We start from the raw sequence: 115,760 nt of genomic DNA on the forward strand, positions 1-115,760 counted from the left end.
GATATTGATGAGCTCGGTGCTGGTGGTGAATAGCTTGATGCTGGCCCTGATGGAACGTATAATGAGGTGCGAGGGCGCGTTTGAAGATTTTAATGTCTGTAATAAACTGGTGAGGATGTACAATCCGATGGCGATGATCAACCCAGTGCCAGTGTTGAATAATGCAATGCTGGCGGTGATAAGATCTATGCTGGCCGTAATGAAACGGATGATGATAGGTTATGGTCTCACTGTGGTGAGCTGATGAGGATGTAGAATGCGATGGCGATGATAAACTCAGTGCCAGTGATGAATAATTCAATGCTGGTGGTGATAAAATCAGTTCTGCCGATGCTGGAATATATACTGGGAACAGGGACGTCGGTGGTAGCGATGAACTCAGTGCTAATGCTGACACGTTCGTTGCTGGTGATGGTGGACTCAGTGGTGAGGAGATAGACTCCAATGGCGATGAATTCAATGGTAGCGCTGAGGGCTTGATGCTGTCGGTGATAAACACTCTGCTCAGGGCGTCTTAATTGAATAAAAGATTTGTTGGAGATATCCTTCCTTTAATAATTGAACAGCTTTCTGGTTCTTGAAGGGAAAACTTTTATTCCTACAGAATATATTTACAGAATATTATATATATATATATTAATTTTATACATTTATGTATGTACAATGTACATGTGTATTTATAATAAGTATAATTAACTTACAATTAGTTTGCTTCTTAAGGAAAGATAACTTTATTTGATTTTGCTACTTTTTTTGATCGCTAAGCCACGAGGTTTTAACGATCGAAGGCAGGTCTTAACCAATCAATAGTAAGATGGAGAAAGAAAGAATTTGCAAGAATTCAGAAATTTTTTGTTAAAAGGGCGCGCTAACGATCTGTCATTTTTTGATGTCAATCGAAATTAGTGCTGCCAGGTTTGGCAACAGTTATTCTGGATCTTACAGGTGACTTATTTCCTTTCATCAGTGAAAATTACTGCTCGCATCGATAGGTGCTCCCAAACATACAAATGATTTCATAAGCCAAACTTTGAGTCTTCTCAAATCTGACTGACAAATACTTGTAAAATTCAGGTATCCCAACTTCATTAAACTTAGATCTCAGATCGGAGTCACATTGGATTTCGACTACCTCCGTTTGCATTTGGTTAGGTACTGAATGTATATTTATAGAAAAAATCGATGAAAATAAAGAAAACTTGTCTTTCAAAGACTCAAAATCTGCGAAACGTTTTTCAAATTCATTTCTAAGGCTTAAAATTTTCTCTGCGTATTTGTTATAGGACACTGTTTTACTTAAACTAAGTTTATACATATTGCATATAGGAAAATTGATCTGATCTGTTCCTTGTAGTTTTAACTTTAAGTCGGATAGATGTTTTGTTATATCTACCATGAAAGATACATCCTGCAACAAGACAGAATCATGAAACATCCTTGTGTCTTCATTTTTACTTATCAAAAATTGACATACATATTTCTGCTTTCAAGTCCCAGAAACGTTGAAGAACCTTTGAGCATGATAGCCAACGTACCTCAGTATAGTATGTTAAGCCAGAATATTCCCTTCCTAGTTCACTTAAGAAATCCGAAAACAGACGCTGATTTAAGCCACGCGATTTTATAAAATTTATATTTTTTTCAGAGGTTTCAACACATGTTCCATGTTCATTACTTTTGTGTACAATACCTCCTGGTTGATAATACAATTCGTGTGATGAATGTTTGATTCGTGATAAGATTCACGGATTTTGCTTTGTAATATTGGTACAAAACCGTTGTTTTTTCCATTCATTGAAGGAGCACCATCTGTTGCAACAGAAATCAATTTGGACGGTGGAAGCTGTATATTTGGAGAAGTTCATAAACACATTTAAATATATCTTTCCCTGTTGTAGTCCCATGCATCGATACTAGTTCCAATAACTCCTCAAAAACATTGAAATTCGTGTCGCAAGCACTAAGAAACACAGCTAATTGAGCTTTTTCTCCAATATCCGTACTTTCGTCACAGGCTATCGAATAAGCTTCAAAACTTTTTGACTTTTCTTTGATCTGATCAGTTATATTGCTAGCCAAATCGGTAGGTAACTCTTTCCACAACTGTATTTTGTGATAAAGAGATTCCTTGAAAAGCCCTTACACTTCAGGACAAACACTTCACTTTCTTAAAAAACTTTAGTAAACATATGCTTTTGTTTTTTCAGTTCTAACTTTAACTCTTTCAGTTTTTGCTGCCTTATAATTCCTTCATAGCCACATATTTAGATTTATGTTGTTTATAGTGACGCTTTATGTTGTATAACTTTGGAACACTAATGTGGTTATTGCATATTAAACAAATTATTTTGTTATTCACTTCACAAAAAGTATTCTAGTATCACAAATTTTTCGTTTGTTTTACTACCACTTGGCTTTGAAAAAGACATATCGAACCAATTACAAAATTCTGATATAAATTATTAAAAATTCTATTACGAATACTTCAAACAAGGAAGCCAAATATATATTTGTTAACTTGAATGACTGTTTCCCAATTTTTTTCTACAAATAAACAAACTCCCCACCTCACAGAAGTTTTCCCAAAAATCGTCATTTACAGCCATTTTTATGTTTTCATTGTGATATGGGCCGCATGCGGCCCGCGGGCCGCGAGTTTGCCATGCCTGGTTCACATTATCGCGGGACTACTTTATATCATGTATCTCAATTACAGTAGTAACTATGATTTTTGTTAATTTTTGGTTAATTTTTTTCAATGAACACATTTAACACAAGTTTGTTGGAGCAATGTCGATGTTGAGTAGAACCACCAAATAAGCATCTTATTTTGAGATATGTATTTGCAACTTTTTAATATGCATTTTATCGCATTTTTCCCTGGCAGATAGAAAAATTTATAAAATTGAAATTAAATCCAAATGAAAAAGTAACTTAAAAAAAATATTTGTAGGACAGTGTTTAATGCGAATCCATTTTCAGGATTACTTCAAAAAAAGTAATCGGCCTAGGTTTTCAAGATATACCTACCTACCAAATAAATTTTTAAGCACCCAAAAACAACATCTCCTAAGTTTGCAAAGTTTTGTATTGAAAAAAAAAGTATTTTATAAACCCACTTTTCTTATTTGTTCGTTATTTCGCAATCATAATAACTTTCAATCTTCATGTTTTATTTTTAACTTTATAAACTCAACTTTTTCACTTTTGTAAAGTACCTACCTACATAAATCCATACCTACAATTAATGTCAGGATAACTTTAGAAGCAGTTAACAGAATCCTGCTAACAAAACCAAAGCTACCCCTCATGTTCATGCTCTTCTTTATACGAGAGTTACAGTAAAACAAAAAACTATAAATGTAGAGAAAAACAAAAACCCATTTCTGTGTTATTCAAAAACATGCACTTAAAAAAATCACCTGCCTCACCCTTGAAATGTCTATGTGGCCAAAAAGAAAGTACTGCCTTCACCCCCGCCCAACTGAAGCACTTGTTATTTTAAACAAAAAGATAAAAAAAGACTTAATTTAAAAACACAAAGTTCTAAAGTCCGTTCCGCCCAAGTACCAGATGCACTTAAGTGAATGCGTTCCCTAAAACAGAACCTCAATTCATTAAGCTTGATGATGGGTTGGTGTATGCCACAAAATTACAAACCCTTAACGTTGCCGTCAACTTTATAGCTGGCTATCACATGCTGATCTGAATTTTAAGTATGATAAATCCCAAATCATCATCATTGTCGGTCGTGGACTTCTATGGGAGTGTATACTCGGTACTCGTTCTCGTAGTGGGGAAGAAGACTTCAAAAAGCTTCCAAAGTGAATTTATTATATGTTCGTTCGTCATAGTCAGCAGGCAAACCCGTTGTCGGTCGACGCACGGTTCCCACAGTGATACAAGTGTTTAGAAATGAGAAGAGACATGTGAACTGAGAACTGAGAACGAAAGGAAAGCTCACCTTGGCCCCCAGGCGACAATTCAATGCAAACACTATTTAGCTCTTTTTTATGTTTATGGTAACCTTTGTCATGGACCCCGGATGAAGGCGGAAGCATATTGAACCACTGTTAAGCAATCAGCGGAATTCAATTCATGCCCATAAACGAAAATTTCCACACGTCTCACACATTTCCACTTCCAGATTCCTTTTAGCAATGGATCTCAATCCCAAGAGCTTTGTAAGCCCTTTTACCAGCGGACCGGCATGGCGAGGGCGATTCGCTGGCTGGTTTGGCTTGACAGCGACAGCCATCGAAGAGGGGTTGAACCGGAACAAAATTTCCCCTCCAAACTAAACAAAAACAGCCCTTGCTGGATGAGGGGAAGGTATCGAAATGAATTTCTCTTTCTCTTTCCCAGAAAGTGGGTCACTAGAATTAAGCTTACCGAGAGAGTAGGCCAATTGGTGCAAAGCTTTTGAGGCTTGTCGCGCACGACCTAAGTTTAAACGGCCCTTCCATCAACTACCAGTTCGAGTTCACGGGTCTTCGATTCGAACAGAGGAACGTGGGAGAGCACGTACCGTAGAACCTTTTTTTTTAAATCAAATTTTGGCGCTCAGTTGTGACCAAATGCTTAACCCATTCGAAAAACTGAAAATGTGAGAAGGGATGAAAGGTCAGAACAATACAAAACTGCCTTCTCGTTCTTAGATTGGTTAAGCTGGGTCATCCGTGCGTCGTCGTCTTCGTCGAGGGTCAGTTTGATTGATGCGTTTCAGAAATGTTTGTACAATATTCATGAGCATTTGAATCACTTAAATTGAAGCCCCAACTCGTAACGCCCAAGTTTAACGATTGAAAGTTAAATTAGTATGAAATTCTGGGTGGAATTAGGGACAGAACTTGGAAGGGAAGAACATGCCTATTGCGTGTTTAATTTGAAGAGAATACACAGAAATAGTATTGTTTTGGCAGCGCGGCAGCGCGTTCAAGCGTAATTTGTATTTGCAATACTCTTCAAAATCACAAGACCAGGACTCGGAGTCGAACTCGGATTTGGACTGACTGACTCTTGTGTGGTTGTGATTGATGTGCGTTTGGGCTATTGAGAACCATGCTTATGGAAATTGTTAAGTGTATTTGGAAAGTGATGCACAAAGCAATTATTTCCATGATTCCATGTGACAGCTCACCAGTCACCACATCGTGTTCATACGACAGTGGTTTGAAATTGTGCGTATAGGAAACCTCAAAAGGTCTCGCTCCTGATCTTTTGAAATGCATTTAAGTTTAAACTATTGAAGTGCTTGTGCTTCTGCTGTGCTTGTCATTAGGTCAATGAGGCTTCCATTGTCTTAAATTCGAATGCACGCAGTTTGAGCTTTAGTCTTTTGCAACACAGAATAAGCAGTCATGCATAATTTTGAAGTACATACCACGAGGATGTTCTGTATAAGTGTACAGCATCTATATCCTTGGGTGGTGTGTCAGCAGGATTGTGCATATGGTGTCTATAATAATGTGCATGTTGCATTAAAGTGATGTGATGCTGAAAAGTTAATAAGGCGAAACACAACTCTGGTTGCTATTGCTTACACATAATGTACACTTAGAAAAATGATATGGGCGTTTGAATTGTTTTCAAATGTTCCCTTGTTGTATTTGCAAAATGTTAGTATTTTAAGTTAATCTTATCACAAAAAGCCTTGATATTTGTTTACGTAATACAATAATCTCTTAAAGGTATTTTAAAGGAGGCTGCACAAAATCTAGTAAGGCAAGATCGACAAGTGGCAGAACGGGGCTAATTTAAGCATTCATAGATATAAGTGACTATAAAAAGCATAAATAAGATATTGAATTATTACTTAATAATTGTGAATGTACTACCATAGAGGAAATATATTATCTAGAGTCCCGACCGTTTCTTCTGTTATTCCCCTTCTTCTTTCTCTAGTTGCCGTTGGGGATAGTTTGTATTTGATAGAGATCGTAGCTTGATTTTCAATAGACGTTTTATTGGTTTGTTTGATCGATACGCTTCCATTTCGCTAATATCACTCAAGCCTACGTGGCTCATGTAAATAACACGGTATTTGCTAGGCTTCACCCATCACTGGAAAGACTAGAGTTCCTTTAACGTCGTGATTTACTTTATTTGATTTACGTCTACAGGTGGAATGAATTCATTGCACGGCCTCTGTGCACCACTCTTTTCGCTGCTAGATAAAGCAGGTTTGCTGGGCGACTTCGTATTCTCTTTATCCCTTTAAGCTTTGTCAATTTTATATCTTGATAATGACGAAACGAAGAGAAAACTGAGTTCGAATTGGATGATGCTCTTGATGAACGTGAACTTACGGGTGACGACCATGATACCGCTCGAATCATATATGCGCAACCCGACTGGGACTTACCGATTCCAACGTTTTCGATCCGGATTTCTTTGGTGTGGTTGAATTGATAGATGCATTCGATTTAACCGATTTCAAGTTATTGAAATCTCTTGGTTAGAAGCAATATTTGAAGAAATTTAAAAGACGTTTCAAAATATTAAGTAAAACAGTTAATAAAGATATAAGGTTGGCTAGAGAAAGATGCTATTACTCCAAAGTACAAAGTCAAATATCCCATGGGAATGAGTATCTCAAACATTGTAGGCATTGTACAAGGCAGACATGAGTAATGTAAGTTTCTTCTTTGAACAGATTTCTGGCCTTGAAGTTTATAAAATTATAAATTCGTTGGATAATTCCTATTCCTGCGGTTGTGATTGTATCTCAAATCTTACACTTAAAAAAATAGCACTAAATATTGTAGCACACTTTTTTAACTTGAGTATTCTCACTGGTGATTTTCCTGACAAAGTAAAGTGTGCTTATGTAATACTTCTTTTCAAAAAGGGTAGTAAATCTGACAAGAATAATTATAGACCTATTTCGCTATTGTCTGCAATTTCTGGGTTTAGAGAGGGGCTCTTTTGGAATTCTGTTCTTTCATATATATAAGGCGTTAGATGACAAAAAACTCTGTGCTGGCTTTTTTGTGGACATGACTAGGGCGTTTGACATGGTAAACCATTGTGTCCTATTAGAAAAATTATATTGCGTAGGTTTTCGGGGTTATATTTATGATTGGTTTAAGTCTTACCTAGAGGATAGAAATCAAAAATTTAAAGTCGGAAATATACTTAGTAACTCAAAGATCATAAATCAAGGTGTGCCCCAAGGTTCAGCCCTGGGGCCTTTATTGTTCCTAATTTACATTAACTCTCTTTTAAAAGTTAAGGTTACAGCCTTTGCTGATGATCCTGAGATTCCTAACCGTTCAGATAGTGCTTTAAAACTTAGTGCTGAAATCAATCGCGATGTTTATCTTCTTCGAATTTCGTTTTCTGAACACAAATTATTTGTGAGCAGGAAAACAAAACTAATGTTCTCCAGCCATAGTAGTCCGGAAAGCTCTGGTGGCGGAATTTATTTTCATGCCAACAACTGTATCAGACAAAACTTGTTGAGTTGTTTATGTACTTCTGATACACCTGATAAAATGTTCAATGAACATGCAACTTGTGAGATTAACTGCTTCAAAATTGAAATAGTATCAGAGTTTAAATCCTTGGGCATAACTATTGATAGAAGCTAGAAGCTGCATGGACGAGGAGGAAGAGGAAACAGTCCAACACCTTCTTTGTACATGTCCAGCACTCTCCATTAGAAGGAATTACTTTCTCGGTAATCCCTTCTTCGATAACACCAGTGAACTGGCAACGATTGACACAAAACGTCTCTCTAACTTTATTAAAAGTACAAAATGGTTTGTTTAAATTCATTACTCTCCCATGAGTAACCTCATTAGTGGTATCACAATATACCCTTGAGGTCTACGTGTGTCAATGACATCTGGACTGGACAGCCACTCCAAACCTAACCTTACCTAACTATTGATAATAATATGAGATGGCTCGAACATGTTTCAAATCTAAAAAATATTTTTACGTTATTGTATTCGTATTTTTTTTGTTGAAATTTATGTGGCAGTAAAACACTTAGAATATTTTATTGTGGAATATTTCAATTAAGATTGCAGTATGGATTGAGTTATTGGGGGGGTGCTTACGATACAATTCTCCAACCAATCCTTGTTTTACAAAAATGCGCTATAAGAAAAATACTCAGAGCAAATCATTTGGCTAATTCTATGGTTCTGTTTAGGACTTTGGGAATTCTGCCAATAAAACACTTATATTATTTCAAAGTCCTAAAAACATTTTTCTTGAAAGGTGATTATATGCAGAATTGCAGAGTCCAATTTCTGACACTAGTTTTTTTCGTAGAAATTCGGTTAATTCTGTTCTCGCACCATCACATCGAACTACTCATTTCAGAAACTTTTTTTCCGTTGTATCATTTAAATTGTTCAATCGTCTACCTATGAACTTTCGGTATAATAGAATAAAAAGTTGGCTTCTAGATTTCAATCACCATGAAATCAAAACTCTGCTGCTGTATACCATTTAATTATGTTTTTCATTTATGTATATTCTTATGAACATTTTTAAGTATAGCTTTAATATTTTTTTTCCTTTTTTGTTCTAAGCTTTCTGCTCATTAATAAAATTATTTGTCTTTCATTTAATTTTGTATTTTAAATTGGCAATAAATTGTTGTACACCCCACATTTTGAAGGTAATTTTCAATGATGTGACAATTACACTATTTTATTTTCAAATACAAATGTCACTAGTTATCCTTTCTATATTTTTGAATTTGGTATATTATTATATAAGCACAAAGTTTGCAAGATAAGAATAATGAAATTAAAAAAAAATCTGTCATAACTGGGACCAACTCAAATTGAGCTACTTTCGCATTGCTGTTCTAGGGTTCTACATGCTTTTTTCTGTTTTTAGTGAAATTTTTCATAAAAAACATAGAGTTTGTATGCGACAAGCAGTCAAATATTATTTTTAGCGCAGTTTTCATTGAAAAGAAGTTGCAACATTCATTTTTCAATTTTTGAACTCAACGGATCACTTTCTTGAACGGCTGAGTTCACCTCAAAAGTTTTTGCCCCACTGTTGAGCAATTTGGTCACAAATTCCGTAACAACTACATTCATAGTGGCTTTAGTCCCAAAGAAATGCACGGGACAAATAACATATGCTTTGCTTACCCCTATGGACAAAATCCTCTTAATTTAGCTTCTAGGCCGAAAGAGAGCAAACCCATTATGTCGGTACTCTAAATAATATATTTCTTCTATGTGTCGAAAAGTGCTTAGTATTTGGGCAGATGTTACTTTTGAATCTGTTATCTTCCACACTTATTGACTAAAAAAGCGGTGTCAAATTTGCAGTCAGTTCGTGAAGAACTTTATCAACCAGAAATAGTGTAATTTGAGTAGAGTGCGAGAAGTGAAAAATCAAAACCAAATAAGCCATTCAATTGAAATAAGACAATTTTTTGAATATGAACGTGCTTTCAAGTGAAGTATAGATCTGCCGTGATAAAAGATAGAATTTCATGAAAGGCTTCACACAATTCTGGGAGTTTATTGTGGTATGGGTTTTTGGTCGTAAAAATAGTTTTTCCAACTCTGATTCGGAGTATCTTTATGCAATTTTCCCTTGTTAGTTGCTTATTATATGGAGTGCGATGGTGATGTGGATTATGTTTACGAAGTAAAGTACTGCAGTTATTCCAATTAACTTCAAGTTCCATCTTTAGCTCCTGAAAATAGATTTGGAGAGTCAATTGATAGAAATTTGGCGAATCAATAACAAGTGGAAATTAAGTATCATCTCTGGGTGCATCATCCGCCATTTCATTGCCTTTGATACCAGAATGCCCTGGTACTCATGTTAGTACCTACTATGTTTTCATCATTGTGTATCTTAGTTGTTCCAAAGGAGGGCATCGGTTTGTCTCATTTTTTTTTTTTTAATAAGTTTTCGCAATTGAAATAGCTTTGGATTGCTGCTAGTTTAGCATTATTGCTGACTGCTTGATTAGGTAGTAATCCTTGCCAGACCAAAGAGGTATGAGAATGCCGTCCCACTTGACTACGGCAAAAGATGAGTTATCATCTTAGTGTGAACCATTTGTATGAAAGATGTGATCAGGGTTGACCTTTTTGATCGTGTCTTTTAAATGCTGCTAATTTTGTATCTATTTGAAGCAGATTTCGTTTCCAAGGGGCACACAATATTTGATTGAACCGGTTTCAAACAAGCAGTTTGGTAAGATTTTTATGAAGCTAAATACTTTTACAAGTGCAGATATCGAGTTTTTCCATTTATTTGTTTCTGAATTAGTAATTGAATTGACAATATTATACAAGGTATGCTTTGGGTCTTGTTTGCTAAGTTAAAAGCTCTTCGTTTCCAAAAATTATGAAAAGATTGATACCCAGTTTCAAGTGTAAGAGTCTCGATCTTTGTCGACTTTAGTGCTCCTGAAGCTGAACGAAAGCAATTGTTGATCACGGTGTCGATGTCCTTCCAGGTTTTGATTGTTGTTCACATGTAGGTTGTATGTTTACCTTTATATTTTAGCTGATTGGGCTCTAAATTGCATCAAATGATCCGGAATTTCTTCGAAAAATCATCTAAAGTAATGACTACAATTCAATATCAAATGTATAGGTCGGAATCAAAAAGTAATTGTTGAAAAATTTAAGTAACTATTAAACTAAATTGCGTATGCTATCCAGCCATTACTAATGATTTGTTAATGGCAACATGGGCAATATAATGACATTTTTTAATTCTGCTCTTGTGTTCTCAAAAAGGTAATTATCATTGGCTACCGCGACATCGTGACTTAACACACTTTAAGTCCATGTTAAATGTTAAAAAAGATAAAATTCGTGAAGTAATCGATGGCATGCTTCTGAAATTGTGCAGATTAGTCATGAAAAACATGATAAAAAGGAGTTGATATTACAACCGAAGACGTGGCTGCCATTTGATTAATATCATTTTCAAATTTCTCTGTACAAATATTGTGTGGAAAAAATAAAGACTTCAAATTATTCTTAATCATGAAAATGCAAACCCACAAACAGTTGAAACAACTGAAATGTTGAAGACTAAAAATATTTGGTTATGGTGTGAAAATATATAGACTTCGTCTATAAAGATTTTGTAAAATAGAAAAAAATTAAATCATGTTTCAGAGTTGAAGTGTTGAAAATGTTTTCAAAAATGGAGGAAACGCATGGAAATTGTATTGATTATTTTGGAGAATGTGATGGAAAACTATACAACCATTTAAAATTAAATATAAAAGGGTTACCATTTTGCGGCTTTAAAAGTATGTGGCTGAAGTTCGACATCTGTCAAAATATTGTCAATAAATTGTTAAAACCTACTACAACAATAGTTATTCTTCCACATCCACATATCTTACTTTAAGAGGCGATTATGGTTTGCATAATAAGCAATTGGAAAATTTGTGAAGAAATTTGAGGATACTGCATTGGTTACAGTTATTGTAAGGCCTGTAAGTGTTGACGAAAACCCCAATGTGCCGAGTACTCGTCATTTTCAGGAATTAGGACTGTCTTACAGCAAATCGTGGTGTATTTTGAATTTGGATCTACACTAACATCCATATAAAGTCCGACCCACACAACAACTGAAGCCGGCCACACACCGTTCGTAGACACGTCTTCGATTGGGTGCTTGAACAACAGGTGGTGGAGAGTGAAATTTCGAACACAACTTTCTTCAGCTATGAAGCACATTTCTCATTCGATTGTTATGTTAATAAAAAAAATCATCGTATTTGGGTTTCTGAGAATCCGCAAGTAATTAAAAAGAGGCCATAACATGGAACATAATATTTTCCAGGTTGTTAATTTAACCTTCCTCAGGGCTAATCACAATAAACCTTTGATGCCAAATTTCATAAAGATTTTACCAACTGTTTAAACTCTTCTAAAATTACATCGATATCCAAACAAAATAAGTCTTAATTTCTTTTAGAAATGTATTTATTTTTCAGTGTATGAAATGCATTGACTGCCAACGAGAAATCATTTTAATGAAAAAAAGATTACACACCTTCACTTTAAAATGTAAGTGCATTTCCTATTAATTAAAGGAGCTCATTTATGAATTCCTTTTCACATAGGGACTTTTATGCACTGTGCACTATGCACTGTGTATAGGTATAGTACGTAGCATAAAGCTTTAATTATTAATAAAATACGATAGTACTTTTCTGCCATACCGTTTTTTAAGTTCAATTTGTATAAAAGAAGATTAGGTAAGTACACATTCGAAATTCTGGAAATACTTACTAAATTCCTCAGAGAATATTTAAAGAGACGACATATGAGACATTATGAACTTAGGGAAATACTTCAACATTAAGAAATAAAATAAATACAAGTTATAGAATCTTTTCTTTCATATTTATTGTCAGAAACAGTAACATTTGTATATGAATGCAGCTTTAAAAAGACTTTTAATTTAAATTTATGTTTCTAAAAAACTAAATGTAACTGAAAACGGCTAACATAAAGCTATACACACAGGTATGACCAACTAACGTAAGGAGCATTACTAAAATACTTTTGATTTTGATTGTTTATTTTTATGTATGTCAAGAAAAGGCTAATACTCTTGACCAACTATTCTATGACAAGTTTTATGAGCTCAGAATGATATGTTGCATGCAGTGCACTTATTTTATAGTTACTAACAATATTGTTTTTCAAAACAATAGAAACGCATGAACAAAATTTCTTACAATCAAGGGCGGATCCAGACTTTTGATGGGGGGGGGGGGGGGGGGAGTCACACACTTAACATATAGAAGAGTTTTTACTCACTACTTAACAATGTTCTTTAATGTTTTAGTAAGAAGGCTGACAAAATAATGTGCATCTTAACCTTACATTTACACATTTCAAAGCCTGAAGTGACAACTTTAGTTATAAAATTATATAAAAGTTAGGTTAGGTTAGGTTATAGTGGCTGTCCAAGATGGAAACGGACCCACTTAGGCCAGTTTAGTGGCCCATTGTGATACCGCATGAATCTTGAGGCTTCCTCCTAAGCTCAATGGAACCAGTTTGAGTCCCTTGATTAAGATCGTTAAGATCCTTAAAGAAGAATTCACCTACGTAATTCTTGCGTTTTTGAGCCAGAGCAGGGCATGTGCAGAGCAGATGAAGAACTGTTTCTTCCTCTTCGTCGTCCATACAGCTTCTGCAAAAGTCATTTGAGAATACGCCTAGTCTCGTGGCGTGCTTTTCTATTAGACAGTGTCCGGTTATGAGAGCAAGCACCTTGATCGTTTTAAATGCAGTGTGGGCTAGATGGTTTTAGTGACTTGACACGTAGTGATGTTGTTCCACCTGGTGCCTCTCCTCATCACAGCGTCTTGCATTAGCAACAGTTTACAAGTAGCGGTTGGTATGCCAGTACGTGCCAAATGTGGTATGATGGGCGAGTTCATCTGCCTTACAGTTACCTGGAATGTCTCTATGGCCCGGCACCCAGCAAAGGTGAATATTAAACTGTTGTGCCATCTCCATTTGAGATGATCAACAGTTATGGACTGTTATAGAGTTTGTAAAGACCAGAGATCTGATAGCGGCCTAGCTATCTGAGAAAGTACGGATATCAGATGTTGATATGAAGTTTTCTTTAAGCCAGGACAAGACTTTCTTTATCGCCAAAAGTTCCGCCTGGAACACGCTACAATGATTGGGAAGGTGGAATGAGAGACTTAATTTCAGTCGTTCAGAGTACACACCTCCACCAACCCGCTTCTTTTGTTTTTGACCCATCTGTGTAAAAATGGATTGACTCATCCTCCAAAAATGGCCTATCCTCCCAAAAAGATCTTTTAGGTATAGAAATCTGGAAATTTCTGCCGAATTGCAGTTGGGGATTTGGATTTGATTCTAAATACCTAAGAATTACGGAGTGGCCAATGTTGTTGTAAGTCCACTGCGACCAAGCTTTGAGGCTAATAGTAGAGCTTGCAGCTATCAATTTTTTTTAATTTGGACGACTTACCACATATGACAGCATTGGAAGATTCCAACAGTTTTCTAAATATGCCATTTTCAAGTGCTAAAACACAATAGTCTAGACAGTTTTTGGTGAATTTCACGCAGAAATGTAAGAAATTGTTTTTCAAAAAATAACAAAAATTTAAAAACCCAAAAAATGAGACGATCTGAAACGAAGAATTGTCTTGATTTTTTGACGTATTTATTTCGAATTTAATTTTCGGAAGTCTATTATTACTACCGCTATCAGTCTGCTTACTAGTACAGATGATAGAAGATATTTGGATCTTTAAGGAGTCGATAAAACTTAGAAATTGTAGAGAAAAAAATGTTTGGTTCTTGAATTTAAGGCTATAATAGCATGTAGTTACAACATTTCTCTGAAAAATAAATAAATACAAATTAAGGCAAACAAATAAGTTGGAAAGAAACTATTTTATGGTACTCACAAATTACACGTTTCAGAATATCTTTTCACTTCAAATTCCAAGAGATTCGAAGCATTTATAACAATAGTTATGAAAAAGTTAATTATGTTTTTCAATTAGCCATTAGTTTGACAAAATTGTCACTTTTCCTGTTTTTGGGACATTTATTTTATTGACATTCGTGTTTAAATATCAATTCTAGAGCATTGAAAGCAGATTTACTTCAAAAAGTAGGTGTATCTTATTTTGTAAGATCTTAAAAGTTTTTGTATTCAATAAAAGAATTGAAAGAAATACAATGCACGACTGGGTCGCTAGAACTTGCTTATGCCTTGCAAAAATCGGTTTAAAAAAATGTATCATATTTTAAGATTTAAAAATGTATCTGCAAAATAAGTTTTTCTCAAAAATTTGAATGACATTAATTCTCAAAAAAACTATAATAGAGCGGTTTTTACATTCACAATTTTTAAATTTTGTGTGCAGTTGTTAAGTGCTTTTTTTGTTTTGTTTTTATTTATTTATTATTATCATCTATCGAGTACAAATCTCTCTTAGACTAAACCATATTAACAAATTTGTATTTACAAGGGAGCATACAAAGAAAAAAAGAGAAAGAAGTTTTGAACAATTAATACGATTACAGAAAGTATCTCTAGCAAGCATTATTAAATAATACCTTCTTCTAGCTTCAAGAAAGATATTGTCAACCCAATTAAGTTTTCGCAACGAATACCTTGAGGATTTTTTCTGAACATATTCAATACGATTTATACCCACCCTATACAAAGGACACCATATACAACATGCATTCTCTAGGACTGATCTTATAAGTGAAATGTACAAAGATTTAATCGTGTACGGATCCGAAAACTGTTTCGAGTTACAAATTATGAATCCAAGTAATTTATTTGCTTTAGAAATTATGTAGTTCAAGTGCAAATCAAAGGATAATTTCGAATCGAAAATAACGCCTAAGTCTTTTTGGCTATGCACTGACTCAAGCGGTATATCAGCAATAACGTAAGAATGATTAATAACATTAGGCGACGTTGTAAATGTAATGCTTTTACATTAAGCTATATTCAAGAACAGACGATTTTAACTACACCAAGCTGATACTTCATCTAAATTCATCTTGAAGTCTATGTCAATCCAGTTCACACTTAATTTTCTTAAAAAGCTTAAGATCATCTGCAAATAGTAAACAGTCGGAATTCCGAATTCTAGGTGGTAGATCATTGATAAATAGTATGAAGAGGATAAGTCCTAAATGGCTGCCCTGAGGAACGCCTGAATGATTAAGAATCTCCTTGGATACCACTGTTCCAATTTTTACATTTTGCTTGCAATTAGTCAGGTAATTTTCAAACCACTTAAGAAGGCTAAAGTAAAAACCTAAGCATTTTAATTTCAATAGCAGATTATCATGTTGAACTCTATCGAATGCTTTAGAGAAGTCTGTATAAATAGCATCCACCTGGTTTCCACAAGGCAAGATTTGTTACCGTCGATCTACCACTAACGAAACAATGTTGATCTACAGATATACTCGAGCTAACGTCATCATAAATGCATTTTTTCACAATCGCTTCAAAAACTTTCGGTATTAATTTCAGTTTTGAAATGGGTCTGTAATTAATAATCACTTGTTTTGAGCCTGATTTGTATATTGGACTTATCAACGACTGTTTCCACTCATCCAAAAAGTCACCGGTAGAAAGTGATAAGTTGAAAAGTTTAGTAAGTGGAACTACAAGACTATGAGCACACATTTTAAGTAAAGCTGAACAAAATTTATCAGGGGTAAGCTTAAAATCGGATTTCAAGGATGAAAGCTGAAGTAAAACCTGATCCACTGACAAACTTAAGCTTCCTAAATTAGTGATCGTTTCAAAACATTGAATTTCAAGTGAAGGCGTAAGAGAATCAAGAACATAGTTAGATTGGTAATAAGACGCAAACATATCGCATACAACGTCCTCATCATTTGACGATTGATTAAGGTAATTCATACCTGCTGGAATACCATATAACTTACGTTTGGAATTGACCACCATGTAGCTATTATATACAGACTTTTTTATTTCTAAATCGTATATACCGAAGTCGTTAGCTAGGATCCTTTCTGTAATTTATATGCACTTTGGAAAGTTTGTTTTTAAGATTACATAATCTATTATTAAACCAAACAGGCTTATTCCTATGCTTTCTCTCCTTTAATGGAATAAACAGATTATATGCTTCCTCAACCTTATCAATAAAAGAATCGTACCACTCCTTTAAGTCATGAGAGAAAAGAACTTCGTCCCAATCTATCGCGTTAAAGAAATTGTTCATAACATTATAATTATCTTTACTGAAATCGCGAACTCAGTCAACTCACGCTTATCAAAATTGAATGTATCAAAATTCAGGATTTTTAAATCCAATTGCAAAGCATAATGATGCTGAAATGGTTTCTAGTTCAGTGTTAATAAAGACTAAGTCAAGGATTCGACCTAACAAGTTTACAACATAATTTAGTTGGTTAAAATTAAAGGATAGCATATTATCAATAAAACTCGACTCAAGTTCATTTGACACATTAAAAGGAAGTAAACATGGATCTGTTTCAGAGTAAATCCATTTTATATGAGGAAGACTAAAGTTCCCCAAAATAACAATATTAGAATTAGGCTTTAACAAACTAAAAACATTACGAATGTTGTCAATATGCATCTGATAAATACTTACATTCGAATCAGGTGAAATGTATGATATAATAAAATAAATACAATTTAAGCAGAAAGGCAAAGTTACTTCAACACATAGTTGTTCTACAGCTTTGAATTCAAGAGGAACTTCTCTACATATTACATTAGATCTTAAAGCTAATGACACACCACCACCTCTGCGCAATCCAGTATCTGCAACGATCTATCTCTTCTGAACACATTAAAATCTTCAGACCGACATAGTTCAGCAGAAATACATCATCAGACAACACCATGTCTCAGTCAATGCAATAGCAGGTTAAGAGCAGCAGAATACAGCGAGATAGAAGTCAGTTGTCTTAGACCGCAAACCACCAACATTTTGGTAATAAACAGAAAGCATATCAGTAGCAGTTTGCAGAGTAGGAGAACAATTTAAACTATCTATGAGATGGGGTGAGACGTAGTTTTTTGGAATGTAACGAAAATTACGAACGTAAACACCAGCTGGCCAACAGCTCGAATCAAATGCAGCATTATAAAGCTCAGCAGGAACACCAATTTTAGAATTAACAAAATTAACAAAGTTCTTCTATTCCTTTCAGTAGGCTAACCTTAACGCACAATCTCAAAATAAGTTGTAATTATAAAAAAGGCGTAACAGTTATACCACACTCCATAACAAAGTTCTGGTTTTAAGGTAGCAACATTAAGGTTATAAAGTATTGCATGACTTTTATTGAAAATCTTCCCATTTAGTCGTAGCACATGATTGAGTGAGTAATAACCAAAAATTTTCTAAAATTTGGTGCTCAACTCTTCAAACTAAATTTCAACACTTAGTATACCCTACAGTAAATATGTGTTAAGAAAATAAATCTGTGTGTAAAACAGAAATTAAATCTATTTCTGAGCCAGGCAAATATGAAATCAGCAGATTACGAACTTTAAAATCTTGATAAATAACTTTAATTACAAATTTTATTAGAATTAATTTAACAATAAAATTAATTTAAGATTAGTTTTATGATCGATCTGAGATATTGTAAACCCCTCTATAAGACTTCACAATTTTAAAGCAGCAAAAATGTATCTTTCTTTTAACTTCTCTTTTTCAAGCACCTTTATGACCTCAAAGTGTCCCAGTCTCTTTTTCCACCCTTATTCAAAAAAGCTCCGGACCGAAAAATCAAATATCTAATGTTTCTATTCTTAAGCCCTATCAAAAATTAATAATTCAAGTATTTCGTTTTGAAAATATTTAAACTAATAAAATAGCCACATCACGTTCCTCTACCTTAGAGCCAAAAACCCATCACTATTTTTCATAATCGGCTTAAATTCTTATCTATGAATTTTTTAAATTTGAACTGAGTCAAAACACCCTTATCGAATCTAGTTATTCCGCTTACCTGAAATCAGTTTGTTGACAGCATGATTCAACAATGCAGAGCACTAGAACTTTTTCTTGAAACACCTAACAAAAGTTTGCCATCACCACACGATTCTAAAGTCTACACAATCTCTGGTTTTTATAAACCCTGATGTGAAAGTCTAGGTAAATAAATACAAGAGTTTAATACAAGTGTCCCCTTACATTCTTCCTTGTCTGATAAAACAACCCACGTTTACTTAACATTCCTTTCCTAGGTACGTATAGCTACGAAATATAAAGGTATAAGCTATTACACTCATAAAAGGTAGATTTTAATGACGAGAACAATTTATGAGGGCTAAAATCTGCAACTTCAGACAAGGCAACAAATAATAATCGCTTTTGTTAGAATGTGAATAATTAAGTAGGAAATAATCAAGAGGATCACAACCCCAATTAGGATTATGCTCACCTCTGAGATGGTCCAAACAGCTCCGCTCTGTGCCGGCGTAAATTGTTGCATCAACCCACTCCTATAATAGTCAGTCATCTTAAACACGTATTAATTATCATTTTAATAAAACTTTGCGCGAATACTCTTACTCTTACTCTACCTTCTTTGCTAGTTGATGGTCCCTAATACTGAGCGTCTAACCCATCAAGTTAAGATTGGGGCTGGGAAGAGGAGGGGTTGGAGCAAGTCAACCGTATACCTATATATTCACAAAGGGACCTCGGAAGCATCATTTAAACGCCAACAACATTAAAGAAGATTGAAACAAAAAAAAATAAGAAAAATTATAAAAATAAAAACTAAGAAGGTACCGTAGAAAAGTTTACCGACTTTGAAAGCACAGGACCGTAAATATTAGCAGTGTTACATAACTTTTTTCTTCTATTATTTTCTTAATTAAAATTCTGTACATATCGTATCGCGGAAAAAAATAAGAAAAAGACTTCTTTTCGATTTCGTGTGTCCTTCTTGTTTCGTGCTTTGGTGCTTTGGTGAGCAGACAGAACAGTCAGGAACGTCTTCGTTATATCGTCCAACTTTTAATTAACTGGCCGACACCTATTTCTCGAAAGAATTATCGTCTTGTAGGTACTTTAGGGAATGGTCTCAAGCTCAAACCTTCAGAGGTGTGCCCTGTTGCTTTGCATCAGATTTTAATTTCTCTTAAAATAAAATAAACCGTTATGGTTCAAAGAGTCATTCAGCTCACTCGGATTAATCCTACACGGAGAAAGGAATAAGAAAGAAAAAATGACTTTGACACACCGTTGTTTGCAGAAATCTCCTAGGGCAACTTTTCATCCATCCAGTACAAGAATACCCCCCCCTACGTATTAATAAAAGAGAACTTAGTACACAAAACCAAATCACTTTCGATGAGATGACAACGGATGGCTGGACGGAAGAAGGTTAAATTAAATTCGAGTACAAAATTAATAAATGGCCATTTTACAGTGGAAGAGACTCCCTCTACGTTTAAAGGATGGGTTGAAAGTGGCCACTGGTATTGTTATCCTTGTCGAATAACGCCATTCAATTATCTGCTAATTGACATCGGTCTCATTACCAAAACTGAAACTGACATTTGCACTCTGGTCAATGTTGTATCTATAGAAGCTTTGCAGTGCGGCGAGTTTGGTTCATTTTCCCTCCAGTTCCAGGTGCGGATCTCATTTTTTATTTGCTGGGGGAAAATAAGTAGTTTAGGTAGGACAACTTGATAAGGTCCAGGATCTGACCTGTCGACACTTGAATCTTCATGATTTCGTATGTCAAACCTGTTAAATTATAGCAAATGACAGTTCACAAGCTACCGCAGTCTTTTTAAACTAATTTATTGAACTTAATTTTAATATGCAACTCTTAACTAAGTAGACTTCGTAAACTCGTATCTAGATCCATTTACCACAACATATAAAAGAGAAGTTGGTTCTTGATCTGAAATATAAAATTCACCAAGCTGCCTATCACAATATTACTCCCTCGGATAACACGTCGCGTCGGTCGGTCGGTCGTGCCCAACTCTAGTCACCGCCTCTGTCAGAGCATCATCAACAATGCGGGTATAAAATACCACAGAGCACGGAGGAGTTTTGAAATATTCTTATATTTTTATCCGTTGACGCTAATTTGTGGTGTATTCACATTATTCAATTTAAGAGGAATATAAATATAAATATAAAACGGAATGTGGCAAATAAATTGCAATAAATTATATTGAAACGGGACTCGAGAGCAGCCATTAGTGGCATCAAGGGATGTGAAATAACCTTCTTATCGCACAAAACACATCATTAACCCAATAGAGTTTCGGTTCATCATTACGTGGGCTTGTATAGTCGTATAGTTGTCAAAGACTAATCTTCTCCATCATCGACCAGAACCATTTGTGCGATATTTACTTGATTTCGTTCTCCATGATGATGGTGCAGTGAAACGAGAGCATATAGCTACAGGAAAGGCACAGAAACTTAAAGGATCTATTGAAAGACTCTCCAAAAAAATAAAATGATAGTTAGCTGCTTCTATTTTAAAAAAAAAAAGAAATTGAAAATTCTCTTCTTGTTGGTCGTAATTGACCTATGATGGTATTCGATATTGAAAAAGTCACCATTCCCAACTGAAGTGTTTGGTTTTCTCTAAAGATATCGATTCGTTTATCCTTTGAGATAAACTTTTTAAAGGAATACTTATATTTTGTATATTATTCCATTTTAGTTCAGAAGAATGCTGCTTTGAAAGTGACTTTTCAAAAATTGGTTAATTAGTTGAAGAGAAAATGTTGGAATATTTATTTACTAATAAGAAAGCGGAAGGAAGAAAGTCAAATGGTAGTTACCATCCGATTTTTTTTTAATATTCTTAAGTTTTCAGTTTTCGAAATTATTACATATGTATATTATAAAATATAAAGGCATGAACAAAAATAAGTAAACTGATTATGCTCTAAACAGATCATTAAACACTTGTGGAAAATTTCTTGTAAAAAGCTTTTTGTTATTTTTTAATAATTTCAACAAGGTAAAAGCAAAGAGCGCGGGTTTGTTGACGAAAATATATTCTTAGACAACTAACTTAGACTTGAAATTTTACTCAAAATATATTTCTGTTCCCCTGGAATTTTAAAAGCTATTGTGAATTTTGCCTTAACGAAGTTGTACAACGAAAAGCTTTTAAATAAAACTATTAACTATTAGCTATTTATCGAGTACGATAGTGATCACTGCGGACTGGCTGCTGTAATACAGATTCCGAAAGAATGCGTGGAGTAGGAGGAATTAGTTTCACCAACGTCTTAGCGAGAGAACTTCGTTCTAGTGACATAGCCCGACCAAACAACAGAAACCTGACAAATACAGAAATTGAGAAAGATTAACAACAGATAGACGAAATAATAGTAGTACCCGTAGCATGATGATTAGTGCGTTGTTGCGAAGTTGGAGACAATTATGTTCCGGACTCCGTTGACTATCGCCACGAGGGATACGTGCAAGAATTGGCGCAAGATGGTCATCGTTGATCTTCACGGACAGCCATTAGCAAGCAAAAGTGTAGTGAACCTCGGTATCTGGTTAGATCAGTATTGTTGCCCTGTGTGGTTCAACGTTACCCCTATGTCGTCAACCAAAAATTTAATTTTCAAGGCGTTCTATCCGAACGAAGTGTATTTTGAAAGTGCTTGAGTGGCTTCATTCCACCAGAGGCATTCCTATTTTTAGACAAATGCGGTCTGATACAGGATAGATTGGGAGTTCCGTTAATCTACCACGTCAGACAACGAACCGTGGATAGGCCACTCCTGTACAATCGGGACGTCATGGCAGAAGGCGAGGCAGAGCTCCTTCGGTTCAGTAGGACTGTGTCCAAACGGGATCGAACTGATAGGGTGAAGCAGGAGAACCAGTTTTGGTGGCTTCAATCGGCACATGATAGTGGGTAGTCGTGATGGGGTTTTAAGCCTTGGCCGGCTTACATACTTGTTTTATAGTTTTAGGGTTTAGTTTTAAGTAGAATAGGCATGGTGGCACACAAAAAAAAAATACAAAAAAAATTAAAATTTAAAAAAACAAAAAAAAAAAACAAAAAAAAAACATGGAATATAAAAAAAATATATTAAAAAACAAAATAAAAAAAAGACAATAAAATATAAAAACAAAAAACTTTAGATTTGCTGCTATGGTTGTTCTAGTTTTAAGTAGTTTATAGGTAGAATAGGTAGTTTAAGTAAGCTTTAAGTTTTATATTAAGGACCTTATTTTAAGTAGTTTTTAAGTAAAAATAAAAAAGGACATCAATTTTAGTTTTTTTTCTTTAAATTTTCTAATAAATACAAAAATTAATAAAATATAAATTGAAGTAAATGGATCTTAGGGCCGAAAGGCATTAGTATTAAATGTTGTAGTTTAATTTAGAGTGTCCTTATGGGACCATTAAGTTAGTTGTAAGTTATGGATAATTAGGCTAGTTTTATACATATTTGTCTAGCTTTAAGATTGAATTAATAAAAATGAATTTAAAAAAAAGTGCGTTGGACTGTAATGCCAGAGGTCTTGGGTTCGATCCCTGCCTTGCCTATGCCATCTAAAGTTTGTTTCAGGGGTACTGCCTCCTGCAAGGAATTGACAAATTCTGCAAGAGTAATTCTTGTCATTAAAAGTGCTTTCTCAAATTAGCCGTTCGGATTCGGCTTAAAACTGTAGCTCCCCTTCATCCCTGACAACAGTTATCGCACACAGGAATGGTTTAGAATTGTAAGTCCTAGCCCTAGTTCTCAATGGACTGTTACGCCACCTAATTTCTTTATTTTTTATAGACGAAACAATAAAATGAAGGATGGAACGGACAAAGTACAAAGCACGGGACAAAATGGACGACTACAGAAACGAGACAATAGACACAAGTGTAGCTTACTGACATGACTCAAAAACTTGTACGGACGATTCACAGAGCCAACGACTTGAAGGTAAGGACACTGAAGTCGTCAATAAAAAATATCAATCTGTTGATTAGAGAGAACTACAGTTTATCATTTAACAAGTACTTGGACCACAAGATCGGGTCATTTAATTCCAGTGACCCGTGTATGTTTCCTTAAATCAATAAGATATTCAGGAAAAACAATGATAATGACTTCCCGTGTCTGAAACTCCAAAGAACTGAAGAGAGCAGGGACGTTAAGATAGCGCTAATAGATCAGGAAGAAGCTATCTTTGAGGATGACTTTTAGATAATTGCAAATCCGAAGGCAAAGGTGGAGGCAGTGGGAGGCAGTGGAACAATGCACAGGTGCTGTTTTAGTTAATTTGGAAAAGGCCTTTGACACCGTAGGGCAGGCTTGGCATAAGCAGACCATCATTGTTTATTCTTTATGATAACGGTAGAAAGTTTGTTGTCAAAAGTGGTAATGTAACTTCTACCACAACATTACTAATTGAAAATGGTCCTCAACAGGAAGCAGTGATTTCGACGGTTCTCTTCAGCATTCACATCAGAGATCTGATAAGTAGTTTAACTAAGGCGGCGGTTGAATTGCCTACAAAATGGCCCGAAAGGTTGAGGTTATTAGAATTCTCTTGCAGCGTGATTTCAACAAGATTCAGCGATATTGCGATGTATTGAAACTGGAAATAAACGTCTAGAAGTTGGAGACAATTCTGTTCTGGGCTCTATTGGCTAGGCACACGATGGGTACGTGCAAGAATTAGCGCTCGTTGATCTTCACGGGTAGCGATTAACGGGAAAAAGTGCAGTGAGGTAAAAATAGGTATCTGGTCAGTATTTGCATATCGACAATCATATAAATGATGCTATGACCAAGGAGCCTTTGATCTGTACCGGCTTACATCGAACAGCCGAATCCTCTTATGTTTATCACTATTTCAACGAGGTCCTATACAATGGGGCTAGAATCAAATGAATTGACAATTTTATGATAAAACTTTTTCGAGGTAACATTGCAATTGCAAGAGCTATGTCTTTGAAACCAACAATTTAAATTTCGGGGCGTTCTATCCAAACGACTAGTACTTTGAAAGTGAACCCTTGAGCGGCGTCATTCCACCAGAAACTTTCCGCTTTTTAGATAGATGAAGTCTGATGTAGGATAGATTGGCGGATCGACTAATCTACCACGTCAAATGAAGAAAAGTGAATAGGCACAACTCCTTTACTAATTGGACGTCATGGCAGAGTTTCTTCTGTTCAATAAGAGAAATCAGTGCACCTCGATGATGAATGATACTGTTGCAATTCATAGTTATTGAAAAAGGCACAGCTTAGAACTGAACTGAGTAAATTCTCAAGTTGTGAGCGAACGCATAGAGATATGGTTGTCTTCCTTTCAAGATTAAATCTTGCGAAAGATGATTAAACAAGGACTGTCGTCCTTCCTCTGGGTTAGAGGCTGACTTACTGATATAAATTATAAAAAAAACATAGAAATCAGTAAATACCCAAATCGAATGGATATTGTCATCGGTATTTCATATTAGATTAAAATAAGTCTGAAGTGGAAGTAAAAATCATTTCTTGGAATGATGTAAATTGTAGATAAAGCTCGTTGGATTGCCGAGTGACCATTCCTAGGGTTATCTTCCCTAGATGTCACTTCATCAAAGACCTAAATTAACACATCACTGTAGATGTGGTACCACGGGATATGTTGTAGCCCCCTGGTTAATTCCAGGAACATATAGGGGATGGCCTCCTTGTGAGAGTATCGTGGTGGCTGTGGTTTATGTTATATGCATAGGGCAGTGATTTTTTATTATAACCCAAACAAAATTTATACATGGATGGACTTAGCCCATACCAAGGTTAACAAGTAAGTGAATTTGTTATGTCTTAGAAAGATGAACTCACTCCAAGCATTTCGTCAAATAATAGAGGATAAATCTTTGCGTAAATCCTTTTGGTAGTTTTCAAACACTTAGCGAAAAAAAAATGCCCGAGGGCAGCAAGTGTAAGAACTTGACACCAAATTACGAATTACTGTCAGGTGTTGGTGTTGTAAGTAATTATCTTAAGCTGTTCAGTAAGGCTGATATTAGTTATTGTTTTAATTTTTTAATAAAATAAAAAAATAAATGAAATTGAAATAAAGTTAAATAAAATAAATTAAGGGCCAAAAGACATTAGTATTAAGTTTAATAGTTTAACATAGATTGTCCGTATAAAGATAGTTTCAAAAATGAATTAATAAAATAGAGTAAGGGTTCAATCAAAACCTGTCCACAAAAAGTTTGTTTTACGAGTACTGTCTCTTGCCAGGAATTGACAAATCCTTCAAGAGTAATTCTTGTCAATACAAGTGCTTTCTCAAATTAGCTGTTCATACAAACTATAGGTCCCTTCCATTCCTGAAATGACTCGCACATAGGAGGTTCTAGATCTCTATGGACTATTGTACCACTTCATTTATTTTGTATGTTACCAACTTTGCCTTTCTTTCTTAGTGAACAATTGGATCTCTAACTTAAAAGGAAATAAAAACTTTGTTTTGTTGAAAATTATTCTCAATATTTAAATTGATTATACATTTTTATAAAAATACATATGCATAACATAACATACTAACCCAAAGTATAATATGTAAATTTGTGTTAATAATAATTCACTGTTTGTGGCTTTTTCGCCTCAGATAAAACGATTTTCGTATTAGAGAAGATTTCCTCGCGAAACCTTCTACGTATTTTCAAAAGCATTCATAAATAACTTTTTACACTACTTAACGTCCTGGAATATTCTCGACCTTGTTCATAACTGCATACCGTACATTAAAATGTCCTAGTTATCCTGTATTATATTGTATAAAATACAGCATCCTTTTGCTTTTGTAAAACGAGGATCTCTATTGTGCGCACGACTACATATAGTAGTTTAGATACCTTCTACACCTTCTATCACCGCACAACTTGCTCCCAATTACCCGAAATTCTATTCAAAAGTAAGCCCTTGTCCCGGAGCACTAGAGTTTGGCATTATAGGTTGGTTAAGCTCTGGGAATGTATGGATATCTATATTTATTTCTATTGGGGCCAGTTTGAATCTTTGCGGTTGAATGGAAGGAAGCCTTTCACAAATGTCCTTATATATAGTATTCGATAAGTAGAATTGATTGAAAATGCCGGGCCAATCTTTAAAGTAAGTGCACATAGCTTCATCGAGCATCGACATCAACATCAACATCAACATCCACTAAGGACATTATCGGATGAGGCCATTAGTCCCGAGCTGTCTTGGTTGGTCTGGGCCAACAAACTTCGTTCGACATTGTCGTGGTCCTTCGTTGATAGCATAGATATTGGAGTGCTTCGTCAGCCGAAATCTGATTACGACCGCACTCAGTTTGAATTAAGTATCTATATAAATCGGATTCATTTGTGTATTTCAAAGTATCTATCCTGCACACTTTATGGATTGGTGGAATGGCATGCATACGATGATAATGACGATGACGACGACGTCGACAACGAGAATGTCGGTCGATGCGTATTGAAATTTTCATTTCTTAAAACGACGCGGGGTTTAACGAAACTTTTCCAATGAAAATGACAACGATGAGAGTTATTTTAATTAAAGTAAAGGCAAAAGCAAAAACAAAAGCATATTGGAGAAATTCTAAGAAAGCAAAATCCATATTTGAATTCATTGATTAAAGTTGAGATTACAGATCTAGATTTGCATAATTTACATTTCGTTTATGTTATCAGTGCTGTAATCAAGAAATGAGTGAAACAAGGTTTGAGTTGCAAGGGCTGACACTTTGTTTTATTGATTTTAAAATTTAAAAAATAAGTTTCTTCTACTTAAAGAAAATTATAAACATTTAAAGATTAATATGTGTAGGCACAATGAGTGCCATGAGAACAACTACAACAGCAGAACTTCATCTCTTCGTAAAATAACTGCTGGCTAAAAGTTCCAAACGTTACGATTAATACAATGAATAACTGGAAAATACGACTTTTGGTAATGAAGCAAATAGTAAGAACCCTTTTGGCATAGAAAAAGACATTCAAACAGACATTCAAAGTTTTCAGAATATTGCAGTGGCATCTTCGTCATTCTCAAACCTGTTGAAACAGTTCCGAAGGGAGTTGCATTTATAAGGCGGACAAATTGGACAAAAACGGTTTACTACTTCTTTCGAGCCAAACAGTAACATTAGTACATGCGGCAGCAACGAAAAACTGTTAGCAAACCAAATTTTAGCACTTCGTTAGGTTTTGAGAAATCTTTGGCCGAATGTTTCCCAGAAGTAAACAAATGCATAAATTGCAAGTATAAATGAATAGACTTCAATTGTTTATAATCATTTTTTAATAGATAACAACTCTCTGGGTACGCACATGAACAGAATGGGTCCCGAATCCTCTGATTTACAAATGCAGAGATTTAGAATGTGAAGAGGTTGACAAGATTCAAGATTGTTAAGTCTAATTGCCGCCATTGAAGAAATCCATTCCAAAAAGTGCGATAGTTAAAACTCATTCCTACGAGTATATCTAGAAATCCGGGTCAAATTTTGAGGAACACACAGATGCGAGATATTGTGTTTTTCAGCCAATGCTGGTGCTCATCCCTTAGAATGTAAAATACCTTTAACTTCCCAATTCCAATAGGAATTTATTTTGATCAGTTTAAATTTAAAATTTTGGAATTTCTTGAGGTTTCAAGAATCTTAAACAAAGGTTTTTAGAGTACGTACGTTAGATTAGATTAACAAATGTTGTATTTTTCTTTAAGTCTTATGCAGATTATATATATATATAATAGAGCATTGCCTAAGCCGTCTGCCTGTTGACAATATAAACTTTAAAGTAGATTTTAAGTAATTTTTTTTTGTATTTAAAAAAGTTCATCTGTAATTTTTTTTCTGTATGAAAGAGCAAGCTTGACAAATTGAAACAGGACTTTCCAATCAGCTCCATTGAGAATGGTTATCATTTCATCTTCACTCAGTAAATTCTTCCCAAAAACACTCCTCCGAGATTCCATTAAGATCGGGCATCTGCAAAGGAAGTGGTAGATGTTTTCCCTTTCTCCTTGGTTGCACAAATTGCAGATTTCCGAGCGTTCTTCTCTATGCGGCATAAAGTTGAGTGGCAGCAACTCTCCTCTTGTTTTTAAAACCAGTGACATGAGGTCGGATGAGTACTCTTCCTTGAAATAACTTCTGGTTGCAAAATTGTAATCGAGCATTGTGTAAATACGTCTGCTTGTCGACTCTCTAGCTTTTGTAATGAATTCCTCTCTTTCCTCTCAACTGCACTAATGAGATCATAAAGTTCAGCTTTCCATTGATCTGGCCTATTTTCGTTTAGAGTTAGCTGACGGTCACAAAGAGTAGCTAAGCTACTCCAGCTCTCGAACCAAGATGACTTCCTTCTTAAAATGACCATAGTTATTTTTTTGGGCAGCCTGTTCTCGTTCATGGTTAACGTCTTTATTATGTAGTCTACTTGCATTTTAAGTGTCGAAATGAATAGAGGAGGAAGACCCGTCTCGAGCATGAGAATGTGATTTGGAGTACTGTTTGGAAGCCTCAAAGTTCTCTTTAGAAAATATCTCAAAAGATATTCCACCTCACTGAATTCTTTGTGACCCCATACTTGTGCGGCGTAGCACATAACTGCCTTCGCCGTTGTTTCAAAAATTTGGAACTTTGAATTGAAATGAACGTCTTTGTTGTGCATAATGGACTTCCACGTTGCATTTAGTGCATTTTTTGATTTGGCTAGTTTCTCTACAATGTGGTTTCTCAGATTCAGATTTCTTGATATCTTTACTCCTAGGTAGTTGTAGTCACTTACTACTTCGATTTCCTTGCTATCAAATCTCCACTTTTCGTTGCGACAGTTTGGGCCTCCACCGTTACGAAAGATCATAACCTTGGATTTGCTAAGGTTTACCTGAAGCCTCCATTTGTAGCAGTATGCAGCTATTCTGTTTATCATCAACTGGAGACTTTCAGGAGTTTCAGCTCCACCCTGTAGATCGTCCTTCATGTCGTCTATGAAGAGTGCAAACAAAAGAGGGCTTAAGTTGCAACCTTGTCTTACTCCTACTTCCACTTCGTATGATTCCGCTATATCGTTGTTGAAAGAGATTGCAGATGTTGTAGATTCATAAAATTTTTCCAAAACGCGTCCAAACTTTGTTGAAACACCTTTGTTGTAAAGTTTAAGCATTAGAGCTTTTCTGTCGATGGTGTCGAAGGCAGCTTTAAAATCTATAAAGAAGGCATACAGCTTCTTTTTATCTTTAATGAAGATGTCCGCAATGGATGTGAGTGAGTAGATTTGGTCTATCGTTGAGTAGTTCTTGCGGAACCCGGCTTGAGACTCACCAAGGAGATGATTTGCTTGAACCCAACCGTAGAGTCTTTTGTATAGAAGCCTTGTCAGAATTTTCATTGAAGTGTTCAGCAAGGATATTCCTCTATAGTTTGCAGGATCAGTGCGGTCACCTTTCTTGAATATGGGAGTGACGATAGAATCCTTAAAATAAGTAGGTATGCATCCGTCTTCGTAAGCCTGGTTAAGCGCTAGAGTAAAGTGTTCGATGAATGAGGGTGTGCTGAATTTGTAAAATTCCGGCGGTATACCGTTGGATCCTGGAGCTTTGTTACATTTCAGTTCATCCAAAACTGCCTTTACCTCTAAGATACAGAAGGGGGCGTCCAAGGCGTCATCCGCCTGAAAAGGGATAGCAAATTGGAAGCTCGTAGTAAACTTGTCCTTTGTGAGGTTTTTGAAATGTTCGCATAAATCCTTCAGCTCGATCGGTAGGCAAGGTCGCGGTAATTGACTGTCGTTGTTTATAAGGCGTACTTTGCTCCAAAACTGTGACGCGTTCCTGCAACTTGAAAGATCGTGTGCAATGTTCTCAAAGTATGCTTGACGCTTAGACTTAAGCAAGGCTTTTAAAGTTTTGTTAGCGGACAAATATTCACGCTTTAGAAAGGGGTTTTGAGGGTACTTCCTTACAAGCTTTAACCAAGCAAATGATTTTTTCCTTGCTTGTGAGCAGTCTCTGTCAAACCATTTGTCACGAGGAGTAGAAACCCTGTTATTGTTCATCCTACAAGATGTTGGTATCGATATTGCTATGGTATCATCAATTTCGGAAAGATTGAGGTTTGTATTGAATGGAGGTGCAAGCTTTAAGGCGATGTTGGTGTCTAACGCTTCAGCATACGTATTCGCCATCGATTGTTTCCATTTGTATTTTGTAGCTTTTGTTGAGCAAACCTCTACACGTTGTAGACTCATTGGTAGCTGAACTGAAACTTGGATAGGAAGATGGTCCGAGTGAATCTGTGATACAACTTCGAAGTCATTCATTAGGTTACACCAATCCCCATTCACCATAGCATAATCAATAACTGAGTTGCCCTGAGGACCGATAAAAGTGTAGGCACCATCAGCGTCTCCCTGTGTACTTCCATTGCAGATACCAAGACCAAACGAATTACAAAGATCAATAATTTTCTTTCCTTCTCGGTTTACAACAACATCTTTCGAATGACGGTGGTTCAAGTTCAAAGGTTTGAGTTCGCTTTCCAACGTACGTTCTGGGTGCCTCTTTTCTTCAGTCATATTTCAAGAACAACCAGGCAAAATATTGTTGACAATTTTAAGTTAAGTGTTTAATAAAATCCTTGGGTTCGATCCCTTACTATGCTATCTAAAGTATTTTTTAACGGGTACTGCCTCTTGCGAAAAATTTATAAATTCTCCAAGAGTAATTCTTGTCATAAAAAGTGTTTTCTCAAATTAGCCTTTCGAATTCGGCTTAAAATTGTAGGTCCCCAACACCCCTGACAGCAGTACTCGCACAGGAATGGTTGAGAGTTGTAAGCCACCAAATGTAATTTTTTTTACAATGCAGATAAAGCTTTTCAAGTCAAATTAGTTTAAATTCTCAAAGAAAATGTTCACCAACAAACAATTATTTGAAAAGAGGAGATAGAGATTTAAGGCTCTTGACCAACTAGGATCCTACGTGTTCCGTTGTGTTGAAGCTTTTATCGATATTTTTGTTTTCCTTATAATTTGCTTTGCATAACGTTTTAGAATAGAATTTATACAAATAAATAGATGAGAGTTGAAAAAAGGAACCACATTTCACTTGAGAGCTCCATAACTCGAAATTTTGCTTAAAATTGAGCTTTTGTAAAAAAACACTTAACCTGCAAATTACATACTCGTATTTTCTTTTAAAAACGAAGCTTAATCAGTGATGGCGGAGAAAGTTTAACAGTTTTGTTACACATTGGCAATGTCCTTAAGTAAGACCTTTGTCTAATAAAACATAATAAGTTTAAAAAAAATGTTCGTCCTTTTTTTGACCCATACCGCCTCTAATGGCTTGTTATCCCAATTCTTGCCTTTCCGTAATTTGTTGTATAGGTACTTCCCATCTTCTTTTTAAAGTTGAGATTAATTAAAAAACTTTTAAGGTTTTCTGTTTAAAAAGTTTAGAGTGTAAAAAATTTCCCAAAGCTATAAAATGCCTTCGTTCAACGAATAAAGTGTCAGCGCTGCCTGATGGCTATATTGCGTTCAATGGGAGTTAAAGTCGCCGCAGTTTTAACTCGAGGCAACGCGCAATATTTTGGTGGTGAATACGTTTTGAGTTTCGTTGGTTTGGTCTCCTATCCTGAAAGAACGGAACTACGTTGGTACATGAAGGAAATGAAATTTCCCGCAAATGAAATCCGCATTGATAGGATATTCAATAAAATCAGCAACCATTTTGCGAAAACAGCGCACGATGTTCAACTCCAACATTATATGGTGATTCCAAATCGCCTTTTGTTCTGTGATTCAATAAATGAAAAGCAAAAAGAATGAAATTATTTTACAATTCAATTCGGATTAATCTTGGATTGCCTATAAATTATGCATGTTTTGTATATTTTCCACGCTGTTCAATGCCTACCCTAGAACAAGATATGTAGGTATGTTTGTTTAATAAATAATTTGCACGGTTTAAATGGTATCTCGTACCTATAGTTGAACAGTGAGAGTTTGGGGAAACTCAAGGCATGATATCCTGGTTCAGATTCATTTATTTGATGTTGTGTCGTGAGAATAAATGATTTATTATGACAACTTGATTAATAATCAATTGAAGTTGGTAAATAAAACTTGATAGATGGTTTTGGAAAAAAGGGGTTAGAATTTTTGGAACAAGGTTCGCGGAAAGGGTTTGCATGCGGATTAGCAGAGTGTGGTTGAAGAAATGGCTTCTGTTGCGAGCAAATGGCGATAGATAAAAGTCTGACGACTTTAAAGTCCAAATGATTTATATGTTTTTTGAACATGAAAAATTGTTTAAGTGACAGTTTTTCAAACCTATAACAGAAGCTTTCCACCTAAAAATAAACAAAGCGTAGGAAATAAATAGGTAGGTATAAAGTTGAGTTATATTGGATTGTTTGTGCTTATACAGTCTAACGTATTTTTTTTTGTTTCTTATTAAGAAAGGGAAGTTACAAATGTAAATAGAAACGTATTAAATCACTTAAGCCCGCGATACAATATTTAAGTTTCATTTTATATGTCGGCACGTTGATATTTTATGTCCAAGAAAGGGGAACTGATATCCATTTTGATTTATTATTCAGTTGAAAATTTATCATTTGGAACGTGAAAACTTATTTTAATGACAATAATTTTTGAGAAGAGCAGTAATATCGGCTAACGAGGTATAAAATATTCACTTTTTGTAAATTGAATTGTATACCTGTTCTTTAAGACACATTGAGTAGTAATTTCGGTAAGAAGGACCTTACTAGTCAACATATTAAGTTTTCAACAAAATTTTTCTATGGAAAATGATTTTAATGCTAAGATGCTTTTTCAAAAAGTATTTAAAAACATTTAAATACGCTAAGAAATTGTAATTTAGTTGTTAATTTTTAAACTCAATATTCAAACAAATGTTTTTTCGTTTTCGGTAGGAATTAAACTTTAGTATTGAATTTGATAAAGTTAGGAAGAGTTCCGATTACACCTCATCATGAGCGCATGCGAAGGATAGTGGTCCATTTGTTTCTCCGTATTGTTTAACCCCTTTAATTTAGTTTAGTTCGGTAGGTAGGTAGGTAAATAGAAATGGCGATCTCAAGGCAACCTAGCCTGAGATCCAATTAGCGCTGTAGTGCGCCGTTTTGATACCAAAAATTCGTTTGACCTTTGAGAAGCTTCATGCGATTATGTTAGAGCCATTTTGTCGCATTGAGAAAAAAGATTTTGCACTGGAAGACAATGAAAGGATTTGACCGTTGAGTCGAGGTAGCGTGAAGGGCGGTACTTTAGTTTTGGTGGTAAAGAGCCACAGTTCAGTTTTACTTTGGTTAACTCTTAGTCCACACCTCGTGGTCCAGTTGCTTACTTTCTTCAAAACTGACTCCGTGATTTCACTAATCAGAGAGGTGTACTTTCCTGACACCAATAGCACCAAATCATCCGCGTAGGCTACCGCCTTTACTCCACATCTCTCAAATTTAACGAGAATTGTATCCATGACCAGAAGCCATAGAAGAGGTGAAAGGACACCACCCTGGGGTGTTCCCCTACTCTCGTGTTTTGTTGCGATTGTATTGCCTAGAGTGGCTCGAATCTTCCTACCACTGGGCATGGAAATAATCGATTCTCGAATGAAGTCTTCTACACCGAACTTGACGTAAGGACGTTGTTAAAAGCACCTTCTATGTCTAGGAAGGTGGCAAGAGTAAATTCTTTATAATGGATTGTTTGTTCTACAGTACGCACTACCTCATGGAGGCCAGTCTCCGTAGATTTGCCCTTAAGATAAGCATGCTGAGAGCTTTCGAGAGGTCGTCCAACTAGGATTTCTCTAATATGGTAATCAAGAATGCGCTCCAAGGTTTTGAGCACAAAAGATGTTAAGCTTATTGGTCTGAAATCCTTCGCGGATTCGTGACCACGTCTACACACTTTCGGTTTAAAAACTACTTTGACCTGTCTCCACGACATGGGCACATGTTTGAGAAGGAGAAATTCTTTGAAAATTTGTTCCAGCCATGGAGCTGCCACATCATGCAACTTTTGAAGTATAACTGGCAGTATGCCATCCATGCCTGGGGGAGAAAAAATATTGATGGCCCACAAAATATTTTCTCTGGTTATAACGGAATTGACTTGCTAGACATGAGCTACGTTTCGCTCTGTGATTTCAAGCGATTCGGGGTTATCACTCTCGCAACCCGGAAAGTGCGTCTTCATCAGTAGCTCAAGAGATTCGGCTGGAGAGGCTGTCCAAGTTCCATCAGGCTTTTTGAGAAATGAAGGATTACAATGTTCCTTCGATAAAACGATGTTGAGCCTTGCGGAGTCCTTTATGTCTTCGATTGATTGACAGTATTATCTTCAACCTTTTCTTTTGGCTGATGACAGGGCTTGCTTGTTTGGAAGGGTTTTACGGCTATATTTAACTGGGCAAGAGACTCTAAAAGGTTTTCACCTTTGATTCAAAATCTCCTATTGATTGAGTGAGATTCGGTAAGTTGCTTAGTTTGGAATAAGCAATTTGACTGAATTTCGTCCAGTCAGTTCTTTTGGGATTTCTGTAAGGCGGAGGGTTTTTCGACTTGAAATTAATTTGAAAAAGAATCCACTTGTGATCCGAAAACGAATTCAAAGGGGAAACTCTCCAATTCTTCACTAATAAATTACGGTTGATTATTAAAGTAACATCAAGCGCATCCTCCCATCCATCATAATTTTCCGAGCTCGGAAAGACGAAAGTGGGAGTATTGCCTCTGTTACAAATGGTCATATTATTTTCAATAATAAAATCAAAAAGTTACTCACCTCCTTCGTTGATCACAGAACTTCCCCAAAGGGTATGCCGAGCATTTGCGTCGCCTTCGATCAGAAGGTTTGCCTTTTTGATGTTAGCTTCGGTTATGATTTTGCACACCACCTCCGGAGGTGATGGTGAATTATGGGCAGAGAAAAAAGAGGCCAACAGCAAACCCTGTGTTTTCTGATAACTATCAGATCGGGAGTGCTAAAATTTGGACATAAAAAACCTAAAAAACCACTGGTGATTCTTAGCTAAAACACAAGTTCTGGAATTACCTTGGTCTTGATCTGGGGTTTTATAAAAGAGAGCACACTTAGAGTGCTTCAGATTAATCTGGATGACCTTCAGGGCGTTTTTCAATTATTTTTAGCTGCAGAGCTGGGGCCCGGCAACTCGCTGGGGATCTCGACTCCGCTTATAACATCGGCAACCTCGAAGTTGTCATCAGCTTTGTCGGTGTCTGTTCCCCGGCTCTGCCCCTAGACGCTCCTCGCTAATCGTCAGAAGGTAAGAGGCGCTGGTCTTCTGCGGTTCTTCCGCATTATTATTAATAACTAACACGCCGCGAGTGCAGGAGCGGATAAATGTGACTACCATTAAGGCATAACACTAATGTATAATAATTGCAACTGTGAAGTTTTATAGTAATCAAAACAAATTTTTTTGCATAGGTAACTGCCTTGCTTTGGTCAAATATAGCAACATTCGGGGGCTAAGATAAAATGTGTGTTCTGTATACGTCCATGCTGTTTTAAACAGGCCAGCTGTTCTAGCACAAAGTGCAACCCAGGTTGGCGAAAACAACGATCATACGGAGTTAAACCTTTATGGTTATAGCTTAGTGCCACTATTCTTTTCTCACCATGGTTTAGCCGTTTTCATCCGTAATGGTGTTGACTACCATCTTCTTTCGCAGTATGGCCAATACAAATTTTAATTATTATAGGTTCAAATTTACTATTCGAAGGCGCATCATTCATACTTGTTTTATTTATCGCAGCCCAAGTTTGTATAGTAACTCGACTTACTAATTCAAAGCGTTGTCCCACTCTATCCAGAGAATTGTATCCCATTTTCCGCACAGTGAGATCGTTGTTACGGGCGATTATACACAATTATTCGCGGCTGCATTATTCTGGTCAGACAACACTCTAAGGAAGGTGGGTCGAGATTTTTGTTGAGTTAAACCACCTGACAATGTTAATTGACGAGCCAACTCGGATTCCTGACGTTGCAGGTCAATCTGCCAACACCCTAACCTTGTTTCTTACCTCTAATCCTAATAAATATACGGTCAGTGTATTATCATCTCTAGGCACATTAGGCCATTGTGTCATATCTGCAAATTTCTCATGTCAAAAAACCCCAGTTAAAGTTAAAACCCCTACGAGAACCGTTTGGCAATATGAGAAAGCCAACTGGGAGGTCTCAATGAATTCTTCAGGAACTTTAACTGGTCACTATGCTTTCTCGATAGTGACGTGGATTCCAGTGCAGATATGATTGCGAACTTAATTCTTTGTGGAATGAATAAAAAAACCGAAGGAAAACTAATGGTTTGATTCGATCTGTATAGAGGTTATTATGATCAAAGATGTAAGTTTCCGTTGTAAAAAACCAACCCCACTGGGGTAAACCGAAATAAGTTCAAACAAGCTGGAAAGAACTTCAACTGTCATATTCGACGAACCAAATTTTTGCATGAACAGAAATTAAGGCAAAAAATACTACAATGTGTTGCGGTAAAATTTACCACAACAAGTTTCACTAGCCTATCTCATATCCTTTTTCCTTTTTTAACCTTCCTTCCGTCGTTGCGGCTCCAAAATATTTTAAGAGTTCAGTAGAATCCTGCTTTCCATCAGTCAGTGGCCTGCTCTTATTGTATTTTGGAAAAGCAAACAAAATAGGTTTCAGTGGTAATGCGGTTGTGTGACAGAGGGTCCACATATTCACTCTAGAAATTTGTGACGGGCGGTCACAAAATACACAATTTTGTGACGGATGAGTCACGATTACGGCCTATTGAGTGTGTGACAGGTGGTTCACACAAGGACAAAAACGAAAGTGTGCATCCTTTGTATAATTGGCACACCAACCTAAAATTAGTATGGCTTAATGTCCAACGTAAAGTGTCGGAATACTAAGTAAGGTCACCTTGCGATGTATTTTTCCCTTTTCCTAAAAGTGTCTGCACGAAAGTCTAAGGGTTTATAGTATAAATTTTAAACTATCGGATTCTGCCTCTTAATCTTGATTGAAAACGCTTTCCTCAAGTTATTAAACTGGGCCGGTTTGGGCTGGGGAATTTTATTCGCGAACTTTCAAAAATTTTTCGTTTACTTTTTAGACCAATTGAACTGAACTCGTTCATTAAGCCAAGGTTGGTGTTCAAATCACCAATGTGAAAGAGACCACAAAGGTTTGACTGGTTTTTGAATCGGCATGCACCCCAGCGAAAAAGCCGGGTGTCGCAGTTAGACCGAAAGAGAAAACCAGATCATAATAAAAGGTCAGAGTAGGATGGCAAACTTGTCGTGGCTATTGGATGAGGAAAGTTCGCCATGAATATGGCACTTTTTGATAGAAGCTAAGAGAGTGAGGTTGCAAAAGATAAGAAGTAGTGAAAAATTTTTGAGAAGACAAAAATAAAAGAAGAAAAAGTCGTGTTGGAAAATAACCAAATTAAAATTAAAAATTAAAAAAAAAAACCAGACATAAAATTTGTGAGGAAGGCGTGATTGAGAAGAGAGGAAAACAAGAGGCAGGATCGATTGTGTTTAATACAGAAAGCTAAGTATTTTTTTTGTTGAGTGAGTTTTGTGTTTTTTTTTACCTTTATTGTTGATTTGTGGTTGGCTATAAAGAGCCAACATTTAGCCCCATAGACTTTCGGTCGATTTCTTTGTCTCCCGAGATTGCGGGACCCGCGACCTTTGTTCTTTTGTTCTTTGGAAATTTCCCAAGGTGACCTTTTCTTTGTGTCCTTTGTACACAACCAATTGTTCCTTTTTTTTCTTTTGTTCTTTCATTTTAAATTGTACAAATTTTGTTTCAAAAAATTCTGGGTTTTATCCCTATATTTATAAAGGTTTCCCAGATAAAAAATAAAATACCTTAACCTTTCTAGGTGAAGAATTAATCTTGAAGTTTATTTTATTGTTTTTGGGAGTAAATTTTCGCTTTTTATTATTATTTATATTATCTGGTGATGGTAAGTACCATAATACTTCCTGGCGCCCATTTTCATTATTTTTTGCTACGCCCCTGTGTAGTACATTTTATTAATTTAATAATTAATTTCGATTTTATTAATCGAGTTCGATTAATAAAATCCATCTTTTCCAAACCCACCCCCAAACTGAGCTACTGGGTGACAGCACTGTTTTTGCTGTCGGTTGTTAAATTAACAAACCAACCTTTTTGGAATTTGACATTTGTCAATTGTTTTCAATAAGTAGGTATCCACTCGTGCGCGCCGGCTACCTACCAATTGTTATTATAAATAATTTCGTTTTGTTTTCTTGTGTTTTGTTTGTTTAATTTGCGGATCATTGTTCCGCCAACCTAAATTAAAATTTAGTATTATTGTAATATAATTCGGGTTTGTTAATTTTACAACAAATGTCCCAAAGGTAGTACAAATTACTGGTCATTTGTAAAAAACGTACGAAACACCACGTCATCCTCGGTTCCAACGCTCGTCCACAATGAAAGTCTCTATGTGAGCTCGATTGATAAATCCAATCTGCTTGCACACATGTTTGCTGTTAATTCGACTCTACCGGTGAGTGTCGTGAGTCCTCCTGTTCTTGAAAGCGTAAACGATTTTATGGGAAGAATCTTCTATAGCACTCGTGCAGTTGCAAAAGTACTTAAAGCCCTTGACATACAAAAATCCGCTGGCACGGACAGTATCCCCGCTATTGTTCTGAAGAGGTGTTCTTCAACGCTGGCATAATCACCGCGTAAGCTTTTTCATGTGTCCTTTTCCGAATGGATGAAAACTGCGTTTGTCCAGCCTGTCCCTAAAAATGCGAATCTTTCTCACCATCTAATTATCGTCCAACTGCACTTATATCCCTTCTTTCCAAGGTCATGGAAACGCTGATCAATTTCTAGCTTCAGAAATATCTTGAAGAACGGAAGCTTCTTAATGATCGGCAGTATGGCTTTTGTTTCAATAGGTCCACTGGTGACCTCATGGTTTATCTCACCGAACAGTGGAACAAATCTTTACATCGTTTTGGAGAAAGTAAGATTATTGCACTTGATATTTCAAAGGCATTTGATGGAGTTTGGCACCAACCTCTCTTATCGAAAATGGGTGCATTTGGTATTGCTGAATCTCCTATTTGTTGGGTTAGAAATTAGCTTTCTAACCGTTCAACTAAAGTTTTATTGGACGGCTTCAAATCTCATATTTTCAAAAAATAAACAGTGGTGTGCCCCAGGGCTCCGTTTTGTCTCCGACTCTCTTCATTATAGTCTTTTCACACCAAAGCCAAAACCGAGTTTTCGGCAAAAAATTTTCGAAAACCCGAAAATTTACATGTTTTCACTTGACATTTAAATTTGTTTAACACCGACTGTCAAATTTTGCATTGAAAAAATTTATGAGTTTTGTATTCTCAAATTATTTGTGAAAATAAAATGAATTCTAACGAATTCAAATTGATCTTAATACATACAAAGAAAGTTGAACAAAATATGAAGATTTCTGAGAAAGAAAAGAAGAGCTTTAATATTTTATGTAGGTACGTACCAGCACTTTTTGTTAACGTAAAATGTTAGTAAACGATGATGAGTATTTTAAACAACATCTCAGAATGAGCCACAGAACATTCGATATACTCTGCAATGTACTAAAGAATGTGGAAATGCAAGATGCAAACTTTAGCCTTGTGTAGGTACTTATGAAGTTGATTTTCAGGAAGACAAAGATCTATACGAGCTCCGAAAGAACGAATGGGATCCCGTCATTGAGTGGTTTAAGGGGGTATTCTGGTCTAGAGACATGAATTTTATGTAATTTTTGAAGTGCTGTAGAAAAAAGCAAGCTACAATTTTACCATCAATTTTTGTATACATTATTTATTCACATTAGAAGCATACAAAAAAAAATAAAAAAGTAAAAAAAAATAAAAATTCCGTTAGTTATCAGCTGATAGAGTAGTGCGTCTCAAAAATTTGGTGCGTGACCATACCCACGATTTTAACTCTCCTAGAAATCTGAAATCAAAAACTAAAAAAGATTATTAATCTACAATAATGTCGCAATGTCTGGAACTACGGAAAAGTTACAAACATTTTTTTTTACAAAATGGCGGCTGTCTAAAGAAAAATACAAAAAATTTACCATTTTTTTGAACATTCTTCGATTTGTTAAAAATAGTAAAAATAAAAATTTGGGGATGGCCGTAGTTCCGGACGTAGACAAGTCCCTAAAGAAGACTTTCTTAAAATTTCAAGTAAATCGGTTCGGCAGAACCTGAGAAATCGTGGGTATCAGATTCAAAAAGACAGTTCTGAGAAAAACGCGTTTAAAGTACCCCATTATGTCTTTTGTTCTATTAGTTGCAGACCAACCGATTTGGATGGCTGCTCAGCAAAATACTTATTTCTCCGAAAATAATTTGAATTTGGGAAAATCCTCTAGTAGACATATTCTTAAATAGTTAAACTATGAAAATATGAAAAGAAAAAAAAATCGATTTTTTTTAATTTCTAGACCAGAATACCCCCTTAACAAACGTTTCGATACTAACATACAAAAAACTCCCAGCATATCACCACCCTCCGGCCGGCCGTCTCGGATTTGTCTTTGCCGTTGACACCTTAAGTGGATAATCCTTTGCTGTGCTGTGATAGAGCAGCATATCAGCGAAAAAAGGCCGTAACACTAGCTCGTCTCGAAGAAGAGTTTCAAGTGAAGTTCTGGGGATGGGTGGAATGGGCTCACGACATGAACCAACAAGAACTACGGCCTCGCTTGGCTGCAGCAATGCTCTTTGATCACCTCAACCGGTCCGAACAATTCACTAAGCTTATTGTCTAGAAAATATATTATGGAATCAACAACAAATAAAACTGTTACAATACAAATAAATTTTAATTAAAACATTTTCATCTTCTTTTACAATAAATTCAATCAAAAATACTGAGGTTATGACTATTGCTTCTGCTGGCCAAATGTCCATTCAGAATTGCTATATATTGTGGCCTTCCGAGCAACTTATAGGCGGGATTGAGAAGATTCTGAACGATTTCGTGTAGGTCCTTATGGCTGGAGCAGAAAAGGTCAATTCCTAGTTTCAGATTCGTACCAAATTCACTCTCATCCAGACCAATCACTGAAGCTTTTATGATGGGCTGCAATTTCTCCATTAATATCTCCTTGGCTTCTTCCTTATCTTGACTTGTCCAAAGCACTGAGGATCTTCTTGATGTTGGCATCACTGTCCATCTTTCCTTTCATACTTATTCTTCCTTACAAATGAACTTATCGCCTTTCTCGTATCTCCTGAATCCTTGTGATTGAACGGAGTAACCGGAAAGTCTTTCTCCAGGTAGTAAAGGAAAGCGTCGAACATATTTGTGGTTACGAGTTCGAAGACGCATCCCTTAGAATCGTTGCTTACATTAATTTGAGCGCTGAATGTTTCGAAAGGTTTGTTTGTTTAGTTCAACTTTGAATTGCAACCAGTTTTCAAGAGGTTTTATATAAAACTTGTGGTTTACGAAAACTTGTGGTTGCCCAAAAATGTATTTGAAAACTTGAGTTTTCGATGTAGGTTTTCGGCGAAAACCAAAAATTTCACGAAAACCAGGTTGTTTTGAGTTAAATCGAAAAAGGTAAGTTGAATTTTGAATTATAATTTTAAAATGGAAAATAATGAAAAATGGATACAAAATGAAACACACTCGTTCAACGTTATAAATAGAAGTAAGTATTCTTTTATTTGTGACCTTTTGTCACCTTCAACTTCTTAACAATTTTATAACACATATACAAGCAATTCAACTACATAAAATATTCAACGAAAGACGACATCGGGTAGCGTTCTGAGCTAGTCTTGGCGGCAGCATCCAACATTCTCCCCCCCCAGTGCACAGCGTAAACGAACACAGCTTCTATCATTTAATGTACATGAAAGTAATACAAAATATTATTAATACAAATTTTAAATGATTTAAATAGTTGTAGTAATTATGTTTGATGACATGGGATATAGGCCCAGGTTGTGGTTTATGATTTTTCTATTACATTTCGATACTCGAAATATATTTGTCATCTCGTATTAATAATTATATGTCACTTATTTTTATTTGTTGTGTTGATCTTGTATTGTTTTTCTCCGCGGTAAATTTTAAATATTTGTTTTAACTGTGTTTCGTATTAATTTTTAATTATTTATAAAACTAAAACCAACTGGATTTATTTTAAAGAGTGAGTATTGTAAATTACATAAAAGAGTTTTTTTTTTACTCTACAAGCATATACACATAACATAACCTTATTTTCTTTACATTAATTTTAGATGACTTGACCTTGACTTTGGTGGCTTAGAAGCTGAAGCTTGCCGACAGCTATGGCTGTGAATTATTTTGGTAAGTTGTTGTTTTTGTATAGTGGTTGGTGCATTAATTTTATTTGTTTTCTTTTCAGGCCAATTTATGTTATATATATATGTTAAATGTTTTCGTTTGAAATTTTAAAGGTCCGTTATTGGTTTCGGTGTTTTTTTTGTAGTTTATTTTTTTTTGATTTAATTTATAATTTTATTGAATGATAATTAATTAATTAATGTGTGTAGTTTAATTTATTGATACGGGTGTTATAAATATTGTATTTAGTTAAATCTGAATGTATGGGAGGTAGTAGTTTAAGTTTTATAATATTGTGTGTGTTCTTATTATGTTAATATGTTTTGTTATTGTGATGTCTTATTGATTTACACCGAAAATGCTCCTGGGTGAGTTGGTAAGATATTAGTATTATATATTTTATTAATTATTTGGTTTCTCTTTTAGGTTTGTTTATTGGTTTGGAGTGCCGCACGATAATCTTGTGTTTGGAATTTTGGGAAATTTCTGTAAGATATGGTATGCTTCCTTTTTCATAATTTTATTCTATAGTTTTACTTATGTATTTGATTTTAATTTCAATTTTATGGATTTGCCTTTTGTATATTTTATTGGTTTGAATGTGATGAATGTTTTATTTCAGCGTGTGTGAGTTTTTTTTTTTTTTAATTTATTGAAAGTATTTTATTTAAAATTATTAATTTTATAATTTTATATTTTATATTTTATTTTAAATTTCTTAATTAATTTAAGGTTTTCGCTTTTTTTTTTTTATTTATAATTCTTTTATGTTTTGTGTTGATAAATTCAATTTTCTTAAGTTTGGGTTTTAGCATGTAAGTTAATTTAGGTTTTATATGATTGAATTTAGTATATGAATGTGTTGGGTTTTAGTATTACTGTGTTGAATTTTAGCATAAATGTGTTGGGTTTTTGTATAAATGTGTTGAGTTCTAGTGGACTGTATAAATGGTTAGTTTTGAGATTTCTGAGTGAGATTTCAAATATTCAATAAATGAGAATTTGAAAATTCGTTTTATTGAATAGATTTTCATTCAGTTTTATTTATATTTGAGTGCGTTTGTAATTAAGAATGGATTTTAATCCAGTTTTAATTATATTTGAGTGGGTTGTAATTCAGAGTGGATTTTAATTCATATTTATATTTGAGTAAGTTAGGGTTAGTTTTATTTTGTTCATATTTGATATATTAGTTTTTCTTATTTGAGTGGGTTGATTTTCCATTCTTCTTATTATGTTTAGAGTTTCATTGATTTTTTATTTTGACGACTTCATTTTGGTTTTGGTGAACTGTTTTCATATTTTCTTAGGGGTTTTAGAATTCATTTTCTTAATTTCAATTTTCCTTTTCATTTTGTGTATAAGTTTCAATACGATTAATTTTGTTTTTAAATTGTTTCGTTTTCGTGATGAGCTTTGTTTGATGGAAGTGGACATATCTTTGTGATAGGCCTCTTAAATTCATTGTTTTGTGTTCGCACTTTGACAACACGGATGAGATTATCTTGTCCTGGGTAGGTTTCCACTATTCTCGCCATGGGCCATTTCGAAGGTGGAAATCTTTCATCCCGTACCAAAACTAAATCTCCGATTTTGGGTTGGTCCTTGATTTTAAGCCACTTAGGTCTATTTTGAAGCCTTGTGAGGTATTCTCCGCTCCATTCCTTCCAGAAGGTCTGTAGTGAGGCTTGTAGACGTTTCCATCTATCCAGGTATCCAATCCTTTCTACTGCTAGGTCTGCTTCGGGAACTATATGAGCTGATGTGCCAATTAAAAATGAGCTGGTGTTAAAGCATTGAAATCTTCCAAGCTGTCTGTAACCGGACATAGAGGTCTCGAGTTAAGGCAAGCTTCTATTTGCGCTAGAAGCGTACTGAGCTCCTCGAACGTCAGAGCTTGGTTTCGGGCAACGCGACGCAAATGGTATTTAACAGATTTCACTCCTGCTTCCCATAAGCCTCCAAAGTGAGGAGAAGCGGGAGGAATGAAATTCCAATTGGTACCCAATGCACTCAATGAGTTAGCAATATCAGTATAGTTAAGTTTAGCAGCATTTAGCATTTTTTGGAGTTCCCCATTAGCACCTTTAAAGTTGGTCCCACAGTCACTATATATGTTTGCACATATGCCTCTGCGAGATGTAAATCTTCGGAACGCGGCAATAAAGGCTTGTGTGGTTAGATCTGTGACCGCTTCAAGATGAATTGCCTTTGTTGAAAGACAAATAAAAATGGCGAAATAGCCTTTGAATTTTTTAGCACCTCGTCCTTTCCAGGCCTTTACTTCTATAGGTCCGGCGTAGTCGACACCAGTGTGTGTAAATGGTCTTGAAACATTTACTCTTGGTGCTGGAAGGCTTCCCATCAGTTGTTGCAATGGCTTAGGTGCATTCTTAAAACAGGTGAAACATTTATTAATGTACTTTTTGACCGTTCTCTTCATGTTGAAGATCCAAAAACGATTTCGAATGTGTGCAATCACTTGGTGAATACCACCATGTAGAGTTTTCTCATGGGCATCTTCAATTATTAATCTGGAGAAATTATGATCTGGCTTCAACACAATTGGATGCTTTTGATCATATGTTAGGGTGGCATTTTGAAGTCTACCTCCGATTCTTAATATTCCACATCCATCAATAAAAAGATTCAGAGATTTGTTAAGTTTGGTTCTTTTGGTTTTCTGTAGTTCATTTATGACATCATGAAACATAAGTTTTTGAACACTTCTGATAGCTGTTCGCATGGAAATATCGAGTTCTAAGGGTGTCAGAACCGATTTTCTTCGATGTGTTTCTTTTTTTCTACTATTATAGATAAATCTATGAACATTGGCTATAATTCTTAAGGCTTTTGTTAGTTTGGATTGTTTACAAAGCACATCTAAAATTCCATCGGTATTTTGTATTGCTAAATGAGTTTTTATTTCTCGTTTTTCTTCATTTATTTCACATTGGGTGGGTTGTTCTGGTATGGAGAATTTCCACATCTCCTGAAGAAAGGGTGGTCCTTTCCACCAAAGATTATTATTTCTTAGCTTGGATGGAAGAACACCACGGGATGCAAGATCCGCTGGGTTCAACTTAGTTGGAATGTGTTTCCACATGCTAACATTTGTCAGCCTTTGAATTTCGGTAACTCGATTGGCAATAAATGTTTTCCATTTTGAAGGCAATCCAGAGATCCAACAAAGGGTGATTGTGGAATCAGTCCACGCAAAGACTGATATATTCTTGAACGGAAGGACTGATTTAGTATAGTTGAGTAATTTTGCCAACATCACTGCTCCGCAAAGTTCCAATCTTGGCAAAGAGACTGTACTGACTGGAGCGACTTTAGTTTTGGCTATGAGTAAATGGGTGTGAATGCAATTCTGGTTATCTAAAACTCGAAGATATACCACGGCTCCATATGCCTTGGTAGATTCGTCACAGAATCCATGGAGTTCGACCTGTTGGGTGCCATTCTCTATATTTACCCATCTCGGAATACGGATATCTTCTAAGATATCCAACTCTTCTTGAAAGGAGAGCCATTCTTGACGTAGTTCCACAGGAATGTTTTCGTCCCACGAAAGGCCTTTCAACCACAATTGCTGCATAATGATTTTCGCTTTAACGATACAGGGTGCTATCCATCCAAGTGGATCAAAAAGACGAGCAATTGTTGAAAGTATCGTTCTTTTTGAAACGACTTTATCTATAGAGATTTTTTTAAATGAAAATGAATCGGTAGATGGGAACCAACTGATTCCAAGGGTTTTGGTATGATCCAAAGCTCCGAATGTCAATGACACATTTGTTTCCTGATCTGCCTTTGGTATTGAAGCAAGAAACTCTTCGTTATTACTCATCCATTTGCGAAGATGAAATCCAGCAGATGATAAAAGCTTCGAGATTTGGTGATACTTTTCTTTCGCAACTTCTACTGAATCTGCACCCGATACCAAATCATCGATGTACATATCTTCCCGAATCATTTGAGCGGCTAATGGATATGTTACTTCTTCATCTGAAGCAAGTTTCTTTAGCGTTCGATTTGCCAAATATGGGGCTGGGGCAGTACCGAACATTAAAACTTTCACTTTGTAAAGCTTTATTGGCATTGATGGATTTTCACGCCAAAAAAGTAACTGGTAATACGCGTCCTCTGGATGAACTAATATCTGTCGGTACATCTTCTCTATATCTGAGACGAAAGTAATTTTGTGCGTTCTCCACCTTAAAACAATGGCTAAAATATCTGTTTGAGTTTTAGGTCCTGTCATCAAATGGTCGTTCAAAGAACTACCATCTGCCGTTTGATATGCAGCATTAAAAACAACACGTAACTTCGTCGTTGTACTAGTTTCTTTCATCACGGCATGATGAGGAACCACATAGTGAAATGGAGAGTTAAGTTTGTTATCTATGTTAATATCTACTTCTTCCATTTGATTGAGTGTGAGGTATTCTTTTAAGCAATCGTTATATTCTTTGTGTAGTGTTGGGTTGTTTAATAATTTTTGTTCTTGTTTATAAAACATCATTAAGGCCTTTTGTTTTGTTGACATAAGTCTTGGTCGATGAAGTTCTTTGAAGGGTAGTGAAACTTCAAAGCGCCCTCCCGGCACCCGCTTGGTGTTTTGTAGAAAGTGCTTCTCGCACTCGACATCTTCTTCATCTACGGCTTTTTCATAGGGAGTTTCTTCCATTTCCCAAAATGCACGCATTTGTGTGTCAATATCTACCAACTGTGTGTAAACTTGAAGAGAAAATGGCTTTTCCAAAGGAACTTTCCCCAAAACAATCCGACCAAACCTGGTTTTTTGGGCTATTGGAGCTACCTGTTCCTCATTGCGTATGACTTCGTCTAATAAAATTTCGCAATATATGTCATTCCCTAATAAAATGTCAATGTTACCAGGACGATTAAATGAAGGATCTGCTAATTTCAGTCCTTGTAAATGCTTCCATCTGTTAGCGAAGACTTCTTCATTCGGTAAAAGTCCTGTAAGGGTCTTGTATATATAACCTCTTGTCGACGTAACAAAATCTGAATAATTAGAACTCAGATTCAAATTAACAAAATGTTTACAAGAGCTACCTTTGTTTTGTCCTAAAACAGAAACGTCAAAGGAAGTTGGAATCTTTTTAAGACCCAATAATTGAGCTGCCGATTCGGTTATAAAAGTAGCTTGAGATCCAGGATCGATCAAGGCTCTTAATTGAACAAAGTCTCCTTGGGCTGATTTGACTTTTATAATCGCTGTTGCTAACAAAATTTGGGATATTTTAGATTCGTTTAGATGAAAACAGTTTGAAGATGTTGAAGGCGGTATATCGTAGGGGTGTACATTTTGTACATTTGGATTAAATTCCGTTGTTACATGATATGTTTGCGAGCTATTTGGATTCTGGGTGTTTATATTTGTGTGAGCGAATGTGTTTCTATTATTATTCTGTTGAGTGGGTGTATATGAGTTTGTTTGTAATTGAGCGCGAGGATTATTTGAAAATGTGTTATTATTATTTGTGTTGTGTTGAAATTGGTTATGATTACCTTGAGAGCTTGATTGTTGATTGAATGCATTTGGAAAATTGTTTGACTGCGAGTATTGTTGCTGATTTGTGTTGTTAAAATTGTTGCTAAAATGTAGGAGTGAGTTGTGTTTTTTATGGCAAAAATGACACGACTTATTACTTGGGCACAAATTTGTTCGGTGACTGTAAGCTAAACAATTGAAACAATTGCCAAATTGTCTAACAACTCGTTGTCTAGCACTTACGTCCATTTTTAAAAATTTCGAACATGTTCGTAAGGAATGTACACCTTTATGACATACCTTACACGTAAAATTTTCTGTTGCCTCAGTATTGAGATGAAAAACATTTTTTGTTTGCTTTTTCTGTGTTGATGTTGTATTTGTTTGATATTGTTGGTCCATCATCTCTAAAGTTCGGAACCTCGTTTCCAAAAAGTCAGAGAACTCTTTAAATGTAGGGATCTCTTTTTTAGTTCCGAGAGTTGTTTCCCATTTTGATTGCACTGTAGCCGGTAGCTTTTTCAAAAGCAAAAATATTATTATTGCATCCCAGTGATGGACAGGCAATTGCAGATTCTTTAAAGCGTGTAAAATTTTTGTTGAATTATCTAATAATTCTCTTATGCCCTTAGCATTTTCTTCTTTAACAACACTTAATTCATAAAACAACTTAAGTTCGTTGTTAACGAGAATTCTTTTGAAATCGTATCTCGTTGTCAAGAGTTCCCAAGCCTTATCATAGCTTGCATCATCTACACTTATGTGTTCTAGTAAAATACCAGCACCTTCTTTACAACTTGACTTCAAATAATGTAATTTTTCGATTTTTGTAAGTGAAGTGTTGTTATGTACCAGTGAAACAAACTGGTCATGGAAAGAACGCCAATTTTGATATTCTCCCGTGAATGTCGGTGGGTGAATTTTTGGCAAACGTACATCGTGCGGCTTGTCATTGGTCGACTTTTGAACCAAAGTAGGAGCAGGTGAATCTTTTGCTTTAGCTGCTGCTTCTGCTGCTGCAAATTTGTCTAGCTCATCTAGCAACACAGATTTATAAATTGTATAAATCTCACCAGCTTCATTAAAAAGCTCTTCGATTGGTGCTATGTTTTCATCGCTGCAAACCGCGATTTGGTGCTGTTGAACAATGGTTTGCCAATTGTTACCAAGCGTTTCAAGCCGCGTAGAGACATAGTTCTTTGTCCTACGAGTTGCAGAAACTGTCTTCTTAAAATTCTCATAATCTTTTGATATCTGAGCACATATATTTTTTAAAATTTTTACAGCATTCATTTTGATTTATGTATTTAAAATTTCTTTATAGTATATATGTATATATACGAGTATATGTATGTTTATATGTATATAAATTACAAAAGTAAGTAAATTTTACTCACTGCGATTACTTTCAGGAATGGGTAGCTGGACAACTGCACTCTTGGAATGATGACTACGATGGCGATGACGACGGCGGCGGCGGCTGCGTTGGCGATGACGACGGCAATGACGATGATGATGATGAAGATGATGGTGATGATGGTGATGATGATTATGATGATGATTAAAATGTCTTTGTTCAAATTAAATGTTAATTAATTAATTTTAAATTCGTTGAATAAACTTTGAAAAAGAACGACAAAATGTCGTCGCACTGTCTTTTTAATTAATTCAAACAATTTAATATAGGCGGTTTGTTTAAAAAGGCTCGCGAAGGACCAAAATGTTTTGAGTTAAATCGAAAAAGGTAAGTTGAATTTTGAATTATAATTTTAAAATGGAAAATAATGAAAAATGGATACAAAATGAAACACACTCGTTCAACGTTATAAATAGAAGTAAGTATTCTTTTATTTGTGACCTTTTGTCACCTTCAACTTCTTAACAATTTTATAACACATATACAAGCAATTCAACTACATAAAATATTCAACGAAAGACGACATCGGGTAGCGTTCTGAGCTAGTCTTGGCGGCAGCATCCAACACAGGTTTTGGAGTTGGTGTGAAAAGCCTATTATATTTGTAAATGCTTTTTTGTCCAAAGTTTTTAACCCACAACACTGTTTCGCGGATGACAGTACCCTCTGCTTTTCATATTCGTTTTTAGATTCCTTATCCTTGTTCTTCGGATTTGGACTCCCAACGGCAGCGTATGATAAGCTTATTAATTTCAGAGCTTGTTAGCATTGTTCAAAAGGGGATTTATGTAGAATTCAATGCTTCGAAAACTCAATGCTATCTACTGTCGCAAAAGCGATACCTTCCCCCAATGACACTATCCATGAGTGGTACTTGAGTGCGCGTACAGTATAAAAAAAAGCTAAAGTCATGGTACCAGAAATAATGCACCTGTTTCTGCAGTTTTGGTAGCAAAATAATAATTTTTGTGTTAATAAATATTATGCATGCATGTATTAAAAAACATCTACAGTCCTTAGCCTTACATTTTTCTCAATAGCTGCTTATTATTAGTTTATGCTGGTACTTTTTTATAAAGTAATGTAATAAATCGCTGCAAAAAATTAACAATTTTCCATACGTGTCTCTATTTGAAAATGTTTTAATATGAACCAACTTGAAACTTCCACCGAAGCTCAATTTATATGCAAATTTTATCAATGCTAATTCGCAACTCACTGACGCTTTTTCCCTTCTGAAAAATGTATTTGAGGTAAGTAAAAATTTAACAACCCAACACCAGTGAGCAAACAACCGAAATTCAAAATTATATTTCATTATTCATAATTCAGAAACTTCCTACCTCTACGAAAACGTTTACACAACACAAAATTATTGCCATGGCCGTAAAATAAAACACATCCTTAATGACGTTTTGTTTAACAATAATATTCTCAATAAGTTGAATGGCGTTAAATTTTGGCGGGAGAGATGAGGTTTTGCCAACATAATCATGTCAGGAGCATTCTAATTTATTATTAATCAATGTTTACACGCGGGGTGTGTGCACAGTGCGTGTACGGTGTACGCTGATATATTTAGTGTAAGTTTTGCCACTGACCGAATTTGGTAAAATGTTTGGAAACAGTTAATCTCATTCCGTCGAAATGACACGCCATATATGTAGAAAGCAAAATTAAATAGGATTTGGTGTGACCAATAAAGTGGGGTGATTTGGATAATGAAATGGTTTGCGAAACAAAATTAGGGATTTACTTGTCGGGTTAAGGGTAAGTAAATAAGTAATAAGGTTAAATGTTTAAAATTTTGATTTTCACTTCGTTAAGCTTAACTAATTAAATGATTAAATTAGGAACAAAATTGGAATTATATGACAGTTCAACCTACAAAATCTGAGCCTTATCAGCGCACATACCCCGACGAAAGAGAAGGATGACAATACCAAAGAAGAATTCTATGACCAACTCGTCAAAATATCTATGTAATGTCTCAAAAACGATGTTAAAAATCTGCTGGGAGATTTTAACGCCAAGAAGATTTTAACGTAAAGAAAGCATCTTTGGTAGGTCAATCGGCAGACATAGTCTACGCGACATCACATCTAGAAACGGGATCAGGCTTATCGACTTCCTAACCGAGATAAACATGGTGTTGAGTAGCACCAGATTCCCTCACCCAGATATCCACAAAGGTCGATCATGTTGCTATTGACGGAAGAGACTCCTATAGCATACTTTGCGTTCGTACGTAAAGATCAGCCAACATAGATTCCGACCACTACCTAGTTGGTGCTAAACTGCGCGTATGAATATCCATGAAAGCTCTAGGCGAACAACAACCTCGAGGAGAAGATTCAACGTTGGCAGACTGCAGCAGGAGGATACCGCCAATGCCTTTGCCGACCGAGTATCCCTAGAGCTTGCGAGAAACCCTACAACGCACAAGATGTGCCCAGAGACCTACTGGAAGTTTTGCAAAACAGTCCATCAGGAATGCTGCAGAAGAGGTGCACCAAAGAACCCCCGGTTTGACTCTGAATATGCTCAGGCAAAAAAGCCAAAACGGAGGCATACAGATTGTGGCAGCAAAGGAGGACACGATCTTCTCACCAGCTCTACATCGACAAGAGAAGGGATGAGAACCGCTTGCTCAAAAGAAAGAAAAAACACATGAGCAGCGTGAAGTCGAGGAGATCCAGGGATGTTTTAACAGGATACAGGTACGGAGCTTTTATAGAAGAGTCAAAAAGAAAACTACCGGATTCACTAGCCGCCCTGGAGCCTGCAAAGATAAGGAGGGTTCGAGACGCAGTCAATGCTAAAAATCTGGAGAGATCATTTAAACCAGCTGCAGAATTACCTTTGCTAATCGCTGTTTCTTTGCCCTAAGTAAGCAGTTGAGGAACGAGGCCCTATCGCGTAGTACCAAAGAGACACTGTACAAAACCTTAATCAACCCATTCTTCCTGTATGGTGCAGTAGCATGAACCCTCTCCCAAGCGGATGAAGGATCTCTTGGTATCTTCAAGAAAAAGGTTCTGCGTACGATCTATGGCGTAGAAGATTTAATCAGGAGTTATACGAGCTGTACAGCGACTTGCCACTGGTCAAAAAACTGCTTGTACATGGCTAGGGCATGTCGAGCGAATGAACATCGAAGATCCAGCCCGTAAGGTATCAAACGCCAAGCCTGAGGGAACAAGAAGCAGAGGCAAGCCTCATCACCGGTGTAGTGATCAAGTTGAGGTCGACGCACGTCAACTTAGTATTCGAAACTGCTGGCAGCAAGCTAGAGATCGAGTAAGCTGGCGAAAGTTATTTCTTGAGTCCCAGGAGCACAATGCGCTGTAGTGCCAACTAAAGTAAGTAAGTAAAAATTGATTTTCGACCCAAATGCCTTTTCAAAAATTTGAGATTATGGCTTTAAATTAAATTTTTCTTAAAGGAAATTCTGTTTTCAACATTCAGTAAAATTTTGTGAAGAAACTATACTTTTAGATTTTCGACTCAAATATCTATTCAACAATTTGAGCTTCTTATAAAAATATTGTTTTCGATATTCAGTAAAATATTGAAAACAATTTAATTGACAGATTTTTAACAAAAAATAAAAAACCTGAAAAAAAGTTAATAAAAGTTTGTAAAAATTGATTTTCAGCTAAAACATCTTTTCAAAATATAAAAATATTGGCTTCAAACTAATTTTATCTCACAGAAAATATTGTTTTTGACATTCATGACAAAAAACTCGTTAGCAAAAATAGATTTTTCTAACTTTTTGCTAAAAACTTTTAAGAAAGACAAATTGACAGAGGGGATGGGAGGTTATCAGTGTGGGTTATTGAACGAATTTATGAGCTGCAGAGCGATGAACACAGCTAAATACTTTAAGCAAGAATCGCCAACTTCACAATGTATCCAACCGCCTCTCACTTGAAACCAAGCCGCCAACCATTTTGCATTTTGCTACTCAGATATATTTTAACTCTAACAAAATTAACTTTGTAAAACCACTTATAGATTCAATAAAATATAATTTTTGGCAAAATGCCAACAGGTTATGGGCCCAGGCAACTGGTTTTATTAATAGTTTTGTTAACTTCCCATAGGAAGTTATTGTAATGGGTCCGATTTGTCAAATTGAAAATTTTGACATTTCTCGACGTTTCAAGGTCCCTAGAGTCGAAATAAAAGATTTTTAGAGAGATGTCTGTGCGTGCGTGTGTACGTACGTTCGTACGTCCGTACGTCCGTACGTCCGTATGTCCGTACGTCCGTACGTTCGCGACGTTTTTTTCGTCGTCCATAGCTCAAGAACCAGAAGAGATATCGATTTCAAATAAATTTTGTTATACAGATAATAAGGCAGAAAGATGCAGAAAGGGCTTTCAAGAAAATTGCGTGGGTGGTTTTTTTACCATAGCAGTTTGAAAAAAAGTCGAAAATTTTGGTTAACCCTAAATATCTTACGAACCAAAAGCGCTAGAGACTTGAATTAAATTTTATATAATATATTGTAACGTGACAAAAAACAGATATATTTAGAAAAAAATAAATATAACGGTTTTTTTATAAATCAATAAAACTGAAAAAAAAAATTTGTCACCTCCAAAATTTTACGACTGAAATATGATTTCATCTCTAAAACAATTTTGTGCAACGCAAAATAATGTTTTTGACATCTGATAAAATTTTGAGAAAAATCGAATTGACAGTTTTTTTACAAAAAAATAAAAACCTAAAAAAAAAAGTGTATAAAAGTTGGTGATAATTGATTTTCGACTCAAATATCTTTTCAAAACTTTGAGATATAGGCTTTAATTTACTTTTATCTTTCAAAAAATCTTGTTGTCAACATTCAGTTAAAGTTTGAAAAAAATCGAATTGACAGTTTTCTTACAATAAAATAAAAACCGAAAAAAAAATTAACATAAGTTGGTAAAAAATGATTTTCGACTCAAATATCTTTTAAAAATTTTGAGATAATAGCATTTTACTAATTTGTTCTTAAAAGAAATATTTTTTTCAACATTAGGAGAAATTTTGAGAAAAATCGTATTGACAGTTTTATTACAAAAAAATAAAACTCTAAAAAAAAAAAACAATACTAAAACTTGGTAAAAATTTACTTTCGGCTTAAATAGCTTTTTAAAAATTAAAAATATTGGCTTCAAACTTAATTTATTTAACAGAAAATATTGTTTTCAATATTCCATAATTTTTATATAAAAATCCAACAGTCCGTTTTTTCATAAAAAAATAAAATCTACAAAAAATAGTACGAAAATTTGGTAAAAAGTGACACGAGTACATATAGACAAACTTTTAAGCAAGACAAATCGACAGACGGGATGGGAAGTTATCAGTGTGGGTCGCATCCCAGCCTCTTTTTTATTTCTTGTATTAACGTGATTGTCAAAATGTTTGAAGACAGAGTGAGTATTCCGAAATTAAATAGTACAAATTGGCAAACATGGAAAATTCGCGCGAGATGGTTTGTCAAAGATAATTGAGCAAGATATTCCTGCATCAGGGGATTTGAAGGATACTGCTTGGAAGACGAGCGATCGAAAGGCGAAAGGAACAATTTTTCTCTTCTTGGGAGATAACCAGCTGTCCCTTTTGAAAAATTGCGTGCATGCGAAGCATGTGTGGAATGGCCTTCGTAACCACCATGAAAAGATTTCTCGATCAACTCGTGTAGCTCTTCTCAAAAGATTGTGCTCTGTAAGGCTGCAAAAGAATGGAAATTTTGAAAAGCATCTTTCAGACATCGAAGAGATTTTCGACTTGGCTACAGCTGGCCATGTGTTGGATATTGACACACAAATTTGTATGATGTTGCAGAGTCTGCCAGATTCCTTTGAGACATTGGTGTCAACCTTGAATAGTATTTCGAACAAGAACGTGACTGTCAATTTTATTAAACACAAACTTATCGATGAATAGCACCGTCACATCAATAGAACAGATTCATGAAAATAGGAAAAGGCCCTGAAAACAGATTCCAAACGATCTGTTCACAACAGAACTTGTATTAACTGCAAGAAGGTGGAGCCTACCGTAAATATTTATCATCGAAGAAGAAGGGTAGTTTTAAGTCTGTTGAAGAGACCAATATGGATTTTGTAGCTGGGTGTGAAAAATCTTGATCATGGTTGATTGACAGTGGAACCAACGTCATGCGATAAAAATTTCTTTACCTCCTTGAAGCATTTTGACGACGCACGTCACTTTGGCTAATGGAAAACAAGCCGCAACTGCTAGTCGAGGTGAAGGTGTTCTTTGGAGCCTAGATGAAAACAAGAATTCAGTTAAAATTATATTTCACGATGTGCTACTTGTGCCGGGATTGGAAGGTAATCTTATTTCTGTTAAATTTTACTCATATTGGATGTCGTAAATTTTATTTCGGATGGAATAGCCGTAGCATTAGGTAATCGAAGTGGAAATCTTTACCAATTACAAATCCGAGAAAAATCAATGCCATAGGTGATTTGGGCACCGAGATCCAGCCGTACTCAACCGTATCCAAAATGAAAATTTGGTGAAAGCTCTAAAAATACAAAAATGTGGTGCGAAAAACATCTGCGAATGCTGCATGGAAGGAAAACTTAGTCGAAAGCCTTCTCTGAAGTTTAAGAGAGAAAATCAAAGAAAATCATGGATATAATTCACACCGACTTGTATGGCTCAATCAGTACACCAAATCCATCCGTTAATCTATACATCATGACGATGATAGACGATTTTAAAAGGTACGTTGTAGTTTATCTTTTGAAGCATGAGTCAGAGGCACCGGAACGAATCGAGGAATATGTTCGTCAAGTACAAAACAGATTCAGAAAGAAGCCCACAGTCATTCACTCTGATGGAGGAGAAGATAACAAAAGGTTACTTGAGTTTTTGCGTTCACAAGGCATTAAGGCGCAGTTTACAACTCCATACTCGACTCAACAAAATGGTGTTGCTGAACGCAAAAATAGATCTCTTATCTAGGCGGTCACCTGTATGCCGATGGATGACAGACGTACAAAATCGAATGCAATCGAAATCTATTTCAAAGTCTATATATGAGTTATGGAATACCACCAAACTATCATTGCAACGTCTACGAGTCTTTGGATGTGAAGCGTGTGTGTACGCCCTGATATCAAACGTAAAAAGTTTGATAGTAAATCAAAGAAGCTGAAGGATATCGTTTTTTAAATTGTAAAACTGACAAGATAACGATGAGTCGTGATGCTCGCTTTTTGCAACTGAAGGAAAAGATTAATGTCAGAGTTCTAAGTACAGAAGCTTAACAGTTATTTGACGAAGTGCAAACATTGCTCCTGTTTCAATCAAACCTAATGAAAACCCACCAACTGGAGTTCGAGTTGATAACAGCCTTAGTGATGATGAATTTTTTGGATTTGACGAGCCCTGTTGTAAAAATCAGGAGGAGCAAGTTACAACGAGACGTTCTTCGCACACCCAAGGTAAATTCCCCACGTATCTTAATGATTATGTTGTCGCTTTGGATGAACCGAAAGACTACATTCAAGCTGCGAAGTTTCCGGAATGGAAAAAGTCTATGGACGAGGAGATGGCAGCCCACCTGCGTAACGAAACTTGGACGCTTACGGCTTTGTCCGCAAGACGGAAAACCATTACTTTAAAATGTTTGCTTAGAACTAAACTAAACAAAAATAATGAGATATCAAGACACAAAGCCCGCACCATTGCACAAGGATACACACAGAAATACGGCGTTGATTATGATGAGGTGTTTACTCCAGTAACGAAAATCACAACTTTAAGGACGTTGTTGGCAGTATTTTTGCAGCAAAACAAAAAATGTATGTTAAACATTTTTATGTCAAGATTGCATATTTAAATGGAATTGTTGAAGAGGAAATCTTAATGAAGCAACCACCTGGCTACGAAGATCAAGGGAAAAAAAATTGGCTACACTAATGAATGTTGATAATCAAAGCTGCATATCCTTCGTTAACACCGAACGACTGGGTTGAAGATCAAAGCACATTGAAACGAGAGAGCGCTATGATCGAGATCTATGTCAAAATAATGAAGTTTATGTGCAATACTGCACTACGAATTCAATGCTAGCAAGGATCGCAAACTTCACAATGCATCCCACTGAATATCACTCGAAACCAAGCCGCCAACATACATATTTTACTCTAACCAAATTAACTTTGTAAAACCACTTATACATTCAATAAAATATAACTTTTGCTAACATGGTCAAATCCCAACCTCTTTTTTTTAATATCTATTTGGACATCTATCACTTTTGAAGCTGACATATCTTGAACTTTATCAAGTAAAAGTTATGTGTCATAAACAGTGATGGGGAAATTGTAGCAGTATCGGAGCCAGTTTGAAGGTATTGTTCTCAATTGGCGCTTCACAATTCCGCCCTCTGCTCAATTAAATAAACATTCTTTGATTTCTCTTGCAAAATCTATTTTGACAGACGTAGACTTTTGTTGATATTATTTTATATATTTTCTTGGCTTACTTTCCAGTTGAATTTTCAAAAAATGTGCTTTGATTTTGAAGCTGACGTTATGGACTCTTGAAACTCAGTTTAAGTTGTGTCCCTTATGTCGACTGAATTTACGCATTATTTTTTTTACTCAATCTTAAGCTAAGGTAAGGTTAGGTTAAGATGACTTCTTATGGAAAAGTCAAAATACTTAGTTGGTCCGTTTACACACCACGGAGCCCAATCCTTATCTAATATGCATTTTGTTATTACTAATGTGACACATTCAATAAAGAACTTCATTCAGGTTTATTATCAAACAAAACATCAAAGGTTTGAGGGAAGAAACATTGCCAAAAACAATTAACACCAAACTAACCACTTACCTACTTTTCGTTCAACAAAAGCTTTATTTCTAAGTTTTTTATAATATTTCTTGTGCTGCAATATTTGTAAAAAAATTCTTTTAAATGTCAACACGTATTTGACCTTAAACGCATTACAATCACTGTGACTCAAATTAGCCCAATTTGGCAATTGTTACATTTTGTGTATGTTATGTACAGTGCAGGTACACAACCATCATAGATGTCAAATATACTCCAAAATTGAAAGACGTGCTCATTTTTAGATTTTACAAACATACACACATATACTATGTTTTCTTAACATCACATCATATTGTAGACATACTCTATCATGATTCATGAAGTGTGCATTTTTCCATATTTACCTGAAAAATGTGTTTCATCCTTACAAATGTACTTCAACATTACCATTCGTCAACTTAGTTCTTCATTAAATCCCTTAAAAGCTTTTCATATATTATGATTAGTGTCACGTATTTTAAGGTCAGCAGTTTTTGTCGTTGAATTTGAATTGATATATCACTGTGTCGGTCGTCACGTCATGGCTTGAAGCTATACAGAGTTAACTATTGGCCCCATCATCAATTTCTCCATGTGCCAAATAACATCTTCCACTCAATCTTCGACCCTTATATTTTTCTATTCCGATTGATAAATTCACTTAGATCTCTGTCAAAAAAATGTCATAGTCGTAGATTAATCATATTTTATTTAAAAAAAAAGGAGAAAGCACAATTTTTGTATACGGCTCCGTGTCGAATCTTGTAGAGATAGCCTCGTCAGCCCTTTAATACCACCATCTAAGCAATATGTTAATCTAAAGCTTCTTGACTTATTGTGCGTCAGTGGTTATAACAAGCTAAACACACGCTACACTCATCCACTTCACTGACGGTGGTGGTGTGCACATTTTGCAGTACAAAGAGACCGCTTAATCCACAAAGACGTTTAGATAGAAGCTACTTCTGGTGTTTGCCAGCCGAAGTGTGCGGATGGAGTATGGGGAAAATGAACCGACAAAGTGTTTTCCAAACAGTGAAATACAAAACAACCCTTACCCTCATTATCACAAACAATAGTATAGTCCAGTCAAATTGGACATTTGACTTGGGAATAAATCGTTAATCGATAAACATGTAAGTTCCATAAAGTTATTTGTAAGCAGGTAAGGTTTTGTAAGGTTTAAGGTTTTTAATCGAACATTTTCATTTTAATTTTTGACTCTTGAATCTCAAATGGCATATTTGTATCTTGTTTGTTGTAATTAGCTACAAAATAGCCTCAAACTCTTTCTTAAATAAGTGGAACGTTATATGCGACAAAATTTTGCGTTTTGTCTTAATTTCGAAACCTTCGTTTTCTTGCTTACAAACTTTAGATTTTATTTCTACGGAAGCAGCTGTTTTGTTTTTATTTAGCACCACTCATTCAAAAAGCAATCTTGTCCAAATGTTTAGTTATGGTATTTATTGGTTTTATAAGACTTTACCAGCTTTTATTTCAAAGTAATATGATTCAGATTCCATGATAATAAGGGATATTCCAAACAATAGAAACTTCCTGAAAATCATTAAGAAATATTCTGTTTTTGAAAAAGATTTTTGAATATACCAGTCTTACATTTCAAGTTAGCCCGTTTTTATTCAAACTGAACATAGGGCACAGAACAATTCGACGAAGTGCACCGATCACGAAGCTTTCACTATTTTTTTGGAATGCTACGACCAAAAGAACGTTGCATCCGAAAACTTTCCCTGATTACAAAAATGTATGGCCAAGATTCTTTGGTTGTAGCCTTCTGATTGCCAGACAAAAGAATACTTACTTAAGGTGGCGCTACAGTCCTGTGTACTAGGGCCTCACCCAACAAACTTCTCCATTTAGCTCGGTCCCTAGCTAGATGTCTCCAGTTTCACGCTCCAAGTTGGGTGAGGTCACTTTCCACTTGTGCGCTCCACCTGATTTGCTGAATTCCTTTACTGCGCTGTCCTGTTGGTGTGGATTCGAAGATTTTCCGGGCCGGAGCATGTTTTCTGCGTTTACAGCGGAGCCTAGGTAGACGAAGTCCTTGACTACCTCAAAGTTACGTCTGTCGATGGTGATTTTTTGACCAAGACGTTCGGTGTTGTATGTCCTTTCTTGACGACAGCATGTACTTTTTTCCCTCATTAACCCATTTTTGACCCCTCTACTCACAAAAGCCCCATTGACATCACGCTGAGTTCTTCCGATTGGGTCAATATCATCACTATATGCTATTAATTGGACAGACCTTTGAAAGATAGTGCCTCTAGTGTCGAAAGGTTCTGTTTTTTTAAACCTTTATGGAGCAGCGTGAATTCTCCATGGTCATCCTGCACAAACAGACGAGTTTGGCACCGATGCCAAAACTAGACAACTGGTCCCTATAGATGCTGTCATATGCGGCCTTGAAATCGATGAAAAGATGGTGGTGTCGATTAGGTGTTCTTGGGTTTTTTCCAAAACCTGCCGTAATGTGAATATTTAATCGACTGTGTGATAAGGACCAATCAGGCTTTAGACGTTCAACTAATATGGCAGAGAAGATGTTATAGGCGTTAAGTTAAGTAGACTGATTCCTCTATAATTGGTGCAATTTAGAGGGTCTCCTTTTTTCAGGATCGGGCAAACAATAGTGAGGTTCCATTCATCGGGCATGCTTTCTTCCGAACATTTCTTACAGATAAGCTTGCTCCTAACCAACTTATCTCCACCTACTTTAAAGAGCATTCAAGCCATCCGCTCCAGCGGCTTTATTAGACTTCAGCTTAGATATGACAATCTTTACTTCGTCTAGTAACCAAACGAATACTAAATCAAAAAATCTGTCCGGATTGCAAAAATTTGTTCATTCGATAATTTTTTCTACAATATCAATTTTCAAATAAAATGTTTGATTTTCATTCAATTTAATGATGGAATTTGATTTTGGTCTTCATTGGTTATTGGTTATGTCTAAAATATAAGATGCAAACTTAAGTTCTTCTAAAATTCACATTCTAATCAGGAAAAGTTTTCTGAAAAGTTGTTGGTATTTTATGTTGAAATCTATTAAAATGCGTCTGGCAAAGTAGAAGGTTTTAAGTTTAAAAATTAAACTTTTAAACAATTGTCTCAAAAGTGAAACAAAGCTAATTTTAAGCAGTTGGTCATATTACACTTTGACAAAGTAAAATAACGCACATTATAGGATTTGGGGTTTCTTTATTGTTAAATTTGAAACAAAACTAATTTCGCCTCATTTCACTTTATTTACATAAGCTACTCTGTTTCAAATTGGTTATATTACACTTACAAAAAGTTAAATAAGGCCAATTCTTGAATTTTGGTCTTATTTTACTTGGCTTTCTACCTCTTATATTAAGAGAAGATTTGGACAATATTTCTGTATCAAACACTACCTTGCAGACTATAAACTTTTTCAAAGGTTCCTCAACCACAGGTCCTAATTTATTTACCAACCGAAAGCGTCACCGACCTTGCAAAGGGGTAGAATAATATGTATGTGCATATGTATGTAGTGAAAACATAAACGCAAAAAAGGAATAAATTCCTTTGTTCGCAAAATACTCAGAAAGTATTTTAATTGTTGAGTGTTGTGTTAACGCTTAGGCTTTTTGTATAGAGATGAACCTTTTTTCAAACACCTGATATCTGCAATCCTGAACTTGATTATGATGAGATAAAAACCACAAACAACTATGGTCGTAAAGAAAAGAACAGCCAAAAAATATTTAAGGAGCGCGTCAATCCATAAACACTTTGTTATTCCACCTGGTTTCCTTTTGAGAAAAAAAAATCAATTTACAAGATCTTAAGTGATATGGATACTTTGGAACTTTTAAGAAGTTCATTTAAGGAGGACACAGAAGTGGTCGTAGGAAATCGAATATGTATGGAAGTAAAAAAATTCACAGCATTTATGAGAGTTGTTGAACAACGTTTTGACAGATAAGAAAATATTTGTAAAATCTGCCAATCATGTTGACTTTAATTAATTTATTTATTTATTCAACCTCAATGGATATACATAATCTATTGATTGTAATAAATAATAGTAGTTTTACGATTATGTAACATTGTTTAAAAGAATACTTTGGTGTATTAAATTTTATTATAAATATTAAATATTAAATATTATTAAATGAATGTATTTTGTCCATAGTTCAAGCTGAGATGAGGAATCAAAAAGAGAACGTGCCTGTTTCTAAAATTCCTCTCAGGAACAAAGAAAGGTATAAGAGCTAGTAAATCCGGTGATTTTATACTTCCGTGTCCTTTATAAAAAGAGCATTCTCTTCGACTTTCAAAAGACTTCAAATCTATAAATGTGCATCTAGTACTACAGCTGGGTAAACCTTCCGACCACCGTAAGTTTATTAAAAGCAAAAAGGTGTGAATATTTGTTAAAACAACGCTGCTACATTTTAATATTTTCGAAAAAGACAGCTTTTTGTCGAAAATTACTCAAAGTCCTTTGTGACGCTTACCACTGAGAGATTTTTAAAACGATGACTGTAACTGAATAGCACCTTAAGTGATGAACAAAAGGTTCTTGTTTTTCAATAAGAGCGCTACACATGTGTTTTAAATAAAACAAAAACGGTTTTGAATATCAATGAAATTCTTTATTTCTGTCAAAGTACGTTCGATGCAGTTATTAATGGAACTCGATTTCTTTTGCATGGCCACCACGGGTACGCGTGCAGAAGTCTAGATGCTGAACTAAACTTTCGACGCTTTTCAAGCATAAATCGGCTGATACTTCTGTAATTTCACGTCCGATACGAAGTTCATCAATCGTCGGCTTTTTGGCATGGACCATTGACTTGACGTAGCGTAACAGGAAATAGTCTAACGGCCTCAAATCGCACGACCGAGGCGGCCAAGCGATTAAACCATTTCGTGAGATAACACGTTCTCTAAACACGTTTCCAATAAATTAATTGTGACATACGGTGTGTGGTGCCGTCATGTTGGAACCACATGTCCTCCGAGTCGATATCATTCAATTGGGGCCAAAAATATTCGGTTATCATTGAATCCAAATTCACAATAACGTTCCGGTCTTGGTCATCACGGAAGAAATACGGCAAAATGACGCCGCCACCAGCCCATAAACCACACCAAACCGTAATTTTTTTGAGATGCAATGATGAGTCATGGAGTATGTGTGGATTGCTGTTTGACCGCATATTTTGTTTATTGACGATTAAAATGCGTATCATTTTCAAGTTTTTGCTCAGCCCAATTCACAAACATACGACGCTTCTGGTGGTCAAACGGCTTTAGATCTTGCGTCAATTTAATTTTGTACGGTTGTAGGCCAAGATCGTTTCGCAAAATTCCCCACAACGACTTCACAGAGATGCCCAACGCTTGAGAACGATGACGTTTGTGAGGCACATTTGGGATTCCTGCAACTAAAGCCTCATCGGTTATATTTAAAATACTAAACTCTTTTTGGAACTCAAGATAGTCATAAATTGAAAAAGCTCGAATATATAATTTCAAAAAGTCCGCGAGCATTAGGAAATATGCTAATTTTAAACAATTTGGATTGTAATTGACGAATAGTTGGAAATCTTGCTGTTCCTCTTCTCGACTTTAAACTTTAAACTTTTCAATCGAATGCTCGAATTTGAAAAAGTGGAATCAGATTTCAAAAAAACTATTATATTTCCAACTTACAAAAAGGTGATCAGAATATCGTTTATGGACACTGTTGCAAAAAGCTTTGCCGGAGTTCTATCAACAAGCAATGGGAAAAAGAATATAGTATCCTAAATAAGTTCCAAGCTGGATTTCGGGAAGGCTACAGAACTGCTGATAAACTGTTTAACCTCTTCAATATCATAAAACTTCAAATGAATGACAACAAGAAAGTTTACCGTTTTTTCATTGACTTTAAAGCGGCGGTGCGGCGTTTGACTATATCGACCGAAGAGCACTTTTATACAAACTGCAAATTTTATGGATTTCTGAGAAACTTATTTGAATTATAAAAGATCTGAATGATAAAACAACAGCTGCGGTATAGGATGTGAAAAAATTGTCAGACTGGTTTGAAACAACGATGGGTGCTAAAGAAGGTTGCTTGCTGAGTCCACTATTTTTCTCACTCTTTACAAATGATATCCATGAGTTCATAGGAGGGGATATTTCGCTGAATGGAATGCAAATTCGATTGCTAATGTATGCGGATGACATTATGCTAATAGCTGATAAGCCAGACATACTACAAGGCATGATAAATAAGATGGCAGAATACTGTCAACGGTGGAATCTTGTTGTAAGCCTGGAGAAATCGAAAGTGATGGTATTTAGAAAAAGACGTGGTAGACTTAGCCAACAAGAAAATTGGCAGCTCAACGGAGCAACCATTGAAGTTGTTAGCAAATACAAGTAAATTGGTATATGGCTATCTTCCGGACTAAGTCTAACGGAGCACTTCAAAGAACGAGCTAAACAATCTAGACAGAGCTTAAATTTTACGTGAAATCGGTTTATCCACTTATAAAGACGTCAAATGAACTTCTAAGATCGATATCTTCAACGCGATTACCACGATTATTCTCGGTTATGGAGCACAAGTAGTGCGGACTTACAACATGATGAAGTGGAAAAGATGCAAATATACTTCTACAGAAAAGTACTGGGTCTGCCAAGTGTGACGATTAACTATATCTTGAACCTTGAATGCCAGTTGCAACCTGTCTTTGAGTACACAATGAGATGTCATATGTCCTATGTGGGAAGAGTTCTCAGTGTTCACGCAAATAACAAGTTTCCAAAATTTTTAACCAAGCTGATATTAGAAAAGAACATTTTCTGGTTTAGGATTTGGGAATAGAGCCGGAAAGATGTAGAACAGTTGGATGGGATCGTGACCAACAAAACTCTGTCTAAAATAATCGAGAGCAAGCACTAAGAGTCTCTGCAAAGAGCACAACAAACGAGAACACACAACTTATACCTTTTGCTTGATTATACTGCTGGTGAAGTTTACGTCTCGGATGACTGGGATGTCTCAGTTTGTATAAAAGTGCTCATAAATGAATTTAACAACTAGAATTTGAAAAGTATCTTAATTATATTTTTGCCTTAAAAATAATTATAAATCTAGGGAAGTTTTAGAAAAAATTTTATTGATTGCGACAGACGACAAAAGTCATTGATGAGCCTTCATGTTTAAAGAAATAATAACACATTTGTTAAATTATTACTAATTCTATAAGAACTGAATCAAATCATAAAAGTATAAGAGACAATTTAATGTATGGATAAAGTGAAATAAACAACATTACTAACTTACTCAAAAAAATAGGTTGAAACGAAAAGGCCCCTGATGAAATCTCAATATAAAAAGAATGATAATCATTATTTTTAACAATCTGTTTACGATTCGATAAATTTAACTCAAATCAATGAAGAAAACCAAGTTTAAAACCCAGAAGTGTGTGGTGGACTCTATAGAAAGCTTTGACAAAATCTGTATATAATACATTATCTGATAAATTCCCTTTTCTAAATAATATGAACAAAAGTTTGTGAAAAACACACAAATTAGTTTTAGTGGAGCGACCACTACAGAAACCATACTGTCTTGGAGTAATAACAACATCTTTCACTTTGAAATTGAATTTATTGAAAATCAACTTTTCAACTTTAGACTATTTTCCTGAATACAGCTTATCGATGATATATTCCATCTCTTCTAAAAACACACCAGTGAGAAGCGATTTATTAAAAATAATTTATTTGATATTTAAATCAAAGATCAAATTCCATTCTCCGCTGTAGAAAACGAATTCTATAGCTTGGGCTTTACCTGATACTTTAGATCCTTTTAAAGCCGTGCGTTAACAGAAGTTATTCGAAGTGCATGAGATATAAAAAAAGTTGCTTTGCATTAAAATTTTGTTGGCAGATAGCTAATGGACAACAAATAGTTCATTTTTCAGTTATGTATGTAAATCCAGTGCATTAAATAAAATAAGTTTTTAAAATGGATAGAAATATATAAAGGACCAGGAGAGCAAATAATTTCCACAGAAAATTTATCGAAACATATACTTATCTACTTGTGTTTTTATTCGCACGTCCACTTTGGTTTTCTAGGGAGTGGTTATTAAAAATGTATATTCTTTTATAATTTCTGAATAAAAACCAAACAAAAACACAACACCAAACCCGTTCCTATAACTATACTTGTTCGTATATTTTTTAAGGGCTTCATTGAATATGGTCTTCGAGCTTTTGTTCTTCAAAGACTCTGGATAATTGAGCTGTTGAAGGAAATCAGCTGAGTCCTTGTAATTACATTGGATTACAGGTGGCAAAGAGGATTGTGCTGCTTTATATTCTCGGGGTAATTACTTACACACAACCATGATTCGTTGCGGCGACGGCGAACGTCGACTACGACGAAGGTGACGACGAACCTTCTTATGGCGACACGACAACCACTTTAAGGGTGGTCTGCTTCTGATTTTCATTTAAGTGCCTCTGTCGACGATGATATTTCAGTGCCGGTCTCTGAAGGCCGCTTGCCAGCCTTCAAACTCACTCAATGCTACCCACTTTACCCACTACCCACTTCCCACGTTTGTGTAAAATCCCCCTTCCTTTGCATGTTCACTGAAGTCCTTTTAATGTGTTTTCCTTTTAGTTTTTCATTTTTGCATGTAATTGTGTTCCACTTTTGCGTTCGTCCTTTATTTTGCACCAAAGCTCATATATGAATGTAGGTAATATCGGGCGGGTGTGGGTGTGTGTGTATGTGGCATATGGCATGTGGCAGGGCAGTGGGCGATGGGAACGACCCAGCAATAATGTCACGGCCAGACTGCTATTAATCGAAATTGTAAACTTGTTCTGCTAGCACATATGTTCAGTACATTTCAACCTTACACGGAACCAGTGTTGCCGCGAACAAAAAGCAGTGCTGGGCTTTTTCAATTTTTTTCAGGGTCATTGGGCAAACATTGGGGCTTCATATTTATTTAAAATAAAAACACGTTCTTAAAAAATTAAACATCAATTAATTAATATTTGCCTTTTTATGTTTTATTTATTTAGTGTATTAAAACTTTTCATTTAAGTTTACACAAACATTTCAGATGTTTCAAAGAAAGACTTTAAGAAAATTGATTTCAAGAAAGAAATATCTTTAAAGTAATGTTTATTTCTCTTAATTGAATCCACCATTTGACTTCTTGACTTATTTTTTTAAACAGTTCTGTAGATCCTTTGCCATTATATATTCAAGCTGCTTTATAAGATTGGGATTTTTGTTAAAAGCGTGATAAAGTTAATAGAACTCAGTATAAAGTTATAAAATGTTTGCATCAAATTATTATTGGGTTTCTTCAAAATTAGTTTAACGGCATGACTAGATTTTTAAAAATAATGGCTGAAACACAAACACGCTTCAGCTTCGTCTGCGTTACGTTGGGCCTGCTTCGAGGTTGCTTTGAATGACACTTCCAATCACGGCTACCACATTGGTCATCTGTGAAAAATTTGGTAACTATTTTTTCACTTAAAGATTCGTAAAAATTCTCAAAATAATTTAGTACAATTATATACAATTATTGTTAAGAAAAGGGTTTACAATTTTGTTTATGTATGTAGAACTTTCAAAACGACACTGCTACTAGTTATTTAAATTAAACCCTTGTAATAATAATTTAAGAAATGTATCCAAAATAACTCCAAAAAGTTTTTTTTGTCGAATTTTGAAATTTCAATATCATCTTTAATTGATTTTTTTTTCTAACTTGGGTCAGGGCGATTCCAAAGATGAAGTAATTGAATGGACGATGCTTATTAAAAAAAACACAATCAACGATAAAATTGACATTATGCGAATTTTGGGTAAAAGTCAGTTTTAAAAAATTTTGTTTGTTTAAAAAAAATAAAGGAAGAGACTTCATTTTAATAACGTGATGGGCAAAGAGCTTTAAACAACAAAAACAATATATAAACTTGGATTTTATCTTAAAACGCTTTATTTTTATGTTTCGTTATCTTTATTTGGGTTAGTCTAATTTAATTAATCAAGTAATTAATAAAATTTTTCGGGCTTGAATTAATTATATTTGTTATAATTATGTATCTAAAACTGATTAGGAGCTATTTCCTTACGATTGTCAAATGAAACCTGAGTTCAAAACTTCATTGTCATCATAGCATGCATTGAGTTCCTATATGGCTGAACCCGTAAACGTCAGGCGAAGGCGGATCTAAAGCGTGTTCGTGTTTCACCCATAAAGGTTTCGAGTTTCAAGTTTTTCAAAAATGAAAACAGTCAGTGTTTCAATAATAATATTTTTTTTTTACATTTAAACAAAATTTCTAAAAATTGTAAAACTCAACCCCATTTTGAAACTCGTTTTTCCGTGTAACTAGTTTTGATGAAACTCATTAAAAGATTGAACAAATTTCTAAAAACATTTATTTAATGAATATATACTAACATTATGATTTGAAGGACAAAACACAAAACTGAGGCACTTTGTGGCAACGCTGCCACCCTGCCTGACCTTTCGTATGTTCTCACAAATTCATGTATGAATTTTGTAGCTGGTTACATAAACTTGCTGACTGATAACGATGAGGGCTTTGAGTATATTCGCCAAAGGAGGAGGAGCAGAAACAAAGGACGATGGCGAAAACAATAATAAGACTCGATGATTGTACATACCTTGGCGAGTTCTCTTCACTTGTGCAATTTAGTATCTGATTCCGATTCCAAAACCAGCAAGTGATGGGCCCACAGTGTGGAACTGATTTTCTTTTTTTTAAATTAACCTTTCCCTTGTTAACTCTTTTCAACACCCCACTTGGTGTTTTGGTTTTATCTCTTTAAAATGGTGGGTATACGTTACGTATGGACGTTGAGATAGGTCGATACAGGTGATGGGGAACTGCTCAGGGGAAATTAAAATGTAGGACCCTAAATAAGTGGCCGAAAATGGATAATGTTCAGATTATAATGCGGGTAAAATTATTTATTTATTTATAACCATCATTGGGTTAAAACGAAACACAAATAATACAAAAAACACACCTATCTACCCCTTTAATATTTAAGAAACTCACAAAAGAGTATAGGTATAGGGAATATTATGATAAACACATAAATATATATGTACAGTACATATCCATGTATACCTTTTACCTACCTACCCTTCATGTGCTTATCCTATTTTGTAGGACAAAACTTTTTTGCCTTTTGTACCGGAGTTGAGAAGCACTTCATTTGGAATGATATTGCTTTAGGGTTTTGTCGTCGTCGTCATCGTAGTCGTGTGTTAGTTTTACGGAGGTAGTGTTTATTTATTACGACTTTAGGATTTAGGTTTTTGTTATGCAACGCCTGTAATACATGAATATACTATTTTATGAGAAATTTATGTCGCATGTGCCAAAAGGAAGTGATTTAAAAGGACACTCCTTTGTGAATATATGATGCCAATGAATATTGTTTGAGCAGTGAGTAGAGTATAAACTAAAATCGCTTAATTCGTGGTTGAAGTGTGGGAACCCGTCTAAATGACATCTATAAAAAAAAACACATCTATGTTATACGAAGAATCCCACAGAGTTTTTATGAAAGTTAAGATTGCGTGAAAATTTCTGGAACTTTACGAAAGTTATGAGTTCTGCCAAATTGAAATTCTTACTACACAGAGGTTGAAATCAACCTGGGGTTAACATTTTTATGAAAGTAAATGTATGGGTAGGTAAATTTACCTAAAACCCTTGATTATGCCAATAAATTCCGCAATAGGTATACATTTTTGATCTATCAATGGACAATGTTATAGAATTTTCATTTATCGCATATTTGGACGCATTTCTGTTTAAAGGTAATACATTTTGTTTTTGAGTATTTAAACATAAAAATTCATATAAAACTTTAACTGAAATTAAGGCGTTTTTTTACTTTTGTAAGTAACGCGAAAAGGAAGTTAAATTTAAGCCTGGAAATAAGTTAAATGACAATAGAAACAATTTGGGAAAAGCTTCATAGATAGCGTCAAATTATCAGCATAAGATAAATTAATAACCGAACTTACAGTTAGCGAATCATTAGACTACTTACAAAGACTTGCATACTAATGTATCACTAGACTAATAAGAACCTGCCACACACCAGAAGTGGAATTACTTAATAACGTTACATGTGCTTTGTGCAGTGCATGTGGGGCAAACATTCATTAAAGGGCGCTGAATAGAAATTTACCTAGAATGGAACTGATGGAAATTAAATTTTAGGTTTTAGAAAATAAGTACTGAGTTTTTAAGTATATTGATATATTGATCAGCTCAATGTGTACTTGATCATCTCGGAGTCTTGGCTAATTAAGAATTTGAAATTCCTCTGCAATACGTTGAGTAACGTATCGTCTCGACATAGAGGAGAATCGGCTCAAAAACAGGATCAAATCTGCTGAAGAAGCCATTAGTAGTTAGATATATGGAAAACTATTAAATAAAGCATAGCTTTTTTAAGATCTTTAGAGCGTTTAAAAATAATAAATAATTTTTAATTATGTTTATTTTTCGGAATAAAAAAATCCATAAGCAGTCGTCGTTCACCTTTAAAGCAGCTCCTTTCTCATTTCGAAATAAAAAAAGAATTAAGTCGAAAACCATTTGTTTTCAGTTGTCGGTTGTTTTTGTAGGTTTTCGTGTTTTGTTAAAATAGATTTCCGTTAAATTTTTTTTTTAAAATTAACAAAAAACCACAAACAATATTTTACATATTATGATGAAATAGTTTGATTTCAAAAACTATTTTTCTTAACAAGAAGATCGAAAAACATTTTTTACTAATTTTAGTAGTATTTCTTGAAAGTTTGAATTTCTTATATAAAAGAATATAGTTTAGATTATAAGAAAATTTTGCACAGAACTTAATCATTTTCTTCATTTATACACGAGATATCGGGAATCGAACATCGAATTTTACCAATTTTGAGTACTATTTTTTAAGGCTTTAATTTTTTTTAAAAATCTGACCATTGCAATTTTATAAACATTTTACTGAATAGCTAAAACAATAATTACTATAATATGAAATTAGTTTGAAGCCATTATTTTTAATTTGTATAAGGATATTTTAGTCGGCAATCAAATTTTACCAACTTTTAGTAATGAGGTTTTTAAGGCCTTTATTTACTTACATTCCGTGTGGACATGGGCCTCAACCACCATGCGTCTCCAGCAGATCGGTCCCTAGCTAGCTGTCTACAATTTCGCACGCCAAGTTGGTCGAGGTCTTCACCCACCTGCATGCGCCACCTGAGTCGAGGTCTTCCTCTATTGTGCCGTCGCTCGAGATTGGATTCGAAGTCTTCCGGGCTGGACCGTTGATGTCCATTCGCCCTACATGTCCTAGCCATCGAAGCCGTTGGACTTTAGTTCTGTTAACTAGGGCATTGTCACTGTACAACCCGTACAGTTCGTCGTTATATCTTCTCCTCCATTCTCCATCTATGCGTACGGGACCAAAAATCACCCGAAGAATTTTTCTATCGAAGCATCCTAGGACGCTCTCAACTTTCTTTGACAGGTTCCAGCGCCATAAATGAGAACCGGGATGATGAGTGTCTTATAGATAGTGATTTTAGATGCTCGAGAGAGGACTTTACTTCTCAATTGGCTTCTAAGTCCAAAGAAGCAGCGATTTGCAAGGGTTATTCTTCGTTTGATTTCAGCGCTGGTGTCGTTGTCTGTGTTTATAGTGGTGTCTATGTAGAAAAGGTCTTTAACTACCTCGAATTTATAGCTGTCCATGGTGACGTTTTGTCTAAGAAGTCGTTGTTCAATGTTTTTTTTTTTTTTGATGACAGCATATGCTTGGCCTTGGCTTCATTGACCGCTAAACCCATCTTCTTCGCTTCCGTCGCAATGCTCAAAACGCTCCACTGACATCATGCTTTGATCTTCCAACTATGTCAATATCATCTGCGTATACGAGTAATTGGATGGACCATTGGAAGATTGTGCCTCTAGTGTTGACGGTTGAGTTTTGCACAATGCTTTGCAGAACGGTATTGAAGAAGTCTCATGACAGTGCATCGCCTTGTCTAAAACCTTTTTTGACATCAAATGCATCGGTGTTAACTTTTCCGACCTTGATAGAGCAGCGTGCATTCTCCATCTTCATTCTGCACAAACAGATCAGTTTGACAGGGATGTCGAAACTAGATATTGTTCTTTAGAACTCTTATTTATCGATGCTGGTTAATGCGGCTTTAATATCGATAAAGAGTTGGTGCGGGTATCGATTTGAAGCTTCTGGGTTTTTTCCAAGATCTGCCGTAGTTTGAATATTTGGAGGATAGTGTACTTTCCTGGTCTGAAGCCACACTCATAAGGAATTATCGGGTTGTTGACGAACGGCTTCAGACGTTTACATAATACGGCAGGAAGGATCTTATATGCAATGTTAAGGAGACCGATGACTCTGTAGTTGGCGCAATGTAGGGAGTCTCCTTTTTTATGTATCGGCAAACTATGCTGAGATTCCACTCATCGTTCATGCTCTCTTCCGACCATATTTTACAGGTGGGTTGATGCATGCTCCCTACCAAGTCATTGCTTGCTTCTTTTAATAATTCGGCAGCGATGACATCAGCTCCAGCAGCTTTGTTTGACTTAAGTTTAGATGTTATTATATTCACTTCGGCAAGGTCGGGTAGGCGGAATTGTTGATCGTCTAGGTTGAGTGGTTCTATCTCCCTTACAGTGGAATTCGGTTCGTCATCGCCGTTATATAATTTGGAGAAGTGGTCTTTCCAAAATCTCAACATAGACTGCGGTTCTACTACGATGTTCCCTGATCGTCTTTACATGCTTCGGTTCGTGGCTTGTACCCTTGGGAGTTTTTTTTTAACTTTTGGTAAAATTTACGAACCTCATTCCTGTTGTGACATCCCTCTATCTCCTCGATCGCGCGCTTCTCATGCTCTCTTTTTTGCCATCTAATAAGCTGGTGTTCTTCTCACCTTTTTTGTTCGTAGAGATCTCGAGCAGCTCTGGCCCTTCTGTGCACCGCCGTTTTATATGCCTGCTGTTTCACTGCGTGCGCTTGCCGGCATTCGTCGTCAAACCAGGGGTTTCGCTGTGGTGGCCATGTGAAACCTAGCACTTCGGAGGCTGCATCTCTGATGGCTGCATGGCAATGTTGTCACTGGTTGCAATGCTTAATGCAGGCAGCATAGGACTTCTTAGGAGATTACTAGAGTCTTGGTCGGAAAAGTACATGGCAGTGTCTTGCGATTGTAGCCGTCTAACGTCGAAACTTCACACAGTACTTCCTTGTTTGGGCTTGGACCAGGATACCCGTAGCCGTACCTTGCCTACAACGAGGTTGTGTTCCGAGTTAATGTTGGCCTCTCGGAAAGTTAGGACATCCTGTATTCTGGAGATGTCGTGCGTCGATGGAAATGTGGTCAATCTGTTTGACAGTTTATTGATCAGGAGATTTTCTTGTCCCCTTTTTTATATTAATGTGTGTGAACTGCGTACTAGCTACCAGAACGTCTTGCCTCGCAGCGAAATCGATCATCCAGAATCCGTTGAGAAGTTAATAAGGACCACTCATGCCTTCAGCCTGTTAACCGTAAAAATAGTCAATTTAAATGGATGTAAAATTGATTCGTTTAGTGGTTGAGAATTCTTTACAAGGAAATTTTTCATTTTAACAGATCCATTGATTAATGAATGATTAATGAGAAACTTTTAAACCCTACTTAAAGGATATGTCAGCAAAATTGACATTCTCACCTGTGAAACCATACAAAATACTCTATAATTAAAACGCAACTATCCCCTATCAAAAGCCCGAATAATTTAGTCCCTCAGAAGAACTAATAATTTCATCCCAAGGAACTGGACGAATTCATTCATTAATTTATTCATTAAATCGCTCATTCAGTCACTCATTCGCTCTGTTTATACAAAATTACATTTGTCGCTCAATTGATTGCAATCATTTCCTACATTAGTTTAGTTTTTGCAGTCATTCGGGAATCCATGCATTTCTTTTAATTCTTGCGTATAATTTGTTTCATGTAGTACCCGTGGCATGATGGTTGGATGGATGGATGGCTTTGGACTGTCATGATAGAGGTCTTGGGTTTGATCCCTGCCTATGCCACCTAAAGTTTTTTTCGCGGGTAATGCCTGTTGCGATGAATTGACAAATTCTCCATGAGTAATTTGCCGTTCGGATTTGCCTTAAAACTGTAGGTCCCTTCTATCCCTGACAACAGTACTCGCACACAGGAATGGTTGAGAGTTGTCAGTCACTAGTTCTTAACGGACTGTTGTGCCACCCAATTTATTTATTATAATTTGTTTCATGTTCATATCTTCTTGTGATTACTTAGTAGTTAAGTTAAATTTGATAAACTGTTTTGTATTCGTAAGCATTTTTTGTTGTTTTGTCTTTTAATACATATTTAAAAAAAAACAGCAAATGTTAGAAGGGCATACACATTTTTTTGATATCATTTTTGAAATTTGTGCAAAATAATAATGTTAATAATTTCGACATACCTCTTTATTTTCCTGAATAAAACCAAGAACTATTATTGGAATGATTTTTCCATAAGAAGAACATTTACATATCTTCATACATAAGATCTTATTTTCAATAACTTTTATTATAAAGGTATGTTTTTTGAAGTTGCCTTTATCTACTTTTAAAACCAATTTCATCGAAATCGTCCCCCTTTAAAAATAAACATCATTCAGCATCAGCATCAGCATCTTTTTGAATTGTAATTCGGCAATTTTCTGCAAAACACAAAATAAAATACAACATTTCAAAGAAAAATCTTCAGAATAATGTCAGAACAACGCCTCCCCCCAATAAGAGTATTCACTTCGACTTCATCATCCAAATGGTAAATGGAAATGGAAAATACATAGGTGTGTTAGAACGATATAACTCCTTGCAAAAATAAATTCTTCGTTTCGGAAATTCCTAAATTCACATACATCAAAAAAAGACGCCCACCTCACAAGAAAAAAGAGTAAACCCAAGCAAAAGCAAAAGAAGAGCAATGATAACGATAACGACCATTGAGAAAATATAAGAATAAAATCAAATCAGTTCTTGGCTTTATACGAGTAGCTGCTGTTTTCCTTGAATAAGGATTTACCTTATACCACCTCCTCACCCACAATACGACTACCTCTCTGCCAAATACGAAAAGTCAAAACGTCAGTCATCGACGATAATACTTATGTAAAATAGAAGAACCGTGAAATATCTGAATCCGTTTCGAAAGTAGAAAACATAGGAGTTACGAGTGGAGTGATGTTATAGAAAAAATGTGTGTACAAAGAGGGCGGAAACCATAATTCCTATTCCTATTACCCTAGAAGTCTTCCAGGGCAGTGTTCACAGTAAGAGCAGCTGCTTTCTATTTTCACTTGTTCGTCTACTGCTGCTAGCTAGCTACCGGCTTCCTTAATTTAAGCACCATCAGCAAAAGGAATACGAACATAGACAAGCAAATCAACAAAGCTCGTATTTCATTTCGTCATAAGGATTTCCTTCCTCTTCCTTTTTTGTGTATGTTTTGGAATTGCATTTCAGGAAGACAATAAGTCCCATCATAGAACCATAGACGAGCAGCAACAGTGCAGTGGGTGGTTGAAAGGGGAATAAATATATTAGAAATAGGAAGATCCGGGAGCTTACTTCCCGTCAATAAGTCAAGCATGCAAAATTAAGCAGAACTTGGCAGAGCCATTGGTGGAGTCGACGTTGCGTTTGTTGGTAGTCAGTCAGACATCTAATTTTCCACTCCACTTGGTTAACCTAGAATAGCAGTGCAAAAAATAATCGCACAGGAAAGAAAGTTCTCAAAAGGATCCGACTGTCAGACCGACTGCGACCGGGCAGCTATAATACATATTTTTTGATTCTTTAAATTGGTTGGGCTTGGGGTTCTTTAATTCTGACCCGACGACGTTTGTTGGATTCTTTGCATAGCTTGTTCGGCTCCCAATCCCGAACATAGTGAACCATGCTAGAAAGTGGTTTAATTCCACTTGAAGGGTTGCGAGGCGAGTCTGATCAGAAGAATAGGACCGACCGACATTTGTTCCTATTTAGCTTGTTAAAAGCGGCTCTGTTAGTCCCTAAATAGGGCTGACTGCCAAAAATACCACCAAAAACCCATTTTCATAAATAAATTCCCATATACGAGTAAAACGGCTGTGGGACATGTGTTGACATATTTGTGGTTTTACTGGAATTTTGAATTTTTTGATTAAGTCCTTGGTGATGGTGATGGTATGAAATGTTCCTGTTGCTTTTTGCATGTTGGGACTGGGATTTGGGGTGTTCTATCAGCCAACCGCGACACTTGGAATAATTTTGTTTGGCTTGGTTACGGTATTCGAGGGATTAGAGAGATATTATTTAGAATTATCGGTATAGACAAATTTTGGCTTCAGAGAAGAATATTTTGCAAAAAGCTTATAAAGTGAAATGAAGGATTCTGATGATTAGGCTGGTGGGTTGGGGAAAATTCGTGCATTTCTTAGTTTTTAATCAAATTAAATTATTTTGGCCTCTAGGGATGCTACGTTGAAAGGGAAATGTCTATTATTTTGAAATGATTAATTTATTTTGTCAGTTGGTGTAATGCTTAAAGGGTTTTTCTTTTTTGTATTAGTTTCCAAAGAATTTTGGTGCTTTTTTGTTACAATGTTCAACATTTTGGTTGTTTGCGGTAAAAGATTTTAATTTGAAAATACTCTTCAGTTGGATAATGGTTACACACATTTCAAACATTATGGTATTAGAGCTTATACCCATCTAATGAAATAGAAATCGTAGAATTCTTATCCTTATATAAATTATCCAAATGTTCACTGAGGGAAAAGAAAACAAATTGGGAAATTGGGGTTATTAGTGAGGAAATGGGAAGTTTTTATACTTTTCGTATTAATACTAACGCTTGGAAAGGCAAAAAAGCGAACCGGATCACGGATCTGTAGTAATGATTCATTTATTTACGAATGCGAGGAAGGGTATGTGCATATTTTTGATATTGATTTGTAGTTTTAGAAAGTTTTTACATTCCAAACATTACAAGTAATTTTTTTTTAATTTATTTAGAAAAAGTCTTTATAATAAGGTGGATGTCTCATCAATGCGTTAATCCTTTAAAAACTTGAATGGTTTTTTGTTCTTTTTTAAGGGAGTGCAAAAAAAAGGGGTTGAAGTAAATATATTTTTCATAATATGTTATTTAATTAATTAAATTTAACAACAATATATTGCAATTGGATAAAATAAGTTTCCCGAAATTTAAGAAAATTATGTTCTGATAAAAACATTTATATTTGATATATTCGAATCGCAAATCAGTTTTTACCAATTTTTTAATTTTTTTTTCTTAACACTAAACTGACAGTTTGATTTTTCTAAAATTTTGTATTAAATGTTGAAAGCAATGTTTTTAATTGTTGTCAGTTGGCTTCAAATTTGAAAATAAAGCTTTTGAGCCGTTTTCTTTTCTTTTTTTTAAGGCTAAAAATAATAGTAGCCCCCATACAAATTTGTTATTCAAAAATGAAAAAATACAATTTTAATATGAAAAAATGTTTTTGTATTGCTCAAGAAGGGTACCCCCATAAAACCGTTTCATTTTGTTTTGTTTTTAAGTTATTAGCTTCCCATAAAAAGTTATTGTAATCGGTCAGGTTTAAAAATGTGCATTTATCGAAGTTTTAAGGTCCCTAGAGTCGAGATCAATGATTTTTAGAGAGATGTATGTGCGTGCGTGTGTACGTACGTTCACGACGACGTTTTTTTGTCGTCCATAGCGCAAGAACCAGTAGAGATATCGACTTTAAATAAATTTTCTTATACAGATAATAATGCAGAAAGGACTCTCAAAAATTGCGTTGATGGTTTTTTCACCATAGCAATTTAAAAAACAAGGTGAAAATTTAGGTAAACCCAAAATATCTTAGGAGACAATAACGCTAGAGACTTGAATTAAATTTAATATTATATATTGTAACGTGATACCAAATAAATATATTTTTGGAAACAAATCCAAAGGATTTTTATAAATCAAAAAAACTTTAAAAAAAATAATTTGTTTAGTATTTAGTATTTATTAATCATGATTAGCTAATATTGTAAGAACATAAATTCTTTTTTATAATAAAGCTTTTAAGTATACAGCAGCTACGGCATTTTGTATCACAATAAATATTAGTTAAAATGTTAAAACATCAAATAACAAAAAGAAAGAAAGAAAATAATAATAACAAAAATATTAATAAGAATAGGTACTTATACAATTTTATAAAAAGATTAATTTAAAAAATGTATTATATCCACATTCGTGAGGAGTTTACAAAAAACTGGCGTTCAGATGTCGCACAACAAAAACGCGGGACCAAAACTTGAGCGGAACGATTTGAGTTAGGGAATCTTATCTCATTATAAAGGTATTCAGGTTGTCGGGTTTGGAGAATATCAGAGAAAAAAGTTATAGTTCGATATTTGAGAACACTAAGTTTTCTTTTCCTTTCGAAGTCAAGTTTGCAGAAAATTTCGCAACCTTAAGTTGATAAAGGCAGAAACAACGTTTTTATTAAAAGAACTCTGATTTTTATTGGAATTAAATATTGAGATGGCCAAAGCATACGAAGGACACTATAACACTTACCCACAGTTCTATTGATATGGTCCTCTCAAGTCAGGGTCTTATTGAACAATACACCGAGGTTTATAGCTTTGTTGACATACATGATGGCACTTTCTTTGAGAGCAACTTGAGGAAAACATGACACATCAATCTTATTCCTAGCGATGACGATGCATTTCGGTTTTATCAGGTTAAGCAGCAAGCAATTTTCTATTGACCATTGATCGATTCCTCATAAGTCTTCATTAATACATGCAACGTAGTGTTCAATCATCCCTAAGGGACAACTTAGGTACAGCTGAGTGTCGTCGGTATACATGCGAATGGAACAATTTTTTACAATACAAGGCAACTCGTTCACATACATTGAAAAGAACAAAGGGCCTGGTATTGAGACTTGTGGAACACCATTCGCTACAGGTAAGAAAATCGATTTTTTTTGATTATGTTCAACCGCCTGATCACGTTCTGTTAAATAAGAAAACGATAGATCGACTGCAGAGGAGGAAAAATTGAAATAATTAGAGAGCTTAAGGCAAAGAATTTTGTGATTTACCATATCGAAGGCCTTAGAGAAATCGAAAAGAATTAGAAAAGTAACGTTGTCCATATCAACTGCTTTTCTGATATCCTCAGAAACACTTAACATGGCAGTTAAGCACCTATTTTTCTTTCAAAAGCCGGATTGTCTTGAGGTCAATAAGTCAAACCGTGTTAGAAACTAGTTTATTTGTTTTGAAGTATTCTTTCAAAAACTTTCGACAAGAAACGCAATATAGATATAGGTCTAAACTCATCTCCTTTAGAATTTTTTGGCTTTTTTCCATAGAGAAGGAAATTCACGTGCTCTTAAAATGGAGTTCAAATTGAGTGTGATGAATGGTAGCATGGTAGGGAGAACAATTTTTAAAAACTTTGGGTGCATTATATCGAGTCCTATAGCGTTAGATTTTATCGATAGAAGGGCCTCAACTACATCCTCCGGGGTAATGGGAGAGAAGTCGAAAAGGGGTCTATTTGGCCTAGCATTTGATAAATTATTCTCCGATGAATTAACCCAGTTTAGGGCACTTATGTCAATCCAATCTGTAGATTTGTTATCGAATTTACCAATTCCTATGTTTTTCAGATTCTTCCAAATCTCTTTACTTCCCAATGCGGCATTGAAACGTGTTGAATATGTTTGAGCTTTGGCCTTGCGTATCTCCCGAATAATTTTGTTTCACAGTTTGGAATAATTTACATAAAAACTGTCAATGCGAAATAATTTCCATCGTTTGAAGAATAAATCTCTTTTTTTAATTAGAGAGAGAATACTTATCGTTATCCTTGGCCAAAGCCAAGTTTCAGATACACAAACCACGTCAACCTTAGAACCTTCAAATGTAAAGCGAAACTCGTTAATTTTACATAGCAAACTTTGTGAATTGATGTGAGATACTCTAAGGCCAGTTTGATGTCCACTCAAAATATTAATAATGGTGCGCAAATATCTTCTTAAAACTTTGAGATATTGGCTTTAAACTTATTTTACTTTATTTATTTTATATAAAAAATATTATTGTAAACTTTTAAGTAAAATCTAATTGACAGTTTTTTTTACATAAATAAAAAAACACAATACTAAAACTTGGTAAAAATTTACTTTCAAGTCAAATAGCTTAGTTAAAACTATTGCCTTAAAATGTATTTTATCTCACAGAAAATATTTTTTTCGATATTCAGTAACTTTTTTTAAAAGTCTAACAGACCATTTTTTCGTTAAAAAACAAAATCTTAATTTAAAATCCAAAAAATAAATTTTGAAATAAAACTATTTCATTATAAAATGCAAAATATTGGTGGTAATTTAAAAATTATTAAGAATAGTTCAACTGTCACCTTTTTTAAACAAAACACAATAAAACCAACAAATTTTTAAACAAAACAAATCCACAGACCGGAAGTTCTCAGTGTGGGTCGCATCCCATCCTTTTTTTTTTTAAGAACTAGTCAACTGATTTCAATATTTTTTTTCTGCACAAGCTTTTATTTTGTCTCAATACTATTTGATGATCAAAAATGTTTTTTTGCCCAAATTCCATTGAAATATATGAATTCGGTCTACATAAATAAATTATAAACTATTATAAATATTTGAGGTTAACCCAGTTTTTCACTTTTCGTACTCGATAAATAATTTAAGTTAACATCTTGGTTGGTTTTGGAGGTTATATAAGGTTTTTTTTTTTTAATTTGTCAGTTGAATTTTTGTTAAAGACTAACTAAAATTTAACGATCATTTTTTGTTCGTAAAATATTCTCCCAAATTAATTTCATTCATCCAATTTGTACAAATTTAAGAAATGCTACTTAAATTGGTAAAAATATGTTTTCGACTAAAAATCTAAATAACAAAACTATATTTTCAAACCAAACTAATTTTAAAATTTTTAAGTGATAACTTTTTTAACCTAAGACGAAAACCTACAAACTTTTTAGCTGGACAAATCGACAGACGGGATGTGGACAAAATATACTCGTAGCTGTATTTAATTCATAAGTTCTCTCACATCCCTGTATCGAGGCTGAAATTGTCTCTATTTTGTTGATGCTTTGATGGTTTTACATGTTAGAAATGGAGACTGAATAGCAATAAAAATTTAGCGTGGTAAAATCCGGTGATCCGAGGCTTTAATTTCTCAGAAAACATAGACAGTTGACGAGGAAAACGAATTGTTGAAATTCCAAACTAGTTTGGTTAAACGATCTTAATAATTTTCTAATTCGATAAAATCGAAAGAGCGCAAGTCTGTTCGTTTCAATCCAAATCACTTTAAATTACATTACAACTTTCCCACAAAATCAAATGTGTTATTAACAAATTCATTTACTCACGTTTATAATTATTTAAAGCTAAACGCTTAATGGTATTAGGAAATGAAACTTTTAAAAATACCAAATGTCAAGCTCTCCTTCCAATTCAATTCTGTACTAATTTCTTACAGCTTATTATTTCCTTCCTAAACCAGTGTTTTTCAACGTGTGGGTCGTTACCCCCTACGGGGTCTTTTAAAAGGTTTCCAAATTGAAAGACTTAAATTCCAATTGCAGCACTGTATCGGCAAATAGATCCAGCAGACTTTTTTATAGCTTTATTGCCAATTTACAGCTGCATTTAAAAACGGATTAAAGATCCACCTTGGTCAAATATTCTTCATTTTCATATCACACTCAGAGAAATAATTTTTTTATTTTCGTTTGTTGCTAAAGAATATCGTTTGAATTGAATGAAAATCGTTTGCAGGAAAGTTAAAATGTTTGCTGCAAAAGAATTTCATTTGTCACAACTGAATTTCATTTGATCCAAATTATAATTCGATAATAGCAAACATATTGCAAAACAACCCATTCGTTTGAAGCTTATTGTTGGTGAGTTCATTGCGGCGAACGTATACATTTCCCACATCTAAACAACTTGTTGTTTGCTATCAACTGTTTTTGTTAACAGCAAACGAATGAATAGTTTGCAAAGAACCTTTCAGATTGTTGTTTGTTGCAAAAATGTTCTCTTTTAATGTAAATGTACAGATCAATTACAACAAATGAATGAAGACTTTATGATTAAGATTTGGACAGAGCAAGGGAATATATTTTTTTGCAAACGAATAAATGATTGCTGGTAATTCTTTTACTATTAAAATAGAAAAAATGATTTCAAGTTTGAGACAAACACGTTAAGCAGTTAAGACAAATGAATTATTATGCATTTGAGTTTCTGGAGAAGAAATTGCAAAAATAATTTATTTTTAATTTTGAACTGGAATTGTGTAAAAATAATTTTTGCAAAAATACTAGAAAATAAACATTGCAATTCAATGTAAAAATTCATAATTTTTTTTTCAAATAGAAATTGTCTTGTTTAAAATGATAGGTTCTTATTATAAGTAGCTAGGTACTTAATTTCATTTGAAAAGATACATAATTATAATAAATGATAAAATAGAAAAGTTGTGTTCAACAAAGGAAAAGCATTTAAATAAATATATGTACATATGTAGATATCTATCTCTTGTTTATTCTATGATTACAATAAATACAAATACCCATGTATGTATGTACATATGTATATATGTTTATATTAATTAAATACTAAAAAATTACTTTCATATTCAAATTTACAAGTAATATCTGCATACCTACCAAGGTTTCCTACGGGCTCAAGAAACACCCTCCACCTCTAATGTACCCATAATGCAAAACATAACATACCATCTTACGAAAATAAAAGTTCAGTATTCTTAAAAGCAGAAATCAGCCATATTATATTTTGCTTCTGCCCATCAGTTTTCTCAAAAACAAAATTAACTTAACTCACCCAAGTAACAGTAAATCATCATCGCCGTCGTCGGATGGGTACACACACACACGTCGTCGTTACTGTTTACCGTTCAACCGCCACTTTTAGTTAGCAACGAAACGAAGCTAACAAACAACGCATATGCATACATGCAATAATTGAAATTATTTTGGGAGGGAAACCTTTATGATGGCTTCTTTCTTCGTATGAAAAACAGTGATGCTACATAAATATTTAAAAACAATCAAATCCCACTTTATTAGTCGTAGGCACATACTATATGCGCAAGCAAAATTGGTTCAACAAAAACAAAGAACTGATTTTGATGAAAAATCTATCCCGACTGATTATTACAACTCGTCGCCCGAGAATTGGTTTGTTCCATACGCCATTGGCACTTTTTCGAGAAAAACGCTTTTAAAGGTTCGCGTACTTAATACTCCGAAACTGTGCGATAGGATTTTATTTTTATTTTTTAAAATTAAAGTTAGTCTTATTAAGACTTTATCTATCAATTTTCAAACTGTTTTGCATAACCGTTAACAAGATACGTTAATCAGCACAAAAGTCTACTTTTTTAGCTTGTATCCCACCTCATACATTTTGAAAATGATTTTTTTTTCCATACACGTGGAACACACAAAAATGAATATGGCACAAACCAATTCTCATCAATATATATTGTGAAAGGCAAGAAATCATGTTGTTGGATGCTAAAATTTTAAAAGAAAATCGATTATATATTTGTTTTTAATAAAGTCTTTATTAAACAAAAACAAAATAAAAAATAAATATTTTTCTTTAACAAAACAAAATAAAAAATAAATATTTTTCCTTAAAAATAAACAAAAAACAAACAAAAAATAAAGCAGTTCTACTGCTATCACTTTTTTAGTTTCTTAATATTAAGCAATGTTTTAAGATATTGCTTATCAATTTCAGGTAAAAACGGTAACAAGTCTTTAAGGTCTTTTTTCTTTTCTTTTGAGATCGGTGTTTTAAAGGTTTGTGTTAATTTTGCACAAAGCAAATTTTTTTGTGTTGGTACCTAGTGCACCCTTGGTGGCTGTCTTAAACTTACAGTTTTGTACTCTTTTTCTTTCGCCGAGTTTTTAAATTTTATTTCAAAATCGAAATTTTTTTCATAAAGCAATATTTTTACTTTGGAAAAAGATACTTTGCTGAAGTCCATTTTGTTAGCCAAAATGGAATACGCCTTAAAATCTTCAGGAAGCATTTGAATAATTTTAAGTTCAACTTTGTCTGTGGTCGTACTTGTTAAAAGCTTGACTAGGTGCAGTGGACTATGGATCTCAAGGTTTTTCAAATACTTATCGATTGCCGAATGAATGCAATCCACCTCCTGAATAAAGGAATGTCCCGGCTCGGAATATCTCTGGACAATTATCTCTACACCACTTCGGTTCAGGAACATTTTAATTGCGGTGGAATTGATTTTGTTTCTATTCTGCGGAACACATGAATCACTCCATAATATGATGGATTTTGAGGTGGGGTATACTTCGATAAGCCCTTTCCAAATTTTGTATTAATGCACTCGCAATGTCATTTCCTGAGCGACCACTATGAGCTTCTGTCCAAACTACGCAATAAGTAAATCTTTTTATGGCAGGCATAGCAACTACTATTGGTGCAGTTAGATTGAACTTCAGCGCACGCCCTTCCACTTTGGCAGCCAAGACACGACGAACTGATTTCATACAATTGTCTCGGGATATCTACACAATTGTAATGGATATGGCACAAACCAATACTAAAATGTTGTTTGCGATCATTGTCCCATAAACATAGCATTTCTTAAACACAAGTGCACGTAGGACAAACCAATTCTCAACATTCTTAGTATTTTTTCTAACCCTTGTCACCGTAATATGCACGTGGAACAAAACAATTCTGACAAAAAACTTGACAAAAATTATATGGAAAAAATGTCCCAAACGCCAAAAAATGGTTTATGGCACAAAACAATTCTAGAAAATGTTGATTTTGGTGGATATGGAACAAAATTGATGTTGGATATCTCGGGATTGAAAAGACGTAGCGCAAATCTGATCACAGATTTAGAAAGAGCATACAAAATTACCATAGAATCCATTCCTAACTCAAAACCGCCAAAAGTGGCGTATGGAACAAACCAATTCTCGGGCGACGAACTGACAAAAATAGTACAAATAACGGGTTAAATTTTGATCATGATAAGAGTTATTGAAGAGATTTTGCTGTAAAATGTATCAAAAACAAATTGAATTACATTGTTTCAGATCAAAAAGGTTGCTGTTAGAACCATATTTTAAGTTACAATTTATCAATTACATTACCTATGCTTACAAAGAAAATTAGAATTTCGTTCAATTTATTTATTTTTTTCGATGTATCATCACTGTTTTATCATTTCTTCCTCGTGCATCCAAATAGAATTAAGTGTTACCTACCTTATAGCTTAGAAGCAATTTGAGCAATATAAGATTTTGTTAAAAAGTGACCTTGCTTGGTTTTTATTATTTAATTGGGTAATACATTTCTCTGATTTCACAAGTTAGGATCAGAATGTTTGTATTCATTGTCCACTAACACTGTTCAATGAACTATTTTACAAGTCCAACAAAAACGGGTTTGTGTTAAAGGATTAATGCAAATTGATAACTAGAAAAACAAGGTTGTTACTGCATTCAAAATCTAATCCTGTTGATAGGACGTGAATTATAAAAATTCCTTATAATCCTTATTAGGTATATATAAATATAAAAAAATATAACTTTGTATTAATCCTTTTTTTTTCGTTCAAGACTTAAAAAAAAAGACTTCAAGTAATAGTTAATTTTTTGCTTTAATCGGAAATCTACAAAATAGAACGTATATCTTCTAAGAAGAGATACAGTTTTTATTACAAATTTCTTGGAATTTCTTTTTATCGATCAAGGTATTAAGTTCATTTATGATAAAAGAATTATTTAATTTTTTTTTTTTCATAAACATAAAAGATTAGAGAAAGTAGATATCAAACATTTTCATTTTCGTCATTCGTTCAAAGTTCTAAATAAACTAAGAACTGTAAAATAATAATAGTTTTGTATATAATTTTTGATCATATGCAGTGTAAAACTGCAATACTTGTTACAGAGGGTAACACTGAACCATAACAAAAAAAAAGAAGTATAAGTATATCGCGCATGCATACAATGCGTTGCTTTCGCGCCAAAGAGGTAAGTCCGCACTAGGTTTCTATAGATTTCGTATATGGAATTAATCACTTTTTGAATAGAATTCTTTTGAGGATGATAATGCATACACTAATTGCGTGTATAAATATAAATATATGATGAAACATCGACTTATAATTCAGATATAGGTAAATCAAAATGACAAAATGGTATAAAACAATTATGCCAAAAGCATAAAATTGGTTTTACATTCTTGGTTTTTTTATTTCATAAATCTTAAATTTAGTCGGAAAACCATACGAGTCAGCCCAAGAAATTTGTTCTTTCTGTGTGGTTTTCTTGTCAACCAAAAATACTTTCCGACTTTAGAAATGTATTTCAATACAACCAATTAAATTCCAAATCAATTTCAAATAATTTTAAAGCACTGCCTTACAATAAAAATGAATCTCGGTTTTTGTTAGAGTAGACCTCAAAATTGAAAACAACCGCCGGAAATATCTTTTTTGAATAATACTATTTGTTAATTTTAATAAAATAAGTTCTTATGCGATAAAATAACAAACAGACTCAAAAAAACTATGTCAAATTGCATGTCACATATTAATATCGTCATACAGACTTTGAAAATTTTTGAAACATAATTAAAATGTTCTACATTAACTTATAATTTTAAAAAAAGAGTATCAACTACCTACTCATTTTTTATCGTCTGAAAAACTATACATATATTGTGTGGACGGGGTGTTATGCCAAAAAAGACCGCGTTTAATTGTATGCCTTGCGTTGCTTCTATGGTTGCGCATGCATCGTCAAACGAATGTAATATTAGTGTTACCTCTGTTCAAAAATATTGTGAAGAACAAAATTATATTTATTTTATACTTTTTAGAACAGAAATGAAATTTCAATTGTCTTTTACGATAAACTATGTAGGTACGTGCGTGAACACAAGTAATTATTAAATGTGGCAAAGAATAATGTAGTATCCATTTAAGTCTGATATATGTACATGATGCCAAATGTGCTATCAAATGGTTTATAAAAAAAATTATTTCAGAAGAGTGTATTTATAAGATTGTTTGGCCAATTAGTTAAAATGCAATTGAAATTTATAAGCAAAAACACTGATTTAATACAAATTTTAAAATTTGTATAGACAAAAGCAAAATTATATGTGAAGGTAATAATTGGATTTCGTTTATGTAAGTATGCACTTTGTTTTGTATTCAATTAATACTTTGAGAAAAGTTAAAATGTATTCAAATGTATTTTTAAAAAAGTTTCCAATTCAAATTTTATTATTAAGCTTATATGTGAAAATATTGATTAAGATGCGCATTGAATTTCCACACGGCAACACTTGTTGAAGTCTGCCTATCAGTTTGGAATACTTTTAAAACGGTAAAACCTTTATGTTGAGTCGTGTCCGTCTGCGCTGAAGCAAATAAGTTTCATTTCATGTCTGGCAGTGGTAATGAAAGAGTGATTTTTTGTTTTCAGTGAAATATTATTATTTCAATTTTCATTTTATCAATTAAATAAAATTTATTTCAGTGAAATATTATTAAGAAATTTAAGAAGGTATGCTTCTTTTTATTACCGCCGTGTACTAAAGATTATTCTCGGTAGTGCGAATAAAAGGATCATCAAATTCAATAACGTTCTCTGAATTAGTCAAATATGGTGAGTATTAATTACTAAAAACAAGCATAATATTAAGCATTAAAGGCTATTTTCTAATATCTTTAGTCATAGATCAATTCAACATCGTAGGAAATAAAAAAATTTACGATGCAAAATCTTTCGCTTATACCTCTGACGAAGACGTCGTTGATTACATAATGCAGTTTAAATCTTCTCCAAACTGGACCTTAGGAGTGCTGGACCATAACGTTGATGAAATACCAGGTAAAATTTAGTTTAAGAATCGATTTTTCTCCGTACATTTTGACGACAATCCGAACTTTCTATGTGTTAGTAGACTTCACAACAGAGCCATCTAGGCTTTTGTTTTTTTTTTGTCAGTATTATGATTTTTTAACTTTTGTAGGTCCTTTTTCGAATGCTTAATCTCTAAAATCTAATTTAAACTCAGGTTGTATATGTACTTTTCTATAACTTTTAGGACCAGTTAATTCTTTCGTTCAGAAATTGGAAAATAGCATAAATGTTTTAGATACCTGCATAATAAGAAATTCCGTCTAGTCCGAAATTTTAAAAATATTTTAGAATAAAACAAAGGCAAAAACCTGTCGTATTTCACTAAGCTCTAACCTAGGTGCATTGAAAATAGACGACATTTATGTTTTATATATGTCTGTAGTAAAAAAAAATAATTCGAAGTTTCCATGTCGAATTCCTACGCTTTGAATTTTACATAACGCTTTTGCTCAATCAAATCGCATGATTTGAAGTTCTTACACTTTCACATTTACACATTAGTGTATATTTTTAAATATGTGCTTATTCTATTTAGTTAATGTTTCCGACGACAACTGCGAAGCTTTAAAATTTATCCAAGAGTATAACGAACCATTCGATGAAGTTCTTGAAAATTGGAAAAGAAGTTTTGCAGTAAGATGAAAAATTTTGGAGGACAATAAAGTTGAAACTGCTGATTACCTGGCTAAATTTTCAATATTTATACTCAACAACAGTAATATTTTAAAGTTAGTGAGTGCATTTAAAATTGAAAGCATAGTTCGTTTTATTTGTTATTGAATTGAATTTCTATTTACAGTTTTTAGAAGACTGACAAATTTTGCACCCGGACATTGCCTTAAATAAAGATTGGCGAATCTGTAAGAAGGTTTTAGAAAATGGAAGCCATTTGAAGGATCCTACCGTTAAAAAGTGGATTGCTGCAAGCCTAAACTGTTCCGAAGGTACAACCAAATACTATTGTCTATATTCATTTGTTCTGTTTATAACATTACTTCCTTTTTAGAAAATAGAAACGCTATTGGGCTTCTAGTACTACCGTACTTATTTCCCTCAACAAAAATAAAGGCCAGGCAAGGAAAACAAAGTTTTAATTCGTCAAAACTTGAAATTCAAGAAAAATGTATTCTATATTTCGAAGTGAGTACTTAAATGAATGGACATTTCTTAAAAAAAATTAATTGCAAATATTTTGCTGCTAAAATTATTGTTACAGTTTGCAATAAATAAAGCCTATTAACTCTAACAAACATTTTAATAGTAGATTTGAGCATTCAATTCATAATATAGCCTTACAAGTATCGGATACAATATAAAAGCAATGTTTTATTTTAAATTTGTAGATTTGGGGAAAAGCTGATGACTTCGAAAGACAGTTATTAAATAGCAATGTCGGACTGCAACCACGAATTATATTTGTGGGAGAATTTAATTGTTTGAAGGCGTATGTAACGCTAACGGATAAAAAATATGCCTTTGAGAATCCTCTTGATGCTGTCCAACAATGTTCCTATATGTATCAGGCATTACATATAAAATATCCTGCTGAAAGCACGTCTGTGTGGACTTTCATTCAAATTTACATCTTTAATGTCAAAACCAAATTTGACCAAGTATCGTCCAGCAGAAAGCCGATTTGGAGACGTTTAAAAAAGTAAATATTATATTAAGATATCGTATGCATGACTTATTAGAAGGAGTTTGTCATTATGACATTAGTATTATTTTGAAGTACCTTATCTTAAAAAAAGAATAAATATACTTAAACATCATTTCAAAATTTCAAATTTATTATTAAATGAAAACGAACTTTTTTTTAAATTTCTACGATCATGCCCGAACTTTTCAGTTAAAATCATATGAATATTTTAAATTCAGTTTCAAATCATCGGAAAATATTTTGAAAGTTTAATTGATAATTCTTTAATACATATAGCTTTATATAAATGAAATTTAAATTGTTAACTTCAAATCTATACAAGTATGTGAAGTAAAATTTGATTGTTTTAATAAAAAAGGAGTTACAAAATAAACTTTTGTTTATATATTTGAATCAATAGATATGTGGAATAGAAAATGTGTTTGTATTTAATTGGACTTTTTGTAACTTGAAATTAATGATTTCGGAATACTTGTAGTTGAATCTGTATAACCTCTATTTTAGTGTCATAAAATAAACTAAAGTTCTGAATAACGAACTGTGTTGCGAAAAAAAATCTAAGAACGAATTATTGAATTGATAAACACTTATGCACTTGTTAGAGCCCAAAATACATAATTAATTTAGTAATTTAATGTTGAACAAATTTTAGCTATGCAAGATAAAATATACGTAAAAGGTATATGTATGTACATATGTAAGAGAATCAAATATATTGTCAAAACTAAAATCAATCAACAGTAATTACCTGAAATAAAAATGTATCGAGGGCAATAGCAACTGAGTCGATCGTTTATTAGATAAATAACTAATATATAATTCATTTGGCACACCAACGCAATTCGTTTTCTGTGAAAGTTTAGTTTGTTTAGCAAAAAGAGCAGATTTGCCAGAGGAATGTAGGACAAACGCAAACAATTCAAACGGAAACGAATGATTTATTTGATTTAAACGCATTATTGGTTTGCATAAAAATAATTCTATGTTCCACTCAAAAGGTCCTGTTCTTTGCCACAATCGTAAGATACGTTTGCAACAAGTAAGTAAGTATACAGAATATTCCTGTGAACCTACTCCTTGATTCGTTTGCCTCAACCGCGAAAATTGGTAGCATCAAACGCACAATGTCTTAACAGCAAATGTGCAATTCGTTCACAACAAACTCTTGGTCGTGAGCCACAACTTGACATTTCGTTAGTCATAAATGAATAAATCGTTTGCTTCAAACGAGTAATCCGTCTGCCACAACTTGAAACTTCTTTTGTCATAAACGAGCCAAACGATCACTCCAAACGTTTGATTCATTTGCAACAAAGTAAAAACTTGTTCGCAAAACCTAATTATTTATTTGATACAAACATTCGATTTGTTTGCGATAAAAGATGAAATGTTTACTGCAAAAGAATTTAAGAATTTGCTGCAAACTAAAATGAAAAATTCCCCAGCAAACGAAAAAGTCGATTGGGCAATTTTTTCGTTTGCCGCAATCGATTCGTTCTCTCAGTGCAGGTATAAGTTCCTTGATATTTATCCCTCATCCGACTTCTTCAACAAAAGATTGTGTCGGAAAAAATTAATTAATTAAGTTTTGACTAAAAGAAAAATTTTGTCGTTAGCACTGATGACATTCATCCCGCTCTTGAAGACTTTTATTCAAGATATACAAGCAAAAAAGTTTGAAATATCAAAATTTCTTCGTGTTAAAGGGTCCGTTTCATGTAAAAGGTTGAAAACCACTGTCCTAAACTATAAAGAACTTGAGAGAATAAATTTCGAGAATCAATGCTTCCACAATCCTCTGAATGTTCTTTAAAATTAAAGCCAAGAATCAATTAAAGCCCTTTAAGAATCAATAAAATTCGATGTTAGTTTAAATATTCCTCAAAAACTAAAGGCACATTAGTGTAAAGGTAATTTCTCATACGCTTATCTCCCTTTTGACTTGTTTCTAGGATCCTTAATAACGCATGAATCTCTAGGATTCTCCAAATGTTTGCTTCGTAAATAATTCTTTCTGGTGAAAACCCTTGCGGCGCCTTGTATCAATGTTATGGGTTCCCATAAAATTGCTTATTTTTAAAAATATTTTTTTTTTACTTTAATCCCCATTAAACTTCAAGATCGAAAACAATAAAAAAGACAATATATACAATTTTATTACTTTCGGAAAAAGCCTCCAGAGTAGAGACCCCACTTATCGAACTCGATTAAGACTATTAAACCGGTGACCGGATTTCCTATTGTATGGATTCCCACAGATCTTTTCAAACTGATTTGTTTACTTCCAAAGCACTCAGTCTTCATAAAAAAATAATATGCTAAGGCCCAGTTGGTACTTAAAGGGATTTCCATATCTCCCGCTCAATCCAACGCATGGTCCCGCAATCCCGCGTGCATCTTGACTTGATTTACGTCATTGTCAAAGGGCAGCCTTTAAAATAGACACACGCACAAAAAGACCATGTCTAACCCACTCAGTGTTTGGCAACAACAACAATAGAAAAAAGGAAGAATACATCCCCTTATCTATTTATTGAAGGCAGTTTATCATTGGCATATCGAATTTATTTCTCCCCGGTTTTGTTTTCGTTTTCATATCGAGAGACAGTTTATATATTTTTTTACTTTTGGAAGAGTCATGTTGTACTCGTCCTCGTCATCATCATCGTCAATTTCATCGGCGTCCTCGTCGAAGGACAAATAGGATATTTTCATTTCGCTTAAAGGGAAACAATCACCAAACAAGAACAAAAATAAAAAGGCTCCCGATATTGCTTTGTTTTGCAAATGATGATGATGATGGGGTCGATGGGGCTCGAGTATGTCCTTATTTTGCTATCAGAAGTATCGTGGAGTATCGCCATACTACGAGTAAGGTCTATACCGTTTTCCAAATACAATTACGATGAAATATCTGAACAGAGCGATTTTTGATGGAATAGGACTCCGATTAAGTGGGCGTCGGCACAATTCAATTCCATTTTCATCTTAGAGGCAAACACAATATTTTCGATAGGCCTATAATATTTTGCTTTAAAAAATATGAAACAACAAATAACAAAAGCTGAAGGCAATCGTTTGCTAATATGTTTATAATATGATTCATGATTCTCTTGTTAATGCCATTTACACAAATCGATGTTAAATATACGTTACATACATTATGTATACAGTGGTAACAATATTGAGATTATTAATCTTTCACTCAAATGGTTACAACACAGTGGGGTATAAAAATATGCTCTGCATGGAAATGTAATTCATATTTTGATCTCATGAAAAATACGAATTCTTAGCATCAAGTATCAAGAAAAACTGCTGGTAAGGTTAATGGCGTATCTTTCATTGATTAAGCTTAAACATTATGTGAAAAATAAACTAAAATATTTTTTTTTCAACTCCCTTTTCTTCTTCAGAGTATGTCTTGAAAGTACTCAACAAGAAAATTCTGGAATACAAAGCGTTGTTTGACAAGGCCGATGCTGCAAAAACAAGATTGCTAATCAGGAAATTTGGCAGCGCGGAATATATTCGCTAGGAAAATTTGATTCTGTCAAAAACGACTGAAGATTTGAACTTTGCTTTGCGTCCATTGCAAAGCTCACTACCATTTTTGGTAAAGTAGAATCTCTGTTCAGCACACGATTCAACTGCTTTCAAACAATCAAAAGTAATGCAGAAGAAATTTGGTTCATTAACCAGTCTCGTGTTCGTTATGGGTTAACAATCAACACTAGATTCTGACGTTCGTTCTCGTCTTCTCACATATCTAAAAAATTAAGATTCAGACAAAATAACACTAGAGAAATTATTGGTCCAGAGTCAGCGATTCAATAAACTGAAAAACGACGTTAAACTCATGGAATCATGCTCACATACTAGAACCGTCTACATTACACACGGCGGCCGCCGCCCCCGTCGGATCAACAAATCAGGATAGCAAGACATCACAACAGAATCAATGGTCGCGTCAAGAATCCAACAACGCCCTGCTGAGCCTGCGGGCCGATGCATTTCATTGCAGAATACAAATATAAAACATATAAATCCTTCATCAAACGTCGCTCGACTCTTCTATCAACACCAAAAGCAGAATCAAGAAGAAACGAAATCGAAAAAGCTTTCAGAACAAGAGCCAACAAATTTCCGTACATCACTTTGCCAGCACAGCAAGAAAGTTCGTCAACGTTCTCATTAATGGCCACAGTGTAAAACTTCGACTCGATACCGCATAAGACCTCACACTGATATCAAGCACCCTCTGGAAACAAATCGGACGACCGGAATTGGAGCAAAGCAATCAATCTGTCAAAGATGGTGACCAAATATGAATGAAAGGCAAACTGACATTAACTTTTACTTTCAAAACGATCACATTAAACCCAAAAGGTTTTGTTACCGAATTTCAACAACTTTCATTGTTCGGAATGGTCTGGATGGACAAGATTGGAATGTGGAAACTGCATCTCTATGAAGTATGTTGTGAAGTCAAAGCGAAATCTGTAGACGGTCGAATTCGATCCTTTCAAAACCAATTCGCAGATGTTTATAATGTTTACCTGAAAGAGAATGTTGTTCCAGTATTCCGCGCGAAACGTCCTGTTCCCTATGCATAATTACCAGCCATCGGTAATAATAACCAACCAATAGGATTTCTAACACCTGTCGATTTCTCAGACTGGGGAGCGCCCATCATCGTAGCGGGGAGAAAGGCATGTCCCAGTGCAAGAATCTGTGCGCATCATTCAACAGGTCTTAACTACGCTCTTCAACCGCATCAATATATAAGGATTGGTTTACCATCAACACTCATCGAGGTTTGTTCTGGGTGAATCGTCTTCCTCGTAGTATCAAACCGGAACCTGGACCCTTCCAATAGTTAATGGATCTAGTCCTTAAGTGAATCGACGGTGTGTCTCCATACCTTGACGACATTCTGGTATCAGCTAATAATGAAGAGGAACATTTGCTGAGACTTATAAAAGTTTTCACCCGTTTTCGACAGTATTGGTTCTTTCTTTCAAGGCACAGTACGTTATCTGGGTGACATGTTAACAGGCGATGGTTTACAACCTGATTCAGTAAAGGCGTAGCTAATCATGACAACACCAGCACCTCAAAACATCTCACAGCTTCGTTCGTTCCTGAAAGCAGTAAATTTCTACGGCCGTTTCATTTCAAAAACAAAAAGGGTCAGTGCTCCACCCAATGCGCTTCTTAAAAAAGACACCAAATGAAATTAGACCCCAAGTTTTCAAAACCCCTTCAGAGAATTTAAATAAATTCTTTCATCGGATCTGGGTTCAATGCAATATAACCCACAGTTACCTATCGTCGTGTCAGCCGACCGACGCATCAAACATAGGAGTTGGAGCCTGCATTTTACATCGGCTCTCCGACGGATCTGAAGGTGATTCTTGCGGGGAATATGACTCCAAATAATCCAGAGAACTACAGAAATATTTAATTGTTCAACAATTCAGCAAGGTAATTCTGTGCCGTTGACGAAGTGGGGCAACAATAAAGGAATAGTCAATGTGTTTCAAGTGGGTTTTAAGAGAAACCGTCAACTTCAAATCAAATATTCACATTGATCAATATTCCAAAAATCTTTAAGAGAAAGAGCAAGAATCAATATGCTATCTTTGTAGATCTTCGCACTGCTTTAGCTAATTACAATCTCAAGGTGAGTTAAGATGTCTACCACCTCATTGAAAAATGTCCCATTCTAGGAGATTTTCGATTAAGACACGCTGATTGATACAAAAGAAGTGTTTTGTGTTCTGAGTAGTGAATTAGGCTGGAAAGTTTTATGTAAATATGCAGCAAGGGTGTTAAGATAGAAAACCCGAATAATTGAAGGTGGCTTTTAAACAAATTAGGAGAAAAAACGTTACAATAGCATTCGATTTGATTTTAAAACTGACCAATTTCTACTTGTCTTTATAATTCACTTCAAAAAACAAGTTACGAAGACAAAACGTTTATATTTATGTTATAAGGAAATCGTGTGAAAATAACAAAACAATCTAAAATTTTTAGCTCAAATTTCAAATAGCACCTAGAATACCTAACTTTATTCTGTCGAGAAATATGTACAAAGAGTAGGCAGTGTATGATATTTAAAAACACTTCTCTAATTGCATTACAAGAAGAATTTAACACTTAATGCTATTCACGCTGGAATGTTCATATAGAATAGACTATGTAGGTAGTTATTGTAAATAGATGTTGAACTTATGAGCCGGGAAACTTTTTTCTAAAAATATTCTCTATTAACTTTTTATTTGCAACAACACTGTAGGTATTTCATAACAATGCAACTCCCACGTATGTTTGTTTTTCATGGGAAGGGACTGTATTAGAACTAATTTGATGCATCAAAAATATTTGAATATTATGCCCTTCCCCTGCTGAGGCCTTATACATATGTAAATGTATTGTTTTAAGGAAACACAAATAGTTTGCGGTTAGTTATGGCTGTGGCAGATGTTTCATGTAAATTAGATTCAAAATATTTCAAATCAATGAATGAATAATGATGCAAATTCTTGGCAAAACAAATAGATAGATAGGTTATAGGTACACTGATGCTAAGTAATTGAAGTGGGAAGGTATATATTAAATGCCAAAATATGACAGAAGCAGCAAGAGTTCTATTAAAACTTAATCAAATTGTAGAATCCGAAATCTGTCGAACTTTAGTAATTCGTACTTTAAGGTGTTTTGTTGTGAAAATTAATCACAAAGTCCAGATTTATCGACGGACCTAATCCAAAAGTATCCGCAAGGTTTTGCATTCTCAATTTTGTTAGTTCAATATGAGGATGCTGTTTTTCGTTGAAGTCATAGTTCACTCCGTGAGCGTTTTCGTGAAACAAGTAATGAGAGCAAATATAAAAGGACAGTCTTTGTAGTAAAATAAGAGCAAGAGTTCCAAATGATGCAGCAGTATTCTAGAACTGATATTACATAACTAATCAAAAGACTCTTCAACGTTTACACATTATGTAACTCAAGACAGTTTCCATAACTACATTGAGTTTTAAAGTACATTAGCTAAGTCGTTAGTGAAAAAGAGGAATAAGATCGGACCTAAATGGCTTTCCTGGGGAACTCCTGATGAAACAATTGAAGGATTTGATAGATTTGAATCAATATCAACTAAATATCATTTTTAAATTTTTTTTTTAACAGAATATGGTGATGTAACCTATCAAATGCCTCAGCGAAATCTGTTTAAATAACATCCACTTGATGACCCTTCTTTATTTCATGCACTACATTATTAGCGAAAATTGACAAGTTCGAAGAAGTAGATCAAACAGATACGAAACTGTGTTGTCAAGGAAATATTATTTTTTAAAGTAAACATTTTAGTTTTCCGCAAATATTTTTTTAAATAACTTAGTCATTACACAAAGTTTACTAAAAGGTCGATAGTTACGAACGTCTTGTTTGGAAACATTTTTATAAATTGGTACTATGAAGGACGTCTTGCATTTAGGAAGAAACGACCCATGATAAAGTGAGGTATTAAAAAAGATGAATACTATTTTACAACAATCGGAAGCACACTTTATTTGTACTTTTGGTAAAATAATACTTAAGTGTCCTATATTCCTATAATGCTAATAGAGTGTTCCTCAATACTACATACATTTTGGTATTACGTTAGATTTTTTTTTTTTTTTTTTTTTTTTTTATAAAAGTCAAGAAATATTTGATATTTGATTTAAGTTTAAATTCAGTTTCATTAATATAATTCTCATATAGAAATTTATTAACAATTCTTTACCAAATTCAAGTAATCTGTACGTGCAGGTTAGCATTACGTGGAGAGTTTCGAGAAAGTTTGTATGAAGAAGCGATGAACTTTCTTAACAGAGCACGCATTTTGATATTAAAATTCAAAAATTTGCAAGCGTTGTTCGTTTGTAGGACGATTCATGGTTAAATTATAGACCAAACTGAAGATGTTTGACTGTGAAACAAAACGCGAAACGTGCGTCAGCTGTTTGAACCAGTTTTGCCAAAAAGATAATAGCTTAAAAATCACCCTTTAAAAAAGTTAATAACATTGAATTCAAAAGTTAAATATACATTTTAAATTGAATTTGAAAAATAGGTAAAAGGCTTTTATTGACTAATACACAAAGTGTATTTTTATATTTGTTCATTTGGACTAAATCAAAAGAGGTCAAAAAATCAACAACTAAAGATTCATGTTCAAGGGTAATATTAAATGGAATAAAATTAAGATCATCTGAATCATAAATTTAACAATAATAAAATAAATAGATAAATTAGGTGGCGCAACAGTCCATGAAGAACCATTCCTGTGTGCGAGTTATGCAGAGATGGAGGGGACCCACTGTTTATATGTCTCGTAAGAGGCAGTACCCGTGAAAAAAGTTAGGTGGCAGAGGCAGGGATTGAACCCAAGATCCCTTGCATGACAGTCCAAAGTACTTTTTTTTTTGTTAAATTCATTTTTATTAGTTCATTCTTAAACATATCTTAGAGCTAAACAAAAATTCATCAGACTAGCTTAATTATCCATAACTTACAACTAACTTAATGGTCCCATACGGACACTCTAAGTTAAACTAAACACTAACTACTAATGCCTTGGCCCTAAGATCCATTTTACTTATTAGAAAATTTTGAAAAAAAAACTAATATCAAGATCTTTTTTTATTTTTACTTAAAAACTACTTGGAATTAGGTCCTCAAATAAAACTTAAAACTAACTTAAACTACCTGTTCAACCTATAAACTACTTAAAACTAGAACAACCACAGCAGCAAATCTAATTATCTAACATTTTTGTTTTTCATATTTTGTTGTCTCTTTTTTTTTCATCCCATGTTTTTATTTAATGTTTTTCTTAAATTTATTTTTTTTGCATATTTTTTTTTGTGCCACCATGCCTATTCTACTTAAAACTTAATCCAAAAACTATAAAACAAGTCTTAAAACCCCATCCCAACTACCCACTATCAAGTGCCGATTGAAGCCACCAAAACTGGTTCTCCTGCTTCACCCTATCAGTTCGGTCCCGTTCGGACACAGCCCTACTGAACCAAAGAAGCTCTGTTTCGCCCTGTGCCATGACGTCCCAAATGTACGGGAGTCGCCTGTCTACGGTTCTTCGTCTGACGTGGTATATTGAAGGAACTGCCAATCTATCCTGTATCAGACCGCATTTGTCTAAAAAGAGGAACACCCGAAACTTCTCCATCTGAGAAGGGGCAACGTTGAACCACACAGGACAACCATAAACGATCATTGGCCGTATGAGGGCCATGTAGTAAATTACCTTCACTCTGGGGTCAAGCCGACTGCTAAAAAACAGCCGTTTCGTCAGAGCGAAGGCTCCTCTGGCCCTGGTCAGAGCAGCATTTATATGTCTGTCGAAATATAAATACTGATCTAACCAGATACCGAGGTACTTCACTACACTTTTGCTCGCCAATGGCTGCCCGTGAAGATCATCGGTGACTATCTTGTGCCAATTCTTGCACGTATCCCTCTTGGCCCTAGTCAACGGAGTCCGGAACAGAATATTCTCCGAACTCTGGACATTTATTTTCAGTTTGCAGTCGTCGCAATATCGCTGAATCTTGTCGAAATCACGCTGCAAGAGAATTCTAATAACCTCAACCTTTCGGGCCGTTCTGTACGCAATTAGATCGTTGGCGTACGCAATTGCCTTTGTAAGACCACCTATCAGATCGCTGGTGTAAATGCTGAAGATAATCGGCGAATTCACCGCTCCCTGTTGAAGACCATTTTTAATTGAGAATGTTGTGGTAGAAGTTACATTGCCACTTTTCACAACAAACTTTCTACTGTTAAGTATATCATAAAGTATATACAACAATGGCTTGCTTATTCCAAGCCTGCTCAGTTTTAGGTAAAGACTCTCTAACCATACAGTGTCAAAGGCCTTTTCCAAATCAACCAGAACAGCACCTGTGCATTGTTGTTTTGATTTATTCCATTGGATATCAGAAACGAGTTTAGACGCAGCATGAATTGTGTCATGACCCGCCTTGAACCCGAACTGTTTATCCGGAATTATTTTGTTGTCCGCAGCCCACTTAGTCAGAGCCCTATTAACGATTTTTTCGATGTTTGGAAGAAGAATTATCGACCGAAGATTTGAGGGGTTGGAGTTGTCCTTTCCCTTTTTTCGGGAGAGGATGAACCACAGCGTTCTTCTGCCTAAAAGCATTTCTCAACAACCACAAACCAAACATATAGAATATTCTTCACATGAAAAGTGTTGATAGGTTTATTATGGGACTTCTCCTTCTTCTTAAGAATTATGGGTTCAAGCTTTTTAATATTATCAAGTAGTTAAAGAAAATGAACAAAATTCTTGTATAAGTAAAGGGTGCCCCAAAATTAACGCAAGATTTGAATTAATTAGAAAACGCCGTTTTTAGTCTTTTGATAGTTATATTTTTATTGACTCGTAAAGTACATAGGATAGGGTTATGTATGGAATAACACATCGGACAAATGGCCTCCACGGCTTTGCATTCACATGCGCACTCTTTTGTTGAAATTTTCCATTAACATTCTGCATAAATGTGGCTGAATTTCGTTGATGCAGCGTTGAATCTCCTCCTTTAATGCACGGGTGGTTGTGGGCTTCTTGACATAGACTTGTGATTTCAAATAACCCCATAAAAAGAAGTCTAATGGTGTTAAATCACACGATCTAGGAGGCCAATTTTGATCACCGAAACGAGAGAGTACACGACCTGGAAATGTCTCATGCAGTAATTGAATTGTTTCACGGGCTGTATGACATGTGGCACCGTCTTGTTGAAACCACATATTGGGCACATCAATATCATCCAATTTTGGCAGAAAGAACTGTGTAATCATGTCGCGATATCGAGCACCAGTAACAGTCACTGCTTGACCAGCATCATTTTCAAAAAAATATGACCCAATTATGCCTCATCCACACCATACAGTCACGCGTTGTGGATGCATTTGTTTTTCAACAATCACATGTGGGTTCTCCGAACCCCAAATGCGGCAATTTTGGCGATGAAATGAAAATGTGCTTCATCGCTTAGGATGATTTTGCTCGAAAAATCAGGGTTCATTTGTTGATGTTCAATAATCCATTCAACGAACTCTCTTCTCTGTCCATGGTCATTAGGCTTCAATTGTTGTGTTTATTGAATTTTGTGAGCATGAAGACATAGATCTTTGGTGAGTATACGCTGTAGAGAGGTTCTTGAAATTAGCAATTCTTGTCTACGACGTCGAATTGAGGTTCCTGGATTGTCAGCAACACTCTCACGCACTGCTTTGACATTCACAATTGAACGGCTTGTTTTTGGACGACCAGTGTGTTTGGAGTCTCCAACGGATCCAGTCTCCATGAATTTTTAAATTAATCTCTTCACAGTTGACGAAGTTAAAACACTATTCCGCCCATATTTTGTATGAAATTTTCGAACTGCAGCCGCCAAGCTTTCACTATTTTTGAAATATTCTTTAATAATGAAGACACGTTGTTCTATCGTGTAACGCTCCATTTTTAATAACCCTATACTGTTAACTGTCAAATTGCTTTTTTTTTCAGGGTTGCCAACACTTCACTGCACAAATGGCGACAAATTCAAATCTTGCGTTAATTTTGGGACACCCTTTACATGTAGAAAAGAAAGTCACAACCTTGAGTTAAAACTTAGGAGTTAAAAGTAAAGTTGATTCAACCTTATTTTAATACACACAAAACACAATAACATAACTAATATAATTATTACAACCTCCTCGTCTTCTCATTTGACATAATCAAATTCTAACATCTGAACATAATTAAATATTTCATATTGTTACATCTGCAGTCCCTCGAGGCTTCTCACGAAGGCCCAAAAATAAAACTGAAACTCATATCATATTTCAAGTTCATATACGAGTAGATATACAACAAAAAGTCTGTCAATCTTGCCATATCAAAACTTTAATCATTACGAGTAATAAACATGAGTTGTATTTTGTATCTAGCTGTAATTTTGTCGTTACTCACGTAAGACTAAAACTGTATCTATCATATAACCAACTTCAAATTAAGTGTCAATTAACTAAATGTCTAAAGTCTTATCTTTTCAACCTCAATTCATATTAATGCAATGTGTGTAACTTTGTTACCATTATAGGTACAACATAATATGGCAAAAATACCCCTCATTTGACCTTAACATAGTATCTCACTCATTAATATTAAATTACGTGAGAAGAAACGGGAAACAGATTACAACCCTCGGAGGCATCTATATAGAACCAGAGCATGCCATTCCTTAGGAGATTGATGTCCCATTACCAAGGACTTTCTGTGGCTATATATGTATGTTATGATGCTAACGTAGATATGTATGCGGTGTATACAGCAACGTGATTATTTATGACAAACTAATTTTCTTAGCACGCTGTTAGCTATTAGGCTGTTACCTTATAACAGTCTGAGGCAATCAAGGATAACACACATCTGCTTAAAAAACAAAAATAAACAAACAAATAAGCTACCAAGAGCAACACATTAATTGTGTAACATTTATATTCAAGGATTTTCAAGGATATGCCAAACCAAAACCGCATATCCACCACGGACGTGCTTTTTTTCCCAACAACATAGTTTCGCGGTTTGTAATTCCACTCACTTTCGAAAGGCCAGCCATCATTTGCAATGAACATTTATGCTCATACGTAAAGGATATACCTTAATTTTTCGTCCGTTTACCCTTTAAAAATGCTAAAAGTTAAACTCTGACTTTAAGCGAGATGGGTACTTATTTCGGAATGGGCCATAAACGGGCACAAGCACAAGCACGGGCAAAAGAAAATGGAGAAACCTTTTCTTTAGGGGAAATGCAATAATCGTTGATTAGTTCTCCCTTTTCTCTGGGCTTTGTTCTCAAAGGCAGGTCCTTAATTCGCATTATTAGGGTAAAAATTGCTTTATCTTTTCGTCACTTTATTGTATGGTTCTTTTACATCTCAGGGATGGCAATATGGGTGGAACCGCCACCCGCCAGGGGTGTTGGCTATTGGTTAAAGCTGCTAAATCAATTTCAGTCATTACCCGCGTTCGTCTTTGATGTTGGTGATGTTCTTTACGTGTCATTAACTCTTGTCCTGCAGGCGGACATTTCCACGTTTTTTTTTCTCAGTAGGCATGAATGTTTCATACTTTTTTCCATCTACAATCCGTAGCTATTCTGTGTTTTGCTGTGTGGTGTACGGTTGAATAAACTTGAAGACTATGATATCGTCAAAGCCATCGGCGAGCATCCAAAATATTGAACAATAAAAGAAGCCATTACTGGCGTCAGTTGGAGGAGTGGGTACGAGAAAATGGTACAAAATGTTCTTTCGGAATTCCTTTTATTTAACTTTATTTTTTGTATTGCTTTGTTGCCAAACTGCCTTTCTTCTGTTGATCCTTTTCTTTATTTTTATTGCAATTGCTTTAATTTAATCGAAAGAAGACATTGTACGGCGAACTATATCGAAATAATAAACCGAAAAAGTTTTTTCTTCAAGGCTCAAAAGCTTTTCATCTGTTATGCCCATCTCCATGTATATGCAAGGGCGTATCAGAGATAGAATGAAGGGCCTTTCAAACAAGTTTAAGTTTGAAATGGTAACTATTGTGTATTTAAAATTAACTGATACAAATATTTGCTAGCTGAGCTAATCACGCTTATGAGTGTTTTTCTTGATCATAACGTTGGATTTAAATCCAGGAATATGAAATGTTCAAAGCTGAAAACATAGAGAAGATGAAGAGCTCCTCTTGCCTGGAACCCTATTTGAGGTGAGAAAGAGAAATCAGTGGTGAAAAAGAAGCTCGAAACTTTCTTACTGATTCGCAACAACAACAGAAGTGAGGCAGGCTTGTACATTGAGCCCGAATTTTTTGTTTGCTTTTTATCAATGACCTCATTGATTACCTTGTTAGTAGCGTCGGTTTTGCAGAAGTTTGTATCAACGCTTTATTATTTGCGGATGATATAATTATGTTTGCTTATTCCCCAAAACTTTGCAACTCATGAGTAATAGATAATATACCATGACTTAATGGAATTTAATTGTTAACACACAAAAGTCTAAAGTTATGGTTTTTAAAAATGGTGGAGGTTAAAATGCCTAAATTGAAAAAATGGACTTACAAGCGGTGACAATATTGACTAAGTCAGTGAATACAAAAACATTGGAGTAATTTTTTCAAAAAGTTTATAGAAATACTGCAAAAAGCAAAAACTGCAATTAATTGCCCGCGGAAAAGATGCTGTACAAACGGAAACATTGCGTATAGCAAAAAATTCAAAATGTTTGAAGCGGTTGTTGAGAACACACTTCTGTTTGGCTGTCAAGTGTGGGGTCCAAAAAAATAACAATGAGAAATACTCTTGAAACACTCCATTAATAAAATATTATTATATATATATACCATCGGATTCGCCGAATTTTGTTATCATGTTAGAAGCAAAACTATCTCCTTCTTCCATTAAATCATTGAAACTGCAAATTGACTATCTTCTGAAGGTCATCAAGATGACCTAGTCCTGTTTGGCTAGGAAGGTGGTGCGGAAGCATCATAATACGCTCTCATCTTTCTTTGACAGGGTCCAGGGTCCTCAACGCCATAAATGGGAACCGGGATGATATGTGTCTTGACTTTACTACTCAATTTCTTTCTAAGTCCAAAAAAACAGTGATATGCAAGAGTTGTTCTTGGTTTGATTTCAGTGCTGGTGTCGTTATCTGTGTTTATAGGGTGCCTAGGCAAAATCTTAACTACCTCAAATTTATAGCTGTCCATGGTGACGTTTTGTCCAAGACGTCGTTGTTCAATGCCCTTTTTTGATGACAGCATATACTTGGTCTTGCCCTAATTGACCAGTGACCATTAAACCCATCTTCTTCCCTTTCGTCGCAATGCTCAAAAAAGCTCACGCTTTGATCTTCCAACTATGTCAATACTATCTGCGTATCGGAGTAATTGGATGAACCTTTGGAAGGTTGTGCCTCTAGTGTTGACGGTTGAGTTTTGCACAATTCTTTCCAAAACGATATTGAAGAAGTCGCATGATAGTGCATAGCCTTGTCTAAAACTTTTTTTGACATCAAATGCGTCGTTGAGATCTTTTCCGACCTTGTTAGAGCAGAGTGCGTTCTCCATCGTCATTCTGCACAAACGGATAAGGGATTCCAAAACTAGACACTGCTCTGAAGAACTCTTCTCTAATAATGCTGTCAAATGCGGCTTTAAAATTGATAAGGAGATGGTGAGTATCCATTTAAAGCTCCTGGGTTTTTTCCAAGATCTGCCGTAGTTTGAATATTTGGTCGATAGTGGACTTTCCTGGTTGTTGACGAACGGCTTCAGACGTTCACATAATAAGGCAGAAAGGATTTTATATGCAAAGTTAAGGAGACTGATGACTCTGTAGTTGGCGCAATTTAGAGGGTCTTCTTTTTTATGTATCGGGCAAACAATGCTGAGATTTCACTCATCTTTTTTCCGACCACATCTTGCAGATGAGTTGGTGCATGCCCTCTAAAAAGTCATCACCTACTGCTTTAAATAGTTCGACACCGATGCCATCAACTCCAACAGCTTTGTTTGACTTCAGTTTCGATACCTCGATATTCTCGGTATGTGTGTCACCAACCACCTCTTATGGAATGATCACATACGCGATGTCGCCAAAAATGCCGCAAGGTGTTTGGGTTTTCTTAGGCGATGCAAGAAATATTTCACCCCTTCTGATCTGGCTGTTATCTACAAGACTTACATACGTCCAAAGCTTGAGTATAACTCTCATCTCTGGGCTGGTGCTCCTGCAACTTACTTAAGCCTCTTGGATAGTATTGAACGTAGAGCATTAAAATTGATAGGTGATAATATCATCATAAGTTCATTTACTTCGCTTGAACATCGTGGTAAGGTCTCTTGTCTGACCCTTTTTTACCGTTATTTTAACGGCTTATGCTCTAGTGAAATAGCCAGTTGCATTCCTCCCCTTAAACAGTTCAACCGTAATACTCGCGCTTCTAGGAATGCTCATCAGTATACCCTCGAGCCCAACTTCGGTCGAACTGTCAAATACAGAGATTCGTTCTTTAGCCGTACTACGCGAATGTGGAATGCCTTACCACACTCTGTCTTTCCTAGTCATTGCAATATTCAGGAATTCAAAACCAATGTGCACCGACATCTCCTTTTAAACCCTCTCTCCTCTTCCTAGTGCACACACTGTGCATCTGCATAATAAGGGTAGTAATATCCCCTTGAGTGTGTGTTTATTATTATTAGAATTTTTGTCCTGGGTCGCCTAGGTTGGGTGAATCTATCTTCCTCACAGCGATTCGTCATCGCCGTTTTATAATTTCGAGAAATGGACTTTCCATATTCTCAACATAGACTACTACGATGTTCCCATGATCGTCCTTACAGGCTTCGGTTCGTAGCTGGAGGGTTTTTTGTATCTTTTGGTAAAATTTACGAACCTTATTCCTGTTGTGACATCCCTCTTCTCATGTTCTCTCGCTGTCTTTTAGTTTGTGTTTGACCGGTCCATCCCATCGCAATTCTTGGATGGCGGTAATATCTGCCTTGCAGCAATTTAGGGCTTCCGCTAATTGTTCGGCTGCATGTGGTCTGTTAAGGGACCTAACATTCCACGTACAGATCCGAAGTTCGTTGTCCTTATTTCTTTTGCTTGGGTTGTCAACAGTAAATCCGTCCGTATTCAGGTTGGTGTTTCCCAACTAAGGTATTTTTTATGTGGTCAGGAAGTCACCCCGACGGACAACCTCCAACCTGGAGGGCCTAAAAGCTATTCAAGATATTAAAAGCTTTTACAGAGAGTGGTCCAGTCTAGCGGAAAATTGTAATCTTAATTGTACTTTAAACATGGACAACAAATTGAATTGTTAAGTCTTCCTGTAGTTAATAAATTCGAAAATGGACGAGAAAAGTAGAGCCGAGCTTGTGCAGGAAGCTTTAAACTCCCTACATAGGCTTAACCATAATCTGGAAGATAGATATACAAGCGTAATCTCGACAATTGTCGAATTTGCAGCGAATTCCTCACCTTTAGGTTCATAACACACAGACCACATTTAAAGTTGGAGTGAAGCAAAAACAACAAATTTGAAGAGATCAGAAGCAAAACCTATTCTTAGAACTTCAAGTAACCCAAGGCCAATATTGCTAGGCGAAATCAGGTCAGTTGGCCTTAGCTGAAATTTGCTTCTGTTTTGAATATTTGTTTTTATTCGAAAAAATCGAAGAAGACATTCGAAAACTTTGAAGAGGAGGCCAAAGTCTTCAAATAAGAAAAGAAATTATGACTAATTTCAAGATTTCATTAAAATGTCGTTAAAATCGAAAGATTTGTTCAAGCCTCTATTAAATATTCTTGGCATCTAAATAGTTTACAGCTGCACTCCGACTAGTATCCTTTCTATTGCTTAAAGAAAGAACATAAAGACCTAAACTCATAGAACTCCAAACAAGAAGTTCCAACTTTGTTGGGTGGTGTTGTAAATGATTAAACCTCGTGAACGACGACATGCGATGGACCACATCTATTTTGGAAACTATTCTTCCTTTTACATTTTTATATTTCTTAGAGGCGTAGAATAAAAACGTCGACAGTCTCAATCTGCACTTCAGTCTGAGCTAAAAATGATATTGCAAAAGATTTGTGGTGTTTCTTTTGGACGCCCTCAATGCTTCTTTGATTTGTTGAACTAAACTCACTGCCCCTGGAAGGGAGCCGGAGCCATACGCAATGTGTGTATCCCGAATCCTCAACTCGCTTCAATATCCTTGCGCCATGGATCATTCTGAAAAGTATACAACGTCGTGTATTTGTCATAGTCCTGATGGGGTATACTATAAGTACATTTCTATATAGTTGCTACTATAAATATATTATCCTTTCTACAATACAACTGCATTGATGGTATATTGGGCAAATAAATGAGTTTTGTTTGTGGGGATGAGGATTGAGGAACTATTTACCCAGCTTATCGAAGTCATGTTTGCAATCCTCTATTGGAATCAATTATAAAACACACATTTTGAAGCCCCGGGTTGTCGCAAATATTTGCTTCGATTTAGAATGAAAGGATTGTGGGAATAACGAAAAAGTATATACATACAAAGATACAGAGTGTGGAGTTGGGTGGCGGTGATGTCAATTGCTGGGGTAGTTTGCTTCTATTTATTTGTTCAAATAAGCAATGGATGGATAACTGGGTAGATAATGAAAGCTTTGATTATAATGTTGGTCTTCGCAGGAGCCAGGAGTTTGATATGTCAATATATTTACATAGAAAGATTAAATTAACTTCGGGAAAAAGTTAATAATATAACAAATCTTGGTGTTACAATGGTGGTGTCCTTACTTATAAAGCCCTGAGATTGAAGACTTGGACAACTTACAAATAAACAACAACAATACACAAAATAAAACAATGAGGATATTCATTCTAACGTTATATACCATGTACTTTTTAATGATTATAAACTTGTGGTGTTGTGTTGAATCATTGATGAAATAAAAGTCGTCTGTCTCGTCTCCACAAAGTAAAGTAAAATTAAAAGGACTCATTCAATAGAAAGGCGTTTACGATGTTGGTGTTATGATGGGAGAAGAGGAATGATTTTATACAGAAACCTATTGTTATTTATATTGTGGATATTTAATTAAATTGATTTTAGGCTTAATTAGCTTATTTAAATATTTAAAGGGTTTGTTCAGTGTTAAATTACCATTGTATGTAATTATAATCAAATAATGAAATCTACCTTCACTAACAAATGAACAGAAAAAGAAGGAACGTAAATATTTTGAAACAGTTTTTTAATAAAATACAAAACATATCATAACATATTTTTCTTCTAACACTTTTTTGTCTTTTGGATCTGGTCAATAGTTGAAGGGGCATCATTGGATGTATTTATGGAGCCTCTGAAGTAAAAGCTTCTATAGCTACAGGAAAGCCAGTTTAATTTCAATGGTAAGCTACCACGACAAGCATTTGTGGAAACAGTTGTCTACCTCCTAGATTTTTGCATTGGGTTACCTGTTTTAGCTTTCTAAACCAAATATGATCATTTTAAGGATGAAAAACAGTTAAACAAGTACACCGCTGCCCTTATGATGTAAAGAGACAGTGTAATCAGTAAAGAAGGGAGAGAGCGGTTGAAAGGAAGTATCGGTGCACATTGGTTTTAAATTCCTGAATATTGCAATTGAGTATTGACTGGAAAAGACTGAGTTTGTTAAGGCATTCCAAATTCGCTTAGCACGGCTAAAGGACGAATCTCTGTACTTGACAGTACGACCAAAGTTGATAGTGCAATAAGAGGTGGTTGGTGATACAAATAGGTGGTTTTTTTATTTCCCCTTGTAGGATGCTATTTAGGTTGAAATTTATTAACTTATCAAATTTTGTCATTGCAGGTTCAAATCCGAAGAAGAGGGATGTGAGTCTGAAAACGAATTTGAAAAGTTAAGAGTACTATTGTCAACGAAACAATGCATTGGATTAGAAGTTGCAGACAGGGGATCATTAAGAAATATGAAATAAAGTATTGGAGATAGGGCGGACCTGGGCCTCAAAGAACATGCGTCTCCAGCCAGCTCGGTCCCTAGCTAGTTGTCTCCAGTTTCGCAAGTTAGTTGAGGTCCTCTCCCACCTGGGTGTGTCACATGAGTCGCGGTCTTCCTCTACTGCGCCGTCCCACGGGATTGGATTCGAAGACCTTCCGGGCCGGAGCGTTGATGTCCATCCGCTCTTCATGACCTAGCCATCTAAGCCGTTGGACTTTAATTCTGCTAACTAGGTCAGTGTCACTGTACAGCCCGTACAGTTCGTCGTTATATCTTCCTCTCCATTCTCCATCTATGCGTACGGGACCATAAATCCTACGAAGAATTTTTCTCTCGAAGCATCCTAAGATGCTCTCATCTTTCTTTGACGAATCCAGGCCTCAGCGCCATAAATGAGAACCGGGATGGTGAGTGTCTTATGGATGGTGATTTTAGATGCTCGAGGGAGGACTTTACTTCTCAATTGCCTTCTAAGTTCAAAGAAGCAGCGATATCCAAGAGTTATTCTTCGTTTGATTTCAGCGCTGGTGTCGTTGTCTGTATTAATAGCAGTGGCTAGGTAGACAAAGTCCTTAACTACCTCAAAGTTAAAGCTGTCCATGGTGACGTTTTGTCCAAGACGTCGTCGTTCAGTGTCCTTTTTTGATGACAGCATCTTCTTCGCTTCCGTCGGAATGCTTAAAAACGCGCCACTGACATCACGCTTTGATCTTCCAATTATGTCAATATCATCTGCTTATCCGAGTAATTGGATGGACCTTTGGAAGGTTGTGCCTCTAGTGTTGACGGTTGAGTTTTGCACAATTCTTCCAGAACGATGTTGAAGAAGTCGTATGACAGTGCATCGCCTTGTTTAAACATTTTTTTGACATCAAATGCATCGTTGAGATCTTTTCCGACCTTGTTAGAGCAGAGTGCATTCTCCATTGTCATTCTGCACAAACGGGTAAGTTTGACAGGGATGCCAAAACTAGACATTGCTCGGTAGAGCTCTTCCCTATAGATGTTGTCATGAGCGGCTTTAAAATCGATAAAGAGATGGTGGGTATCGACTTGAAGCTTCTGGGATTTTTCCAAGATCTGCCGTAGTGTGAACATTTGGTCGATAGTGGACTTTCCTGGTCTGAAGCCACACTGATAAGGACCAATCAGGTTGTTGACGAATGGCTTCAGACGTTCACATAATACGGCAGAGAGGATCTTATACGCAATGTTAAGAAGACTGATGCCTCTGTAGTTGGCGAAGTTTAGAGGGTCCCTTTTCTTATGTATCGGGCACACTATGCTGAGATTCCACTCATCGGGCATGCTTTCTTCTGACCATATTTTGCAGATGAGATGGTGCATGCTCCTTACCAAGTCATTGCCTGCTGCTTTGAATAGTTCGGCAGCGATGCCGTCACTTCGTCAAGGTCGGGTAGGCGGAATTGTTAACCTGCGTCGCCGAGGTTGAGTGGTTCTATCTCCCTTACAGCGGAATTTGGTCATTGCCGTTATATAATTTGGAGAAGTGATCTTTCCATGTTCTCAGCATCGACTGCGGTTCTACTACGATGTTCCCCTGATCGTCTTTACATGCTTCGGTTCGTGACTGGTACCCTTGTGAGGTTTTTTTTACCTCTTGGTAAAGTTTACGAACCTCATTCTTGTTGTGACATCCCTCTTTCTCCTCGATCGCGCCACCTAAGAAGCCGGCGTTCCTCTCTCCTCTTCTGCTCGTAGAGCTCGCAAGCAGCTCTAATCCTTTTATGCAGCGCCGTTTTGTATGCCTCTTGTTTCGCTGCGTGCGCTTGCCGGCATTCGTAGTCAAACCAGGGGTTTCACTGTGGTGGCCGTGTGAAACCTAGCACTTCAGAGGCGGCATCTCTGATGGCTGCAAGGCAATGTTGCCACTGGTTTTCAATGCTTAATGCAGGCAGCATAGGACTTCCTAAAAGGTTATTAGATACTCGATCCGAAAAGGACATGGCAGATACTTGCGATTGTAGCCGTCTAACGTCGAATCTTCTCACATTATTTCCTTGTTTTGGCTCGGATCGGGATATCCGTAGGAGATAGAGCCCACCATTACTTCTTTTGTTGAACGATCCCAAAAGGTTATATGCAATGCAATGAAGGAGGGCGTCACCAGTGGGCCTATTGCCATACTTTCGATCTTCGAAATATTTACTAAGCTGATAATAAATCAGGCTTTCCATGACCTTGGAAAGAAGTGCAACCGGTCGGTAGTTAGTAGATGAGGAAGATTCGCCTTTTTTGGGGAAGAGCCGGACAAATGCTGATTTCCATCCGCTCGGAACGAGACCTTAGGAGTTGGACAGTCGGAAAAGCTTACGCAGTGCTTTTGCCATAGTTGAAAAACACCTTTTCAGAACAATAGCAGGAATACCTTCGGACCAGCGGAATTTTGCATGTTGAAATATTTTTGGACTATCGCCACAATACGAGTGCAAAAATAAATGGCCACATAGAATCACTAACCCGCTCATGGACAGGTAAACTGCCTCGCAAGAAGATTATAGCTTTCACTAAAAAGCTACCAGTAACACGCGACATGAAGGTTAGTGCGTTGGTCTGTCATGTCAGAGGTCTTGGGTTCGATCCGTGCCTGTGCCATCTAAAGTTTTTATAACGGGTACTGCCTCTTGCCAAGAATTGACAAGTTCTTCAAGAGAAATTCTTGTCATGAAAAGTGCTTTCTCAAATTAGAGGTCCGGATTCGGCTTAAAAACTGTAGGTCCCTTCAATCCCTGTCAACAATACTCGCACACAGGAATGGTTTAGTTGTGAGTCCTTAGGCTCTAGATCAGAACGGACTGTTGCGCCACCAAATTTATTTATTTATAAAAAGCTAACAGATAGGATGTCATTTTTGTATATATTACGCGCGTACTCAAGGGAGCTCTTATAATGATTAAACACAGGGCGAACAATTATGGAGGGGAAAATATTGAGTCTGGTATAGCATTCCACATTCGAGTAGTACGTTTAAAAAAATAGCCTCTATACTTTATAGTACGTCCGAAATTGGGCTCAAGGGTAAACTGATGAGCAATCCTAGAAGAACGGGTATTACCGGTTGAATTCTTTGAGGGGAGCAATGCAATTGCCTATTTTATTAGAGCATTGTTTGTGAAAGTAGCAATAAAATAATGACAGGCATGAAACCTTACGCCGTTGCTCGAGAGATACATCATATCATGTCATTTTTAGAGCTCTCTTTTGAATTCTGTCCAAGAGACTAAAATGGCTTATAGCATCCCCTTCCTAGATATGGGAATTGTTCTCGAGTTTCTGACGAATATAGGCTTTATGGATTAGAGGCAGATCAGAACGGTAAAAAACTTCTTGCACCTTCGTCAAATATGGGATCTTTCCACAACAAGTGGTTTGTTATGACGAGTGTATAAATATGAATGAGGGAAGAGGAAGAATTATTTACGTTGTTTACAAATAACCAGCAATTTATACTGCCTTTATGACACTTTTTTTTTTCGTTTATAAATTTCGTCCTCCGAATATTTGCGTTGCTTGCTTCTTTGTTCTTTTTCTGGCTTTCCTCAGAAGGGTTGGCCTTACTTCTTTGGCCCTATTTACCTCTTTACAGCTATCATCAAACGTTGAATTTTCTAAGGTCTGGTGCTTTTCAGCATGTTCTTATTGAAGAAAATCCAACTTGTGATTACCGATCAAGTTGGATTTTTCGTATTGCTAAACGGTTCTCCTAGGAGTTCTTTCTTGAACAGGAGAGTTTTGACACGAGAAATTTGCAGATAAAACACAATGGTCAGGTGTGCCTAGGGGAGCTAGAACATGCATAGTGTACTTAACAGCGTCAGAGGTAAGAAACAAGTCAAGAGTTTTTTCTGGTCGACCTACCACGTCCGATATTCGAGCGGGCTCGTTGACCAGCTGAGTTAGGTGGTTTAACTCAGCGAAGATCTCCGCAAAAACTCCTTCGAGTGTTGTCTGGTCCGAATGTTGAAGCCATGAATAATTGTGTACATTGAAATCGCCCGTAACAAAGGTTTCAGTGCGAGGATATGACGAGAAATTCTTGGGATGGAATTAGACAAAGTATTAAATTCAAACCAATCAAAATGTTAAAAAAATGTTAAACTCGTCTAGTGATACTTGATTCAATTTATTCTTTCATTCTCGTAGTCAATGTTTTTTCTTGCGAAAATGAACTTATGTTACTTTAACTTCCCCGGCTTAAGAAGGCCGAGGAAATGCCTACATTGCCAAGATGGCCAATGACAAATTATTGAAGAAAAGCGAAATAAACTTCGTATTAGCGTGATTAAAAAGCATATTTAAATGGAGAACAAAACTTTTACAACCTTGCAAAAATCCACAATTTCATAAAATTAGTCAGCCCCAGTATGGCCTCCGTACAGCTCGAAATCACGAAACAATCGCAATGTCCATAAGCAAAAATCTAAGTTCAAGCTTTTTTTCCCACAATGTTTTGTTATCAATAACAATGATTTTATACTTGAAGCATTCCAAGTCCACAAAAAATGCTCCTCCAACTCCAAATGGATCCAACCTTTAAGTGCTTAAAAAAACTGGTAGCACTTTAAAGCAAACAAATTACATCAACATTAATCTTATTTCCCACGTTGCGTTGTGAGAATCATTAAATTTGTTACTCTTCCTTATAGCTGTCTGTTATTTTATAGCTTAACCACGAGCCTCAGATATATATGGCCTGTTTACGACGCACCTTAATTTGAAAAAGTCACACTCAAAAAACCGTGTTAGAATAAAAGTACATTAAGCTCTTTTAGTAATCTTATTTTAAGGGGACTATTACATGGCATTTATAAACTTTGCCAGGCAAAACAGAAGACGTTTTATTGCATTGGTGTATTCTGAAGCCTCAAGCAAAAGAAAAACGACCAAGTAATTGGATTCATTGCTTTTTTATTGTTTATTTGCAAGAAATCGGTTGAATAAGTCCATTTGGGCTTCCGAAGTCCGGACTATATCTTCTTACTCATCATATAGTCATAGCAGAAGGAGGAGGTGGGGCAGGGACATCGCCATAAAAAAGTCACAATAAAATATAGCAATAAACTTCAATGGCCTGTAAATTCTATATTTTGAAAGCATGTTTCCATATTCAAAGATATAGTATTAGTATATAATTGAGATTGTGTTATTTTACGTAAATGCCACCTCGCTGTCTTCACTTTCCAAACAAAATACCAAGAGTTTTCTAATTGAAAATTCTCGTTTTGGTTTTTCAAATAAATGCTAAGTTAATTTTGTTATTTTAGCAAAGCGCATTTCCTGTGTGCGAAAGGCAGAAGTTTATGGTTAATTCTGAAGATAATCGTTTGTGAAAATACAATCTAAACAAATAAAAATGCAAATCGATATTTATCCAGGGGAATGTATCATCAAAAAATGCCCCCTCTGTTTCTCATGCTAGTCTCTATTAAGTTGAGCACCTAATCTTCATCATACCGCAAAGCATTTATTTTGGGGTA

At 35.2% G+C, this 115,760-nt stretch overlaps 1 protein-coding gene and 1 long non-coding RNA gene across 2 annotated transcripts; one reads left to right on the plus strand and one right to left on the minus strand.

Moving 5' to 3' along the window:
* Nucleotides 1-44,712: 44,712 nt before the first annotated feature.
* Nucleotides 44,713-85,244, minus strand: LOC129942133 (uncharacterized). The gene is made up of 3 exons (XM_056050940.1): nucleotides 84,987-85,244; nucleotides 48,887-49,719; nucleotides 44,713-48,568 (listed from the first exon to the last, which is right to left on the minus strand). Exons 1-3 carry the CDS (start codon nucleotides 85,242-85,244, stop codon nucleotides 44,713-44,715), a joined length of 4,947 nt encoding a protein of 1,648 aa, XP_055906915.1.
* A 4,496-nt stretch (nucleotides 85,245-89,740) lies between these two features.
* LOC129940562 (uncharacterized) lies at nucleotides 89,741-90,621 on the plus strand. The gene is made up of 3 exons (XR_008780715.1): nucleotides 89,741-89,879; nucleotides 89,942-90,075; nucleotides 90,279-90,621. It is a non-coding gene; the product is annotated as an uncharacterized LOC129940562 (long non-coding RNA).
* Nucleotides 90,622-115,760: the final 25,139 nt, after the last annotated feature.

Source organism: Eupeodes corollae, chromosome 1 (assembly GCF_945859685.1).
Source record: "Eupeodes corollae chromosome 1, idEupCoro1.1, whole genome shotgun sequence".
Taxonomy (NCBI): Eukaryota; Metazoa; Arthropoda; class Insecta; order Diptera; family Syrphidae; genus Eupeodes; species Eupeodes corollae.

What these genes read in the sequence shown, in the direction of transcription:
- LOC129942133 (XM_056050940.1), bottom strand. Translation starts at nt 85,244, where the DNA reads ATGTTCCTGAACCGAAGTGGTGTAGAGATAATTGTCCAGAGATATTCC. An exon ending in ACAAAATGGACTTCAGCAAA is followed by an intron (nt 49,720 to 84,986) that starts GTATCTTTTTCC and finishes ATATGTGCTCAG; the next exon opens with ATATCAAAAGATTATGAGAA. An exon ending in TCTGACTTTTTGGAAACGAG is followed by an intron (nt 48,569 to 48,886) that starts GTTCCGAACTTT and finishes CCTACATTTTAG; the next exon opens with CAACAATTTTAACAACACAA.